The sequence below is a fragment of the Ciconia boyciana genome, chromosome 5, assembly GCF_034638445.1.
Source record: "Ciconia boyciana chromosome 5, ASM3463844v1, whole genome shotgun sequence".
NCBI classification, from domain to species: domain Eukaryota; kingdom Metazoa; phylum Chordata; class Aves; order Ciconiiformes; family Ciconiidae; genus Ciconia; species Ciconia boyciana.
In genome coordinates, this window is record NC_132938.1 from 50,685,650 (window position 1) to 50,828,952 (window position 143,303).

General features: G+C 43.1%; 5 protein-coding genes and 1 non-coding gene across 9 annotated transcripts in view; 3 read left to right on the forward strand and 3 right to left on the reverse strand.

Annotated features, from left to right (window-relative positions):
- Positions 1-9,518: 9,518 nt before the first annotated feature.
- Positions 9,519-101,123, forward strand: SH3D19 (SH3 domain containing 19). 4 transcript variants are annotated; one of them, XM_072861181.1, is made up of 20 exons: positions 9,519-9,901; positions 29,066-29,105; positions 56,576-56,616; positions 63,905-63,947; positions 65,182-65,329; positions 65,564-65,765; positions 66,376-67,371; positions 78,736-78,843; positions 82,318-82,430; positions 84,613-84,671; positions 87,027-87,291; positions 88,618-88,686; positions 89,982-90,054; positions 90,369-90,499; positions 92,907-92,965; positions 94,662-94,849; positions 95,116-95,162; positions 95,675-95,861; positions 96,817-96,914; positions 97,792-101,123. In XM_072861181.1, exons 1-20 carry the CDS (start codon positions 9,784-9,786, stop codon positions 97,906-97,908), a joined length of 3,102 nt encoding a protein of 1,033 aa, XP_072717282.1. In that variant the 5' UTR covers positions 9,519-9,783; the 3' UTR covers positions 97,909-101,123. The 4 variants fall into 4 exon arrangements, with proteins under 4 accessions (XP_072717282.1, XP_072717280.1, XP_072717281.1 ...); XM_072861179.1 differs by having other exon boundaries at positions 9,520-9,901; positions 95,110-95,162; XM_072861180.1 differs by having other exon boundaries at positions 9,520-9,901; positions 66,379-67,371; positions 95,110-95,162.
- A 2,604-nt stretch (positions 101,124-103,727) lies between these two features.
- On the reverse strand, positions 103,728-108,041 carry RPS3A (ribosomal protein S3A). Its single transcript, XM_072861183.1, has 6 exons — positions 107,890-108,041; positions 106,907-107,010; positions 105,433-105,620; positions 105,075-105,283; positions 104,360-104,469; positions 103,728-103,890 (listed from the first exon to the last, which is right to left on the reverse strand). Exons 1-6 carry the CDS (start codon positions 107,949-107,951, stop codon positions 103,769-103,771), a joined length of 795 nt encoding a protein of 264 aa, XP_072717284.1. The 5' UTR covers positions 107,952-108,041; the 3' UTR covers positions 103,728-103,768.
- LOC140652580 (small nucleolar RNA SNORD73) lies at positions 104,056-104,125 on the reverse strand. Its single transcript, XR_012042865.1, has one exon. It is a non-coding gene; the product is annotated as a small nucleolar RNA SNORD73 (small nucleolar RNA).
- Positions 108,042-108,259: 218 nt separating the features above from the next.
- Positions 108,260-112,871, forward strand: LOC140651583 (ribonuclease CL2-like). Its single transcript, XM_072861184.1, has 2 exons — positions 108,260-108,310; positions 112,434-112,871. Exon 2 carries the CDS (start codon positions 112,440-112,442, stop codon positions 112,869-112,871), a length of 432 nt encoding a protein of 143 aa, XP_072717285.1. The 5' UTR covers positions 108,260-108,310; positions 112,434-112,439.
- A 5,638-nt stretch (positions 112,872-118,509) lies between these two features.
- On the forward strand, positions 118,510-120,586 carry MBOAT4 (membrane bound ghrelin O-acyltransferase MBOAT4). The gene is made up of 3 exons (XM_072861127.1): positions 118,510-118,628; positions 119,173-119,388; positions 119,674-120,586. Exons 1-3 carry the CDS (start codon positions 118,510-118,512, stop codon positions 120,584-120,586), a joined length of 1,248 nt encoding a protein of 415 aa, XP_072717228.1.
- A 2,915-nt stretch (positions 120,587-123,501) lies between these two features.
- The window catches only part of PRAG1 (PEAK1 related, kinase-activating pseudokinase 1), a 24,592-nt gene continuing 4,790 nt past the window's right edge, over positions 123,502-143,303 (reverse strand). The window contains exons 4-7 of the mRNA XM_072861898.1: positions 141,827-143,303; positions 132,652-132,809; positions 128,503-129,242; positions 123,502-125,018 (exon numbers count right to left, since the gene is read on the reverse strand). The exon at positions 141,827-143,303 is cut by the window's right edge and continues 364 nt beyond it. Of these exons, the coding sequence (XP_072717999.1) occupies positions 123,981-125,018; positions 128,503-129,242; positions 132,652-132,809; positions 141,827-143,303 (3,413 nt within the window). The 3' untranslated portion in view covers positions 123,502-123,980. The remainder of the gene's footprint in view (positions 125,019-128,502; positions 129,243-132,651; positions 132,810-141,826) is intronic.

The following is a 143,303-nucleotide window of genomic DNA, read 5'->3' on the forward strand; positions in this document are numbered from 1 at the left end:
AGGAATGATCACATAGATACAAACACATGCAAATGCGTGACACAAATAAAAGTTGTGCTATTGTAATTAGAAGGATGAAAAAAGTGTATGAATTGTGTTAGGCTTCAGTTAATTTCATTAACATGCCAGAGTACTGTGATCATGAGCACATTAGAAATTATCTTAACGGTGATGATTTTCCATCTCTCGTGCCCCCTTTGAATATAATTTTTGTCATACATTAGTAAATCATGAAAATTTATAGCTGTCCCCTGAAAGTTTTGACCTCATAATGATACAGAATGAATACGATACTTCTGCTAGTAGAAGACTAAGAATGTAGAAGTATTTCAGAGTAAATAAGATTGAGATTCCATTTTGCAAATACAAGGTATTTTGGTATTTTAAGTTAGCAAGAACCATTGCACTCAGGCAAAAATTCACTTCCTGGGGAGAACAGGAAGTGTAATTTAGGTGTTTTCATTCACTAAATCTGTTTTTAAACTCTCCAGAGAAAAGTCAGGCCTGTAAATTTTCAGAAGTCTCGAACAAATACCAAAAAAAGAATCAGAATGGAAACATTCAAGCACGTCACTTTCCCAGTTGTTAACACACCTGGTGTAATGTTAGCACATGTGAACCTCTCTAGTGCTAAGCAGTTACTTTTTTTTCCAACAAGACAGTTTTCATCAAGAAACAAAAATAAAAGTCCTCCTAGACTCAGAAATCTCTGGTTCAGCCAACATTATGTCAATACTATTGGGCTTCAGTTGCTAACAACTTGCAAGCTGGAGAATTAATAACCAGACGTAAGTTGCCACCATTCACTAATGAGGCTGGAACGTGACCTGCACACCTAACCAGCCATGAATAAAAAAGAAAAAGTCAAGGCTCATTTACTACAACTGTCAAACTAACGCATTTTCTTTAGTGCTAATCTAAAGAAGGATGAGCCCTACTGCTGCAGCAGTATATCAACATTCAGCCAGTGTAAGCACCAGAGTAAAACAAAAGACAATTTACTCCAGAAATTCTCAATATTTGTTTTTCTTTTGCTATAAATGTTTCTCATGTCTTGCCCTGGGACTGGACAATAAACCCATATTAATCCCCTTGGAAGGCTGTATTTCCTGTAATTGTGTGATATGAGACCAAGGGTTTATCTGCATATTTTACATTCTCCTTTTGCAAATTTTTGCATTCCTTTCTCAGTCTTAAATCATTGCTTTGCCAATAATAATTGTGTACGCCAGAGCTATAAACAGTAGAAAATTCCATATGTTGCTGCACAGATGAAACGCAGGAAAGAGAGTAACTCAAACCTACCTCCTTTATGTGCACCCCTCCAATCTGGGCAAAAGGGGGGTGTACTATAGATTTCATAGTTGAATCCTAGATCAAAAGTTGTGTTTTAATTATATTTTCAATTAAATCATAACATCTCACTTGTTTTCTCTCAACTCGAAGGAAGTCTGAAATTGTTGTCTAGATACAAATTCGGGGCATGACCACATCCATAGATTTTCAGAATATAAAGGCTGTGTTACAGCCTAAATCCCTGAAGGTTTTGTGGAATAAAGTTGTCTCTGAGAGAGCTGCTTCAGGACTGATAGGTTGTTCCTGGCTCCAGCACAGTGCTGAACACTTGGCTTTTGTGAAAGCATCCCAGAAACTGATTCTGACACTCTCTTCCTTATTTTCCAGACCATTGAACTCTTACTGATCGGGAATTGAACACTGTAGAGATCCTTTAAACAACTTCTGGCATTTAGACAGCAGTGGGAGGAGGGGAGTTCACAGTAGATATAAAAGATTTCTTTCCATGAAGCAGTTCCTGAACTGATAAAGTTAATCTAGATAAGCATTTAGGGGACTTTGTCCATAAAGACAATTCAGTTAGTCAATGGGAACAACCAGAAAGAGTGTAGAAAGCATAGGTGAGTGTGTCTGGAATCCTTTTTGCCCTACTAATTCCTGGATGCCACTTCCTCTACTTGGAAACAATACAAACCCATGTAAATTGGAGCGAGGCCCTTATCAGAGAGAGGAGGAATAGCCTGTACCTCCTCCCATGGTGTAAACCCCAGGAAATTCTACCCAGGCTTTTCTCTGCCTTTCGTGCTTTCCACACTCCTACAGCTTTCTGCTCAGCAGCCCCTTGAAGAATGTGGTGTTTCCTTTGAGCTAATGAAATTGCAAAAAACAGCTGTAAGTTTTGGACTGAATGGGCTGTTTCTCTGTGAGGAAAGAGTGCAATTGCTTTCTGGGTAAAGGGATAAACATTGTGAAGAATAAACGGTATGAGTAGCTGCAGTCTGAGGAAGGCAGAGGTTTGGGGCAGGCCAGAGGAGTTACAATATACACGCATTGGAGAAAAGTAGGAGAGACTATGGTGACATAAAATGCTAGAGAGACTCTGGTGACATAAAATGCTACAGAAAAGAAGATGTGAGGGAAGTCTAAAAAGATTTGAAAATCTTGCCTTAGGGAAAATCCGAGTTGCTTCAGTTTTCAGCTGAGAACTGTTGTGTACAGATCTCACTCAGAAACTGACTGGCGCAAAGCTCTGATGCAAGGTGCGAGTTTTCTGTGAGAAACTGTCCATCCAACTCAGGATTTTGCCAACAGTATCTTGCAAAAATGCTGCTAACCTTCATCAGTCCAGACCTCACTGGGAGCTCCAGACGTTTGGCAGACATTTGGTTTTCACTTACGTAACTAAAACAGAGGAAATTTGGTTACTGTCGTGCCACCACATTATAAACTTTAACTTTGTATTTTTTTAATCACATGAATCTTTTCCTTTTGAACGATGCAATCCTATGATTATACTTGGTGAATACGGCAAAAAATTCTGGACCCAGTGAATGCGCGTATGTATATGCAAAGTAATAAGGAGGTAAAGAAATAGAATAAGGCCTCCATCGTTGGACTATACTGCTGACAAAACTCACTATCAAAGGGTATAGCAAGAGGTCATTGACACTAAAGATACCAGCTTGCTTTGTAGTAGCAATGTCTGAATAACATGAAACTGTTTCTGGGAGTCATAAAAAGGAATAGTTCTGCAGCTCAATTTTTCATCTATCTAAACAGTATAGTTACCTCCTTGATTACTCAGGAGTTGTCAGCTCAGAAACCTCAGTTGTTTAAATAAGTATGTATAACTGGAGTGCAGGACCCCTAAAAGCCTAGCAAAATAAATTCTTGCAACCGTGAGTGTGGAATACATAAACCCCCTAGTTGATGTCAAGGCTTAAGCCTCTTTAAAGCCAGTATGGAGGCCCTGATGATGAGGATGCTTGTCATCATCTATTCCTCTATTGACATTTGGTGATTAGAGTAAGGGTTGTGGTATAAAATTGAAAAAGACAGGACTGATACTATCATTGAGGATTATTTTTGTTTTTCCCTTAATTGCTACTGAGGTATGCAGGTCCTTCCTTCTTATCAGATAAATTGAAAAATAAATGTCTGAGAAACACTGCTATATCTTGCATCACATTTGGCTGGCTAGCTTAAAATAAGCAGGTGTCATCCAAAATTTGTCAAGGGTCCTAGCCAAGTACTCAATCAAACCTATCAAACTGTTTTTCCATTTTTCAGCTTTTATAAAAACCAAATTGTTTTAAGAAGCTGTGTGTTGTTGAATGTATGACTGAAAGATAATGTCTGTAACAGATCAAAATAATTTTTTTAAAGTTGGAAACTCATAATACTCTATTTGTAATAGTCTATTTTGAATTTTTGAAAAACTTTCACATTAGAAAAGTGTTTTTCCATTAGCAAACACAGATTAATGCAAATAGACTGTTACAACCTCATTAATATTAAACTTTTCAGCACTGAACTCACAAATTAGTAATTATCATACAATTATTTAATTGCAGAACTATCCTATTGCTGAATATTAACATATGTTTGTGGACACTTCTGGTAAGTGTCAATGTTCAGCACAAGAAAGACATGACAGAATGCTTGACTGCTCACAGGTGGTACCATGGGAAAAAAAACCCCACTCAAAGAATCCAACAAAAAAACAGGTGACTGCAAATTTTTTTATTGAACTGTGAAGATTATCCACCTGTATGTCCTATATATTTCCAGTGAAAGGCAGTTTACATGCATTTCATGGCAGAAGAACAGAAACAAAATCAGAGCTACTCATATCTGTAACCAATTTCAGTACTGTGAGAAACTTCTAAGTTTACTGCAATGGACAAATTTATGACCCCGCTTCAACTTCTGAAAATTCTTTAGGACTCTGTTTGCTTTCTTCCATAAGTTTTTCCCTTGTCAGCTCTTTGCACTGAAGTGCAAACTGCAGCAGAAAAGCTGGACTCTCATCCTGGGGCTAGCATTGTATATTTTTAGGTATTAGACTCACATGTGTCCAATGTGATAATACTTCTTATATCATGCTGTTGCCAGCTCACTTAGGACAACATCAACACTGTCCACCGATAACTCTGTGGTTATAGAGTAAACATTAATATTTCAGGACTCAAACTACAAATCAGTTTGGCCTTGACAGCCTCTCTTTCCAAGACACGTTTACCTCTGAATCAGCTCTTTTCCCTTCCATATTTCCTCACATTTTTTCTACTTCTTTTCCTTATTCTCTTTAATCATGAAGGCAGTAGAAACAGATATATTTATTACCCTGCGAGTGATAATACTAATAAAGGAGAAAAATACTGTTAAGAGATGTTTGTTAACAGGACAGGAGAGGCAAGGGTGCTTTTAGTCCATAAAAGTTGGAAAACAGCAAAAGTAACAAAATTATTTGTGAAACCAGTTTAAAAACTAACGACTGTAAGAATCTCCTGAATAGGTTTTCCCCACTTGACTGCCAATTTTTGGTCTTTTGAAGTTACTGGATTTGCTGCTTTCATGCAGAGATCCTTCTCATTTTTTTGAAAGTGGTCTCAAAATCCCTAGTTTTGTGTAAAGGTAATTTCCCAGTGTTTCAATAAGAAAGGTCCTTATTAAAGGAAATCAATAATCTTCTATTTTAATAATCTTCACTCATCATAAAAGCATCTACCTTTAGACTGTCATCATGCCGATATGCTGGGAGCCACAAGCAGTTGCAACAATGCAAGGGGAACCCGCACTTAGCTAGAGACATTTCAGGAAGCCTGCAGTCTCCTGATATGTCATTCTCCAACTACACTAAAACCCATTGGACCAGCTGAACACAAATGGAGATCAAATTATCAGATCTTGGCCCTCAGCAATGTCAGCTTCCTATACTGGCTGTATTGCCAACGTCATTTGTCTATTGAACGAGACCCTTGTTATTTTTACTCGGAACAAAAATAATGTTGTCATGTCCAAAGGCTACATTTTCCCTTTTGGAAACACTCTTCTTCATCCTTTGCATTTTTTAAAAATCCTTTGTCTGCATTCTTTTGTGGTCTGAGGCTCCTGTATCTTGGCCAAACACTGATACATTCATTGCAGGCTTCAGCTGCTTTGCAGAACCTGAATAGACATTGAGGCTACACGAGCGACTTCAATTAAGCAGTTCTATAGAGATGATATTTTTTGTTGAAAAACAGTGTCTTTTTGCCAGGCCAAACAAAGTGTCAGTTCCGGGCATGCAAATCAGAACAAAATACTTAAAAAATAATAACTGCCAAGGCAACTAATTGTAAGCATTCAGCAGAGAGTACAAAGACACATTTACCCAGTTGTTTCCTTCTTTTACTCTACCATTGCGAAATTCCAAGTATGTACATTACAGCAAAGATGCATATGATAAAGTAAAATTTTAGTGAGAAATTTCCAGATTTTAACAACCAAACTGCAGACTTTTTGAGACAATAAGGTTTGTTTTCTTGGAGAAGTGTACCTATGAAAATATACAAAAGTGTTTTTTTTCCTATGCACATGTACACAGCAGAGATTCTCACTGAAGTACAAGAATGCAATTATTTTTCCTTCGCCCTGCTTGTAAGACACAAATACATTGTACTTCATGAAGAGCTTTAAAGCAGCGTATGCCACATGCTGATGTGTTCCTCTCAACTACCTGAGACTACAGCAAGTGCTTTGCTTCTTTTTCATTTGGGTTTTTTATATAAAATTTTTGCAACTTGCTTCCACATGTACTTTTTCTTCCCCTTCCTGTTTCTGATAATTTCTATCAGTTTATTTCCTGAAATGTAAAAGAAGAGCTTCATTCCTTGACTTTATGGAGAGAATTTCCCACATGGCTTTAATTCCTGCTTGCACTTGAAATGGTTGGGTCCAATTCATCCTCCCCTCCTCTTTGTTTCCTTCTTCCCCTGGGCCCGGCAACCCAGCAGAAGTCTTTTTTTGTGTGTGTTCCAATCTGAGCCAAATTATTGCAAATTACTCTGTCTGGCCTAGGCTATTATTAGACGAGCCAGCAACTGTGGCTCTTTTGATTATTTCAACAGCTGGTTTTGTTGCTTGTCTAAAGACCCAAAAGCACAGCTCTCTCCTCCCCCTAGAAACTGCCTACCCAGATAAAGGGCTGTGTCAGGATCTGTTCCAAGACCACTAAGGTGTATCTGCTGTTGCTGAGCACTCCATCAGAGCCCCATCTATCTCCTGCAGACTTGTTAAAGCCTACCTCCCTCCTAGGTACCTCCATTATTTACACACCTTTATCAGGTATCAAGCCAGTGATACGTTGTTACATTTGACAGAAAACCCTGAAGCTGTTGATCGCTTGAAAATACCAACATAAACTAGAAGTGAAGCACAGCTCACAGTCAGAGTATGGATGAGTGCATCTGGCAAGCACTCACTAGAAAAGAATTACTTGTAAGAAATGGAGCTCTAGACATCCGCACTCCATCTCTAGTCCCTTAGAGTCCTTGCATATTAGCAGATTTTGCAGCTGAGAGAAGTGAAGAGTATGTGAACATAGTCTTACACATTCCTGTACATTACCGTACATACACTTGTTCTACAGGCATTTAAAACCTAAAAAACACCTCGAAGCTTGAATCCTTGTGCCATTTGTACATTGGCAGTGTGAGTACACCTACAGACAACATACGCTGAAGAGCTCTGGCTACTGGTAAGCAACCTCCTTTTGGAGGCAATGTGCATTACCGACTGTTTTTTGCAATAAATGTTTCAGAAATATGAGTCAAGTATTTCATGCAATGCTGCCTTGCATTTTAATTTTGTTTAAACGCTGGGAATTTTTACTTGTTTCCAGTAGTACTGACTAGAAACTGTTTCTAGTACTGTTTCCAGTAGTATGTTGGTTACCGCTACCTGAATCTGTATCCACATATGAATTGTATCATAGTTTGATCTCTTCCTTTCTGATGAAATCTGTCCTCAATCAGTTCCAGGCATTTCTCGAACAGCTCCTCTAGCTCTAAAACTCAGTCCCTGTCCCGAATGCATATCCTGCTGGCAGATGTCAGTATATGGCCAAGTGGTTGCTTCAGAGACTTCATCACTTTATATATTCAGGTATTGTGCTTTCATTTTTAAGTAGGACTTTCCCTGTGAACACTAAGCAACTCTTGATGATCGTCAACATTAAATACTCATGATCCTTCCATGCTGTATTATGTGAGATTTTGGGGAATGTTTTCTTAGTCATAGCTGGAACTACTCTGTTCAGCGTGTTTTCCTTGGGCCTAAGATGTCTCCAAATGTATTTTTCAGTTTTATGTGCTTGGAAGCCTCTGTGTTAATTTCATCAACAGCAAAAAAGAAGGTTTAATTCCATTTTCTGGGCTCTTTGAATTTGTATTATGTTCTATGGTATATTTCTGTTTTTTCCTTCCTTGGTAATTTTACATGATAGCAAGCTTCCTCCCCCTCCCCTCCAGCAGTAGTGAAACACATAGTAGTAAAAGGAGATATTCAGGAAGTGGAAAATGGATGGTCCTTGTCAGTCTTTGTGGTTAGTGGAATTTAGGAGCTGAATACAGATGATGCATTTTGGCTCCACAGTGAAGAACCAGAATACAAACAACACATACCGTTTGTTTTACATGGAAGATTCTCTTTTGTCTCTCACACATGTGCATACCAGCGACTTCCCTCTCTTCTGCTGTTCTTCTTCATACTTTCTGCATTGGAACTTCTTTTTTGTGTTTTTCGTTGCAGGTGAGCCTTTGCGGAACAGCCCTGTAGCATATCTGTGATGGCAATGCACCACTGAGGAACTTTGTAACCAGCTGATTATCCTGTACAAGGCGCGCTCGTCTTGCATTGAAATTTGTGAGGTGAGATCCTTTGACTAGCATGCAATCCACCCATGCAGAGGTCATCCGAAGCATGAGGCTTTTGAGAACACATACCTGTAGTGGAAGGTTTGTCTGTTATATAGTCCTGCTGTACATACAGTTTTATGCCTGACCTTATGTCTTTTTATAGTATAAAGCCTTATGTCTTTCTAAAGTGTAACTATTATACCCCTTGAACACTAAACATTCCAGGGGAAAAAACCTTCTATTAAGGAACAATGATTGTAAAGTCAAGCACTGAAACACTAAGAAATGCATAGACAATCATTTGTATTCATGCATTATGATATATTTTTCAGTTTTGTCATCACATACATTTTTTTCAACCTGCATGATCTGCTTTATTCAGTGTACAGAGTAGACAGTGCTTAGTGAGTCAGCACACATATTGCTCAACATTAGGATTACTCAATGTTTTGTTGTTTCTTCCTGATCTAATTTGTGGTCACATATTTTATTTATTTACTGCCCCTTATTCACCTGCTCTGAAGCTGAATTTAACTTCCTTATATGCTTTTTTTAGTGGTGCCTAATATGGAGTGATCTGTAAAAACATTTAAGGCTTGGTTTTACCGTAACCATATGGCGTGAAGAAGCAATATAATTTCAATTTTAGATATGGGCAACTGAGGAGCAGAAAAAAAAATAATTAAAGCTAAAACTACACCTGACTTCTAAGTGTCCAAGTTGAAACATGGCCAGATTTTTCATATTGCTTCTCCGCTGGAAGCGTGTACCTCACCGGTTTCAAGTGCGTCCGTAAGATCACTTCTCCTGAAGTGGTTTAAACCACCCTAACGAACCCCACGCCAAGAAATACATCCTCCTGGCCGGGAATTAGAGCCGGCCGCCGGTTGATCGCCTGCCTTCCCTCAGCCCTAAGCCGATGGGCCACCCAGGGCCCAGCTCGGCAGGGCCGGGCTGCTGCTCTACCCCGCCCGCACCCCCGGTGCTGCTGAGGCGCCCGGCTTCCCGGCCCGCTCGCAGTAACTGCCCTTTTCACCTCCTCACCTTCGTCGTGAGGGGAGGAAGCCCTCGGACCCCCCCGCCGCAAGCCCTTTCTCCCCCTTAGCACGGAGCTGCTCGGGTTCCCACGCCCCCCGCTCGGTACCGGCGGTGACGGCCCTGCGGAGCCCAGCCCGGCCCGGCCCCACGGGGCACCGCGAGGTGCCCGCCGCGGCGGAGCGCTGCCCGGCGGCGGCCGCCAGGTACCTCCCCCCGCCACCGCCTCCTCCGCCCCCTTTTGTGGCGGTGCCAGGCGGCCGCCGGGTTTCCTGCTGACGCCGGAGAGCCGCGGATGGGCAGGAAAGGCCGCCGCCGCCTCTCCTCCCGCCCGCCGGCTCCTTCCTCGCCCCCGCTCGCCCCGCCGGCAGGAGCGCGGAGCGGCCCGGGCTGAAAGGTCGCCGGGAGAAGCGGGGCGGAGAGGGCGCAGGTGCAGGTCAGGCCCGGGGATCGCGGGGGCCGGGCGGCCGCGCTGAGGGGACGCGCCGGCCTCGCCCGGCAGGGGCGGGAAGGCCCCCGGCCGCGGGCGGACATGGCAGCCCCCGCTTCTTGAATGCGTTCAGCCGCCCCCCCGCCGCCGATGGCCGAAGCCTGGAGGCTGGAGGAGGACGAGGAGGAGCTGCGGGAGCTCGGCAGGAGGCACCGGAGGGTCGCCCTAAGCTCGGCGGCAGGTGAGGGGCGGGGGCGCGGCGGGCCGTGGCGTCGCTTGCTTTGGGCTAGCCCTGGCCCGGTCGTCGGGTCTGGATTCCTGTCAGGGGCTGGGCGACCTTGGCGGAGCCGCCCCTGTGTGTGCCGTCCCAGTGTGTGCCGTCCCAGTCGGCTTCACCCGAGGTCAGGTCAGCTCAGGTACATCTGAGCCATGGGCTGGCGTGAGCTGCAAGCATGCTCTCCCCATGGGCTCTCCTCGCCGGGGCTCAGCCCCAGAGCCTGTTCCTTCTCTGAGCTAATGCTAACATGGACACGCGCTGTCCACCAGAGACACGTCCAGACACTTAAGATGCCGTATCAGGAAATACAATACCGATTTGTCTTGAAAATACCAAGGTGGAGGAACATCAGATATCAAAATTGTCCACATGTAACCGTTTCCATGTAGGTATGAACAGCAGGCCTTGGCAAACAGGAGGCAAGAATTGGTGTGTACGAGAAGGCATGGAGGCAGGAGCTTGGAAGCAAGCAGATCGATATGGCTTGATAGAGGGACTTGGAAGTCGCAACAAGCTTTTATTTGAAACAGTGAAATCCAGTGGACCCTGGCAGCAATTGAAAGTATTTAATTCAGACATCATTGTTAATTGAAGGGCAATGCGTATATCACTTTTCTGTAGTCACTGAGGTGTGAATGCAGCATTTCTTTTTCTGTCAGTGTAAAATCCCCTCCAGAATGAATCGTTTTCCTAAGGCCTGTTTCCAGGGAGAATATCAGCCACACTGCATATTTAAAGTCGAATTCCAAATATTCTGATTTTTAATAATTATGATACAACTTTAACAAGGTAGTAACTTCTACAGTTCATGTGGTTTTGCATCCATTTGATCAACAAGAAATTGAGTGTCTCCTTGTAGATGACAAAACCACAGCAATTTGAGGCATCGTAGAAGAAAACTTGCGACATGCAGGCCCTGTGGCTTCCACCCTGTGGCTTCCACCTACCCTGGTTATGTCACTGCATTTCTGGGCAGGTGCAGGATTAGCAGGAGCCCATTGAAACAGTTGTGCCTTGGCATGTGTGCAGGGTTGCGCCTTGCCTAGGGTAGGGTGCAAAAGAAGGTATTGGTTCCTGTACAGTTTCCTCAATAGCTAAATGTTTGAGCTGCTAGTTACAATGTCTGTTTTTTAAAGGTGATTCTTTTGGAGATTTTTATTAGTGGAAAACATATAATTCGTTCTGCAGTTTATATATGTATATAATCTTTGCCGCCTTATTGTGGAACAGAGCTTGTTCCCAGAGTTTGTGTTTGGCGAAATGCTACTAATCAGTAATAAAGGGCCTGTGTCCTTTCTTTATTTTCATTATTTTGTCCTGACAACCCCCCTTTGAAATGGGCCCAGCACTGTTTACCTTACTAGTGTAAAGTATGTGTGAATGACTAGCATTCTGCTTTAGCTGTCTCGCCTTCTTTCCATCTGTTTGCAAGTCTCTACAGTGGAAAACAGCACAAAGACTCCTAGCGGAGCATTCTTCAGGCATCCGTGAAGAATATCACCCGAGGTGGATGAGTTTGCTGTTCTTCCCGTACTTGACAATTCTCTTATTCCTTTATTTACAAGCCTGTTGAAAATAAGTGCTTTTTTTTTCATGTAATATGCAGGTACACTGCCAAAATGGTAATGTAAATAGGTGTTAAATAAGCCTGTTGGATATTTTTGCAGGGTTTAAGAAATGTTGTAGTTGCATCTCAGCAGACTGTCAATTTAAGCATATCAGTCTGTTAAACTAATTGTGAATACGAGCAACTTAAATTTCTGGTATGTTCAGCTTATGCATGAAAGTGCATAAGGGCGGTTGCTCACCTTTGTCCTGCATGTACAAGGCATGTACGCAAAGTGGTAGTTGAAAGGTGAAAGTTCACAAATGCTTCTGACTTACTAACCACTCAGACATGTAATTAGCACTGTTTTATTGGAGGACCAGAACACAGGAGACCATGGAACGAAGAAGTATTTTCCCTTGAAGCTAGTCACAGTTGTGCTATGCCAGATCCTGTAGGATGAAGCCAGCTAAACTAATTTAACAGCTTGCTGCTGCTAGAGGTGAGATCTCTTTCATGGATGCGCACTTCTGCTCTCTTCTTGTGTGTCAGCTCTGCTGCTTGTCCAGCTTGTTGGTGAGTGAAGTCACCGAAGTTGTGGTTTGGTGGCAGCCTGGGCCGATCTACCCAGTGGCTGCCGAGGCCTCTCTTGGAGCCCTTGTGCCCGCTAGAACCTGCACCAACCTGTTCTGATGCGTTGGCCAAGCAGAGAGCTATTTTTCTTGTTCTCTTCAGTGGATGGGAGCCTGCTGATTCAGCTTGCTGGAATGGTTTTGTACAGGTTCTGATGAATGTTGAAGCTGGCACAAGTGAAAGACTAGGAACTTGCAGCCGGAGGGAGGTAAGAAACTATGCCAGCTGGGAGTTAGTTTGGCTTAGGTTGCTGTGAAAGTGCAGCCTGAGAGCTGTTAGAGATCTACTCATGTGGGGTTTTTTATTTGGTTGGTTGGGGGGGGGTTGTTTGGTTGGTTGTTTTTTTGCTAGATTGGGTTGGGGGCTTTTTTGCTGGTTTAATGAGCTGAAGAGACTTGCTGAAGCACTAGACAAGTGTCAGAGCTGACTTTAAAGCAGGGAATGAAAAGTTGGAGACATGAGCAGATGAGTTGGGCAGAACCATCCTTATCCATGGAGTAGTAGTGATAGATAGCTTAGCTGACTTGTCTGACTGCTTGTTTTTACCCCACTGCATGTCATGACAATGGAATTGTTTTCTCTGAATTCAAGAAAGCTTTTTATTTAGAATGTTCTGGAAAACCTGCGAGAAGATATTACGTAGAGCAATTTGAGACTCTTCTAATGAAATAATTTTCCCTTTGAGAGAATGCTGATTGTTTGATTTTTTTTTATCTGTATAGTTTTTTTAAGCGATAGGGAGGAGAACTAGGATACATTCTTTAAACATTGAGAAGAAGAAAAGTAGCTGCATAGGTTCATTAAACTGAATCATCTGGTCACCTGCTGTGGGAAAGGAAGCCAGTCTTGCTGGAAACCTTTAGGGTTTTTTACTGCAATATAAATAAGTAAAATAATGTGATTGATTTCTACCCCCCTTGTTGCATATTTCTGTCACATGCGTTATTGCTCTGAGAAGTAACAGAGAACACCGGATTTTTACTGGATTTTTTGGTTTAGAATGTTAGTGGTTTTTATTTAGTTTGTTTTTAATAAAGTAGAAACAAAAACCCCCAAGCAAACAACAACAACAGCAAACCAAACTAAAATCCTATTTCCCCAGAGACTTACAGGCTCTCTCCAGTCTAACTTTAGACCTTAATCTGGTGTGCTTTCCTGTTTTGACTATTTTTTTATTCTGTGACTACTGACTAAAATAAGTGGGCTCATAGTAAATCATAGTTATGAACTGCATCGGTTAATTATGTGTCCTTGCCGCCACATTAGGGCTGGGGGAGAATCTCTGATGTTATCTAAAGTGCACAAGAAATTTTTAACATATTCAGTATCTATATTATTTCACTTTGAATTCTGGTCAGTGTTCCTTGAGAAAGAATAGCCCATTATGGATGTGGCAGATGTTTCCTTACTTAAAAATAAAATAAAATTGCCAAATATAGAAGTCAATAATTAAATTTATTTGAGTTCATAATGAAGAGCTATTGTGATTTCTACTTTAATGTGTGGGTAAAAGTACAGATGGTCAATAATACAGGGAAAGGTTTTGGCTTAATTTAATATTGCTCTGTTTTACTTATCACAAATGCTTGTCTGTAGTTTGTTCCCACACAGCGGCTGTAAATTTTGCACACGAGTTTTGCTATGCTGACTGAAACATCTCTCGTTTTTTGTTGGTCCGTCCTGTCCCCCTCCGCCCCCCTTTCTGTTTCTCCATAATATTTCAGATGTTTTCTGGAACTTTTTCAACTCTAGTGGGCAATTTTAGATTATGGGTGAAATAATCTATTTTTGGTTGGTTGATTGAGTGCTTTGCGGTTTTTTTTTGCCAAAACAAGATCTAGTTCAGAGTTGGATCAATTCTTTACACTCCCACAACTCCCACATCAAACTGGCGCTGACTTGTTTTGGAAGCTGAGAACAATGAGCTGTGTCCAATATAACAAATTAAGGTTGAATATTTCACTGCTCAACATGCTGAGAGGTTATGGGGGTACATTTGTGTAGTGTGTCTGATGAAATTCAGTGAACAGTAATTTGCAGGCATCATGGACTTTTTACAGATAAATTAAGAATTTGAAAGAAGAATGCTCAGCAGTTTTCCCCATGTTAATGCAAAATACGTGTTTGGTCTTAAGAAGTAAAGAATAAGATGGTCTCAGATTCTTCGTGAAATTCTTAAGTCTGAGACTGATTAAGTGATGATGTCCTTTAGGGTTCGCTGGATCATAACGTGAACAACTTGACCTTAGTACTCCCCAAGGGGTGCCAGTGACCCTGGAGCAGAGAGAAAGCGTGATTAGGAAAAAGGTGGCTCCAAGAGTTAGTTGCTGTGTTCTTAAAATCTTAACTAAATCTTACATTTAAGAAGCGGAAAGATCTGCATCTTACAGAACAGAAGTCAGCATTGTTCAGCTGGAAACTTCTTTGTCTGCATGCCTGTGTCCTTCAGTGCTGATCTGGAAATTGTTCCACTTGTCCATAATGAGAGTAACCATTTATCGTCTCTTATTCAGAGAAGGAAAAAAAAAATAATCCTGATAGAGCAGATCAACTGTCTTGAATAAATGCATAAGGTCTACCTATGATCTGCTAGTCTGTCCACATGTACTCAAGAAGCCCTTAAAAAGAGGGCTGAGAGGTGACTTCTGGGGGCGTGGGAGCAGCTATTTGTTTGATTTATTTATTTAATCAGTTGTCTCACAAGTTGAAGAAGCAGTAGAGTTGATTGCAGCTGAGCATCTCTTCCCTCTTTCTCCTGGGCTTCAGTCTGTTTTGGTTTTGTAGTCCCAATGCAGGCTCAAGGGCTTCAGTTTCAATAATTGCTTGAGGCACCACCACAGTAAAACACTTAAAATTCAAAGAGCACAAATAATGTAATTCTTCTGTAATAATCTCTAACTGGTGCTAATATGTTGTATCATGTAAGTATTAAAAAGATTACTTGATTAGGCCTTTTCCATAGCCTGTTGAAGTTACTGAACACACTTCCACTAAATTTCATAGTCTTTGAATTTAGCTTGCTGGAGGTAAATGTGAGATACTAACTAAAGCTTTTGTGGAAGTTAAATAATGTAGCCTATACATGGAAATTCACCAACGTATCTTGAAATTCAAGTGTACTGTCAGTGGCAAGAAAAAAAACTGCTTGCAGTTACTCTTGCAGCCAAGTGTAGACTGAACCACAGAGAATGTTGTGTCTTCTGAAGAAACAACCCTTCCAAAAATGAAGGCTGCTCTAAGGAAAATAACTGAATAACTTCTGACAGTCAACAGGGATATTCCCTAGCCAAGGAAACTGTAGAAGGACAAATAATAATAAGTATTATTAAGTGATGAAATGGACCTTCTTCATTTAGTCCAAGCAAGACACAAAAATGTATCGTTGCGTAAGCAGTGGTGAGTTTGTAGCCAAAGAGAATAACCCATTGAGTTATGATTGCCCAAAGACTATGCTGTTAACTGTGTTGCAAACAATCATTTCCTGTCAAGGTAAAAAATGATAAATCAGGGTTGTTGCATAAAGAATGGGGATAGACAGCAAAGGGCAGAATGAGTCATAACCTCATTGCAAGAAGCTTTGACCTTAGTGGTTGTTTTTTATAGATGGGAAAAACTTAAATATTTGTAAGCAAATTTGTCAATATTTACTTTTGACAGTATCGCCTTGATTTAAAATCTTGACACAACAGAGGAGCAATGTTGACACTCTCTCCATTAAAAGTTGCTGTAGTTCTGTGTGTGTTGTTTCAGTATCTCATACGATATGTGCAGTATGAAAAATTTTATTTTGATAGCACTTAAAGCCATTTGACATCAACTTCTGTTGATGCTTATTATCTATAGTTGAATACAGTGCTTTACATTTAGCATAGTTTAGATAGTTTTATGATTTTGTGTTTGTGGCCATGGGAGTGTTGCTTTGATGATTTTGTGGTTTTGTCCATGGAAGTGTTGGCCGGAAGGGAGCTCTGGGGTCACCTAGTCCAGCCTCCCGCTTGAAGCAGGACTGTTGCCAAGGCTAGATCCATCCAGCCAAGGCTTTGTCTAGCTGTGTCTTGAAAAGTCTCCCAAAAGAGAGGGATTTACCACCTCTGTGGGTAACCTGCTCCAGTGCTGCACTACCTCCTAGTGAAAGAATTTTTCCTCACGTTCAACCTGAACCTCCCAAGCCACAGTTGTGGCTATTGCCCCTCGTAATATTGCCCACTAATACCAGGAAGAGTTTGCGTTTGGGACCTTTGTTGCTACCCTTCAGGTAGCTGCGTGCTGCTGTTACATAGCTCCTTTGCCTCCTCTTTGCCAGGCTAAGTAAGTCTGGCCTCTTCAACCGTCTCATTGTGCAGTCCTGCCTCGCTTATTCAGGTTCTCAAACTGTACAAAAACGGAGTGGAAGCACTGGCTTTGTTGCTGGCCAAGGTTTTTACTCTTCTGTTGAAAAACAGCATGCACCAAAGTTACTGAAGCATTCCAACAGCAGACTTGGGAAGACAATATATCATCTGTTTATCTGTGGTTTATGCTTGGCAATCATCCTGCCCTTCAGTGAAGGACAAAAATAAGTTTTGCGGGAAAGCGTAGATTTAGTGGTTGGTGGCACATAGCAGGAAAGCTTCCTTTTTTCCCTCAATGTTGTATGAATTTTGAAAGACACAGATTTTATGGATATTGATATTTTTAAATTGACCATCTGATGTAGTACTGTGTTACACTAACTACTTCAGGTGGTGGTGTAAATCAGCAGAGATTTGTATGGATTGCATATGTTATTCTAAAAACATCAATTTGACATTCTGACTTGAGAATTTAGGATCTTTTTACAAGATTTAATGGAATTCTAAATAAGATGCTTCAAAGATGAACTTAATTGGTTTATGAATTCTTGCATATGTTACAAAACAAATCTGTACCTGCTTTCTGTGGCTGTTATGTAGCTGTATTTGGGTCCAGCTTGAAGGGCTGGATGAAAGCAAGGCTGAAAATCTTCACACCATAGCAGAAGCTGAATGCAACAAATCTTACTGTTCATTTTCTTTCCTACTGCCTTTTTTTTCCCCCTAAGCTTTTTAAGAGGTTGTGGTATTTATTTTGTGTAAGTCACCACCTCAGTCAGCTTGTTCAGGCTTTTGGAGAAAATGTGATTGGATCAGAACATGCAGAAGGTGTCAAATGATTGACGTTGTCAGTCCTATAACTAATAGGGTGTACTGCCTCAGCCTTTCAGAGCCGTGATAGTAGCTCATATGTGCCCCATTGTGCAAACTGAAAAAAACATTGAACAAGAATTTTATAATTTTTCTGTCCTTAGGAACGTCATACTGGATCAGACAAAAGGTTCATCTTCTCAGGTAACCTGTTTCTTACATTTGCCTACAAATGTCTTCAGGAAAGTATTCAAGAAACATATCCTAGGATTCAGTTTTTACTTCCAAGAGAGATTCCTTCCCCTCTGCAATGTCTTAGCAAATTCTCGGAGGCTGCATATGAAAGGCCCTGCTAAATAGTTGCCAGTGGATTAATGTTTCATGAATTCAATTCCTTTTTTAATCCACTTACACTTTTGATCTTCAAATCTTACATGGTAGTAAGGAACACAATTATTCATTATATAAAGTCACTTACTACCTTTTACATGCTGGTTGGTATTTTTACTGGGTATTCACTAGTTCTTAAATTACGATGATAAATTTCTTATCTATATTTTGCTTTTTTAATATGGTTTTGAGCATGGTGATTTACACTCTTAAAAACTTAGGTAAATTTTCAAGCACTGTGTTTCCTGCAAAGGGGTTTCTGATCCATTCTCCTTCTAAACAGAATATTGCATGCATAAAATAAGCCATTTGATTTTTTTCTTCAGCTATAACATTTTGCTTCTATTTATAAGAGGTCAGTTAAAATTAATATCAATTGTTTTCTTAAGGTGATAAATTTGTATTCATCATGCACTCTGTCTTGCATTAAAACCTGAGCACTCAGTATCACAGATCTGCACATGAAAATTGATTCAGGTTGTGCAGATCTGTGTTAAATCATTTACAAGAATTTTTGAGTGAACAGTGTGCTGTGTTGTTATTCATTATTAAAATACTGTTGGCTCATCCTGTTGGAGCAATGGGACATAAACACCTAGAAACAAGCTCAGCATTTTGATAACATTCCCATAATAAATTGCTCCATCAGTGTGCTGTATTCATTTTATGACTGTCTGCACTGTAAATCTAGGGTGCAAAAACGAATAGAAATGTGAGACTTGGGATCAAAGTAAAAGTTTTGGAAAAAATCTCTCTCCTTCCACCTAGTACTTTGAAAACGGCATTGTCGGGTGCCGCAGTTTATCTGATGGCAAATGCTGTAAGCTTCATCATTTGTCATAAGCTTGTCAACCTTTGCAAGTATGTCTGAAGAAACACCCAGTGATCTCCAGACTGGAATGGTGAAGTTCACCTGAGAATGGAGTTCCTGAGGGTGGGACACCTGCTGTAGTTTACCACGTCTATTGTTTAAGCAGGTCAAGACAGTGCTTGGAAGACTGTCACTACCAGCGTGGGACAGGTATCACTGAATGATGAGATAAGATAATGCTGCAGACCTCATGTATCCAGTGCTCATGGGCATAACTTCATGATGACAAAATCTCTTTTTCCATGCTGGTGTGCAAAGCTTGCCGTAGATCACCAATATCATCTCTGGGAAATGCATGGTAGCTGCTGCCATGACATTAGGCATGCTTCATTTCTCTAATTGCTCTCCACTAGCTTGATGTTGGTGGATCCATTACGAAGAACTATTTAATTGAGGTGTGTCGTCGTATTATTTTACTCTTGGCACTGTAGCAATGTAGAGATACTTGCTAGTGTATTTACAGAGGTTGGATGTCTCTGACAGGATCTGTAGGCCTTTTTGGTGTGTGCACAGGAGTGGGAAGAGGAGAGGTAATTCTCCAAGGTACCGAAGAATTGGAACAGTCTCTGCGGGCATTGCTAGAGTGCCCAGGAACCCTGGGTTTATCTGTGGTAAACACAGGGTCCTTTGTTTTGAGGGTTTCTGGATGCTTATGGCTTTGCCATCCTTTTGCTTGGTCATTTTAAGTTGCCTTGTGGTTTTTGAAGCCTCTCATTGAACAGTAGGGAAAGTGCTTCGTGTTACCATGAGTAGCAACTGAATGGATGGAATTTGCATTTAGAAGGCTGACGACAAGGTGCACTAGCCTGATGTCAAGGCTAGAAGCAGCTAAAAAATCACTTTTATAATAGCTGCTTTTTCTGTTGTGTATTTTTTGAGAGGCTGGAAGGAGGAGGAAGTGCAATTGCTAAATATTTGGAAAAACAGATGAGAAGGCTCTGTGAAATACTGTAATTTCTCAGGAGCCCAGAGATAGGTGCAGTCAGCTTTTGTCTAAAGTACAAGGGCCACATGTGAAGAATGAAAGGTGTATGCATCTGAGTGGTTGTTTATAAGGTATTTCTTAGAAATGTGACTTACAGCTTTCATTTTGTACACAAAGAGACCACGGTATTTTTATGATGATTTGTGTATGTTTTGTAAATTGTGTTGAATTCAACCATGTTTTCAATTTTTAAATAAAAAATAATGCACCAAGCTGTGTGTTGTGAACCATACTTATTTTTGCTGAGCATGCTTGAAGTTCTTACCAAGTGGTATAAACGCCTTGTGTTCTGGAAGGGTTGCCTGCCTCTCTTTCATCACAGCAGGTGGTGTTTCTATGCTGTGACTTGCTATTTCCTTCTTGTCCCCCTCTTTTTTCTTCCTGTCTTCCTTCTTTATAAAACATAGTTATCTTCTTCTCTTTTGGAGCTTGGGAGGATATCTGTATGTTCCCCACTGGTTAGGCAAGTGGACCTGTGTTCAGAAGGTAATGGCACTGGTGTCCAGTGACTGCATCTTTCTGTCCTTGTCACAGTCACTGAGGACCTGTGGGCTTCCTCAGTAATCCGCTGCTCTTTGGCACTCTTACTGGTTAGCCAGGTCTTCTGATGTGCTCCCGCTGTTTGAATTGGCCTTCCATTTCAAATTCCTATCTCAAGTTGTAGTAAGACCCTAATTTAGTGTTGGTCAGATGAGTTTGCACACCTTCATTTTCCCATGGACCAGGCTGATGCAAAAGACGTGGCTACAGATTGATCAGACTTACTGCACAGATGGGCCTTCTGCAAGAGGTAAAATCACGGTGCAAGGAATCCAGCTGTACATAGTGACTTCTGGTCAGGATGGTCCGCAAGGACCAAAAGGCACACGTATGCAGATTTACACGCACACATGTTACACCAGTAACGAAGGAGTCTGAGGTACCTTAAAGGGGATTTGGTAGATGTTTAACACTTACCTTGGAGTAGATGTGGATAAACTCATCTCATTCCTCAGTAAAATGTCCTCAGGTGACTCACATCTTAAAAATTAATTTTGGATGCTGATCTCTACGTTATCAAATAATATGCATTAAAATATGACACATTTCAAGAATAGACAAGTGCTGGGCTTCCTGTTCTGTGGAATACTAGCTTAGAGTTGCGCAACTTTTAAGCATGTGCTCAAAGCTAATGGATGAGGGTTATCTCAGGTTGCAACAACTTATTGGTATATACCAACATTATTAAACAAATCAATTTTTTACACCTTTGAATTAGTCCCTTTTATGCTGTTTCTAGATCTTGTAATCTTTGTTTTATGATGAAGTGCAAGAGACCTTTTTGGAAATAATCCATTTTGTGGTACTTAAGAAAAATCCAATGCATGCAAGAAGCAATTGTTACTTTCACTTTCCCAGAATTTTTTATTTCTGTGTGGCTGTTAGGCAGAATTACCAATGTCACTGGAGGAAAACGCTTTGTTAATAGGCTAATTTCAAATGCACTTCTATAGAAAATCAGTACTTGCAACAAAATCATGGAGGTTTAAGAATGTTTTCTTTTTAGGTGTCTTTATGTGGACTGGGTAAACAATTTGGGGATTCTTTCATCATAAATAGTGACAAGGGACCACAAAATATTCCACGAACAAGCTATTGAGTATTTCAGTGGTATCTTAAGAGAAATAAATACTGCTATTTCCCTGGTACATTTCTTCTGGTTTTATAGAGGTTGTTCTTTTATGGTTGAGTGCGTTACAACCTTTTATTTTAATAAGTAATTTTCTTTCTCTCTGTGTCATTTCATCCCCCTAGTCTCCAAATTCCTCCCAAAGTGCAGACCTATGCAGTTACTTGCACTCATCATAATGTCTAATTCCTAAATTGAAAGCAGTGTCATCTCTATTGCTGTCAGTGGCTTCACAGGATGAAATAATCAAGAGAGGATTTTTCTTGTTTGTTTGTTTTAAAGCTGAATTAGTTTCCTGTGATACAGAAGTGGGAATATCTTCTGCTGATGTTGCTATTCAGCACTTTATTGTGAATCCGTGTCTCACACCCATTAAATAAGACTTAATTTCCAAGTGCATAATGCATAAGATTACACTGGAGACATTTGTTGTTGAGGTTTGCCATCTCAGCAGTCAAAACGTATTGTTTTGGGTAAGTAAATTCAGAAAACTTTTAATTGCCCAATGGGACAGGATTGGTTGGGTTGGCAGGGAAGGTGGGAAGGGCGAAATTTGCAGTGTTTTACATCCAAGAATAAATATTCTTCCTCTATAGCATAGTAGATGGACATTCCATCTTTTGAAAGTAATAGGGTAGGGTGTAATTTCTCAAAAATTGTAAATGATTATCTGAAATGTATACAACAAATGCTGTTTCTGCAACATATGGTTTTGTACTGTGTAGGTCAAAGGAAATTGCTTCAATGGTGGAAGTGATATCCCCTGCAGTCATAGCCTCAAATTATCCTGCCTGTGGCCAGGAATGCACAAGTTCAGGAAACTGTCGTTCAACAGAAAAAAATCCAAAACAAACAAGCTGAATGCCCTGTAGAAAACATAAAGAAAATGATTCTTTTTATATTATTTTTAAAAAGCCTTTTATCATTATTGTCTTAGTCACTCAACAGCAATATTTCTCTGTGCATATCTTAGGTCTCCAGGCATGGAGTGTGCCCCTAATTAGTGTGGTAAGGGGCATGTTGTGACAGGTAAGCATACCTATGCACAGGTGTTCAAAGCTGGAGGCTCTTTTGGTGCTGGATGTGCTGGTCCACAAGCCGGGCAAACCGCTGAGGAGAAAAATAATTGAATACATTTGAATCTTAATATGATATACAAATGTTTATAAGATGCTCTGTTAATACAGTGTAGGAACCATGAGTTTATTCACACATGTCTAACTGTATTGCATTTATTGCATGTTGTGTATCAGCACCGTATGGCAGGCAGGCTTACCGTAAGGCTGAGCTCTGTTGTCTAGTTGAGGAATATGCAGAGCTTCTACAGGCATGCTGAATCTCTGATTTGGGAAGAAAAAGATAGTACTGTTACTGGCAACGCTAGCAACATTGGAGAAATGTTTTTCAGAAATTTAAATCTAACATTTCTGAAATGCCTAGAGAGGAAGGTATTTTGTGGTTATAAATCTTGTGTGTATCAAAAAGTTGAGTCAATTGGTATTTTCCTCATGAAAGTCTCAAAAAAATTAAGTAGTAGGGCTCGTCTTGAGTAGCTCCCACTGTGATTCTGGCAGCATGCAGATACCTATGTCTGCTTGTACCTGAAGTATATAATCTAAGAATTACATTGCACTGGTCAGCTGGGATGTCTCATATGAAGATGTGGAGATTTGTACTTTCAGGAGTTGCTCACTTCTTGAAAAAAGAGCTTTAGAAACAACTGTATCCTAAATTTCCTTCTTAAACAAGTGTGGTAGAAGGTACAAGTGTGGTAACGTATGCATATGCTGCGTATGTTTGATTGCTTATATACTTTGTTTATCATTCATGGCCTGAGAACAAGACCAGTTCCCAGTGCTGAGTTTGGTCAAGGTTCTTATAACATGGACTTTTTTGAGAAGTAATGGAGCTTACACAGTCTGTTTCCTTTCTCTCTTGTTTCTGCATCAGCCGCACTCTTATGCTGGCATGTATGTTCACACTGATGCACACACACTTTTGCTGCTGCAATGGAGGAGTAACGTAGGAGCAAGAATGAGGGGGTGGAAATTCAGAGTCACAAAAACAAATCAGCAGCAAACGTAGCACTGGCAAATGTGGCCTCTGTTGTCCAATAAATTCTTTTTTCACTTACATATTGTGCAAGTGGACAAAAGGCTTTAAAGGTGACTATAGTTTATTGTTAATCTCTTTAGCAAGCTAAAGAATATGGTCTTTGGATAATTACAAGCTTTATGGTGGTCAGCGGGTCTCAAGGTTAAATACTCAACCACAGAGATCCAGTGCGTTCTTAGATATGTGTTGGGGTCCCCCCTCCAGCCATGTATCAGTCATGCTTAAGAGCGGGGAAAAAAGCATTACTCCACGTATAAAAAACTGCAGGAAGGCTTTATGCTTACAAGGCTCTGTTACTGTTTAGTATTAAAACTGGCAGACTAGTGTCATTTAATTTGGGGGCGTTATAATGTATTTTCCCCCCTGCAACGTACTGCTGTGGAATTCAGCAGCATACTGTAGAATTTAAAGCAAGTATAAAAACTGTCTGCCTTTACAGTTATAAACTTTGAGTGTGTCCTGGTTTTGTGGCCTTTTGCGGTACAGGGAAAGGTATACATAAACTAAATGAAAAAAGTTTCTTCCAAGCCTCTCATTAATCTCTCCTTGAGCCTTCTGCCTTTTAAACAACTGATAAGGGACTCAGCTGTTACAATACTAAAATAAATAAATGTTCAGTTTTATGGGTTTTGTTGTATAGCAGTTCCTAATAAAATTGAGTGAAATTTGTAGTAGATTCTATACAGTGGAATTAAATTGCATTGTTCTGACTCCTTACCTGAGAGAAATGCTAAAAAGAAAAGTCGCTGTGAGCCACAGTGTGTCTTAACAGAATGGAAGACAAAAAGATTGAAATATCAATGGCAGTTATTGCTTATCTCAGTGCAAATAAAGCAGCTAGCATTGAAAATCCTGCACAAATGCAGAACTTTTTCCCAGAAAATGTGCAGTTTAGTTTGAGTGAGGGCCCCATCTGCATTGGCAATTTGAAATGGAAACTTGGGGCTCTTGGTCTAATCTGGTTGGCTAACGGGGACCGTTGCACCATTTAGCTATGATCAGCTGGGTAATAGTAAAGATACACGTTATTAAAATAATGGTCAGAGCCATCTAATTTCTACATGATGCCTTGTTGTTGCTGCATCAATCTTAGCATCTAGGTTTGTTAAGGCCTGGAAGCTTATGAAAGTATGCTCATTGGGGATTAATGCATTCAGATGAGGGCAAGTTGTATAGCCTCTTTCAACAATTGCCTATTCTGAGAGTATGACTTCTCTGTATATTTTGTATTTTGGTGTTGCCAGCACTGCTTAAGAGCCCACTGTTCCCATTGCTTGGTTTATCTAGAGGTTTGCCATTGTTACAGAAATACTGTTATAAGCATCTCATGCTACTTTTCATTATGAAACCACTGCTGTGCCATCAGGGGCTAAAAACAACAGAGATGGAGACAGCTGGTTGCTCTAACTACAGCTCTTCCTGAAGAGTGTTATGATGTCCTGCCCCCTCTGGTGGCTGCTCAATTCAAGACCCATAATTAAGGTGAAAAATACAATATTTCCCAGAAATGGAAATGCTATGTGCCCCCTTTTGCTCCTTTCAGCCAATTCAGCTTTTAAAAGAGATCAAGCTGTGGGATGGGGTTAAGAGTAGGAAGTTACCTACCTTGGGAGGTAATTGCATTGAAAGTTCCCCAGTAGCTTTGCAGGTTTGAAGCGGCAGAATGTGTGTTAACTTTCCACTCATTTTTCAACAGCATTTCATGTTTATACTTAAATTTTTTTCTAGTGAGAGCACACTTTTCAGTTGAAGTCACTCTTAGCAACAAGATACTTTGAAGAAGCTTGCAAAATAAACAGAGAAAAACAATGGCTCCATTTGGTGTGAGTTGCCTTTTTCCTTTTCTTTGCTTGTCTTCCAGAGACAAAAGTGAATGCCTTAAAACCTATTGTTTTCTGCTTTGGTGGTCTTTTTGGCAAAAACTTACACTGTTCTGAGTTTGTGGAGCAACTGAAATAATGTTGAGTTAGTTATTTTTCTCCTGATGGTTATGTTTATATTTTCCTTGAGAAGAAAAACTGTTCTATGGTATTAAAAGCAAACAAAGAAAGAAGATTATTTTCCCATGCTTGAAGGGTAAGACAATCACCAGTTAAAGAAACCTGACCCTTTCTAAAAGCAACTGGGACATGGCATTTCTGTCTGCCGCTCAATCTTTGAACGCTGAAAAAAAGTGTAACGTGTCCATGCTATTGATGGAGCATGATTTTGTAAATAAACACTAGATTTGCCAAACAGTTGTGGTATGACTAGCGGATCTTTGTGTCCTGATGTTTTCCTTGATTCTTCTGCAGTGCTTAAAACTTGGTGCCAGTCTTCCCAATGTCAGCCAGGAGTCTCTGACTTCTTCCACCTCATCTGCTCCACCTGCCAGCTCCTTGACTTCTTGCACTGTATCCTGCTACTGAACAAGGATAATATATTTCTCCTGTGCTGGCTATATTTGTATAAGGGCAGCAAAGGTTTTGTAAAGAGTAGATGCTAGTATGAAGTGGAGAAAATCTTCTTAAGGAGGACTGCAGGAGGCTGGAGGATGGTCAGTTCTTATGGATTGAGAGACTGCATGTCTCTGGCTGTGCGAATTGTGGATTGGAGGACAGGCAGAAAGACCTTTTTTCTCTCTGCAGAAGAACCATCTCTGTGGTGTATGTCTGTGTTATCTGAGCTATCTGAACTAGCTAGCAAAATCTGCAGTAGTAAAATTAGAGAAAGGATGGCACCGCAGCACCTCTAGGGTAGTTGTCAGTAAACCGAGAACAGATCTGCCATGCTAGCACAAAGTCTGAACTACATACTGTTTTCCTCTAACTATCAGTTTGGGGAGATGGTGCTGATATTCAAGAACAGTTCATTAACCAAAATAAACTTAGCATCAAACAATCCAGTTCTCTTAGCTTGTGAGTACTAGCTGCTTAGGAATTCCTAGCCTATTTGACTACAGCTACATACACAGTAAGGAGTTGTATTACTTTAGCAATGCAAGGATAGGGAGAATAGTGCTGGTGTCTCATCTGTGGAAGCTTGTGTCTGGAAGGTAGTGTCTGTCACTGGAAGTGGAATTTTTCCTGTAAATTTCCCATGCTGGAGTGTGGACTGCCTTGTTTATTCATTGTGCATGCTAGTCCAGCAAACATTTCATGTTTGCTGTAATCTGACATGCGGTTTTGGCTTACAGAGTTTAGAACTGAAGGATATACAGTATTGTGCTATAAGGACATCATGTCCCGTAATGTTTTATAGCAATTCATGTCTTTGATATAGAGGAAAATCTGTAGTGCAGGATTTGATTTTCAGATCTTTGCATCTATATGGTCTTCTTGCGTATTTCTGTTAGAAAAGATTACACAGAGATCTCTCAGTTGTTGAGGTAACATGTATAGAGTAAAAGAGAATCAGCTGTGGGCATGCACGTTTGTGACCCAGCTTTTGCAAGCCAAGGATTTGCCTGCAGGATGCAGGAATGGGATCTGCATGTGTGTGTGTTTAAATGTAACGTACATATATGTGTGTGTGTGTGTGTGTGTGTGTATTTAAAGAAAAAAAAGATTTGCCTGTTTCTTCTGGGCTTTCATATTCTAGAGGTGTGTGACATTACTGGAATTGGTGCTTGTATGTAATGCCAAAACAGCATCTAGAATTGCAAAATTTAAGCACTGAATTGAAAGATTCAGCTCTGAGTCTCTTGTTACACTTGATATTAAATCAAATTTAAAAGATTAAGTTCACAATAACCTTAAACAGGTGCAGGTTTTATTTCTACTTTAAAATGCTAACTGCGTGCTTATAGGATTACATTTCCCTTTGTTCATTTAGTAAGACCAATGTACATGTGGATGATGTGCTTTCACTAAGTTTAGCAGTAAATAAAATGTGTAAAAACAAAGGTAATATTTCCTGTTTCAACATTTCAATAAAACAAAAGGGAAAAGGGAACTGCATTGATTTCCTGAATGAGCAGGTTGCAGCCATGTGGTGGGGCTGTGATGGATCTGCCAACTGGATGTGGGCTGAGTGGGAGAGCTCCCAGATGCTGTGTTTACATGTGCTTTGACTCCATTTCTTCCTTCTCACTGGTTTATTCACACGATCTTTTTAAAAGTGGGAAAGTTTTGGCTGAATACTGTTAGGTTGTGGCTGCGTACGTAACAGGGAACACTGATAACAAGCAACAGATGGCAAGCAGATTTCAGTAGGAAGTCCTGCCTTATTTTTTTCAGTGCTCACAGGTAAGGAGGTTACATGATCAAATGATAAGGATGGAAGGAGCCTTTCTGTGTGTGTTTGAACAACTGTTGCTGCAACTCTGGTTTGAGCTATACCATGCTGTTTCTAGCTAACAGAGTAGCACACGGTGTGATGAAATGGAGATTGCTGTGAGTCAGAAACACAATAAATTATACACTGTGTGGCTATGACAGCTCAATAGGAGCACCTGTGGATGGAAAAAGCATTAGGTACTTCTTTGAGCACTGTTGACATGCAGTAATTTTTTTACCACTTCAATGAAAACATAATCAAATGAGCACATAAAACTTGGAGAGGAAAATATTTCTTCTGTACATGAGAAAAAACTACACAAACAAATGTGTGCTATTAAGAGAACAAATTTTATTTCAAATGCAGAGCTTTAAGGTTAAAAATACAGTCTATGAGTATGGAAATTTTCTTAGGAAGACTCTTACTCTTCTGTATAGACAAGCTTTTCAGTAAAGTGTTTACTAACACAGGAAAAATAGCTTTCTGTTTAAAATACACACAGATGGATTCAGAAGCAAAATTACCATGGTCAGTGGAGATTATATATAGCTGTAAGAATATCCTTGTAATTGCATAGTGGATCTTTCTGTAATAAATGATTAAAATACCCTCTAATTTTAGAATATATGTATTTTAGGAGGACACAAATCTCAACTGCTTCTTTCAGGCAGTTCAGAAGTCATGCAGTAAGAGATATTCTGGACTTACAATATAACTGATAATATGTGAATTCTAGTAACGCAACACTGGTTATTTTGTAATGCTTGTATCATAATCTTAACTCTTAGGAGAAGTATTTTATACTTTCTTTGCATATCGGAGCTTTCAAAAATAAAAAAAAACTTTTATAAATTTACCTACAGATGGCTTTAGCAACTGATAAATTGTTCAGCAAAAGAAGTTTATCTGAGTTGATATGATTGTACTTGTGTAGATTTTTATTTGCGGGTCGATCTCATTAGTGCAAATAAGGTACTTGAAATACTTGCAGGATAAACAAAATCCTTTCTAAAAACACAGAAAGATTCAGTATCTAGAACACCCAGAAGTCAAAGAGTTAATGATGGGGCTGCACTGGATTCAGTGTATTTGCAGATGTTGCTGCAACCAACTGCTGATTTTTCTCCCATCCTGTCAGGGAACTCTGCCAGCCGTGATTCATGGAATGATTTTTTTGCGCTGAGTAATCTGCGGTTTTTCTTTTTCCCTCTTCCCTCTCCCTTATTTTTACCCTAAACTAAAGTCCTATTCATTTCAGCTAAAGAGAGGGGAAGCTTCCAAAGCATTAATACAAAACATTAAATACACTGTGTTTTGAGTAGAGGAATTTTAACAAACGTTAAACTTGCAGTAATTTTACTTGGTCTCAGGCAGAGTAGTCCAGTGCGGAAAAAGTTTTATAACAGAATCAGCTTTTCATTTTGCTAGTCATATGGTGTCACAGTTCTTTTAAGACTTCTGTACTAGTATTGCTAAAGAACATCCAAGTTTTGTGCTGATATTATGCCTCCTTTCTCACAGATCGCTCTGAAAGAAATAAACCAGACTGCCGCTCTTCAGGGTAAGAACCATATTTCTGTATTTATTCTTACCTTCTTTTCCTTTTTTTTTCCTTAATTTTTTCCTTTTATGGGATGAACTAGGAAATTAGCCAGGAAAATAAAAATGCCATTCTTCTACTTCTCTGTTTTGGTAACAGTAATGAAATACCAAAATAACTTTGTGTTAAAGGTAATTGTTTTATATTCCTTATGGGCAAAATTTTCCAAGGAATTAACAGGGCTTACTACACTGTAATTGTGTGCACTTAAAATCCAAAGGCTTGTTTATGTATCGTGTACAGGGTTGTTTGGTAAAGTTGTGGTTTAAGACAAGAAGCCCTCATGCCTTTTGCTTGTTTGGACTGTTTACTTCAGTAGTAAGGAAAATAATTGTTGGTTCAGTCAAGAATAGCAACACTTTGTTATTTATTCCATTAACTCTGATCCCATCATACCTAAGGTTTCAAAACTGAGAGAAGCAAACGAACAGGAATTAAACAAAACACACACACACAAACATTTTGTGTTTATTTAGAATTTCCATCAGCAATTGCCATGAACGTCTAAGCTATTGATTTGCAAGGCCACATTTTCCCTTAAGCTTCTGAATATTCTGTAGTTCTCCTTCTTATCCTCTCATTTTTCAAAAAATCTCTTTCTCTTTTGCCTTATTTCCAAACTCTCCCTCACAATTCTCCACAAGGGAATAGGATCTCATCCATATCCTGTGGTGGATAATGGGATTTTAATGAAGTAAAGTGATAGAGCAGACCAGCTAACACTGGCTCTCCCACTCCTTTGTGAAAAGCCTTTCCAAAGGATGCCCCTGGTGTCCAGCCTTCTGACATGACATGACCTTTTCATTTGATTTTTACAGTCTGATTTTTTTTTGTTACATTTTTACGGTACAGTGGGGTAGCTTTTATAGCTAGAAGAACAGAGGGAACTGTAGCCTCTAGCACCGTTGATGTGTTGTATCTACTGTGTGATGTGATGGAAGAGAGGATGCTTTTCCCTTCCCTCCCATATCCACAACAGCACTGTAGCTGTTTCCAGCAGTGTGTTTAAGTTGCAGGGGAGTATTGCCTTTGTCTTTGATTACTTATATCTACTTAAAACATCAATCACCGTATTTCCTTTTATAATTAAAAATAATTAACCTTTTTTCTTAAAATGATGTAGTTACAGTCTACGTGTTTGAACTTTTATTAGATCATGTCGTATTACAGTAATGTCAAATAAATCCAAATCATTATCAAAAGGAAATCTAATTTTATCAAAATGTTTAGTTTAAGGTTGAAACAGTTTCAGTCTGTTCCTCTTTCTTCTGGCTGGTCCTTCTCACCAGTACGTTTTTGCTCTGGAGTGTATTTTAGAAGTTCTAATTTGGAACCAAAAGCAAAGTCAAATTTCAGATTTTTTTCCATGGAATTGGAATTTCAAATGTGGACCAGCCCTGACAATAAAACACCGCCCTAAGTTGTCTGGGTTACAGATTCCAAATTCTCACATGGAAAGCACAGAGGGTTAACAGTATAATGTAGGTTGCTCATAATGTTGAGAAAAATGCAGTTTTCAATAGTCTTTCATTCTTGTCAGTAGCGCGTGTACTTTCTGACCATGTCTATGTATCTTCTGCCCCCTTCTCTATGTCACTGGCCATGGTGTCATGATAGTTTTGCTTTCCAGGATGAGCTACGAGGAAGAAAAGTCATTGTTTAAAGGGTAGTGTGGTTTTGTGTATGTCTTGCCGCTTCTTCTAGGCTAGAGCAGGAGCAACCTGCCTTACTTAGATGATATACTCTGCTAATTGATACTGCCACACTCTGTGGTTCATCTCTCATTATAGTTGGAAGCATAATCCTATGGTGACAAATTGCTGGGTGAGATTCTTATCCCCAGTCTGGCCATATCAAGTCTGGGAAAAGAGCTGCAGCCGCATGAAGACCAGAGCCCCTTGCTGTAAGAACTGAGGGAAAACTAAATAGTGAAGTACGCAAGACAATTAAAGTGCAAAGCACACTTCTCTTGTAACATGGGCAGCATTTCAGAGCTGTTTGAGTTCCACTGGGGACAGTTTTATGGCTTATGCCATTTTATGATGAGCTACTACACCCACAACACTTTGCTCTCTGGGGGCAGCTCATGACAAGGGAACGAGAAAATACAATGGCTCAAAGGCGTCTTGTCTACTTTTTCCTTAAGCTGCATGTCGTGGGATGCATCTCTTAAAAGTGCAACATACCATCTCTCTTATTATCTAAAGTGGAACAAAAACACCCCTGCAGGTCTTTGTACTTGGACTCAAGGACTAGTAACAACAATTTCTGCACTAGAATTACTGTAAAATAATGGAGGTGGACATGGGGATACTAGGTGACCAGATGAAGATGTATGCAATGAGCCTTAAGAAAGGTGGATATTCTAAGATGAAATAGTGGGTTTAGATGTTTCCAAGAGAGAGCCAGAGAAGCAGAAGTTTATTTCATACAAAGCCCTGGTGAGATCTTGCCCAAAAGTCTGTCCAGTCTAATCACAAATGTGGAACACTGGGATAAGAAGAGACCAAAAAAGCCCAAACACCGCCACCAACTCCTCCTCCTCAGGCTTTGTAAGGTTAAGTTTTGGTCTGGAACATGATCAGCTTAATAACAAGATCACATGACAATATTTCTTGTGATTGGAGGGGTCTAAAGCTTGTCCGTGTTCTTAGATGTTTCTGCATCTGTGTATTTCTGGATCAGTTTGTGCTTGAGTCTTTGCAGTATTAGGGACGAAGAGCTCATATATAATGAAACAGGAACAGCTTTAAAACATAGGTCAGGCATAATTCATTTGCAATGAGAAGTATATAAAAAAACTGTTCTAGATAGAATAGTATATAAATAGTCTTTAATATAGTTCCTTTTATTATAGGACGATGCCATTTAGATATTGCAGGGTGAAACATATGTATAGCGGTATCCGGAACTCTGACAAATAGTCTGACTTTGTTACTAGCCTATCAAATGTTTAGTATGGGATAAATGCTACAGGAAGGTGGAGTATTCTGAGTGGTGATACTGGGATCTAGCATGACACTGAGAAGAAATTTGGAGAGTGAATGAACCAAAGACCATAGGTAATGGTTTAAAAGGAGGGAAACAGATACTAGATAATGCTTACAAAATGTGCATTAATTCACTACCTTTTGCCTCTTTTGGCAATTAGCAACCATCTGCCATGCGGGAGAGTTTAGATCAAGTGAGGAGTAGCAGAACAGGGCCTGTGGATATCTTCTTCATGTACTGCTCTGCACTGATTTTTTTGTTAAATATTAGCACATTACTAAGATCAAAACAGATGTTCCCTGAATCCAAATAATACCTATTGCTATGTTAAATTTTTATCAAGAGACATTTAATTTCATGACCTAATATTAACCATCCTTCAATTGTTATATTTCAGACAGTATTAACAATATGTCTGTACTGGCAACAGTGATCTGTAATTATCATTATTTCTTGATTTTACTGTCAGGTCATGCGCACTGTTGGCTCTGATAGCTTCAGTCATGCGCTGCTGTAACACAGGTCAGTTAGGTCAAACGAAGTAGATCCTTTAGTCTTATGCCTCTAAATGTTTTCAAACTGAAAATTATATGATAATAATAGAATAGAAGATTTCAGGCATCCACATATTTACAGTTAATCCCTGAACATGAGTAAAGCTTGTAGAAGGAACTGGATTAATTTCATTATGCCTTTTTTTTTTTTCCTTTGGGGTAAGGATTATGGATCAAAAAATCCTGAAACACAGTCTTATAATGTGATATAATTAATTGTAGTTGCCTTGACCTTGGAGATGAGAGGATGAAGGTAGCTAAACACTGCAACAATTTATTAAGAGATTTAGTAGCGTATCAATCACTTGAAGTCAAGCAAGAGATTTTAATTTTTAAAATCTAGGAGTCTACTGTGAAAGCTTGGCCTCAAAATGGGGAGGGGGAAGAAAGTAATTAGTTAATTTCTAAAAATAGATTCTAAGTTTTACTGGCATATAGTCTGCCTGCTGATTGTAATGTACTAAAGTTCTTTTACAGCTGGTTGTCTTCATTTGATTGAACTAAATTGGGCTTTTTAATTTAAAATACATCAAGTCAACAATACAAATAGACACAACCCTTCTTTTGTTCCTTATAAAGAAGCACTTGAAGTGGCTGATCAAAGGGGCTACAGATCCCTTTAGTAAGGATCTGGTAAATCAAGCTATCATTTTTATGAAAGGTATTTTGTATCCTACTTTGGTTTTATTTTTTTTTATGTAGCAGAATTCCATTAGTGAAAGCTTCTCTGCATTTCTATTTCCTCTGCTATATAATGTTGATCTTGTGAAATTGTGTTTAATAAATATTATAGTAATGGTCTGACTGTATCTTAAGAATGTGTTTTCCCAGATCATCTGTGAAGCCTGAAAGACACCTTTTAATTAAGACCTTAAGCCTTTAACAGAGCACGAAGGGAGTCTTAAGGCACAGGCCTGAGAACATAGTGGAACTGTCCTCACTTTATAGTTAAACTGATGTGCTTTCACAGATCAGTATGCTTTTGAGGTCTTGAGAAAACAGACAGTAACAGGATTTTCTGTGTTGTAACCATTACAGTCAGTCTGCAGTCAGTCATTTAATAATTCTAGCTTTGCATATCTGGAGGGAACTATGAGAGTCCTTCCTTCTGCTGCAGAAATCTTGCTAGCTCCTAACCCCTGAAGTCTGAGGTTCTAGTTTCAAACCTCTCACAAATTGGTGCTGACATTTGTGCACATAACAACTTGAGTTGTTTTGTCCTCAGGAGTAATTTCACTGCTAATTTTGTAGGCCACTTAAGAGATTTTGTGTCTTTTAGGTAAATTTGAAATCCAGGGTACTGTATTGGAATTGGGCATTGAAAAGAGTGAGGGGTGCTCTTGTAACTTTACCGAAGACTCTACTTCTCTGTTGTGTCTTAGTCAAATAGGCAGTGTGGAGAGACTTCTGATGCTACTGCTGCTTTTCTGTACTGAGAAACCACAGAATGGTGGAAATGTTGGTGGGAAGGGACCTCTGCAGGTCATGTAGTCAAACATCTTGCTCACAGTGGGAAGATGCTAACACTAGAACAGGCCAATGATGTCTTTTTCTAGCCAAGTCTTGAAAAACTCTCAGGAGAGAGAGAGATTGAGCGCACTTATTTTCAGCCCACTTATAGGCTGCTTGTCTGTCTCGTACTAACTCGATTTCCAAATGATAGTGCTGTGGGAGACCATGTCAAAATAACCAGTCTAAGTCTAGTTCTTTAGTTCAAACACTGGACTATTTAATATCCAGAAGGACCAGATTCATTCCCACAAGCATCCTGAAATACAGTTTTTCATTGCTGTCACTCAAAAGCCTTGTATTGTCCACTGGCAATGTCTGCATTACCTTGGCAGTGCAGCTGTTCCACACAGGAAAATTTCAGGCTTTTCCCATCCAGCCAGTGTTACAGGCTGTAATACAGGTCTGAAGTTTGAGAATTTGAACCTTGCTGACACTCCATCTGAAAGGAAGGGTTGTGTGTAGAAGAAAGAACGAATGTTGGGGGATAACGCTTGTTTTACTGTTACATTCTTTATATTTAGCTTTTACAATTTTTAAGGCTAGTGAGTAGCAGGTTACTCTGAGTCTGAGCATACTTTTAGGTTGTGAAAAGAGGAATGTCCTGCTTTTGTACACTCCCAGTAGGTCAGGAGTTGATGTACTAAAAAGGATCTAGTCTCCTTCCCAAACCCTTGGGATGCAGTTTCACAATTGCCCTGAGCTGAGCTAAGCCTGTGCACTCCAGAAGGAAGGTTCTCATTCCCTCCTTTGGGCTGTTATCAGTGCTCATGTGATTAGTTGGATCAGAAGGCTGATCTCCAGGGAAAAAAATCGCTGTGTCTCCACTTTACAGACGAAGCAGGCTCAGCAGAGGGGGGCAGAGTGATTTCTTGCAAGTCGCACAATAAATCAATGGCAGAGCTGGAAGCAGGGGCTCGGTGTCGTGACCTTTGTTGTTGGTATCTAAAAAGTAGGATCACGTCGCTCCATTTTTCCATTCTGAGAGCTAAATTTTGGGCTCAGTCACTTGGGGCGTGGTGCAATCCCACTGGTTAAGTGTGGATTGAAGCTGGTGAAACTTGAGATTGGAATCTGCTTATGTGTCTTTCTTTTGTTTATCATGTGTCAGCAGCAGTAGAATAAGCTGGAGCAATTTTGTGCAGCATATTTCTTTGACAGCTTCTTTGCGACAATAAATCATTATGTTTAATTTATTCTTTGCAATGTTAATTTTCCCTACTCAGTTTATACTTATCTGTAAATGAGAAAAAAAAATCATAGGTAGAGCAGAGGAATAAATGGCAGATGAGTTCAGCTTAGTTGTTGGCAATTAGGGATCGTGTAGGTATCTAGAGCCGGTTGCTGTGGGTGTTTGTTTTAATGCTGCCGATTCATCACTGTTGTGTTGAGGATTTTTGGCTATTAATCTCACAGATAGAAGTAAAGAGTTATTGTGAAGGGCGCATCCTAGCCAGCCTTCCAGATTCCTTATTCCTAAACAGAGAAGAGGATTTGTTTTAATAAAAGAGCGCTCTGTTCCTGGTTTCTGCAAAGGGGATTTTGAAGGACTGTTTGCTTTGGTGCCCTGAACAACTCTTTCCGTTGTCTGGGCTGCTGTCCAGTGCTTATGCTAATTCATAATGGAAAATAGTGCTGAGAATGAGATGGTTGTTGAAGGAATAAAGAGAAAAAAGTTCACCCTCCTTCTTCACTGAAAGAATTTCAGTGCTTCTTTGTGCATCTTGTGTACATGAGCAAGTTTCACTGTCCCATCACCTTTCAGAGGAGACTCCTGTAGAAGGTACTGAGGACCATCCAGACATAAGGCCACTCTCCTTATGCGTTAGGAGAATTGTCTGGGGTATAAACAACCATGCTAGACCTTAGTTCTAGAAAAGGTGGTTTCAGGAAGCACACAATTACACATTGCAGGTTTTTTAAATCATGGTGCTTTCCTTTTAAAAGTCATTTTGAGAATATTTCACTTTTTCCCTATAAAATGGCAATAATTCTCTTTAAAACAACCATATGGCTTTGTCTTTTAAAGTGACTCTGAGGTGGATGGAAGATGTGGGGAGAACTGGAATTGTCTTTATAAGTAACATGTGGTGGGCCAAATTAATCAGTCATGGTTATAATTCTGCTTCTTTATGATTATTCTTTTTTCTCCCCAAGACATTTCAATGAAAAATAGCACATGAAATTCATCTAGTGGATGGGAAAGAAGGCTGGAAGAGAATTCTTTCCAGAGGTATTTTTAATAGTCTCAAAGAAAACAGAGAAGGAGGAGGAGCTGCTAAGGGAAGCCTATGGGATATGTGTCAGGGCTGAGGAGGCAGACTCAGCAGGTTGTAAACTTCCAGCTCAGAAGTAGTAGTAGTTTGGTTCTCTCTGAAGGAATTTCATGTTGATATTTTAAGAGTGCTGGAGCTGATACTTGAGCTTTGGTTTATTTCGCTAAGTATTTGTGTAGGTTTCTGTCTAGGCTCAGGTCAGTATCTACATTTTCCTTCACCTCTGGAATTTGAGTGGGAGAGCTCAGTTTGCAGTTATATTGTGTTGGTTTCAGTGGCCTCTTATTCTGATGTGCACAAGAGAGAAGAGATTGTTATGTCTTCCTTTTTTTTTGTTGTCTTTTGCTCACCTACTTTGTAATTTCATTGTAAGTTATTCTTTGGTGTCTGCAGATCATTCTGGTGTAAGTAATTGGTTACCTTAAGTAGCATCTGATTTGGCAGGTTGAACATTGAAATGATTGATCAAATACTCTTTCAAAGCGTGTTACAGTTGCATCCTCTCTACATCATGGGGGAAAAATATTCCTGGTAAGGCCTGTCACATTGATAGTTTCTTCCTTCTTACTATATTTCTGTCGAATGCTTGCTGTGCAGTTTGCACAGCTGTACTTTAGGCTCTGATCCTGTCATTTGTGAGACATTGCATTTCTGATTTTGCTACAAAATTTCTCTTTTCAAAAGCAGTATTTTGCTCAGTGCAGGTATCACCATTTGAATTTAGGCCATGTTTACATATGGGATTTGTCCTAGTTTTGGCCATCTGTGACAAACCACAGGCTCAACTGAGCTAGTACTAGCCCTTAGTGTAGACAAGGATGAGCTGCTTTTGCACCTGTTTCCAACTACTTCAGGTTCAGGAAGAGAACTAAGATTCAGTGGTACAAAAAGCCATGTTGCCTCTTCCCTTGGACGCAACAACCAAGGCAGGTCACAGGCAGGTCCCTTGCTACAGAGGACTGAAATTAGACCACACAACCCTAAATATGGAAAGTATTCATGTAAGTATGGTCTTTATAAGTATGCATAGCCACATCTTAATCTTGGGAGAGTTGTTATGAGAGGTTTGTCATCTGTTCTGGGTATAGTGGACATTCCCGTCTCCTGAGGCATGAGGCAAAGGTTGACTTCTAATTAAAGAGAAGGTCCAAATCTAATCATAGTGTTCCAACCACAACCAATGATTATTTTGTTAAATCTCTCTTTTGATCTACGACATAATATCTAGTTCAAGCAAAAGAAGTACATCAGTGATCTCATGTTATATTAAGCAATATTTTTGCTTGGAATAAATGCTTAGTGGAAAGAAATAGCTTTGGTTTTACTATCATAATTCTTCTGTTCCATGTCATCTGGACTTCTGCTTCCCCATCCCCTCACACACCAGCATCTAGTATTAATACAGTATTAGTTCAAACAATCCTGATATAATTTCATGATTGGACCAGTTCAGTAAGTTTCCCTCCTCTCCCAAGAACACAGTTTCTTTTGGGCAACTGCTTTTAAGACCATTATGTTGTTTTATTACCTTGTTTCCACTGCCCCTTCTAAAATACTAGGTCCATGAATAGCTAAAAGCATGTAGTGCTCCTGACAGATGAAGGTTGGACAGCTAGGAAGGAAGAGAATAGTACCATGGGGCAAGTACAGTGATGGCAGCTGCAGGAGAGGCTTTCTCACCACACCTTACTGGTGTATAGGATAGAAGATTATTTGCGTTACTGCCCAATCTATCGTCTTCCTTCTGAGGCTGTTGACAAGGAAATGTGTTCTGTTAAATGAACATTTTACAGTGTGAACAGACTACCAATGCTTTCTGTTAATAACAGCATTTATTTTTTTCCATCTAGGACAGATCTGAAATGATGACACAGTGCTCTATTTTTCCTTTAATTACTGTTCCCATACTGTCTTTTGCAGGTTTTTTAAATGATATCTGTTAGTATGTGAATTGACAAACTGCGCTTCTTATTGCGGTAACTGCCTTGCTGCAGGTGCTAAACAGGTATTTTGCTTAGTGTAATACAGATGTACTTGAATGGTGATATAAAACAAAATCATTAATGTTCTTGGAGGGCATAAAACAGAAATTGCCAAGATTATTTTCACACTAAAAAAAAATCATGATTTTCAAATGTCTTTAAAAAGTAAACAACCCAAGATTTGTCCTTTCATCTTAAGATTTATCTTATTAGAACAACTGAAGTAACTGGAAAAAATGGCAAAGCTTTCAGACAGGTGACCTCCTTCCATCCTGAAAGACAACTAAGAATGTAAAAATGGCCTTTGTGGAGCAGACCAAAAGTCCACCTATTCCAGTATTCTCATTCTGTCTTTGCTTATGTGTGAAGTAGAAGCCTAAGGAAGAAGATAAGGAAAAAACCAAGCATGCATTGGAAAGTATCCATGCATTCTGTCAGCATCCAGATTTGTGTGGCTCGGGGCCTCTGAGAGCAGTGAGGCTTTGTATTTAATAGCCCTCAATGGGTTTTCTTTAGGTTTTTTTGAATTCGTATACACTTTTAGCACCCACAGTGTTTTGTGGCAAGTAGTGCCACAGCTTGACCTCACGTTGCATGCTGGAAAGTCTCTTTGAGTCTTTCAAACTTGGTGTCTGACAGTTTTATATGATGCTTTCTACGCCCTGTAGTGTAAGAGACTGAGCTGTCATTCCCTATAGCTTTGCTGCTTCTTAAGAAAGTTAAAATGCCTTTGTTCTGGGTTTAAATAGATCATGTTAATCAATTAGGCAGTCCTAAGGAAAAGGTCACTATTACTTTTGGAGACCCAGAGGCATGTTAGCAAGGGGAGAGGGGGGTAAGGTTGTCGGCTAACATGAGAAGAAGGACAGGAACAATTTACTGCCTTTGGAGTTGAGAGCATTGCTGAGACTGGAGGTTAGAGAAATTACCTGTTATGTTATCTGAATCCAGAGCCTTTAAGCTGCACTGGAGATTTAAAAAAAAAAATATTATTTTCTAAGCCTTTGTAAATATTTGGGATCAAGGGTCAGAGGTCAGAGATGAAGTGGTTGTTATGAGAGAAGGGTGACTCCACTGATGAGTGGTTTTTCTGTGGTTTCAGTCGCCTGAGTAAGCTGAACCTGATACTTTGTGGCTCTTAATTTCCTCTGCCTAATTTACCTGATGGCATATGGTGCATTGATTGAAGTGCATGGAGGAACATGTGAAAGGGCTATGTGTTTGGGGGATTCTTACAGGCTAGGGAGGGGCGTTGATTTCCGTGGCTGTGAAATGTTTTGGTAAGGTATTTCTTACGACTGTTGTTCTGGAAAGGTCCGGTTCAATCTGTTCTACAAGGTGTTTGTTCTAAAGCTAAATTTAGTTGAGCGGGGAAAGGTGATGACAGTGATTGTTTCTTCCAAGCTATAACCATCCATTAGAGGCTGCAGTATTTACTGATTTGCCATATAATTTGAGGTCCATGATGTTGTAAGACAGCCAGCATATATGATTGAGGGTGGAGGAAGTTCCTCTTGTCTTGTAGTATGTTTGCATGGTTACTTGATCAAAGATGAGATCTGTTTCACTGGAGAAGTTTCCCCAGCAGTTAAAGGACTTCTCTCAGTTGTTGAGGTAAGTATTTTGAGTGGTCTTACAGTAAATTCAGTGCTGTGCCCGCCTATCAGGGTTTTGCAGTGTGTTTGGGATAGATGCAGGTTTTGTAGGTGTAAGTGTGATTTTAAAAATCTGTTTGTCTCTGATGGTTGATGCTTCTGTTTCACACTTGGAAAAGAATTTGAGTATCTGAAAACTTGGCTGTTTTTCCCCAACTTGGACTGACAAAGATATTACCTTTACCTATACGCTATACCTTACCTACATCCTTGTAGAATCAGAATTGCAAGACTTGAAAAATATTCTATAATGCATATCTTTTGGGAATGGTTGACCTTAATCTCAGAGTTGCTGGATCTTTGTGAATGAATAAAAAGGACTGCAGTTTAAGGTCATATTTAAACTTGGGGATAAACATTGTAGACCTGCAGATGTATGAATGTATGGTTTGTTATGTAGTGCAAGTTTCTGAGGAATCATTTTCTGTATTTTGTAACCAAAAGCTCTGTCAATATCTGTGGTATAGAAGGAAGTGTTTCAGTGTTTTTGGAGGAAGGGCAAGGGAAGAGTGTACAGGCAAACATGCCCTTTCTCCAACTGAGCTGCACGCAGGGCACTTTCTGGAAAGACAGGTCTGGTGAAGCATGTGGTTATGAGATTTTATTTTACAATTTCTGTGCACTGTGCATTCTGTAAGGGCCACTGTTACAAGCTCATGGATCTCATGTACTATAGGGTGTAACTGGGTGAGTCAACAGTCCATTGGAACAAGACGTGGTGACGCATGAAGATAGTTTTACTTTTGTGAGGCTCTAACATGGGAGGGTTGAAAATGAGTGTTTCTGCTGCTTGTTAAATTATTTATTTTATTTTATTTATAAATACAAATGGCCAGTTTGAAGCCAGTATGTCTCTTTATACAGATGACCTTGTAATATTCTTACACACATTTTTGGCTGCTGGTTCACATTTACAGTGTAGAAGGGTTTCTGTTTTTTTGTTTTTAAGTGCTGAGTTAAGACTTCACTATATTTGATGCATATGTAATAATACATCTGTTTTATAGACTGTCCCTTCACAAGCAAAGTCTTTGCTCTCAACATACATCTATAATTAAAATAATAAGGAAATTCCTTTTGTTTCCTCACTCAGCTAAAGCTTAAACTCCAGCATGTTTCACGCTGCTTATTTGACTCAGATGGCCTACGAAGAAATTGAATTAGGCTAAAGGAGTGTGGAAATCCTATGGGATGGGACTTGTCAAAGAGCTCAGCATTGGCCGCTGTCATACTTCGAAATTCTCAAAGGTGCTCAGCTGATTTTTTTGGCACTGAGGTCACACCAGCTGGTCACACCAGTCGAACACTTCTTGTAATCCCACTTCCATGGCTTAGGTTGAACTTTACATTTTGGATGCTTCTCAAATGGCTGGCTTTTATATTACAGGGCTGGAATTGTATGCTGTTACAGAATCACAGGATCGTATAGGTTGGAAAAGACCTTTAAGATCATTGAGTCCAACTGTAAACCTAACACTACCAAGACCACCACTACACCATGTCCTTAAGCACCTCATCCAAATGTCTTTTAAATGCTTCCAGGGATGGCGACTCAAGCACTTCCCTGGGCAGCCTGTTCCAATGCTTGATAACCCTTTCAGTGAAGTAAAATTTCCTAATATCCAGTCTAAACCTCCCCTGGTGCCACTTGAGGCCATTTCCTCTCGTCCTATCACTTGTTACCTGGGAGAAGAGACCGACCCCCACCTCTCTACAACCTCCTTTCAGGTAGTTGTAGAGAGCCATAAGGTCTCCCCTCAGCCTCCTTTTCTCCAGGCTAAACAACCCCAGTTCCCTCAGACGCTCCTCATCAGCCTTGTGCTCCAGACCCTTCACCAGCTTCGTTGCCCTTCTCTGGACACGCTCCAGCACCTCAATGTCTCTCTTGTAGTGAGGGGCCCAAAGCTGAACACAGTATTCGAGGTGCGGCCTCACCAGTGCCAAGTACAGGGGCACGATCACTTCCCTAGTCCTGCTGGCCACGCTATTTTTGATACAAGCCAGGATGCCATTGGCTTTCTTGGCCACCTGGGCACACTGCTGGCTCATATTCAGGCGGCTGTCAACCAACACTCCCAGGTCCTTTTCTGCTGGGCAGCTTTCCAGCCACTCTGCCCCAAGCCTGTAGCGTTGCATGGGGTTGTTGTGACCCAAGTGCAGGACCCAGCACTTGGCCTTGTACCTCATACAACTGGCCCCGGCCCATCGATCCAGCCTGTCCAGGTCCCTCTGTAGAGACTTCCTCCCCTCAAGCAGATCAACACTCCCGCACAACTTGGTGTCATCTGCAAACTTACTGAGGGTGCACTCAATCGCTTCGTCCAGATCACTGGTAAAGATATTAAATGGGACTGGCCCCAACACAGTGCCCTGGGGGACACCACTTGTGACCGGCTGCCAACTGGATTTAACTCCATTCACCACCACTCTTTGGGCCCGGCCATCCAGCCAGTTCTTTACCCAGCGAAGAGTACACCCGTCCAAGCCATGAGCAGCCAGTTTCTCCAGGAAAATGCTGTGGGAAACCGTGTCAAAGGCTTCACTGAAGTCTAGGTAGACAACATCCACAGCCTTCCCCTCATCCATTAGGCGGGTCACCTTGTCGTAGAAGGAGATCAGGTTGGTCAAGCAGGACCTGCCTTTCCTGGACCCATGCTGGCTGGGCTTGATCCCTTGGTTATCCTCTACATGCCATGTGATGGCACTCAAGATGATCTGCTCCATCAGCTTCCCCGGTACCGAGGTCAGGCTGACAGGCCTGTAGTTCCCCGGGTCCTCCTTCCAGCCCTTCTTGAAGATGGGTGTCACATTTGCTAGTCTCCAGTCAACTGGGACCTCCCCAGTTAGCCAGAACTGCTGGTAAATGATGGAAAGGGGCTTGGTGAACCCCTGTTAATCTGTTAATCTCAGATTAGGCAGGATCCAGATACTATCTTAACTGCTGAGTGTAGAAGCTATTTGGTACTGTCCCTTGGAAGTGAGACTCAATTATCCATCTGCTGCAGGCCTTAAGATGCTTCAAGATTCCCCAGGAGCTCCTTCCTCATACATACACTAGTTTCCTCCTCAAGGAATGCACAATAGTTGAAGCAAATGGGCCTATATTTTACAGATTATTTTTATACTGGAAACAGACAGATCTAGGCAAAATAAGAAACACCTATACCTTGTACCCCTGATTTGATTACTGCTCTGAAGTCTTTGAAGTCTGTATGCTTGCAAGCACCCGAGCATTCTCCTGCAGATTCCTCACCTCCAGCTCATGCGTCCTCTGGGTCCTTGCTGTGTTCTTGCTCTTGCAGTCAACACCCTTTAGCTCCTGCTTGTTTCTCTCTGGAGCCATGCTCTGTTGTGTTTCTATTCCTAAGCTTCTCAACCTCTATGTTTTCAAATGGCCAGATGAAACACACCCATCTTTTCATTATCTTCTCATTACTTTGGGTGATTTCCCCTCCCATCCCCTGTTCTTTTCTCTTTGCTGATCTGCAGGTAACTGGTTTAGTAGGGATTTAAGATACTATTGTAAAGCAGTGTTACTTGTTTTGTTAGTAATCATTATTAATGCTTCTGGTCGTATGAGGACATTCACATACTGCTTTCCCCCTTTGCAAAACTTCAAAGATAACTTTAACACTATACTTATATGTTTTATGAAGTACACAGACTATTTGGAGAAAATGTAATATCCATACTTTATAATAGTTAAAGTGCTGTAAAAATATCTTGAATCCGGTGGATCCAGATCTACGGGTTTTCTTTATGCCTTTGTCCTCCTCATCCTTCATGATTAAACCAGGTTTTATTCATCTGTGATGTCAGTTACAAAGGTTCTGGAGTTCATTCAGCCACCAGATTGTATTTGATGTACACAGATGTATAAAGTAAGCAGAATGTCCTGTCAGTGGCTAGAGAGGGCTTTGATTTACTGGCTGAAATGCTGCTGCAAATAATTGAAACCAAGAACCATTCTTCAGAAACAAGCTTTGTTTCATGTTGTTTAACTGTAGAAGTAGGGCACTGTCATCTTTCCCAATTTGCAAATGTGTCACTGAAATCGGGAATTAAACTCCTTAACACCAATGTAGTATTAAGAAGCAGGCATTCTTTATTACGGCGCCGGAGGCACGGGGGATCGTTCCACCTAGCGTGCATACCGCAGGTTACATCAGCCGAAACTTATATTGTCCAGTTACGTACATATGCATCAAATTTCCCGGAATAATCATGCATATTCATTCTATTTCCTGGAACTAATTATCATATTTGCGTGGTCATTACGCATGCATCCTTGAGCTCCGAGGGGCTTCCGTGGGGGTCTCTGGTGGTCCTTGGTGGTCGTACAGGTGTGTCCTTTAGGTGACCCCTTCTTCTGGACATGTGCAATCCCACCTTGCTTATGTAACTTGCTCCCCTTCTTCATGGTGCATGGTTCCTAACAATGATTTGGCACCCTTAACACAAACCAATTATTCTAACCACCCTCAACTCGCTGTCAAGATGGGCTGGGGCTGTACTGGGAACATAGCAGCATGTCTGTACTACTCCTTGTCCAATTGTCTTTGGGCATAGTAGCATATCCATAGCCGTAGGTGTACAAACACAATATTAAAGCATTGTCTAACCTGCTCCTATCTCTGTGTTGCTTAGTTACAAAAGAACAAACTAATCATTTTGGTTACATCTGGTTACATTTCCCCCCTTTGGAAGTTTTGAAATAATAATCTTTTCAATACTTCCACTCTTAATCTTTCATAACTCAACATAAGCAGGTGGCTTCTCTCCCGGCATTGGTGTACGATGCTTCATCGCTGATTTCTGTGTCAACATTTTCTTTAAACATTGATAAACCAAACAAATCACCAAAACAACTGTAATCAAAATGATTAGTGTCTGTAACAACTCAGTTATCCATCTTTTAAGAGGAAATCCAAAATGTCCCAAAATTTGGCCTAACCAATTTGTTTGCATTTCACTCCTTAAACCTTGAGTCTGCTGTGCCACCCTCTTCATATCATCTATTTGTTCATTCAAAGCAGCTGTAACATTTGGGATGTGCACACAGCAATCTTGATTTCTGTAAATCCACAATCATCACTTCAATTCCCCCATGTGTTTCTCTCTTTTTTCCCTCTACTATTTTATCATTATTTGTGGGGTAACTATGACTTGTCTGGTGGATGTTACCCACCTCATTTTCTACTACTCTCAATTGTTCTGCCAATAATCTATCCAATTTACCATAATTTGGTTTCGGGGTTGGAAGTTTTACCTGTTTTACTGGTACCAGGGCAAGGATGCTTTGCTCCACTGCCTCTCTAGCAGTTTTATCAGCCAACCGGTTGCCCACATTTACCACGGTTTGTCCAAATTGATGTGCTTTACAATGCATTACCACTACTTCCTTGGGCTGCTGGATGTCCTGGAGGAGTTGAATAATTTCTTCCTGAGCTGACAACAGTCCTGTTTCCTTCCAGATAGCTCCATGTGTGTGAATCTGCTTTCTGTGCTGGTGTATTCACAGGGAGAGCTTCAGCTTTCATCACTTGGGTGGTGGTGACCACTGCATACCCCGCCATCCGTTTTCCATCTCGGACAAAGCTGCTTCCATCCATAAACAGCTCCAAATCAGGATTAGGCAATGGTTCGTCCTTCAGGTCCTGTCTGCTAGAATATAGCTGTTCAATAGTTTTCAAACAATCATGGTGTAAAGACTCACCCATTTCCAAGCTCAAAAACATTGCTGGGTTCGCTGCTGTTGTAGTTTTAAGTTCCACATCATCCTGTTCCAAGAGAGTGACCTGGTATTTAAGCATGCGGCTTGGGGACTGCCATTGCCCCCCTTTTTGCTCCGAGCCAGAAATTACCATATGTGGGACATAAACTGTAATTTTCTGCCCCATGGTTAATTTCCTTGCTTTTTGGATTAAGAGTACAGTTGCTGCCACAGCTCGCAAACATCCAGGCCATCCCTTGCTGACATTATCCAATTGCTTAGAAAAATACCCAATGGCCCGTTTCCAAGTTCCTAATTTTTGCGTCAACACACCCAAAGCAAGATGTTATCGCTCATGTACAAACAATTCAAAAGGCTTTGCTAAATCTGAGAGTCCTAACACAGGTGCAGACATCAAAGCTGCCTTCAGATTTTTAAAAGCTGTCCAACACTCAGGTGTCCACAACAGGTAATTCTCCTGGGATCCTTTCAAAGCTGCATAATTGAGGATCCACAATTGACACCACACGACCATACCCAAAAATGTCCGCAATTCCCATATCGTTCTGGGTTCTGGAACTTGACAAATTGCTTCCTTTCTGCCTGCTCCCAATCTTCTTTGTCCTTGCAAAATTTCAAAGCCTAAATATGTCACAGTCTCTTTCCCAATCTGGGCCTTGCTTTTTGATACTCGGTATCCTGCTTGTCCCAAAAATTCAACAAGCTGATGGTCACTTGTAAACAGTCCTCTCGAGTCTCTGCTGCTATCAAAATGTCATCTACATACTGCAATATTATTCTTTTTTCCACACTTCCAATTCCTTTGCCAACTGATTACCAAATATTGTAGGACTATTTTTGAACCCTTGAGGTAGCACTGTCCAGGTGAGTTGTGTCTTGCATCCAGTGGTGGGACTTTCCATTCAAAGGCAAATATGCCTGGATATCTTTGTCTAGAGGCATGCAGAAGAAAGCATCCTTGAGATCAAGTACAGTAAACCACTTCTGTTTTTCTTTTAAGGATGTCGGCAAGGTATATGGGTTAACTACTACTGGGTGAATGTCTTAATCTGATTCATGGCTCTTAAATCTTGAGCTAACCTGTATTCCTTGCCATTCTGCTTTTTCACTAGCAATATCAGGGTATTCTGATTCACATTCTATCAATAATGCGTAATTCAAACATTTTGTTATTAATTCTTCCAACTCCTTTCTAGCTTCCCACTGATAGGATACTGTTTTGTCTTACCAGTTTAGTTCCAGATTTTAGAACAACCTTTACTGGTTCTGCCAATTTAGACCGACCTGGAATTCCACTAGCCCATACCAAGGGTGTTACTGCATCCTCTACTTCTGCAAGAATTTCTTCCTTCGGTCTTGGTGTGTTCTGTAACATAAAAATTCTTGTTTCCACAGCTTTTGATTCAGGTATTAACAGGTGAGTCTCCCCATTTTTAAAAATTATTTTGTGCATTCAATTTACTCAATATATCTCTTCCTAACAAAGATGATGGACATTCTGGCATATACAAAAATTGATGAGTTACCCATTGCTTTCCCAATTTGAATTTCAAAGGTTGTAAAAACGGCCGATTTTCTTCCACCCTGCTCCCTCAACAACACTTATAGTTTTATGACTAAACCCCCCTTTGCATATATTTAATACCGAATATGTTACCCCTGTATCAACTAAAAATTCTACTTCATCATTCCTCAGCTTTAATGTAACCAGGTCTTCAGCTGGGGTTGACTCCCCTGGTCTCCTTCAGTCCTCATCATTCAGAGTCATCAACTTAATTGCCTGTAGCAAAAGATCCAATTCTCTCACTTTGGGCCATTCCCTTTTCCAATGTTACAGGCAGAGCAACATCATCTTAAACTCTTATTCCTTCCCTATTTTTTTCCAAAGTCAATACCATAAAATTTTACTGGATAATCCCACACTGTTTTTGCCACTCCAGATGATTTCTCAAAGCAAAAATAAATACCTCATAAGCTGTTTCAGCTCATTTACCTTCCCTTTTGCAAAATAACATTAATTGCAAGATGGTATTATATTGCGATGGACTATTCTTTGGCCATTTCTCCCCACCTTCCAAAGTATACATTGGCCACCAATGATTGCAATATTCAATTAATTGTTTCCGAGTCAAAGGATCACCCCCCAGATCTTTCCAGTGTTTTAAAATACATCCCAAAGGTGTTCTTTGTGGGATAGGTTTCTTACTCAGAAATGTACCCATCTCCCAAACGACTAGTGGTTGTGATTGTGCACTATCACAAGCACGAGTCAGAGGGACCCCAACCCTTGTTGGAGCTCCCTCTGGGATTCCAGCCCCCTGCCAGAAATCCCAACCTTGGAGACTTCAACCCCCCGTCGAAGACTCCCCCTTGGGCCCTGCTCCACAGGCTTTCGCCTAGCAGAGACTTACCAACCAAGGTACCTCTTAGCCCAACCCTGCGTAGCTTTCGCCGCGCCTTACGAGCAGGCTTTGGTGGGACTCTAACCCACGTCCTACCTTTGGTGGGACTCTAACCCACGTCCTACCTAAAGTGGGACTCTAACCCCACGTACTGCCCAGAGTGGGACTCTAACCCACGTCCTACCTAAAGTTCTGTTACCCGTTAGAAGAATGCCTTATTACCTTGTTCCAGGGGATCTTGCTCAGAATTCTTCGGTCCAGGGATCAGAGGTTCTCCCTGAGAATCCCTCGGTGCCGGCTGGAGATCCTGCAATCCCTCGGATCCGTCGAAATTCAGAAGCAGGGTCCCATCTGGGTCACCAAAACTGTCACCGAAATCGGGAATCAAACTCCTTAACACCAATGTAGTATTAAGAAGCAGGCATTCTTTATTACGGCGCCGGAGGCACGGGGGATCGTTCCACCTAGCGTGCATACCGCAGGTTACATCAGCCGAAACTTATATTGTCCAGTTACATACATATGCATCAAATTTCCCGGAATAATCATGCATATTCATTCTATTTCCTGGAACTAATTATCATATTTGCGTGGTCATTACGCATGCATCCTTGAGCTCCGAGGGGCTTCCGTGGGGGTCTCTGGTGGTCCTTGGTGGTCGTACAGGTGTGTCCTTTAGGTGACCCCTTCTTCTGGACATGTGCAATCCCACCTTGCTTATGTAACTTGCTCCCCTTCTTCATGGTGCATGGTTCCTAACAATGATTTGGCACCCTTAACACAAACCAATTATTCTAACCACCCTCAACTCGCTGTCAAGATGGGCTGGGGCTGTACTGGGAACATAGCAGCATGTCTGTACTACTCCTTGTCCAATTGTCTTTGGGCATAGTAGCATATCCATAGCCATAGGTGTACGAACACAATATTAAAGCATTGTCTAACCTGCTCCTATCTCTGTGTTGCTTAGTTACAAAAGAACAAACTAATCATTTTGGTTACATCTGGTTACAAATGCAGAAGCTCTGTAGACTAATGGTAAAGAATTTCCATCAGAAGAAGCTGCAGTTTGTAGCTAAGTTGTTTTATCTGAAAGAGCCCATTCTTCCCTTCAGTTTTTTGACCCTTACTTTTGTGTCTGAATATAGTGCTGGCTGTGCCTAAATATCCTGTCACTATCACATGACAATTCAGTGATACTTGCATTTACATTTACAGTGCTGCATTGCTATTATGCCGTTATTAAAATTATAGGTGCTTTCTACTGCTAGAAATATTTACTACCAAGGTTAAATTGTCATTAAAGCATAAATAGTATTCATCAACTTTAATCAAAACATACTAGCAGGGTTATCACAACAGTGAGTAAAAATATGTTGATAGATGGCATAGAGGAGAATCTTCTTAGCTGTTACAGGAGGGCCAAACTCTTCAATAAGCAGAGCTCTCATTCTTGTAACTTACATTTTGTTGGGAGCTAAAATCAGTAAATATACAATGAAGACTGAGAATAACTTGAATCATGCTCTGAGGATTTGCCTTTCTGGAATGGGTGTGTTCATACAGTCATCTTCGGGGGTAAGGTGCAGTTCAGCTCAGGTTGTTGTCTGAAAGAAAATGCTAGAGGAAATCTATCTAGCATGTCTGTAGCTCTGGATCAGGAAAGAGTTAATTCAGGGTACAGATGAGCTGAGTGACTCAGATTCACAAAAAATTTGGGAGGTGTTTCAGCTTCAAGATCTAAGCTGGACACTATTAAGTGTGGAAGTTGTTGCAACCTCATGACTTCTAGTTTGCTGTGAGAATTGGAGTGTGAAATGTTATCATCTGCTGCCATGATCTGCTTTGACTTCCTGCCTGTGTTCTGCCTTAAAATTGAAGGTTCGGTTGCTGAAATATGATCCCCAAGTATGACAGTGACAAGCACATGAATATGTAATAAGTGGTTGAAGAAACAGCTAGAGAGCAACTCCTGGAAGGATTTCCCTATGCTGATCAACATGAGCTGTTTTAATTAGCTGAGCAGCTGGATTTTAGCTGCTTCTTAACTACATCCTCGCTTGTCCAGACAGTGGGAAGTTGCAGTTGTGGCATTCATTAAGTGATGCAGAAGTAGGCATCCTCAGCATAGTGATGAGGATTGAATTGTCACTGGACTTAATTACTCGTTCAGGACTACTTGCTTTTGGGGCTGGACCCCAGAGAGAAGTAAAGTCGTACTGAGGTGAGTCTGATTTCCTAGGTGACCAGACCTATACTGTTCAGCATGTGATTTCTTAGGTGACTGGATCTTTATTAGCCTTCTGTACCCACAGGGCCATGACAATACCCCATGATTTAGCAGAGAACGTGAGAGTGCATCTTCATTTTACAGAGACCACTATGGTGGCAGGCTGCTGCCAGCTGCTTTTTTCTGGTGCCTGTCTGATCTCCCAGTGAGCCAATCTGGATGACCACCACTAACAGGGAGGGGGGGGGGAAGAGTGGATCAACTGATACTGGAGGGTGAGAAGAACAGCTGACCCAAGGCATAGCCAGCATTTGATTTGCTGTCAGATTAGCTGCAGAGTCACGGATTTAAGATTTGTTTTTGTGAGTAGAGGCTGAGCTGCTTACCCCAAGGACTGCCGCTGGCCTCCCTGGCTGTCTGCTCCCACTGCTTCTCCAGCGTCACCCTCGTGCTCATGTGGCTCTGCAGCCAGCTGGAGCAGTCGGCCTGTCTGGCCGAAAACTAATCGGGATGTTTGGGATGGGATTGTTTGTCGTTAGCAAAATCACGTGGCTGATCCAGCAGACTTGTGACCATGTCAGCACCAACACAAGAGAGCTGGTGGAAATGGTGAGCGTGGGGAAGGTGGGACTGCTGGCTGCGCAGTCTCTGCTTTTCTTACACTTGTGGGGAAACTGCACCTGGAGTCTGTGTGTCATGTAATCTAATTTACATGTATCATTTGGAGGACTGGGAGTCCTCTGCAGTGGAGGCATTGAAGAGGCTGATCACTGTGGATACATTTTCAGTGCAGATTCACTTAATCCACAGGATTAATACAGTTCTGTCTACGGCATCCACATCATGAAGATGGGATAGCTGTGACTCTTCTGTCCTAACTTGGGGAGCTTTTTGGTCAAACTAATAGGTCTGTCTTTGGCCCACTATCAGGGTGGTGATAAATCTGATCTTTTGCACCACCCTTAATTTAACTATAAAATTACTAACATCTTTCTGTGACTCGGTCATTTAGGTGGCATTTTGTCCTGGTTTCTTAATTGCTGGCTGGGGCTAAACCACAACACATTTTAAACTTTTTGTGTTTGGAATAATGTCTTCTAATAAGTTTTTTAAAAGTTACACTGTAGTACACTGGCTGTTACAAAGATGGCATGATTTCTAAAGTAACTGAGAGGAATATATGATGCCTTTTATTAAACTAGTGTTTTGCCTCACAGTAATTTCAACATCAGCTATTTAAAAATTCTTGGCTCACATTCCAAGAAGTCATAAGACATTAAAAATAGCAACATTTTAACTTTTTTTACTCTGTGTGTGTGTGTGTGTGTGTGTGTGTGTAAGACAAGGTCAATAACCATCACAATTAAAAATATGTTTAAAAGCTTTTACACAAGTGTGTGAACCTAAGGACTGATACTTTAAGAAAAGCTTCATATAACGTGATGTGAAGGATAAATTTTGAGACTTTGCAGCAGATGCTTCAGTATATTCATTTTTTGAACAAGTGATCATTCTTTTTCATTCTTCCCTGCCTCCCCCTCCCCCCCCCACTTTTGTGTATGTCTAGAGTGATGTGTGAAAGAAGTGCAATCAGGTTTCCTGTAGAATATTCATTGTTATGTCAGTTTAGATAAAGAAACCAAAGGTCCTGGTTCTGATAAAGGGAGCAGGCATTGTGGAGGATTGCTCAATTCCTGCTGAGAATCCCATGCAAGCCAATAGGAGACTGGTGAAAGTGGATGAAGGAGAGATGCTGAGACAGGACCGTACCTTGGGATGTCTTTTGTATCGCAAGCAGTACCACAACCCGTAGGGCAGAAGACTGTAGATAGCCTGGGGAGACCCCCCTAAATGGCTACGGGTATGCTTACAGGCAGGAGGGAGCAGTCACAAGCCAGTACTGCCTGTGCTCTCCAGAGGCAGGTAAAGCCAAGCACTCCTCTGCCTGTTTGCGCTCAGCAGCAGAGCTGGCTCACCATCAGCTGGCTGGTGGGAACATGTCCGTGAGGTGCCCTCGGCTGGGCTGGAGCCACTGCTGCTCCTGAAACAGCTAAAAGACTTGTGGGTTGAAAGGTAGCCCAGAACCTCCTGGCCTCTTTGTTCAGGTAATGTGTGACTTGAATGCTGTCCCGCTCCAGGCACACACAAATCTCTGCCTGCTCGCTTGGAGATGCCTGTGTTATCTGAGCTTTATTCCACTTGAACAGCACCTCCCCTCCTCTGCTGAGTGGGGACTGTTCAGGTGAGTGATACTCACGTGGTCGCTGTGTTGGGTCAGGAGTCACCCCGCAGGAGGGGGCCTTTGAGGAATACCGTAGCCACACTGAAGTTGCGTTTGAAGAGAGACACTGCTCTAATGCAAGTAAAAATGTCAGAGCAGAGCCCCTAATGAGGGAGAGACCATGGTTTATACACAGTAAGTGCACTTACTCCGCTAAATAGTTTACAGCTCTTTGCCCAGTCTAGTTTGTAGCAATTTTATTTCCCCGATACACAGACCTAAAATACACTTTTGAAGCGTTTTCCTCAAGTGTTTATATTTAGACAACCTGTCCTTGAAACCCAGAATAAAGCCTGCCAGGAAGAGTGAGTAGGTGTTTAACAACTTCAAACACACCACTCGAGGTTCTTTATCTTTCAGAAATGGTGACCCATGGGACCCTTTTCGTATTACTGCCGACTTAAAGTACCCAACTGCTTTCAGCATAGCGGGTACAGCAGCTTACAGATCCTCTGAACCTATTGAGTGGGTTGGTTTAGGTGCACAGAGGTGGGTTAGTTCTGCCTTTTGAGGGGCTGGTGGGTGAAGCTCAACGAAGCTGTGCCCTTAGCTGGAAATGAAACAAAGTTTGTGCTTTAAATTAACAGTGAGCGAGGTCTAGGATAAATGTGCAGATGTCAGAGGAGTTGCTCTGGTTGTCCACTCCTGCATGCTAAATTGTGTGGGGGATGGATGAATAGTTTGCATCTTATTCCATATTAGGTATGGCTGGGGTGGTGTTGGAGCTTATCAGTTGGTGTTTATCAGTCTTTAGTGCTCTGAAACTTCCTGCTGTCTGCACTGTTTTCTTCCAGCCGTATAAATCTGGACTTTGCTTATGAACGTTGCAGGGCAACAGAGGAGCTGCTGTCCCCTGCCCCCAGGGGCTAGTTATTGTCACGCTGTCCCCTCAGGTGTTCTGATGTAACTGTCGGAGGAGTTGCACTGGGACCAGGATCAGAGGTCCCACGGGGATTCAACTTCTTCCCCCTTTGTTTTTCCTTGACATGTGCGTTTGTGGGGATTTTGTGTGTGCTCCGGTTCATTTCTGTGCCTTACGGACAGGAGGAGGAGGTGGGAAAGAGGCAGGGACTGCATACAGTAGAGTAATTGCTGCAGCTCCTACCTCTTCAAATAGGAGAATTAAATTCGATTTGGTTATGTTAATTATTTGGATGGCTTGAGAGAAAATGTGTCATTAACTGTGGAGCAGAGTGTATTAGTAACCTTATCACTTCTCTCTTTGCAAGACAGGACAGGAGACCAGAAATTGTTGCCTGTAGGACAGGGAGGGGTTAGCTCAGCATAAGGTATGGGCAAAATCACCAGCTGCCCCAAGAACAACATCTTATTTAAATTACTGGTATAATAAATAAAAAATATAAATTACTGGTGTAAAAATAATTTTTAAAAGTGTATAACAAAGTTATGGAATTTGCAGTTCCTTTTCACGGCTTTATGAAAAAAAAAAAAATTCTACATCCACTCCCATTTCCATGTTTTTAAAGGGCTTAAATTATTGTAAGCTAAATGTGAATCAAACTCTCCTGGGGGTAGGAAATGTAGTGCTTTGCCGAAAGGTTGTTGATGGGTGACCTGTTAATGGAAAGCGGAGAAGAAAAACTGTCTGTTAACAGCTTGTTTTGCCTGTGAGCTCATACATTTTCTAACAGAACCATGTTATCCTGGGTTCTAAATTACACGGAGAGTTGCATATTTGAACTGCCTTGCTCTTGATATATCGATACTTCAACCTGACTAGGCTGGTTTCATGAAAGATTTTTCTTCTTTGTTCTTTGCATTTTGATTTTAAAATCGTTTTCTATACCCTTTTGGTCCTCATGTTGCATGGAAAAGTTGAACTTTTGCCTACCTGATGACTCATATGATTTCTAGCCAAAAATACCTGCTGGTATCTGAAAGTGCTCATCAGATTCTGAGGCAAATTGCAATGGGTCAAAGGGCTCTTGCTGGCGGAAGAAAGAACTTAACTTGTTCCTTTTGGTTCTTACTGATACTTGAATATGCATACTTTACAGATTTCCTAATTTCCAGCTATAAAACTTAAGTAAATCTTGAATTCTGAGTATAGAAAGTTTTTGCTACTTCAGAAGATTTCAGATTCATGTTACCAGACCAGTCTCCTTCCTGTCTGATACTAAATATGATTAAAATAAACCCCTAAAGATTGAAGTTATTCACAGCAATGAAAGCAGAAGAATAAAGCTTCAAAAATGAACATCCAAAAGAAAGAAACTTGAGTTACAAGGAATTAAAAAAAGAGTCTGGGGTACATCTGGGAGGAACATGCGACTAAAAGGGTTTCTTAAAGATAAGGCTGTATTACGATGGGACATTTTAAAGGAAAATTTGAATCCTTTTCTGCTGAGAATGCACGGTGAAATATGACTGATAGAAATGTTTTCTAATGCAGCTTTGCTAGCTGTGTGGATAGGGGCCAAACCACATTTGAACTGTTTCTGAAACCAGACAAATAGGCATTGTTTATCCTAGACTAGTCAAACTATTTCAGAAAACAGTTCGGTCAGAGCAACATTCATTTCTAGTCTTAATTAGTTTTCAGAATGACTGTAGAGGGAGGACATTTTTCATCCACGTCCTTTTTGACTGTCTCTTTCTTCTCTCCTGCAAATCCCCCTGGTCTTCATCCCACTGGAGTAATTGCAGCCATCAGCAACTGCAATGGAAGTGCATGTGGAGCTAAACTGAGCCCTGACAGAGTTGGTGTGCTGCACACCGGCTGCAGGCAGGAGAGCAGTGTTAAAATGCTAATGCCCTCCCTGTACTAACATTCCTGCTGTTATACCGCTGATGAAGGCTGTGGTGGAAGGTTTCCGGAAAAGGCTTGATCAGTATACCTTTCTGTTGTAATTAATATGTATTAGTTTGAACCAGATATAGTCTATTTATTTTCAGCCTTTAAAAAGACTATATAGCTCTTCCAGAGGCTTCTCACCAACAAGTATTCTTTACCTGTTGTGTTTAAAAAAAAAAAGAAAAAAGAGCAAAAAAGTCATTTTCTGAAGTAGTTGTGTGTTGTGTTTTTTTTTTAAATCTCCTTTGTAGCTTTGCACAAATGGCAGGTTATTAATAACATGTTCTTCAAGTTAGCAACACTTTCTGAAAATTATAATCCCAAATTAGTTTTGATTTTTACCTGCAAAGATAGTAAGGACTGCTATATCTGTTAAATAAGAGCTTCAGAAGAGAGGCATTAGTCTTACCAAGAAAACAGATGAGTTGGCAAGAGGAAACATTTTTCTGTCCTTGTGTATCAACAAATTTTTGGTCACATTGTCTTCCTGTGTAACCCCACCCATCAAGTTATTACTGAAAAATGCAATCTCAACTGAAAGGGAAGATAAGTTGTTAAGTAATTGTTAAAAATATTTAGCAAAGGGGTTGTAGGTTTTTATTCGACTGTGTAAGTTTTATTTATTTACAAGAATGTTAAGTCATTAAACGTTTATAATCTGAGAATATGCACACCCACGTGGGCTCTTCTCCAGGTTTTCCCATCAAATGAGACAGAATGTGAACCTCCAACACAGAATTGAGAGAAAAAATGGTTTTAATAATTGGCTTTCTATCTTTGCAGAGTCTTGCAGCTAAGCTGTAACCTGGTTTTCATTAGAAGGGGTTGGGTATGTTTGTATACTCCAGGAGTTTTGGACAAGTTTCTGTAAGATAACAACCTGGGGAAAAATGCACTTGGCAAACCCTTAACAATTTATGGCAAATTTCTGCATGTTGTTACTTAGTTGTTTTCTCTTTGAGACATTAACCATGTTGTAATAATTTTTTTTTGTTCATTAAGCCAAGGACCCTTGTCATCCATAAGAGCAGCAATCAAGAGATGTAAGTCTACTTTTCCTATTTTTTGAGAACCATAATATTGTAAGATTGCTACATCTTCATTTTTAGTAACTGGTTAACTTTGTATGTGAAAATGAAGTAGCTAGCAGGCTTTTGGGGGGCTGTAATTTATCTCTCACTCTTTGTCTTTTTTGCTTCATGTTAGACCATCTTTTTGCTTTGCTGACAGACTGTTCCTTCTTGCCAGTTACTAACATTTTCTTACTGATGCACTAATGCATTTGTGCACAGATATGATCCATCTCTGAAAAACTTGGGTTACACATGCCCAGTTTTTAGTTCACTTGACAAAACAGAAGATTGTTCTATTTTAGTAGAAATCTGCAGCAACTGCTCATTGATGATACTGGGGACAGGATTAGACTCATGCACCAGGCTCATTTTGGAAAACAGAAAATTGTTTATAAATCTTGAATTAAAGTCCAAACTCTTCTTCCCTGATTTAATCATTTAACTCTTCTTTCCCTTTCCCTGCTCATGATATTTCCAGGCAGAGAATTTCTTTAGCTGCATCTTCCAAAGTATTTATGCTGTTTCTTTCTTCCGCTTTTCATTTTTATTTCCTTTCTGTCCATGATTTCAATTTCATATTAATGAAACAACCCTCAGGATTCTGCTATGGGGAAAAATAAATTAGTGTATGTACTATGATTTGATTCTCCTGGACCTATTAGTCATGGGCTCATTAGTATGGATTACGTTGGAGGTAGTCAAAGGGGATCATGAAAGCTTTATTCAGAGCAAGTCTACATGATGCTGTAGTTAAAATGCAGCACTTTATCTGTGCTGTTGCTGCCATGGATAGGAAACTGGAAAACAGAGAGCACCAGATCACAGAGGGCCTTTTGTGGTGGAGTCAGAAATTGATTCAGGCTGCCGAAGCCCCAGTACCTTCTCTAACTGAGAAACTGTCTAAAAGATCATTAAGCAATTGATATCTATGTTTTTGAAAATACAGTAGCAAGTGATACTTTGTTCTGAGGCACAATCAAATTAAAAAAAAATCTAGTCAAGAAGCCCTGGCTCATATGTTATAAAGTTATACTTAATAATATTAATATGTAAATAACTATGATGAAATATAAATACCGTGTGAATTATTCAGATGATAAGCTAGAAAAAAATCTCCGTGCACATATCAAGGCATTGTATATGAAACCATAGTTCTTTGTATGGCAGTAACCATACCTGTGGGATGGACCTAAATTAAAAATAGACCTTAATAATTCCTAACTCCCCTTCCATGGTATTCTCTGGAAAAATGTGTTTCCCTAACAGAGTTAGAAAGCTATCTTTATTTCTTAATCACAGCTTCCGTGGGCTATTTATCTCTAGTTTTCAAGAAACATGACAGGTATGTGCAGAGTTTCAACTTCCCAATGTGTGGACAATGCTTTATATGACTTTGTACTGGTAAGTCTCTCCCTGTCTTGTGGCCAAAGAGGAAGAGGGTTTATTTTCCTTTCAGCCACCCTGACTACAGCTCTGGATGGAAAGATGGTGTCATTTTGTTTCAATTGTTTGACAGCTCAGTAAAATTCAGAAAAGTGAGCCCAACGTGCTTGAAGAAAGCAAGCATGTGAACATGGGATGTGCTTGGGAGTAATTTTTTAATGTCAACTCTTCAAAAGTTGCCCCTGGATTTTTAATGATGGTCTCAGGCCGGGACACACCACTAAATCCAGCTCCCACTGAAATCGGTGAAACTATTTCCATTGACGCCAGCACAGCAACATGCACAAGAGTGCCAAAGACAGTAAAAAGAGGCAAGCTAAATGCTGCAGTAGTGAGACAAAGGGGAATGATGTTTTTGGTCGCTTCTCCACTCTTCCAGAATAGGGTGGTGTTAAGGAGCGGGGCTACAGAAACAAGTCTGCTGCCCTAAAATGTTGGAAGAACCTGCAAGCTTGTTCCATTCTCATTCTGTCCTAAGCAAATACGGGGCTGAATGAAGGGTGTATAACAGCTTGTATGCACTCTGAGGCTGTGGCTTCCCATTTGGCAGTTTTGCAGACATTTTTGGCTGTGGGTTTTGCTTGTTTTCCATTTTTGTTTTGTTTTGCTTGGGGGCTTCTTAGGTTCTTTTGGCTCCCACTTTTTCCCAGCTAGATCAATTCTGTGACCTGATTCTATCCCCATCTGCACAAACATTTTGGCTGGCATGATGCAGAGGATGGTGCAGAGGCAGGAACATACAGCCCAAGGAAAGGTGTAGGAAGGAGTGAAGTGCCTTCATCAATCATTATTGTCAAATTTGAGTGAAACTACAGGCTTGCTCTAAGGGTGTAGTTATGCAGATTTTATTTGGCAGCAATGCCAGCCTCTATGGTGCCCAGCAGTTTGGTCAGCTGTGGAAAGGGTATTTGACCTCACTGGGGGTGGGAAGAGGAATCCCCGTCACCCCCCTAGGTTATTTTTGATCAGTTCCCTCACTGAAGTTGCACAAATAAGAACTGGAGCCAGGAAGCAGGGGCAGGAAACAGAGGCTGCTGTTGGGGGTGGCACGTTCCTTCCCCTGTGCTGCTGGTGGTCTGAGCCCAAGGTGAGCAGGTTCAGGGAGATAAAATGGACAAAAACTGTACAGAAAGTGCTTATTTTTTTATTTAACACTCTGAACTCGCTGTGGGGTCATATGAATGCTAATGTGCGTTCAAGAGGGGACAAAAGTCCACGTTTGGAAGGGGAATTGGGCATCACCATCTCTTTTAGCTGCATTCAAGCATTAAATCAGCCCATCTCTAATGTCAGACAACCTAACATTTCCCTGAGGTGCCTGGAAACAAGTAGAAGAAAAGGAGCAAGACCTCCCCCTTGTGCCGAGAAATAGTTCAGGAGAAAAGCATCAACTCTCTTACTTCAGAGATGCATGAAAATTTCCAATTAGTTTGAACTTCCATTTGTACAGAAATAATCTAATCAGATCTTGGGTGAAATCAGACTTTTTTTTGTGGTTTTGGCTTGAGGATTACCTGATCCTTTTAGTGTTCCCTGAAGAAGGGCCTCTGCAGCCATGTAACACCTTTGGTATTGCAAAGACCGCAAGCGTGGCCTCTTGCATGGGCCCATTCTGTCAGCTCTTCTGGTGTATTACTTTGTAGGTAAGGGGGGGATTGTTTGCCCACTCTTGAGGCTCTCCTTGAGATACTATAATGAGTAACCTTTATTCCTAGACAGCTATATAGTAAGAATAATAACTTCTCAGTCTAATAGTCTACATATTTCATAGGATTGATGGTAGAAATGTCTTGCCTTGTGTTAGAAAAGCATTGAAAGAAGCTGTGTTTTTAAATATTAGCACACATCCTTGTTGTAGAAAGTAATATTATTGATTTAAAACCTATTAATAATAGTTAATATGAATTAACTGAAATACTTAATTGGCAGGATTGTGTTTACTCACAGCTGCTGGAAGGGACAATAGATAAAAATAATCAGAAAAATTTGGAGCTTGATTTCCCACAAGGCTTGGGCTATTTGAGGCTATGGTTCCAATCTTTAATGCAGAATGAAACTTGCTTTTAAAACACTCTGCAATGGCAAAACTGTTCAGTATTTCATACAGACTTGCTAATGGAAACATACGAATATTATTATGCAGTGTGTATCTTGTGGAAGTGCTCAGTGCTCACAGCAGGATGGTATCTCTGAGCAGATCCCTGAATGAACTTCATAGTTGCCTCTATATTGCCTTAAAAGATTGCCTGAAAGACTGTAAATTCTAGCACAGCTCTCTTCCAAAGACTGAAAAATGCATGTCAGACTTCTGTTTGCCACCAGCTTGTCTGTAGCATCGCAGTTTATGGGTTTGTGGTATAATGGCGCTTGTACTTATACAGGCATCTTGATCTTGTAGCTTAAAATGCCCCCTGTGCCATAATCTGTGTTTCAAATACAAATGACGTACTAAGTGCACTTGAAAAGTAGGACCCAGAGAAGAAACATTAGAGGAAAAACATTCGAAACATAAGCGTACAGCACAAACTGAGTACCCTTTACCACTGCATGTTCAAAAATAATTGGATAAAGCCCACTAAATAGTGCTTGTAAGAAATATGTACAAAAAAATGAATCTATAAGTCACTGATCTGTCCTCTATTTACAGTTTTACCATTAATCCTTTACTTCCTTAAATTCTGCTGTACTAGGTTAAACACATTTAGATGCCTCATTGACACTAGCACAAATAAATAGTGGCAATCTTATGAGTTGATTTGACATTTTTTTCTTTCCCCTGAGACCAATAAAGTTGTAAGATGAAAAAGTGTGGATTTTATGCACTGAGTTTTTCCTGTCTCACCCCTTTGTTAACTGCTTTGCTTACCTTTTACTTAACTACCACTAAGCATATGATTCTGGAAATGTCAACAGTTCTCACCCTGACCATTTCTTAGTGTGGAAGTTGAGGAGCCAACTGTCTGCAGTTGTCAGTATGTAAACCAGCACTGAAATACATTTCCATTGACTCCCCTGATGGAAGAAAGGTTTTTTAAATCTTAAAGCTGTCATAATTTGAAATCTGGGGGAAAAATTAATAGCATGCTTTTTCAAGGCAATCCACAAAGGGAGCGAAGAATAGACTTACAGGATCAAAAGACCACAAGGCCAGAAAAATGGCTGGGTTTTTTTTTATTTTGTTTTTAAATCAGGTGTGTGCTATATTTTAAAAATTCATGTCTTCTCTCATACACTTTTTAATTTAAATTCATTTATTTGAAATGGTAAAGGAATAAAAGCTGTGCAAGTCTGGGGGCAAGGATTATTTAGAAAGCTTATATTTTCTTTTCCCTAGTATTTCTGGAACTCCAAGGAATATGTGAGAGCAGAAGATGCAGTAGCTTTCACCTCTGCTCCTACTGTGGATTTAAGAGCATCCAGAACAAAAGATGTTCTAAAAGTGTGGTTGTAACAAAAAATGTGACGGCAAAAAGAGGGGGGCGGTTGTTGGAAAGAGGGAAGAACTTTGTCAAGGTCCTTAAAAAATAAATGTTTATATTAAATGTTTATGTACATGGAAGTAGCTTGATTCCATAAATGCCTGGGAGATTTGTTTTGTTTCGTTTTGTTTTCAAACAGAATGAGCACATTCTGAAAACATATATGATGGCTTGGATATTAGCCCTTTTGAAGAGACATATTTATATCTACTAGTAAAGTTATTTTTATCTAAATATTTTAAATGTGTTGTTTTCAAGTGAGTTTACTTGTTTACTTGAAATTTGGAGTTTGATGGATTACATAGATGCCTCAGTGGAGGTTTTTGCCTATGTTAAGAAAGGAAAAAGGTCTTTCAGACCTTTTTTAGGTTTTTCTTACTTGTTTTAATAACTTTAATAATTAGAAGTACATTTAGAGTCTCACAGGAGAAAACAGCATATATAATTTATCTAGAAATGAAGAAAGAATCAGAGAATTTGACAGGTTTATCAATTCAGTTTTACCTCCCTCATTAATTAGCTTTAATTTCTAATGCTCTTATCATTGTAATTCCACTATACCCCAAGCAGTTGTATTGAATACATTTACCAAATGAACACTTTCTTCCATCCTCTTTGCAAAATTAATCTTGGAATTGGTTGGTTTGGGTCAGTTTGGTTTGGAGTTTTTTTTTTCTTTTATGAGTGTATTAGATCAATGCTTTGTTAAGATCTCTGAAGAAGAAAGTGAAGGTGAGGTGTAGGGGATTTTTATTTACTTTTTTTAGCCAAACAATTTTTACAGAACTGGTTTAGGAGATGTGCAGTCATGCCCAAAACCAAACACCCAAAGAGGTGTGCCTCTTACTGGAATCAACCTGCCTGCCCATACCTCTTTGGTAGATGGGAGTATAAATTATGGGATCCCAGCATCTTTGCATCTGTATCAACTCCTCAATGTAACCCATTCTTTTTGGAAGGGAAAAAGTGCAGACCCAAATAAACCATGATTTTAAACTAAATAAACCATTCAAAGAGATTGACTTCCCTCTCCTCATTCCTACAGTGACTCTTTGTTGAGCCATACAGTGGACGTTTCCATATTCAGTTATATTCTTCGTGGTTAATTTATTGCAATGGAAACTTCTAAACAGCCATTGTTAAAATCAGCATGAGACTAGAAATAAAATCTGCCTTTATTTTAGTTTTTTAAGACACTATATTGTGACTAGACATTACAGTTGTCCTCTTACAACACTGGCACGTGTGCTATCCTTGCGTGACTAACCCATTTGATCATGGTTTCTGGCACTCTGAAGCCTTGGTTTGTTCTCCTTCACCTTCTCTTCCTCTTCTGTAACCCCTTCTTTTTTTCCTCTAGCACTCATGAATAGTGCACATCAAAAATGCCCTGTGGAAGAGGTATGTCTGACACAACACTATGTAACTCTTGAATCAAGTATGCTTTGCCGATTTCAGCTAGCCGATTCTGTGATGGCACAGGAAAAGCGTAATTGTCAGCTTTTGCACAATAAGACTCTACCACTTCCTAAATTGCACTTGCTATGCAAAAATTTGTCCCTCGGATAATTTCCTTTTCTCTCTAAAGAAATCAAAATGAAAATATAATGTGGCCATTGAAAAAATTATTTTAATATAAATATGGCAAAAATAGAAAAATGAAGAGGTCGGGATTCACTTCTTTTATGTAACTTAAAACATAGTTTGAAAAAAAAAAGGAGAAATGTTGCTGACTTAATCCACAAGTGATTAAACTTTAGGAAATTTCTAGCTGGGAACATTTAATTTTTTCTTTTTACATAAAGGAGGGTGAAATAGCTTCTTAGATTTTGTGCCTTAATACTTTTTCCTTCTCTAAAACAAACAAAAAGAGACATTAAAAAAAGATTAAAGAACACATCTCATAAATGAGCCATCAAAAGCAAAGCCAGACTTGTTTAACACTTCTTTTTGTTTTATTCATGGATTGTTTTAATGAAAGAAAAAGAAAAAAGTTTCAACTCTAGCGTCACCACAATGCAGAATGCAGGAACGTGTGGCGAGGAAGAAGAAAGGGAACAGGACCATCTCTCTTGGTGGTAACTTGGACATGGAGTGACTTAAACTGATTATGAAACTGCACCCTAAACCTTTTAAAAACTTCTCCTCATATTTAATACAAATAATTTTTTTTTTTAAACTTGGCCACTCTTAAAATCTGGAATTTATGATCAGATGCTGTATGTTCTCCATTTCATTGATAGTGGATTGGTAAGGGCTCTGCTATTATCCTCATCTTATTGCTGTGACAGTATATTTTAACCTCTTCAAAACTTTTGTTTCTTGTCTTTAAATAGCTTCTCGGACCTCTAGCCATAGTGAACAGCAGAGGGATAGAAGGTATGATGCTGTTATTTATATTGCAGTTATGTGTTACTGTAAAACTTGTTAGATTGTGTCACAGTATTACTTTTTATGGCTTTCTCCTCTAGTTTATCTTTTTTCCTTCTCTCTTATCCTTAGTGTGTTTAAAAATAAATTAGACTTGGAATAAAATAAAAATACTGTGATTCTTAAGCACAGGGTAGTTTAAGAGTTTCAGTTTTCTGATCAACTTTTGTATATGTACTCAAAAAAAGACTGCAACCAACCATCAAACCTCTGCAGAACTGTTTTACTTTCCTGACGTCTATTTACAGGATCACTTCACAATGAAAATAAGCACACTTTCAGGCCTCCTTCCAGTTTCTCAAAGGGTGTTGGGAAAGGAGGTCACCAACCTGGATAGCTGGTGAACTGAGTCTGCCATTATTTCAGGTGTGAAGGAACTGTAGCCCTCTTTTTTTTAATTCTTTTTACAATAGTTTTAGAAGTTATGCTTCTGCAAGTTTTTTCTGTCAGCAGACAGAGGCTTCTGTAGCAGATGCTTCATCTACTCACAAAACTCACTTCTCAAAGTGTATTTTGTGTGATACTCTAGATTGATCAGTGGTACTCTGGGGGCCATGGTCTGGGAACGTGGGCCATCGCTGCAGCTAATGCTCTAAAGCAGTTGCTACAGTGATAAAGCAGGGGTAGTAACTATGGGTCCTTAACTGTCACGGAAGTCCCTGTTGTACTAGATGCTGTAAGCAAATAGGCCCTGTCCCAAAGGCCTCGTGAGGCTTGCTCTGCCCCACTTTAGCACAGTGGGAGGTTTCCCTAGGGGTCTGAGGATAGACAAGCTTTTAGGAAGCCAGCCAGAAGCAGTTTTAACTATCCTACTGTTTTCACATTGTAGCAGGCTAAGGGCAAACACATGATTAGTTCTCATTATCCTGTGAAGACTAAGACTTCTTCCATCTAATTGAGTTACACTTGTGTTTAAGTACTTTAAGCATGTAAATTATTTCACTGAAGCCAATAAACCTACTTTTTGGCTTAGGCATTTAATTAGGTGCTTTGAATGGAAGCCTAAGCGCTTGTTAGAAAGGTCAGGTAAGTTACTTTGAAATCATTGAAAAACATCTTTGGTTAAATCAAAAAGACCTGAGTTATTTTGATTTCCCATGCCGAGAAAACCTTGGTCTTTTATACTTAAAAGAACTATTTTGAAAAGTTTTAGGTAATTATTCTCCTTTGCCTTCATTTCCAGGCGTCCTGAAATTACAATAGTTGCTGCTGAACCCCTCCGGCCATCCTCCTGGTTTCCAGGTGCAAGCCCTGTCACTCCTCAGGGATTAGGATTCCCTTCTGCTTCATCTCATGCTCAGTGGAGGAGAAATGAGCATATTCCAGCTGAGGTGAGCGTGAATTTACATGAGGTGTGTTTGATTTACAAAGGTAAAAAGCATGTTAAGTTAGAGAGGAACAGAGTTTTTGCTTGCTTAGACTTTCATCACATTGAATAAAAGACTATGACAGTGTTCTTTCCCTCTGCATATGTTAATATAGTATTTTTAAATTTATATACTGCTTTTTTTTTTTTAAAGGATCACATCTGGATGTACATTAATATTTGTGTCTCTGTTTTGTAGCTTCCACCATCATATGAGCAGGTGATAAAAGAAATCAATCAAGTGCAAGTCAATACAACAAATAACAATAATGCTGCTGCTCCTAGACTTACCACTACTTCTGCAACACAAACTGACTTTCCGGAGGAACTAATCAGCCATTTGCCAGGAAGTAATGTAAAAACTAGTGTGCATACACACTGGGAATCTGCAGGCTATCCAGGTGAGGGTGTTTTGGATTTCTCATTGATGAAAACCTTACTCTGTCTCCTGAAGTTGTTCTTTGTTATTTATCTGTGCAGCATTTAATATGAATAACAGTTAAATTTCTGTGAATGATTACTGCTGTAAATTTCTGTAAAAATCATCTCTTCTGAAGACCTACCATTGCATTCACAGTCAGACTATAATTAAATCTTGAAATTTTTGATCGATTCAGCCATAATGGCAATTGCTTTGGGGCCAGAGGAGCTCAGATGTCCAATCAGAATAGCGGCAGGGTTACACGTTCAGACTGAAAAGTGTGCAAACCAAGCTGGGGAAGTTACTGTGCTATTCTTTGGTCTAGATGTTACTTGCACGCCCCTCATGCTGCAAGCTAACAAGTAGTTTTGAACTCACAACATGTAGATACCATGCATTTCAGCAATCTTCAGCTTCTTCCTAGAGTTCGTATATTTTTTCATTCATCTTTTTAGAAAGAGAACTGCAGTTTCACAAGCAGCAGTAAGTTCTGAATAAAACCATGATGTTTACCATCCTGACAGCTGATAAAAATTAACATAAATAAAATGTTCTGGAATAGATAACTGAAACCTTTTCTTTTCTGTTAGCAGGGCAGAGTCCTCCTAAACCGCCTAGGCCTTCTGCATCTCTCCTGAATAGGTCTCCTTCAGAAAATGAGAATCCCTTAATAGTCTTTGAAATTTCTGAAGGTCAGAGGTGCCAAGAAAATCCCAATGCTGTGATATGTCCTGTGCCAAAGCCAAGATCAAGAAGCAATCTCAGACCTGTGGTCAAAAATACTGAAAGTAAGATAGACAATGGAGAAGAAGTGAACCAGTCTACCACAAAAAGGCAGCAACCTCTAATTCAGCAGTCACCTCTCTTAGATGATAGCTTACTAGACAATCACTTGGTGATGGACAGCATGAGTACAGAAAAGAGCCAAAATAGTATTGTTTCAAGGATCAAAGTTTTTGAATCCCAAGGAACTAATGATACCTCAGGATTATCAAAAAAGCCAGAAATTGCCCCTCGTTCATTCACCCCAAGAACTGTTACTGCAAAGAAGCCAGTAGTTGCTCCAAAGCCAGGGGTAAGCAGATTTTCAGGAGACTGGGATGCATGGACAGAAAGCAAATCGACACCTTCCAAGGAATTGCAGCCTCAACCTGAAGTAGTTGGGAGCAGTGTTGTAACCAAACCTGAACTGCCAAAGAAGCCAAAACCTGGCCTTGTCAAAAGTAGTAGTAGTGATTTTCTTGATGCAAGGAGTGGATCAGTTGCAGAGAACAGCGATGGACAAAAGAAATTTCCTGTTCCTGCTCCAAGGCCTCTTGTTCCTAAAAAGTCACGTTACGCAGAAAATCCTGCCCTTTCTTTGGCCTCACTAAAACCGATTGCTGCTCCCCCACGGGCTTCTGTATCTGCCCAAGAAAAAGGTTTCAAGTCTCTGGGGGAATTGTCACCTGCAGCCAACTCCTCAGCACCTGCTTTGCAAAATAAACTAGATGTGGAAGGAGATCTGATCAGTTTTGATGATGACATTTTGCCCCTAAGTCCAGCTTGTGTAGTTAAAGATAACATCAGTTCTGAAGCAGCAGCAGGTAAGAAGAAATTTTTTTTTAAACTGTCACTGTGGTTACTCTTTGCAGGTGTATGATCCTGTGTGAGTTATGTCTACCTGTCTTGACGTGGTTTATGTGTATATATGAAATTCTTGGTTTTCTATTATGTCAAGATCACTATGAAATTACTTGGATTTTGAGACTCGGGAGGTTTCAAGGCTATATAAATCTCAGAACTTGCCTGCTGGATTTATTACGTGATTACTAAAATAATGATAAAAGACTTGATGTTATATGTTAGATGTCACCTCCAGAATGTATCACAATTCTCTCTGGGGAACTTGGGACATCTTATCTCTCGCCATCTAATCTGACTAATTTATTTGAGTACCTGAAGTTCTGTAGTGGAAATCTAGTCATCTAGAGAAGCAGCAATATTTGTTGCATTTAGGGAAACTTGTGATCAAACATACTGGGATACTCTGTCCATCTCATCAGTGCCTACTTATTTTCTCTTTCCTATCTTTGTGTCTTGTCTTGTCATGTGACTATATGCTTGTTACGCAACTTCAATTTTTTCTAATAAGTGAAAATAATTATTTCATATGGACAAATTAATTACTACAACTACATCCCTTTCATAAACCTTGTTTGATTCCATTAAGCACTTGGGATCAATTTTTTAATGCTGTTTTAGGTGGTTTAAGACACAGGTGGCTGTTGGGCTGCCATTAAATTTTATAGCAATAGGTTTTTCCCTCGTAATATTCAAGTATGTTCTGATTTAGCTTACCAGCCCCATTGCAATCCAGGGAGAGTTCTGCTTTAAAACAGATGGTGTGTCATACAAAATCCTTGTTCAAGGGACTACCTATGATTTTTAATCTTTTTTTTTTAACCTAATTTATCATTAAACATCTCAGCTTTCTGAAAAGAGAAGCATGGATACTGTGTAGTTGTCACAGTAAATCGATATTAATGATTGTTAACAAATGTGATTTCTTCACAGTTTGTGGATTATATCGTTCGATGAAGTTCCGATTTGTTATTGTTTCTCCTCTGTATTGGCATAAAAACCCCAAGGCAGATGTAGAAAGTCCCTTAAAGCCCTAAACTGTTACCATCAATATGTACGGACATACAGATCTCAGGGGAGCTTATGAAAGTAGTGAAATAAGGCAACAGAAGATCCTGCAGGAGAGGTAATTAGCTCAACATGGATACAAGTCCATTTTTTCTTGGACTGACAGATTCCAGGAACACTGCAGAAGCTGTACCAAGCCTGGAAGGAGGCAGGAGTACAGGGTGACTGGAGAGGCGTTTCGTACTTCTGTCAAGGAAGTGTATGACTGACAGTGTCTAGCTGGGACCAGAGTCATAATCATCGTGTCTGGAGACTGGACTTGTAGAACAGCCACTGTGCGTGTGATGGTTTTAGAAGAAAGTTAGAAGCACGAGGGATGACTCTTGGTTTTCTGTGCATTTAGGGTAAAACTTGAAGTTTCAGTCATTTTATTTTGATTAATAGATGCAACAAACAGAAGGAAAATTTAACTGTTCTGAGTAGTAGGCAAGAAAACAGAATACTTACATTTTGGAAGTGCATAAAAAGGAAAATGATGTTTTGGCTATGTACACTAAAAGACTGCCTTTCCCTCAACCTGGAAAAATTAAATAACATTAATTTTTCTGTTAAATCAGAGGTTGAGTGATCCCAAAGGAAAATCACCTGGAAAAACAGTTTTCATGATGAAGTGGTAAGAATGTCAGTCTTCATCTTTCTGGTTGCTGTCCTAGGTGTTATTCTTGATTTAATTAAGGAGAAAATACTTTCCATTCTCATGGTTAATAGAAGAATTATTCAGATAATAGTTTCCTGACTTCTTGAGTCACCTGTGCATGATTTTATTCATTCAATAAAATGGCATCTTTGCTGCAACCCCTTCTTACCTACTAAAGACAAAAGGTCTGACAGCATTATCACTTTATTACACTGTAAAATTAGGATTCATTCCAGATTTTTGCAGGCATTTGTGAGCTCAAGATCATATCCTGTACTCTTGATTACTAATGCCGTGCTATGTCTTGACAAAGCATCCACAGGAAGAACACTGGCTTTCTGAAAAATGAGGCAACATGGAGCACTAACACTAGCTATTTCTCATGTTCCCATAGGAACAGCTTAGGATTTGCAAGATGAATCCACAGTAAAACGTTTTGTAAAGGCAGGAAGAGAAGCTCTAATCTTGCTCCCAGTTCCCCAGACCTTTGCATTTCTTACATATTTGTCATTGTCATTACTTAGCAAAATGACAGTGCTCTGCTTGTTGTTATGGCAACCCTAGGAAGGGAAGAAGGCTTTTATGCAGTGGTGTTTGAAACTAAGCACCGACAGCTTGTTTGTCAAAGAGCAGCAGTGTTACATCACAGATTACAGCATTCACAAAACTTAAATTTTTCTGATGCAGCACAAACACGTCTGGTACTTAGACTCATGTAAATAGAACTGGACGGATCGATCACTGCTGCTACTAACGCCTGATGCAAAAGTAAGAAGGTGAAGCATTCAGTTGTTGACGGGGAGGGCGCAGAAGTTGAAGTGAGCATATGAATGAAAACGTGAAACATGCAAAACAAATTCAGAGTCCCCACAGCAATGTAGTTGACAGACATAAGGCATCAGCTTCCTCTAACAGAAGGCTAGCATCTCCACAGCAGTGAAAGATACTTGAATATTATTTATGTGCTAAGATGAACAGTGTTGGCAACAAACCAGTTTACAGTTTCACCAGTTTAACTGTCAGTGTTTAACTGGTAGTTTAACTACCAAAGCTAGCTGGATGATTTTCTTTCAAGTTCACCTCAGGCAATCCCATGGGTTTCATCAGTGTTTGACAGCATCTCCAACAGCACAGCTGTTAGTAGAGTGAACTTGCACTTATCCAAACATTAATGATTTTATCTTTGTCTGACCTATATGGAGAGGGGGAACCGTTCTGGTGCAAATACAGACTCTGGGTACTGAGATCCCTTTCAAAGCTTTCAGCATCCACTCTGCCAGTTGATGTCTGTGAGAGCTTTGGAAGCTCAACAGCCCTGAGATTCAGAGGTGAACTGTGGCAGAACCTTGCATCCAACTCATGTCTCTGATGCTGGCCCAAGGGAAGTGCCAGGAAGGAGAAGACAGGAATGACAAATCTTTAGGACTGCTTCTTTCATCAGCAGCCAAAATTGATGCCAGTTCTAAGTGCCATAATTTTGGACTCAAAGGCTAGAGATAATGTTCAAAGCCATTTGTATCCTAATGAAATTACTCCTGTTCAAGTCAGTCATTTAGAATGTGAAGGCATCTGTTTGGGACTCTAAATCTTGAGGTGCTAATGCTTTGATGACAGTTGTGATATTTTGGATCATCTGGGGTATTTTTGCATTTCTCTTGTAGCTGATAACAGGGATTTGTGCAGTTCCTGAAGGTTAAAAGTTTCGGTAATCTGTCAGGTGGGCTCTCTTCTCACTAACCCATTTTTACAAAGGCTTGGAAATGAAATCCTAGTGCAAGTTGAACTGAGTGTAAATTCTATGGCTTCATAAGATCCATGATTTTGCCCATAACTTGTATTAGTTGCTATGTTAAAGCATGTAGTGTGCCTGCTTGCTAAATGCTCTGAGAATATATGTTTTGGACAAAGAAAATAAGGTAAAAGTGCATTTAAAGCACACATTTAAATTAAAACCTGGAGGTGATCTTGCTAAAATGTTTTCATTCCTTTGTGTGTGTGGAGAGTTATTCTTCTCTCTCATCCTCTCTCTCTCTAAAACAGCATATAATTCACTGATTGCTCTATGCCTGATATACCAGAACTCAATTTAAACCAAATGCTTTGAGAAGTAGTTCAGAGAGCGCCTTACCTTACCAGCAGGAGACAGCTCTCTGTTTTGATATCTTCATCATATTAGTGTATTTAAATTCTAACAGTAATACGACTACTGCATTTCTTAATTGTTCTCTCTCTCTCCCTCTCTAACTACTTTATCACAGTATAAAAGTTCATTTCTGCCTGTATAGTGAAAAAAAACCCAACCAAACCAGTGCTGCTATCCATTTATATGTATCGTTCCTTCTTGTGGCATTAATGGTGGAATTTGTTTTACATTGTAGACAATTCAGAAAAACTGCTGCTTTAGTAACTCCAGATTCATCTGCTGTGGGGATATTGCCCAGCTGCTTATTTTTAATTGCTTCCTCAGGAAGGAAAAGAAAAAAAGAACTGAAATATTTCTAACTGCTAGATTAGTCCAGACATATCTTCCAAATAATGCAGCTTTTCTTAGGGTTCTGCTGTGTTACTTCTGATGACTCTTGTTGTGGTTATTTTAAAGTTATCTCTCTCGTTTTTTACTTACTGCCAAAAGTATCATCCCCAGAAAAGAGTGAGCCATCTCATCCATTTTACTCTGCTGTTTGGCTTAAACCCCTGACAAAGACAGATTTACCTGAAGACATGCTACTGTGGGGTGGAGTAGTGGAGGTATGGGTCTGTGCTGTGTCCTGTTGGTTTTGCTGCAAGGCTGGCAATCCCCAGCAGAAGTGGTAACAAGCATCCATTAACTCTTCAGACGCTAGAGATGTTTGCTTACTAAACATAAATTGGAGCCTTCAAGGAGCTTGGAAATGACTCCACTGTTACCACAGGACAGGGCCTTATATCTAGTTTCAGGAAACAAATAAGGTTTTACAATCATAGGTACATAATAGATGAAGAGCCCTTTAGGTTGTCAAATGCAAATGAATTTGCTTTTGAGTTCCATGTCTACAGATGCTGTTAAGTGGTAACACACAAGTAATAATGTTCTTAATAATAGCTGTCTTCTCTGATGATTAAATCTGTTTATTTTACAATAACACTTAAAATGCAGATATCCTTTGATCAGAAAGATTGTCAAAGAAGAACAAAATGCTTATTTAAAAGAAGTGTTTATAAATTTTTTTCCTTTGCTGAAAGCATGTGAGATTCTTGCAAGAGGGTAGATAGGTATTTTAAACAACATTATAAGTTCCCTTGTCTTTCACATTTTCATTAAAAAGATTTATTTTGTATGCCCTACTGCTTTTCATCACCAATCCTCTGCTTCAGAGATTTCCAGCTTGCCTGTTTTGGGGCACTTGAATCTCTTGCCAATGAACAAGCATTCATTCACCTGGCAAGAATGGACAAGGCTGTGTTTCTTACTCTCCAGGGTAATTTTGGGGGTTTGTTTTTTTGTCCCCCACTGTATGTCCAAATACCCTCCGGCATCCAGTTTTTTAAGTTAGTCCAGGTTATGCAACCAATTTCTAACAACATGAATTCATGGCTGACCTGTTCTGGGCAGGAGGTTGGATTATAGACCTCCTGAAGGCTCTTGCAAGTCTTACTTCAACTAGCAAAATAGATTACTGATGTAGGAATAGCCTCCAAACTCTCACATAATAGCTCGTGCTGGTATAAGCAGTTCTTTTGTGCCAAAGGTGGTGTAATTACTATCACCTTTACTAGTATGGACAAGCTAGCAATGAACCAAATGGTTGTACTTTTAGATACATACAGATAGTAAGTGTGGGCATTCCCACAGTTTGAGAGAGAAGTGCTGGAAGCTTGGAAAAGGTCCATTTATATCTGTCTCTGTGTACGATGCAGCACTGTAGCTTTCCACTCCATAAATGCTTATATTGCCATTAAGTGTTACAATAGCCCAAGAAATTTTGCTATTCTAGTAGTAGATTTTATTTTATCTGCTCTCCAACTTTCTAACATTGTGGATGAGATATTTCATTGCTCAGTTAAGGACATCTTGCATTTTTAACACGTACATTTAGGTTGGATCTTCTGTTGCATCTCAGCATTTTTTTTGGCTATACTTTCCAGAGAATATCAAGCTCTACATAATTCTTTGACTTTGTGCACTTTTGTTATACTGATGGCTAGGCTTCTTCTGCAAACTCCACATGCATCCTGTAAACATCATTCATTCTTTGGATTGGACTCGTTCCTCAAAGATAGTGATCAGTGGCCTTGAGTTGCCTTGCTTTTTGCGGTGATCCATCAGATTTCAGCAGTGAACAGGGAGCAATGCCTAAAACCTATGCAAGTAGGTCACTACATTTTCTCTGCTCTGAGTAGCAACAAATGTTGGATAAATTCTTCCTGTCCTGAAGTCTTTGAACAAGTCTTTTTAAAAAATCGTGTTAACATGTGAGAAGTTTGAAATTTCTGTTTCAGCATCTGGACATAATGTTTCTGGGAGGAAAGATAATCCTCAAGATAAAACTTTCTGAAATTACTGTGTGCTTGCTCTGCTGTTGTGTGCTTTTGATAAAACAGCATAACCAGGTGCAGAAATAAAACTAATGCTTTGGCAACCACATTGGAAAAGTTACTTATATGTAAAGGTTGTTACATATAAGAGATTTTTACCAGCCCGCTCAAGTACCTTTTTGACTAAATGTGCCATATCAGGTAAAGCAAATCTCCTTGGCCTGATGAACTGTAAATCTTTGAATGAAGCAGGGCCACACAGTCTGTTCACCGCCTCTACCAAAATAACTCGGCTAGTCATGAAAAACCTCTGTGTAGACTGGGGAGAAAGAAATCCTAGAACATTATGATAGCAGATTTGCTTGTCTCTGCTCCAATTTTAAGTCTGAAGCCATACTAAGTCTGCTCCTGAATGCTGTATTCCTTTTATTTGAGTGACTTGGTCTACTCTCCTAGTGTTAGGAGAATGCTAAGAAGCCTGAGTTTCACCTGAGCTTACTTTCAGGTTATGCATGGATTACATCCTGAAAGAGCCTGTATCCCATTCTCTCTCTCTTTTTTTTTTTTTTTTCCCTTTTTCTTTTTTAATTTCCCAGTCTATTAAAAGCTATGGTCATGACCAGATCATGGCAATTTTCCATGCAGACAGAGCTGCAAATTCTATATCTTGAGAAAGGTGGTGTAGTTCATATTATTCTCTCTCGGTCAGAAATACCATTTCTAAGAACAGTGAACTGTTAATTTCGGTGATGAAAAATACTGGGTAAAACTGAGATTGGGAAAATCACTGATGCTGGAATTTAGGTAGGATACCTGTCTAATATGTCTATTTATAGTTATAAATAGGTTGAGAATTAGAACATCTAAGTGAACATCAGACTTTTGGTTGTAGCATTTCAGAGTATTTCTTGAGCATGGACCCCATTCCTCTTTGGGATGTTATCTGTCAGGTTTGCATTGACTCTCCAGCTATATTACTGGGAGGGGCCTGTTGTTGAAAATCTTCCCCCCAAGGATGGGTTAAGTATGCTTCCACGAACACCAGAATCGTTTCATGGGGCTAGGTTTTAATAAAACCATTTGTTGATGAGGTTTGGCTCTATTCTCTGTTCCTGGAAGACCCCGATAACAATACTGTGTGAAGAGAATGTGTGAGCCTTGCCTTTAACGGCTGATTTAGGTTTTTTGATTAAACATTGAAAGTAGACACAGTTGCGTACTTCTGTAGTGGAAAGTGTTGTAATGTCAGCATCAATGCCTTTCGTACTAGGTTGTTATCGTGTGTACTGAGACTACTTCTTGCAGGACTGAGCATCTTCACAGCAGATATTGCTATTCTGTGCTTTTAGCTTTCCACATCTGATTTGTTTGGAGATTCCCCTTGTTGCTGCTGAGGTGTCTGTTACCATCTTACTACCACTTACTTAAAGGCTACCAATAAATATTTCAGAAAGATATCCATCTGTCCTGCTCACATGGGCAAAACCTAGTGTTTGTTCTGTAACTTCCTAATTTTTTATTTTAAATAAGGATGGTAAATGAAAGTGGGGGAAAAAAGCTGTCTCTCCTAAACTGGTAAAAGAAAGAGATGATATACAGTGTATTTGAATACACAGCTTTCATTTGTCTTTCCTTTGAACAAGCACAGGAATATATGTCACATAAGCCTTTGAAAGAGAAGCTATAGAAAAGTGAGGCTAGGGAAGACAGGGGCTTTAAGCATCATTGTAAAAGTTTAATAAAAAAAAAATCGATAGAAGTCTGTTGATATGTGTTGTGAAAAATGCCTTGCAGATTAATTTCCTTGAGCTCAGAAGCTTTAAATGAGTATATTAACAATTCTGTTTTCACACCTCTGTGAATTATGCTCAAACGATGCCCAATTGTTGTTAAACAACATAAAAATTTGATATGTTGTCAGTCCCATTGCACAAAGCAGCACAGCCATTTACTCAGCCAATTTCTGCTGCAAACCCAACACTGGGGAATGGAATAACACAAACAAGGTAATGAGTTTTAAACTAATTATGAGGTGACAACAGTATAATTGAACATAAGATAACAAGTGGAAAACTAAGGTTCATCGAATGGTTTTCTCAGCCTTAGAAATTACTTTTCTCAGACTTAGAAATTACTTCTCAGATTTATTGATTGAGAGACCTCTGCCAACTGTTGAATGGCCGAGAAAACCATTTCTACGCATAGCAATGATTAACAGCTGACAAACAGTAATTTTGTACAATTTTAAATCTCCCATAAATTTACAAGAATACAGATATATGATTATTTTGGGTGTTTAGAGCATTTTCACTTGTTCTCACAATGTCTATAGTTTTATAAGATGGAGGCTTTGGAAGACTGTTTCCTCATTGTTCATGCAGAACTTCCTTACCTTGAGAGGTGCTGCATGTGCCAGCATGTTCCCTACGGTCCTGCTGTGTCAAGGAGCCTGTGACTTAGCCCTGCTCACCTTTCCTCTGCTCGCCCTGTGTGTCCAGCTTCCCAACGGGCCACTGCAGCTTTGAGGCCCTGCTGCCCTGCTGCCTCAGCAGGGTCACTCCTCAAATCTGTTGTAGAGTTGACAGATAACTGAAAGAGAGGAGAAGGTCTGCTTTTGGTTTTCTTTTTTCAGCTGCACTAAAGTCACTCTGAACACCAGCTTAAGAGTTAAGATTTGATAAATCTTCTTTTTTTAATGCTATTCAAATGTTAGCAGTGTAGCTAGCAGACATAGGTATAAAGGAATAAAACAAAATTATAACTGCAGGCTTGCTCATAGAGTGGGAATTTTGTTTCTTGTAATGACCATACTGCCAGAATGCTTGCACCCCTCCTGTGGTCTGTGTTTCCAAGTCCTCTAGAAAAATCCTTGCTCTGATGCAGCTTTCACTGAAGACACCTAAACCTTTTACTGACTAGTGCTAATCCATAACTTAAACAAGATGTTAGTTTTACCCTTACCTTCTAAAACACTGTGGGTTGCCTGTGCCTAGTTTCTGCATGTGCCAGTGTCCTTGGGCACAACATGACAGAGCCATCTTCTGTCCAGATGGGAAGAGAGCTTATTTTTGACTACAGCCTGTATACCTTTAGCTGTAGACAAATCGTTGACCTGTCATGATCCTTTCTACCTGAAGTGTACGGTCAAAGCAGTTGTACAAACAGCCTGACAGAAGGAATTGATGTGCTTTGATTCATGATTAAAATGTGACATGAAGGTACCCAGGCAGATTTCCGGGGAGCCTGTAGGTGGGTAGATGTCTTGACTTTGACAGGGACCATGGCATAAACCCCCGTGGCACACCTGTACATGATGGATACACCTACGACAAGAGCCTTAAGCAAGGAGGTAGTTAGTGGGAGGTGGACATCTGAGCAGGGGTGAGCATGCACGGGCATGTTGTCCCTGCTGTTGCTACAGCTGCACGCTGGAAGTGGGAGCTGGGGGGAGCTGGGGGCACGGGCAGAGGGGGCTGCCGGCTGCAGGCAGAAGCACCCAGCAAAGAGGAGCGGCAGCAGAGGCTGGAGGAGCTGTGACTGCCAAGTTGTGTGCATGCAGGAGGGCAGTCCACTACACTGTAATTCAGCAGCTCAATAGTACATAGTGTTTTCTCTCTCTGAAATTACTTTGGGCCTATTTTTGGTAAAAAACCCCCAAAAAACAGAGCTTGATGTACTCGGTCTTCTTCCCCTCTCTCTAAAAATGCCAAGGCTTTTTTAATTAAAATGCTAGAAGGTTTTGAATTAGGTTGTTCATAAAGAAATACTGTATTTCTGGATTTTCCTAAATCTTACGCATATTCCCAGACACAGATTTCTAGTGTCTTGATAAACTGCATTACGTTATACTATCCAAAATTATCTGTAAGAAATCATGACTTTGTATTACATAATTTTTTAAATTGTTTTTTATAAGTGTTGAAGATAAAATTTTATCAAATACAGGGCTTCTAACTTTGTCTGAAAGTACAGTAGTTTTGGAAAAGGGTATGTTTTTATAAAAAGTCATGAAGAATTTAAAGAGATGCCCAGCATATTTCCTCTCTGAGACTCTGACACTCCATAAATAACATCTCATTGAGCTATACATCTAAAAAGGCCACCAGAGGAGATCAAACTCGGTTGTTGGGGCTATGAATATGTGCCATGGAGAATTTATTGTCTGGAGTGCTTCTCCAGTTTCTACTTTACACATTTATAATACCGTTAAGCATTGCCATTTTACTGCAGTTTTTGGTAATGTCGGAGAAAAAGGTAGCAGTTGTTAACAACAGAGAAGAGGTATAAATGAAGTATTGCTCTTTGACATGAAGGTGTACTTGAGAAAGAACCCATTGATTTGGATTTTATTTATGTACAAGTATTTTTACAGCTGCCTTCTACATGCACATATGTTCCCATGCCTATTAATAAGAGACCAGCGCTTAAGTTTATGAAGCATAGAAGACATTGCTCCTGTCTTACCAATGGAATGATTGGACAGGCTTGTAGAGGAATGAGTGATACAGGCAGGGGCAGAGCTCAGGCACGACTCTCAGTCCTTGGTCTGAACCAGTCTCCCCCTGACACCAGGTTTATAATCAACAAAATGATGCAGAATCTTCCAGGGAATTAGTTGTTCTACAGCAAAGATGTTTTGTAATGAGTAATATTTAAATGCTTTGTTTTGTTTCTGTAGGCATTTTATCTGCTGCAGTGCTGATTGTTTAGCTTTGGCAAGATTTTATTGATTAAAACTTTTTAGCGAATGTGTTCACAGCTATGTCTGCATATTAGAGCAACTGCTTTGAAAACATTTCCCTAAAGCCATCCTGATTTCAGGTCCCTATTACCAAGCACTGCAGTTCCTCTTGTTCAGTGGCTTATATAATCCCAGAAGGCATCTGGAGCATGTTTATGTTAAGTCAACTATGAATGCAGATGTACAGAAAAGACATGTTATTTACAAAGAGCTGAGTACACTATTTGCATCAGCCTGACTTACATTTTTTTTTAATTGCTTTCTTGGATGTTAAATATAAATGTCCTTAGTAATGAAAGCAATACCTGGTGAGATTTGTGTTCAACTAATAAATATTAAATATGTTGGGGTTTTTTTTCCTTTTAGATCCATTTCAGTTCCTCACCAAAAGTGAACTTGCAAAGGAACAGACAGCTCAACCAGCTTTAGCCCGGAAACCCACTGTGATCCGAATCCCAGCTAAACCTGGGAAACGTAAGTTCTTCTCCCAGATTGTCTGAGAAATCTGTCAGAAAATCATTTTAACTGGGACTTACTATTTACTAATTGAGTTGCTGTTTAATAGCTATATTAGGTGCCAAAGAAATCCTATGGTACAGTTTGACAAGACAGAGGAGCCAACCTAAGGACTGTGGTGGGAGGGAGAAATAGCTGGGGGTCATGTTCCCCTCTCCCTGCCTCCCAGCTACCTCGTCTGGCTCCCTCCCTTGTGCTAAGTTTGATGTCCCTCAAACCTTATGGAACTAATGCATATCAGAGGTGAAATGGTATGTGTGTGGGATCTAAAGGCTGGCAGGGAAGAGCTGAAGGAGACCCTTTCAGCAGAAGCAAGCTTGTTTCATCAGCTAAGCCATATCACTGAGCTGTACCTTTCGTCAAATTGACTTCTGTTCTGACATCAGCTGAGGATATTTTAATACTGCTCCCGAGCTTCCTGGGAGCAGGGCCCCCACTTGTCAAAGGAACAACATTAGAGTATTAAACTTTGCTTCAAACACAGCTTAGTTGGGATGTAAGCATAGTTTTCACAGCTTACATCAAAAAGTTCCCTTGAGCCTTGTTAGATTTGAAATCTGTGGCCATTTAAGCAATAGTATTTTGGTAGCAGTTAAGGGAATAAAAAAGGCATGTGAGAACTTGGATGCAAAAACCTGATGTGTTCAATTTTGTGTCAAGGTCTTGACTATAGTTTTCTGACAGTTACTGTATCCCTAATGCCTTCTACCTCTAATCCTTTACAGCTTTACAAATGACGCTGACAGTATCTCAGAGCGGAAATTTATCAGAGAGCCACAAGGTCTTTGTGTTGATCTTTGTATGCTGGAGTACATACTTGCTTCTGTTTAGCCTTATGTTTTATCCTCAAAGCTTAGGTAGAAATGTCACAAGATAGCTCTTAAAACTCGTATTTCAAAATCATGTTTTACTACACTGAGTAGGTGTAGAGCCAGCTTGTGGCAACTAGATATCCAGATGGCTTTTCTCCTAAGACTTTCTCTCATTATTTCCTGAGTTCCCTGCTCCCACCACCACCACCCCAGTGCTAAAATACTAGGTTTTCTTTTCCTCTGCATATGTGAGAAATGCAGTGGAAATTATTAAAAATGCAGAGACAACTGAAGATAAAGCTATGAGGAAAAGTCTTTCTGTTAATACCTGATCATAAATAAAAGTTCTTTTCAGTTGGAAGAATATGTTTATGAACTACTGTAAAGAACCCAAGACATAATTCTTCTCCACAAAGGAAATTGTAATTTTTATTAAAAACAAACAAACAAAAGACCTGACAATTTTTTTTTTCTTTTTCTTTTTTTTTTCCCCGAGCTGGATTCTCTTTGAACTTGTAGATAACTGGTCCCTTGCTGCTCTCTAGTGGTAATTGAACTTTCCACAGGAGACTGCTGGTCATACTGTACTTAGCTACATTTGTCAGGGGGGTGTGAAGGACTGCTTTATGGGAGGCTGTGGCTGGAAGATTAATGGGATGTGGAGGAACAGAAGCAGGTTCCAAGAAAGCAGAGTAGCCTTTTGTCAAATAGGAGCTGCTGCAGAAATGTAAGCTGTTAGAAAATGAGAAAAGTACAACTGGGCCAAGGTATAACATGGATATAGTAGGATTTACCTTGTGAGAGGGCCACATAATCTCAGTACAAGGGGTCTTTCACCATTATGGGTATGGAGGGAGGTTAATTCTGTCAAGAACCAGCACAAACCAAAAAGAAAAACCCCAATAAACCAAAAAAACCCCGCACCCAGCACTACCAAAAAGAGGACAGAGCTGGATGCTTAAGAGTTTGAACTCCAGTAAAGCACTTATTTAGCATTAGCATTTTTGTCAAGATGTGATTAGAAAGGAAGCATTAAAGTTCCACTTCAGTTACTACACTTCGAAATCACTGAAAATAACGCCTGCCTTCTAGTTCTTGGGTTTTTTTTTCTTCCTTTATTTCCTCTAATTTTGGTCTTCTAAAGAGTAAAGGTGAGGAAATTAGGCCATCTGTGTATATATCAAGATTTGAAGTGGTGTGAATAAATAAATCTATTGTGCTTTTTATGTATCTTATAAATCTTTTTATATATCTTGCATGTGTTTTTATTTATCTTATATACCTTACTTTTATATATCAGTAAGGTATGATAAGAGAAGATTTCTCTTGCAATTACTGTCAGGTATTGTTTTTACTTTTCATCCATCATACTAGCTTAGAAGAGTGATGAACTTCACTAACTTTTTTTCCCGGGTCACTGCCAACACGGTAACTGTGACGGGCTCCTAAGAATAAGGGATTTATCCTTGAACTGATCCATTTTTAAACGTCACACCAGTGTTTTAGATCATAGTAATGCAACTGAGTTGTTAGAAACAAACAACACTTCTCCTTCCTATTTGTTGTTTATTTGTTGAGAGTACTTTTCATGAAATGAGCAACTGAAAGTTTTCATTTGGGAAGAATCTCTCCTCTTTTTTGTCATCAATCTATAAATGTCCAGGCTGTCTACACGTATTTTCACGTAACTCCAAGACTGGCTGGAAGTCAGAAGAGCTTAAGTGTCTGAAGTTCCTTGTATGAAATGAATTTTCTTGGTATACAAATACTTTGTAAAATAGATGGCAAAGTTCCAATACATAAAGACAAAATGATTGGTAAATATGCTGGCAAAACCTGTCCAAGTGCTTTTCAGGTTTCAGTGGCAGAGACATTGAAAGCAAGTATCATATAATTACCAGGTTTTTGTGTTCTTTATTGAGACTGAGGACATCATCACTCTTCCCTAGTAAGAGCTGAACTGTTTCCTCTTCCATGTCTTAAATTTGCTTAGCTCCTTAAAGACTACCAGGGAGCTTCCATCTCTGTTTTCTTTCTGTCACCCTGAATTTTGTAGCAGGCAACGGTTTCTTTTCTTGCCCTTACCTTTCTGGAGATTCTTCCATTCAAGTCTCCTGATCTTTCAGGGTTACTTGAAATAACCCTCAGCTGTTTTCCAGCCTGAAGGATATTCCAGGAGCTGACAGCTGAAAAAAGTGAGCCAGTTTAGAAATGTGGCTGAGAGATGGTGATGGTGTTTCAGGGTATCCAGTAATGAGTCTGACATTCCCAGGGGTAGAAACTCTCCTACTCATCTAATATTATATCAACAAGTATTGCAGCTGAAACCCTGAAACCCTAGAATAACTTGCTGGTGTCCTGAGAGTAAAGTGAAGATCCACTATGCAGGATGGAAAGTGCTCCTGAAGTCAACCTCAGAGTTGCAATGTTCCCTTCACGTCCCTTTTCTCTTCACTAGTCTTTGAGCGGTCCTGCCCATTGGCTGCTCTGGCTTTGAGGAAGGAAGTTGTGTTCACAAAAAAATGTCCCAAACCAAGGTGGATTCCCATACCTATTGTTGGTCCATGTAAAGAAGCTATCAATTAGATTTTCATTTGGGAACTTCTGGGATTTTTTACAGCTTTAAATGAAATCCTGCATAGCCCTCCGCCACTTCCTGCTGAAAAGCCTATTGGGAACACCTCCGATATCACAGTGGGAAAACCCAACAGTGGTGACCTAGTAAAAAAAGTGGTAAGTTAGAACTGTTTTCCTGTATTACAGCTTTGTCTGCTTTGGTTAACAGATCTCTTGTGACTCTCAAGCATTTGTAAAGTAAGTTATTTGAAGGACCAAAGGATGAAAAGGACTACTCAGAAATATAAGGCTTTTTTCTTTTAATTGCATCCTCTAATTTAATTAGGTAATTTAGACTGCTGTCAGTTCTGAAAAGCACTTTGTCGATTTTACTAAACTTTGATCACGTCTATCTTCAATTTTCTGTATTTAGCAGCTGGAATCAGGATATTCTACAATTTAGTTTCAAAAGCACTGCAAAGTGGTTCAAAGTCCAATGAGATTTACATAGTGAAATATTGTCAAAATCCTTTAGAAATGTATTTTTTTACCTTCATACACACAGTACCTCTTAGTGTCTGTGCTAATTTCGAGGCAGAGGAAACTTTTCTGTAGATGAATGAAGCTTGCTTTCTTCAGCCCTTTCCTTCTAGTTGTTTTCTACTGGTCCTGTTGGAGCCTGAGCAGAACCATCTATTTTGGAAAGTAAGGCTCTGCTCCTCGCTCCTGAGCACATAGTAACAGTAGACATTGTAGCTGTGTATCCTATATGCCCTTTGACACAGATTTACAGAAGGGAATTAAAATAAACTAGAAAATGACAGTAGAATTTCCAAATATTGAGAGATGGCAAGAATGGCAGAGAATCTTGTGGAAACCACAGGCAGTATAAAGATCAAATCAAATCAAAAGCCCTCACTAGATGGACAGCTGCCAACAAATGTCTTTGTGGCTACCTCTGCTAATAGGATAAAGGAGTTTTTAAATGTCATGATTGAAGAGGCTATTCATGGTGGTCCCATCTTTTCTGGATAATGCTGAAAAAATGATTTCCAATACAAGATGTTAAATAACATTTTATACAAAGCAACCCCAAAACATTTACAATGTCATCCAGGTTATTGTGACAGTCATGTGTAAGCTTCAGAGGATTTTTTTAAGAAAAAGACTGCATCAAATCCACTGAAACATTTAAATCTTATCTTTGGAAAGATACAACTGGTATTGTTTGTCAGTGGAAGTGATTAACCAGCAACAGTAAAAATTGTTGACAGTAAGTAGCAGTTGGTACAGATTTGTTCCTTTTCACACAGAAGAGGAAAATTTTTGGTATGAGGATAACATCCCCATCTGAAAGTAGCAGGTTATTTTCTTTCTAATCAGGATTGTTTAATTAGGAACATTCATTTGGGGACTTAATCAAGGGTCAAAATTTTGTAACAAAATACATCTAGGTATGAAAAATCACAGAAATTGTTTACCAGTTTCAAGCACATGTATCCCTAATTAAGTAAACAAGACTGTTCAGACCTATTTAAAATTACTGGTTCATAATGGATACTTTTGAACCCAGATTCAGCACTCTGATTTACCATGCTGTTCCACAAGCAGCTGTGCTTGTTCAGCAGAGCTGGCAGTACTCTCTGGCACTGGAATGAAAATGAACAGCAGGAGGCAGAAAGGATGGTAACTTGTTAATCCATTACTGCGGTCCAAGCCCTTCAGACATGGCACATGTTCTCCTCTGCTACAGGCTAGTACTCTCTGGCAGGGTCAGGATGGGCAGCTGGGAGGAGTGATGCCTTAATCTGCCAAAGCAAGATTCACCAGGGTTTATCTGTTAGATCTCTAGGAAACATACTTAGATGCCTTCTTTAATGAGAGCTAATGTTATTTGCAAGAGACGCTGTCCTGTGCGAGTTGCATCAGTGTCATGTTTTCTGCTTTAAGCCTGTTCAAAGTGTTTCATCTGTCAAAGTTAAATCAAAATTGATAATGTAACTGCAGCAGTTGGAATCCTATGGGCAGTGAAATTGTACATTTGTATGATTCTCCTGAATTTTGCTCTTAAGCCCTGACTCCTGTGTAGTAGGAAAGGAGGGCTGGGTCATACCTAATGTACAATTTAAGCTGTGATTCAGGTAGTCAGCCAGGTTATTTACATCTCCCTCTATGTCCAACAAGACTTTAAAATGCTAGAACACACCATAATTCTTATTACTTTATTCCCAGACCTCCAGAAACTCTTGTTTTTCCTGTCTGTAGGGTATAATTTAATATAAGAAATGCATCATTCAAACAAGATCATTTTTGTTTCTTCAACTTAAAAATTTGGCTTTTTTCTTTCAAATCTTTGTAGGAGTTGGATCATTCAGAACAAGGTGGAGTGCCTCAGCTAGAACCTGTACTACCCCCAAGGTAAGTGCAATTCTTCCGTGACTCACTTAAAAGTGGTGTTTCTGAGCTAGTTTGCCTAGCTAGTCTCAATGTAGACACTACCAACTCTAGTCCTAACTCAATAGGCTTGGGTAGGTAGTATGCTCACTAATAAATGGGCAGGACCAAGTTGCCAGCTGATTAATACTTGTTTGTACATTATTGGTATGAGCAGGGAGATGATAGGAGGACAGCTGTTTGGCTCTTCAGCTAATGTACAGTGGCTGCTGACAGTCATTCCTTTCTGCATCTTTAACCTTTTCACCCACAGCTGAACGCAGAACATCCCTTCCTGCATGTTGCTGACCTTTTGATCAACAGCACTTGCACTTGTGGCTGGGTTTGAGTGGTGAAGGAATGGAGGTGGCAGATGCTGCCACCCTGAAAAGGGCAGATGCTGGGCCAGCACCTTCCCAGAAGCACAGGCTAGTTTATACAGTTCACTTCAGACCTAAACCCCCTGGGAAGCTGCAGAATCAATGACAACCTTGGGGTTTTTTATTCTTTTGAACCAACAAGAAAGAAGGTCTGCAGAAGCCAAAGTAGCTGGGCCAGCCCTAAATTCAGGTCACTAAATGCCAGAGACAAACTGGAGGGAGATAAGGCATTGGCTAGCTAGCCTACTGTGGCTATCTCAGCATCTGCACTCTAAATATGTGGGTTTAAACACAAGAGTTTGCTCTGTTGTGTCAGGACAAGAGAATCTTTCAGTTATTAAACTTAGTCTACCAATAATAATAAGTATTAATTAACAGGAAAGAATGTGGTTGTACCCACAAGGAAACACCTCATTATCGCCCCTTATGGGCTTGTTACTTCCCCCTGTTCTCTTTAGTATAACAGCATTCCTGATTCTCCCGAGAGTCTCTGGAACTGCAGTAAACATTTTGTCCTTTCACTCTTCTGCTCAAATGGATTTTTTTTTTTTGTTAAAGTAAGCAGTAATAATTCTCTGAACTGCTTGTTCGGGTTTTCTTATCTAGTTGAGTTGCCTTACAAACGTATGGGTTGGTTTGTTTCCAGATTTAATGCAGTCTAACTTGGAATTTCCCCTTTTGTCAATATTAAAAGTACTTAGTTTAGGATGATGCCAAGAAAGGGGAGAGGTGGAAGTTGAACAGAAGTGAAAAATGTTTTTGAAATTTAAAAAATAATCCATACTCAAATAGTAGTAGAGAACTCTTATTAGGAGCATTAGTAGAGCACTAATATCTTCTCAAGTGGTGGATGACACTCACAAAATATGTCAGAACGATACTCCAAAGATCCACTAATGTACATTTGTTTTGGTTGATAATTTTTACAGACCCTTGAGGAATTCACGCAAACAAATAATTATGCTGAATTACACTATATGAAAAAAAGAGAGACAATTGTAGCAGAAACTTGCAGTAACTGGCCGAAGATTTCCCAATAAGAATCAAACAATATTGTGTTTTTCAAATAGCGGTAGTGCCAGGCTTCTTGATAACAGGAAGCCAAAGTTTTATTTACCTAATGCTTGTTTATAACAGAGGTGATTTTTAATTAGCAAATTATTGATTTGGCCACACTCTTTGATTCTAAAAATCATGGCTCATGTACTGTATAGGCAGCTTTTTTTATCAATGCTTAGTAAGGGGGATTTTTAAGAATTTTTTTTTAATTATTTTTTTTTAAATTACCATTGTCACTTAACTAGTCTCTGATTTTGGTTTCTAAACTACTGGTACACTAATGAGAGTGTGGTACCTCCAGCATTGCCAGAAAAGTCGCGTATTTTCACTGGTGTTTTCTTTCTGCAGTAGACATCTGTTGCATAAAAATAGTAAATTCTGCTATTGATGCCATTGTGCAAAGTGGTGTCATACATCATGAGTTTCAGCAGAGGCCCAAAAGTCACTTCAGGTAAGTGACATCCAAGGGAATGAGCTAGGCTTATTCCTGAAGACCAGCTAGATCAGCAGAGCTTCTCAGGGCTTTCACTAAAGCTCACCACTAGAAGAACTCCATCCTGAGGCAGCTTCAGACAAAGCTCTTTCTAAAGGTGGATTGCTGAAAGAAACCCTGCTTATGTAGTGGGCTCCTGAGAAAGCTGGCAGGCTGTTAATAAGTGAAAGTGGTGAGCAGACTTGGAAATATGTAGTCAAAGGATCTGTCTAAGGACTTGATCATCCAGTCCCCGTATCTGAAGAGTTCATGTATTACTGGAGAGCTTCAGATACTACACACTCTATGGCCCAGGTCATCGTGAGTCACGTTTCCTTATTGCATACTCTATAGCTAGGGATGTGGTGGAGGATGGGGTGGCAGGCTTACTAATATGCATATTTCTCTGATGGTTTGTCCAATTTTTAGGCCTGTGGGTGGAAAAATTACACCTGCTCGACCTCCCCCACCTAAAGGTGTTCCTGGAAGGCCACCTCCACCAAAACTCTCTGCAGCCAAGACCTCCTCCCAGAAGGATGCTCTTTCGCGATCTACTTCTGACATTGCTCCTGATAAAAAAAACAGCAAGTTCAGACTGGGACCCAAGAGAGCAAAAAGTCAAGTCTTTAAAAATCCAGATCCAGCATTACCTCCTAGACCTAAACCAGGTCATCCTCTCTACAATAAATACATGGTGAGAGTTGAGATATTCTGTCTGAGACTGTTGTTTATAAAACAGTGCTGGTTAAAATAGTAATAAAGGCAGTAAGGTAGGTTACTATGATGTGGCTTTCAGAGTGCATCTATCAGCATAATGTTCCTTAGAAAATACTAATAGATAAATAGTAATAAGTACTGTAAGGTAATACTGGAGAAAGCAATATATACACACAAGGTATAGACATATGTGTGTGTATTTTTGTGTATATATGTAATATATATATATATCTTTAATGCATAGCTTTTGGTCTTTGGGGGTTCTTTTTACAGTCACCAGTTCTGAATTCTATTACAGCATGTAAAATGATGCTAAATAATTGCGTTTGTATATTGTTTTTTCCTGCTTATGTCAAAATGCTTAAGAAAATTGGGAAAACATTAGAACTTAAAAAGTAGTTTACCTTGCTTAATCAAGCCTGCAAAGAGTGAGGAATGTAACATCACTTATCTTACATTTTCATCCTATTGATGCCATCCCTTTTCATTATAAAAATGTTTCTTTTTGGTATTGCATGGTTGTTAGGGAATATTAAATATAAATGGATCAATATTACAGATAAAAAGGAGATAATCTTTCCCCAGATATTTGAAACTGGTCAGTGATCAGAGCTGGTGACTGCTTGAACGAGTGCTGTTGTCAAAAAAAGCACCCACGCAACCGTAGCATGAACAACATCAACATTCAGCATGAAGTGGAAGCTTTCTGTTGTCTTCTTTTTGATCTTCACTCTTGCATTTAGATCCTTGGCAGAGCAGAGGAGCAAGAAAGAGAGAGAAAGATCTGTTTAAGGTGATAGTAGGAACAGCTTTGAGATAAGGGAAGCATGTTGCTTCCTCTCTGGTGTAGCCACACCTATTTACATAAGAAATGTGTGACATATTTTGTAGATGAGATTTTTTTCAGTAGCAGATCACTAGTAATTCCCTGCCCACAAGTGTTACTGTCAATGAAATTTTCCTCCCAGGTTGTCTTCTCAGTGCCCTCCATGGCAAATGAATACATTTCTGTGTCGGTGTGCTGCTAAACATCAGGTACCATATGACATGGTACCAGTTAGGTGGCTAAGACACTTTTAAAGCAGATGACACCTGGGTTTCTCGAAGTGGCAGTTTGTATCACCAGCAGTCCATTCTGAATGCCTTCCAAAGGAGCTTGTCCTCTTCCACTGGACTCTTAAATTAGTTACCTGTAGTAGGTGATTTGAATAGTTCCATTGTCTGACCATTTTCACTTGCAGTGGAAATTTCAGGTGCTTAGAAGTGAAACAAACTTTTCCTTTTGCCTCTGTTGCTATTCAAGCTTCCTGTGCCTCACGGAGTTGCCAAGGAAGATTGTCTTCCCAGGAACACTGGAGAACTCTCCTGTAAAGTAAGGCATTTTTTTCTGCTGATAAATATTTAATGAGCAAGACTCCTGTTGTGTTAAAGTACCAACTGCTTTAGGCTTTAAAGGTTACACTGAGACATGTAAGAGTGGTTTATTAAATCCTTGTGGTTTTTTAATAAAAACAAAGCAACCACCAAAACAAAACCCAATAATGGTGATTTGCCTTATAGCACAGGGACATTCTGCTTATGGAGCAGAGCAACAGTAATTACTTGGAGTGCCAGAAGGGAGAGGAAACTGGTAAAGTTTCTGTGTCTCATAGTAAGAGAATCACTCCCTTGGCTGAGTATCCAAAAAGTGGGCAAAAGATAAGCGAGTAGTTTTATGAAGTGCTGTACATGATATATCAGTGAATTGGCTTTGACATATGGACTTCAAAATACTTTTCTCTCTCTGCTTCTATGGAACCTAAGCTGTTTTTAGGGCATGACTGTATTAAATAGTTAGTATAAATTATAGCTATGAGCAGCCTTTTTGATTATTATCAGAAACCTACATGGCTGAAATAGATTTCTATGCAATCTGTTGTTATCTGTTGTAATTCATATTATTCTGGCCTTATCTTTGCCCATGTTGGGCTTTTTTGGTTGGGTTTTTTGTATGCAATGAATTACTTTTGAATGTAATTCAAACACAGTGATTGTCATCAGTACAGTCTAAAAATTCCTAGTGGGTGGGATAGAGAAGAAGGCTCAGCATTTTTAATATAATTTTTCTTCATAAAGATCCCACAACAAAATTGTCATTCCCCCTCAGCGTTATCTTCCTGTAAGCAAAGGCCTAGTGGCTTCCTCGTCCCTCTAAAATGCTTGGCAGTCGGCAGATGTGCTGCCCCTGCTGAGTGTGCTGGGTCGAGTTGGGCTGGGGTGTTCTCTCCGAGCAGGGAAGAGTACCTGGCAGCACGCAGTACCAAGCAGCAGTGCAAAATTTGGCCACAACCCTTGCAATGAGAGTTGCTATCAATGCTCCAGATTTCTGACCCACAGAGGTAGCTAAGGCTTTGTCTATACTTTGGAAAGTTACATGCCTTCCCTTCCTTTTACTGGCTCAAAAGTAGATTTTGGTGAAATGCATTCTGGTTTACACTGGCAAAAGGCATATGGAATTCAGGCCCATAGCTGTGTGACCAACACTAACCGTTGCCTCCAAAGGTGGTTCTCTGATACCAGAACAACGTTGTGTCCAAAGCCAGAAAATTACTTTCAGAGTACGTAGCAGAATCTCTGTTAGTATCTTCCATGATTTATAAACTACTTGGATTTATTTGTTGTTGTCAGGATTCAAACCACGCTCCAAAAGTTTCCGACACAAGTGCACCTCATGCTGTAGTCCTGCATGATTTTCCTGCAGGTAAGTAAATGTGAATATTCTGGAAGCTTGTTTTACTCCAAGACTTTCAAATGGGAGTTTTCTTAGGAATTAGAGCTTAAAAATGATGAGGAAGCTCAGCCTGCAAGGTCTGCATGTAGAGTTCTGCAAATCCATTGGTTTAGCTATAGTTGGGCCAGTCTTTTAGTTAAAGCTAACTGGTTTACCAAGTATAATTAAGACTTTTTAAAAACTCATTCTGGTTTTGTCTGTGGTATTTATATTAAGAAGGTTTTCCTTAGAGACAATCAGTGAGAGTGACAACTACCGCTAACTGAAATGATGCTGTCTTACAGAGCATGCTGATGACTTGGACCTTCATTCTGGAGACACTGTTTGTCTTTTGGAGAAAATTGATACAGAGTGGTACAGAGGAAAATGTGGGAATCGCACAGGGATATTTCCTGCCAGCTTTGTTAAAGTAGTTGTACGTAGGCTTTGTATACATTGCTGCATAAGATCCTATTGCATTTGTTTTCTGGTTCTATTTTACTGTAGCTCCTGTGTGTTTAACTCTATTCTGTATTTAGATAATCTCTTTTCCCTCTGACAGCACAGAATACATATCAGCTTGTTTGTATGGTATTAGAAAGATGCTTGATTTGGCACAACCAACTTGTGTTGTGGGGATTATTTTGCTGTTAATTTGAAGCCAAGTGAGAAAATCACGGCCCTTACCAGATTCTTGTTGTTAACCTGGGTAGTTTCTCAGGGTCTGCAGAGCAGATTATTTTTCACAGCTGAATGCAAGAATCAACACTCAGTGAGCTGGTTGCTTTTTGTGCCTCCCCCCAGCTTCTCTCATTTTCTTGTCCCTTGAACTCTGCTGGAATCACGACTTTTATAGCCATGTAGTGAACTAGGTCAGGGCAGCAGTTGGGCCCAACAAAACATGGGTTTTTTTCTTCCTAGAATATTTTTTTTCCAGCTGGATCAATTTGCCTAAGTGGCTTACTAAGTGGCTGCACAAATGGTTGTGCTGGCATAGTGCAAGGAGATTGTGTTGTTGCAAATGAGCAGCTTAAAGCAATCCTGTTACTGAATGTGACATTTGACAGTAAACGGCAGGCAAGAGACAGGTGCTGTTTTGGAGCCCAGTAGCAATTAATTGAGTGCCCCATCTTTAAAAGAGATACAGTATGGTTCACTGCATCAAAAGCTGGGTCAAATCTATTGCAAGCCTGAGTCTGAGATTGAAGTCCATTTTGTGACAGTAGAAGGGGCTATTGGGCTATCCACACCAGCCATACAGACACAGAGGAACTGACACCAGGATGCAGTGAAGGTGTATGGCTGGGCATTAAAGACAGTAAGTGTCTGTGTCGAGCTGGGGCAACTGGCAGAGATGAGCAATGCTGCTACATGGACAATACCAAGTATTTGGTAACCATCAGAGAGTGTAGGGTGTCTGTTTAGTTTGTAATGGTGTTAGTGGAGAAAAATTTGAGATTTGAGAAGTGATGAAGGGTTAGTAATGAACTCAGGGTTAGTAATAATGGAACCATCACAGAATCACAGAATCGTATAGGTTGGAAAAGACCTTTAAGACCATGCTCAATTCGATTTCACAAGAAAGAATTTTTAGCTAAATTGATTAGCTGCTTCTACACAGACCAACAGTTTGATTTAAAAGCTCTTGTTACTACTGATGGCTAATAGAGAAAAGATTTTATGTTAAAGCAGTGGAATGAGTATTTGGGGTCAAATTCAGCACGGATACAGATAGATACAACTTCATAAAAGCTAGGGAAGATGTGTTTCAAATTTCTGTTTTAGTTGTAAAAGGTGGTTGCCCTTTGAATGCAAAAAAACTTTTGTTTCAGCAAAATTAAAAAAAAAAAAAAAGGAAAAAGAGTGCAGTACATGAGGCTGATTTACTGAGTGAATTCTCCTGTTCATTCATGTCAGATTTGGTCTTGATACAAGGTCTCTATACAATACGCTATAGTGTGTTTTACAATATTGAGCTGGGTAGTAGCTTAGGTCTGGACACCTAACAATAATACATGGTTATTACTTCCCATAGAACCTTCAGAGCACCACAGATAGCAGCTCCTCTAGCAAGAGCACTGCAAAGATTATTTGTCCTAAAAGGCAGCATGATTTCCTCCAGTCCTTCACAGAAGCTAATGAAACAGTCTTGTTGATTTGTATGGTAACTGGCTCATGCTATAGTGAGCTGTAACCCAAAGCTCCTCACCAGGGTCTCCAGGTTTGTAGTCTTGTACATCTCACAGATCATCCTTCGTGTCACACCAAAAATACAGTCAAAGTCCTCTTATGATAAAGGACGAGAATACTGTCTGTTTGATATATCCATGTATTGATTTTCTAAATTATATTTCTCCAATTCAAGTGAGATTTATGAGATGTGTTTTTGTTTGGAGGACAGCTAGCTACCAAAGCCCAGAAAGAATACGTGTAAACAATAATTTTGTCTATTGTGGCATATTGTGCTAGTAAATAATAGAGAGCAATTACCAATTGAAAGTTGGGAGCTAAATGCAACATGCAGTAGCATCCAGTCCCATATTCTGTCAATCAATCATGCCACAAGTAGAAACAGTAAACCAGCTTCATAACAGAAAACATTAAATAGTGCTCCTTGTTTGCATGAGATTGAAAAATGAGAAATCAGGCATACAAAACCAAAATCTACATTAATATGCCCATATATCATAGCATGCCAGTGACTATAGAGCGTCACATGGAGGTCATAACTGGAGCTGATGCTTAGCTGAAAACCAGATTATTTTAGCCAGTTCCAAGTTTATTGTAGTTACGTTGCCATGGGCTTGAAATAGAAGATTTTACTTATTTTGTTGTGTTATTAGATTGATGTTCCAGAAGAAGGCAACAGGAAGAAAACACCCTGTTCATCACAATGTGTTAAGTGAGTCAGATAAATCTTATTTTCTTTCTCATGTTGATTTACTAGGAAGTAAAACGAACGATAACTTTGAAGCAGGTGTTATCTGCGTTGAGGTTAATATGGTTAACAGTTTCTTCACCAAAATGTATTTTAAAAATTAAGCTCTCAAAACTGAAAGTTTATGATGTTTTAATAAGAGTCATATTCAGGTAAAAAAAGCCTAAAACCTCACTTCATGGCTTCAAAAAATTGGTAGATCACTTTATCTTTATAATAAATGTTTATATAGATATAGTCCCCTTCACTCACTTTCCTTCCTCTTACGAGCTGTATTAGAAGAGCATTTCCCATAATTTTTCATGAAAATTGGTTACAGAAACTGTGAACCAATCTGATTAACTTCAGCAGCGTTGCACTCTCCTCTCTTTGCTCCTGGCCTTGATACTTTCTTCCAGTATCCTCATAAGATGTAGCATGGTAGGGCTCCTACTCATTTGGAAGAACAAGATAAAATAGGACAGAACATAGCTGTACTTTAAGAAGAGAAATCTGTCTAACCTTGAAGAGTATAACTATAGAGGTGACTCTAAAGTTCCCCAGTTCAAATTATCAAATGTACTTCAAGCACTTTCATTTCTGATTTGCAAACAACTTGTACTAAGATTTGTGGGAAAGGAGCAACTTTTCCTGCTATTTTTACTCGATGATTTACTGGATTTCATAATCATTCATTGCAGCAATTAAAGCAAATTCAGGCAGAGGCAGGAACTAGTCTCAATGAGATCGTTCAGTTTGTTCTTCAGATAGAGCTTGGCTTGTCTTAACCGAAACTTTATTTTTTAAAAGCTGCTTCTGCAACTAAGAAAGAAACAGAAAGTGTTAGCTCTGTCCTGAAGCTTTTGCAAAGATACGAGTGGGGGACCGGGGTGGGAATCAAGTTTCTTACACTGGTTGTATGCTATGATGCTATACAAAGAATGAAAGCCTATTATCACTTTTTGTAGCATAGTATTTCTGATAAATCAAAAATCTTCTTCATTTCTTAAATTTATTTTAATCGTTTATGAAATTATTAAATCTATTTAAGTGAGGAAAAAATGAATTTATTTTTTCAGTATTATACCGAATTATGTAAAATTTATCAGATGCATTGATGTTTCTTTCTTGGATAGTTAATTTATTTCATCATGCCTGGGTTATATTTTACAGAATAAAGTTTGTCAAAGTAGATAAAAACTAGCTTCCCCCTATGAAACCTCCATGTATTTGGGACAAGTACACAACACCCACCCCCCCACCCATGTTTGACTCCATCTAAATTGGATGCTAGCTCAAAAAAACATCAAACACTTAACAAAAGCATAGCAGGACACTTACTTGGATATGGGCAAAAATATAAAATGGGACAGGTAGCGCAGAAACAAAGTGATATTTTTGTTGTTTGGAAGAGAAATGGGGTCTTATGCAAAATACCATAACAGCCAGGAACTGGGATGCAGAAGTTGCGTCCAGCTTCTCCAGACTCCGTACTCATCCTCCTCAGAAAGCAGAAATAAGAACCAGGGCTAGACCCCAATTTTCCACCTGTTCTGTCTTCAGTGCATTCTTTCGTCATTTTAATTAAAGATATCAATCCATATTTTGCACAATGCTGTGCTATTATTAAGTGAACAATAATAATAAATAAGCAAAATAAGTTTCTCTTCTGTTCGTGCAGAGGCCCAAGATGTATAGCACGATTTGAATATATTGGAGATCAGAAAGATGAGCTCAGTTTTTCAGAAGGTGAAACTATTATCCTTAAAGAATATGTAAATGAAGAGTGGGCCAAAGGAGAGCTCAGAGGCACATCTGGAATTTTCCCCTTGAACTTTGTGGAAGTAATTGAAGATCTGCCTGGAACAGGTAGGAATACGTTTGCAAAAATCTTCAAGAACATGGTTTTGTACTGCGTGTATATAGGCAGCATATAGGAGAAAAGTCCAAAAGGACAATGAATGTTGGAAAGAGGCAGAAAGGGAGAAAAGACAGATAAGAAAAATCAAAAGGAATAGTAGGAATTCTTAAGAAGTTATTCTTAATAATCACTTTGAATATCTAAAATCTCTATGGTTAGTAACGTTTTGAATAGTCATTGCTGCTATTCTAAGTTGTCCTTTACTTAGGTACAGGAGCAGCACTGAAGAACAAAGTGGAGGTTTCTTCTTCCCTTCCTCAGGTAATAAAATTTTATAGGTGAGGGACAGAATTTATGTAGTGGTTCCATAGATTTATATAGACTTTCTATTGTAATGTCAGATTAGCTGCACAACTTTAAACCTGAATGTACTCCCACAGCACACTATGCTGCAGTCACATCTTGAATTCTGACAGTTGGCATAAACTGATTGAATTCATAGCTTCTGGTAAATTAACATAAGTAAATTTTTATCCTTTGTGCTTAAGCAAATTCTTGTTAGCTCTATTTTAAGTATTGCTGCAGTGGTCTAATTTTGAATTTATTAATCCTGTCCCCTGCTGCCAATGATAAAAAGGAATGCGTCTGAGCCTAGATGAAATTCTGTGGTAATTGCTGAAATGCCATTCTAGTCTACATCTGCAGCGACACTGTTGTATGAGAGAAAGTCAGGACACCCGTGTTCTGTTCAGCTGCTTTCACCAGTATCCATCAGCTTATGAGCTCCATTAACGCTTCTAAAATTAATACATTTCTTCTGTTCACTTGACTAGAACAACAGACGCTCAGTAGAGTGGTGTGAAGCACTTCATGATTTTACAGCAGAAACCAAAGACGATTTATCCTTTAGAAAGGGAGACTGCATCCAAATACTGGAGCAAGTAGATTCAGAGTGGTATAGAGGAAGACTGAATGAAAAGGAAGGGATTTTCCCAGCAGTTTTTGTTCAGACCTGCTCAGGTACCGTGCTCCTACTAGATGGTAATTCATTATTCCTCGGGTTGTGACAGTCATGACAGAGTTCTGGGAGAACTCAACTATTCCATTGCGTCAACAAGCCACACACCACCACAGTCCTTAATATCCTACAGCTAAACTAAGCATTGAACCACCCTCTCTAATAATGGCAATATAATGCTCTAGTCCGTAAGTAATCTGGGCAGTGATACAGATTCTGGGTCAGTTTAAAGTGTGGTTTGGGCATAGGCAAAACAGAACCATTAGTAGGAATTTTAGTACTAGTTACTAAATTAGTAGGAGCCTTTAGTAGGAATTCAGGGGTACAAAAGATGAGGGGGAGCCAGGTTCTCCCTTAGCTGAAGAGAAACACTGCAGCACAGCCAAAGAGCTGGTAGAGCTGTAAACAACAACTGCTGCATCTTGGCACAGTACTATTGTAATGCCCTTGGTGAAGCAAGGAATGAACGCTGCTTGCTCTCCTTGAGCTTCTGTTTGGTCCCCAAATGAATACAGTCAAAACCTTTGCAGAGGACACAATCACTTTTTTTTCCCCCTATAGTTTTTGCAAGTAAAGCCATGAGTGAAAGTTGACAGGAAATAAATTCCACCTAACTGGCAAATAGCACATACCAAGTGCTGCTTCATCTCCAAGTGCAAAGAGGGAAGACAGCTTTTATTAGATATTGCCACTGGAAAGTTCAATTAAGTGAACTTTAAATTTAGTCCTCTTAGAAGCAGAACCATGAGAATGTGTTAGTACTGTAAAGTGAACTGGTGTCAGTAGAGGTTTTTATTCCATTAGGACAGTGAATTTGTTAAGTAGCAGTAGTAATAACATCTGGACACCCTGTAGCACACTAGTGAGGAGAAAACAGAAGAATGACAGGAAACTTCTCTAGAAACAGAGATTTATTTCTCTCCAATCCAAGTAACTTGTCTTGTCCACATTCTGCAGCCAGGGTAGAGCTGCCACAGTCACTAGGAGGGAAGAAAGGAAAAGCCAAAGCTCTTTATGATTTTCATGGAGAAAATGAAGATGAGCTTTCCTTCAAAGTAAGTACCTCTTGGTAAGGGGAGAAATGAAATACTTGCTGGATGCCCAGATAATATTAAGAAGCATGAACAAGAAACAGTGTGCCCTTATAGATTCAAAGTCATGATTTAGGTAACTGTGTCCTCAAAAAGCAAGTTTCTGAGAAACAGCAGACTCTCACAGCAGGCCCCAAATTGTGTTTATCAGCTGGAACACACTATTTTCTCTTTCTAAAGCTAGCAAAATAATTAGTTTCAGCATTAGCAGCTTGCAATGCTGAAAAGATAGATGATTCTTTCAAGCAGAAAAGGGGAACTGAGGTACTGAAAGAAAGGACAGGGTCATGACAGTACTTCAGATGAAGGGTGTGGCATGGGACAATGAAAACAGGAACAAGGATCAAATACAGGAGCTGCAGTTTATTTTAAATGGCTGCACTGAGCTACTTAGGTGCTTGCTTTCCTTTTTGGGAAAGTTTCTAAAGGAAAGAAGAAAGTTTGCAAATGCTGGAAAACATTGGGACTAAATTCTAAAAAAAGGCTTTGAAGTATTTGAAGAACAGAGACCCTCATAACAGAGCAGGGAAACACACACAAGTAACAGGTAAGGCAGGGGGCCTGTGAGCCAGCTCTCCAATGTACCTACCTACCTGGAGAGCTTAAACGCAAGAAGTTATCCAGCAGTGCTATTTTTTCCTTCTGGAAGGCGGTGATTTAAGAGAAGCTTCAGCTGGTTTTGGCAAACAATCTTGAAGAGATGTAACCAACAGAAGAGACTGGCCACATCCTACTTCTCTTCTGTTTGATTGATACTAATTGCTTCTGAATAACATTAGCTATGCATGCATTAACATTGCACAGTAAACTGTACTGGCTTATGTTACTCCTTCTCTTACAGGCAGGTGATACAATAACAGAGCTGGAATCTGTAGATGAGGACTGGATGAGTGGAGAGATACAAGGAAAGTCTGGGATATTTCCCAAGAACTTTGTTCAGATTTTAAAAACACCATGAAGTGTTGCTTCTCTTTGTACTCCCTGCATGTGGGAGAGAATGTTTTCTACCCTAAAGGCACAGCAAAGACATCAACGTGTTTTGACTATCAATGTTTTGCACTACTTTTTCTAGACAGTCATACTAGTCAAATAAGAAAATGTTAGTCTTTTGTGACAGTGTATGTAGTAATGCTTCATGAATGCTCTGAGAGCAAATACAAGCAGGATTTTTAGTGGTTTCCAACTAGGGAAATACTATGGTGCAACACCCTTTTAACTTAAATAGCGTTCTAGTATGTTTACTATCTGGTATTACATTTATCATGCACAAAGTCTGCATAAAGTAAGGTTCTTTGGGCTTCTTTAAAAACTTTTTTAAATCCAAATTTAAAAAATTCTTTAAGATGTAATTACAGCACTCAGTATGTAGATCAAGTTCAATATTCAGGTTTCATTACTGCTTGACTTCCACATTAGCAGTAGAATCCACTTTTATGACTTAGAGGATAAGGAAGATAACTGATGTTTCATAGTAGAAAAATATCAAATCTAATACTGTTAAGAGGGAAAACTCAGAAGCGAATCCCTGTGTAGTATTCTTCTGTTCTTAGCCCAAGCTGCTCATACAGGAAGATCACAAAAGTAAAACTTAAGTATTTTGCCTCTTAATGAATAATGTTCAAATCGGTATGAATTATCTTAGACCTTCCTCCCTTCCCCCCCAAATCCTTTCCAGGTATGGGTTTAGATTTTTCGACTGTTCTTCGAACACCATTGTACCCCTCTTTCCCAGCTGAAGTTAGTTGTGACGGACAGCATTTACTGAGCTTTCTCAGATCCCATCCATGCAGTAGTTGCACTATTCCAACTATTTGCCTCTCCACCCCCTTCATGTAAGTGGAAAGCCAGTCTTCACTCAGTCTGCATTTCATTTGTCACTCAAGCACTGGAACATACTTCAGTAACACTATTCCTATCCTTAACATGAAGGATATTATACAGCCTTGGTTTTAGCTTTCAGCAGACATGGGATTAGTTTTCAGTTTGTTACCACATACCAACTATACTGAGCATCATTATAAATGGTCTGTCAAGCCCTTAAGGAAAACATGCCTGGCAAGAGGTTACTTCAAGAAGCTCTAACAAAAGCATTTAGTAAAAAGCAGCAGTGTGACCTGAACAACAAACTAAGACAGGCATGATTGAGGTAGCTTCACATTATAGGAACTTCTCGTAGTAAATTCCTTTTTGCAACACTTGGGTTCTGACAAAATAATTAAATGCATCTTGATTAACTGCTAGCTTCATCAGACTGGAATAGAAAAAAATATGCTGCAGTTAGCTCTTTCACTGCTGACAGTATTCCATCCCTTTTGTACTATATAACAAAAAGGAACCACTAAGCTGTTAGCATGAGTCATTACTTTAGAGAGATGCAGGTCACTAGGTATCCAGATATCCTTACAAGATTTGTCTTTGTGGGTCTGGAAGTTCAGGTTGCAAAAGGGCCAACAGTTGAGTGGCAGATGGAGACTGGAAACTAGAATCATCATGACTGACCTTGAGATAGTTTTGACTCAGCCACGTGTCTACTTACAACTTTATCGATACGAGGTCCAAGTATTACGGCTACAAATAGCTACTGCTACAAAAGGTCGGGGTGTATCTCAATGGTGTCTAAGCAAGCTGGTGAGGGTAGCCCTCCCCTCCCCATGCACTGCACTTTGCTTACCATCACAGCAGGCAGAAGCAAGCTTACAGCCAAAACTGAGCTGAAGGACTCCCCTGCAGCAGGGAATGGGTGTCCGTTCTCAGTAGCAGACTGGCACTTGCCTGAAGCAAGCCTGAGGAACCTGCAGCACAGCCCTGAAGTCCTCAGCGCCGTTTCGCTCTGCAGAGTCACCGTTATGGCACAGTACTTGCAAATATAGACACAGGCATTAGCCCTCCATTTTTTTTTTCCTCTAGAAGCTTCATGAACGTGAAGTGTTGTCTATTTACACTGCACCAATACCATTCACACAACTGAGGGATGAAGATCACACACAGTTTTAATGAGCCAAGAACTGAATTTCTACATTCATTAAGAGGATTAACGTTATAAAACCAATTATAAATCATGTGCTATTGTAGAAAGGTAGAAACACATCAATTTATACAGCTATTATTCAGTTTTGCCATCCCCAACAAGCCTATCCGGAACTCCTGTGGAATCAAACTTTAATGTAAGTCCACCTCCAAGGACAACCCTTCCCAGTTTCCAAGATCTCCTGCCAGGGGATGCCAAAGGTTCTTGTTTATTCCAATAAAACAGCCATCTCCTTCTAGAGGAATCCAAGGAAAAAAATATATAGATAGATAACATTTCCTGGCTCCTGCAAGCCCACTCAAGACTTTTCAACCATAAACTTTCAGTGAATCACCCTATTAAAACAGGCTTCTTCTGCCATGACCTGTGCCACCACAATTCCTGAACCTCCAGCATGCACAGCAGGGGGAGAACAGCAGAACCAAGCAAAGCCCACACCAACAAACAGAATACCCAGGTCCTCCAAAGACATACTGTATCATTGTGGTGGTGGATGAGGTTTAAGTGTATGATGTTTACTTACTGTTTGTCTGGCAGTTTTCTAAGATTTTGATACAAGTCTCAAAAGTAGAACTGATTTTTTAATATTTTTTTTCAATTTCCTCTTCCTCGTTTTTATAACTGTGTATTGACCAGTTGTTTTTGTAACTTCCACTGAATGTTTAAAGTCAGTGCCTGTCAGTAGATAAGACCACTCTGCTTTATTTTAATCATCTCCTCCCTATTATGCAGGGCAGGAAGAGCAGGAAAGCCTTATATTCAGTGCAAAGAGTGCCATCTAAAGGCTGCTTGCATTACTGCAGGCAGCTAAAATAAAGTGTATTTATGAAAACTGAAACAAGTTAGATGCTTGGCTTTTACAGGAAGGGATTTTCTTAAGACTTGATGCCTAATATCATCATGAAACTGCATACAGATCATAACATAAAATTCCTAAGGTGTACAGTACATAATCTGCAAAAAAAAAAAAAGAGGTGGAGCACAAATCCTAACTGCAATATAGTAGCAAATTTCAGCTGTAACCTTGACATTCGGCTAGACCCCCATACATTAGTATGATAATAAAAGCCTCATTTATCAAAACATTTGGTACCTCTGTAAATTAAGAATGTATTTAACCAATAAAATTTTTATAATTAAGTCATGATGGTAGTTTTTATTGTCTTATGCTGTGGAGAGCTGAGCTCTTATGGATCTCATTCTGCTTATATATAACCCTACAGCAAAAACACAAACCACCCCCAAACGAATAACACAACAATATTGCATCCTTTTCGAGTAGTCCAAACCCCTCAGAGAATCCTGATGGCTTTAACACAGTTGATTCAAGCCTTCAGACTCAGGTACATTTCACACTTGCCACCTGCAGAATCTATGACATCTGGTACCTGCAGCAACCAGCCATCATCACAGGGTAGCACACAAGATGGTGATGCTCTAACTCTTGCTGTGGCAAGATTACCTGTGACTAAGACACAGGCTGAGCCTGAGCTGATGGATTAGCAATTCCACCCATACTTGAAGTGTGCTCTGCTGATTGCTGCTATTCATACACCATGATTTTTCAGCTGATTTTTTGTACGGAGAACACAGAGGATGCAGAAAATTCTCCCTCCTGCTTACTTTTCTCCATCTGAAATAATTTTATAAAGCATATGTTTACCCAGAGCCCCTGTGTGCTAATGCCAGCAGTCTACTCTTCCAAAAAAATAAACAAACAACCCCCAAAACCAGAACAGCATGAAAGAGTAGAACAATTTTTGAAAAACTGAAAAAAGCAAGTTCTTGTTCTTTCCCAAAATGTTCTTGCACTACCCTTTTTGCAACATGTACTCCTCAGACATACAGCTGAAGGAAAAAGTAACAGAATAAAAGACACACAAGTTTTCAGAAGTGATGCCTTAGGATTTCTAACTCTCCTAGTTTACAGAGAGTACAGGCCAGCTGCAGTCCCTTAGGATTTGTTTGATGGAACTATTGCTAAGCAGAGAAAATACAGCCAACATACATCTATTACTAGAAAGCTCTGACAGATGTTACTGTAATGCAGGGCTTGAATATATACATATATATATGTAACACCTGCATTAAAACTTACTATAGTAGGTTCAAGGATTTTCAGCCAATCATGGTTTGTTTTTCTAACTCCAGTGAAAAATTTTCATTTTTGTTAGAGAACTGAAGGGGCAGTTGTTGCAATTCATGGCTTGAAAAATATGACTGGGACTCCTGGAGGAGAATGACACTTGCCTCAACAGCAGAGATGAAAAGAGCAAAGCGGAAGACCTAGCAGCACTATTCCTTTCTCCTGTTTCAGCATCATGAAAAGTTTTGAGCGCTCGCTACACAAACTGGAAAAAGCAGAACAAGTGGGCCTATATTTACAATCCAATGAAGATGGTTTCCTGAATAATAAGCCACAGGCTGTTCTAAATATCATCCCCCATATTAAAATACTAACTTGGAATCACAACATGAAATCACATCACCTGCAGTCTTTTAAATGAATTAGAAAACATCCTTTTTCATATTCATTTTGTTTTCTCCAGACCAGAATTATCAACCAGGAAAAGGTGAAAAATCCCTGAAATTGAAGAGTACAGCCCTCATGGGTAGCATCGCTCTACTTTTCCCCTAGTACCTTAGTTGCAACAGTACCATTTCATTACTTTCCGCCATTTCTTGTCCTAAGTTATTTCACAGATGACTGCAAGAGCCACTATTATCTCAGAGACCTCCCCAAACAGGTCAGTACCATTTTGTTCTCAGGTTTTAAATCACAAACTTACCAACAATTTAATAGCACAAAGTTTAGGTTTGTTGGCCAATTCTCAACAAAATATGATGATAGTGCAAAACAATCCTTGTTTTAGCCAGAAAAACACACTCTTCGATTTTTAAGCCAGCATAAGCTGAACAACAAGCAAAAACGCTATCAGATAATGCAAAAAGCACTCTTAAAAATTACTCAGTAAATCACTTAAGTGTGCTCTACTTTCAGAACATAGACCATTGCCTTTCTACAGTAGAATTTTTTCCCCGAAATTCCACAGGTTTTTCAACTGTGATCACAGTTACCCCTCAGTTCTGATAGAGGTTAAAAAACTACATACAACCCTGCTCTTGAGCATATTCTGCGTTTCTACATTGCTCAAAACTAACACTGCTTCCATAATCAAAATTACAACTTAAAGATCTTTTAACACCTTTTAAGTATCAAGAGACCAAATTATCCCATGAGAGGCCGTATCAAATAAATTGCCACCAAGAAGCTTAAACATACACATAGGAATTTCTCAAGTAAGTAGTCTGACAAGCCCCTAAAGCTTCCTTATAATAAAAAATTCCGAAACGGTAGGTTTCCCACTGTGGCACCTCATTTGCCCTGTACAACACTCCTCTTTGAAGCATTTTTCACCAGTATAACAGAAGCTACCACCTCTGCACACGTTCCACAAGATTTCTTTTGTGAGGACCAAAATTACTGGGAAAAACCAACATACAGAATCAGTATTGTACTTTCCGTATTGTACAACAAATGGTATTGTACTTTCCAATAGCACCTTTCAAAAAGGACAAACCACCTTTTTCCCCCCATCTCACAGCACCAATCATGAAAAACAGATCTCCAAAACAAGTATTTTTTTCCTTTCTTTTTAAACCAAGGCAATAGGTTTACCTTATTAAAAACCAAGTCACATATCCAGTACCAATATCGTCCAGTAGTAATACAGGCAACCAAACATTAGTTCTGTATATTAAAACTTTTATTTTCAATCAATTTTTAGTTTCAGACAGACTCTTGCACGGGCGGCTCATATCCATCAGCTCGCTCTACTTTAGTGCCTGCCTCATCCCCAGAAGGTTTTCCAGCACCACCACCTTCACCATGCAGTTCCATCAGCTTGCCCACTAAAAAGAAGAAGTATTATAAATAGCGAGAGATATACCTATTTAAAACAGTTTTAAATTACTGAATTGCTCATCATAGTGAAATAAGTGCTGCATAATGAAATTGCAAATTAAACTTTTTTTTAAAGAGAGGTAAGTCAAGAATGTACTACTGCATTATACGGGAATGTCAGAAAATGGGAAAATAGAATCATTCCATGTCATCTGGGACCGAAACATTTTGTCATCATTCATTCCCAAGCCAAAGCCTTTAAACATTCAGCAGCAGTTTCAGGCAAGAATTCAAAACAGCTCCAAACTGAACGATCACCACTTTGTCGGACTAGAAGGACAAGCCTTTTAAACTATTACAGCTACTTAAGCTTATCATGCTGCTTTAACATCTTTATCCAAAAGCAAATGCATTTTAAAGTAATGGCTTCCCACATCCTCCTCTAAGAACACTAAATGTTTGCAGTAATTGACTTACATTCAAACTTGGGCTTCTTCAGCATCTTAACCTTGCGGACATAGACATCGTGAAGAGGGTAAATGGACTGACACGCCTTCTCTATGTCTTTGCCAATGCTGTCTGGGATCCTGAGAAATCAGAGAGCACATCAGTATCAGAATGTTAAAAAGTATGCCTGCTTCTTCATCAGGAACACAGGCTTAAAAAATTCTTAGGAACACATAATTCTATAGAAGTTTGCATCATCATTACTACCTTCACACTCTTGACAATTTTCTTCAGGTCTGTTTAGTTCTAAGACATTTTCCTTGCAGTGTTGGAAGGGATATAGGGCAAGGGCGCTCATTTTGAGAGCAAATCTGCAACCAAAATTTTGGAAGCAAACACCCCACTTTGGAAAACTTCCTTCTATCAGAAGAACCCAGAACATTCACAGCCCCAACTGATCAGAATTACAGTTTTAGTCTGTAGAAACATGAGTCAAAAGTCTCTGGAGAGCCTGATTTTACATTTATGCGAACATGATGGTTGATGGGAGTCAAAGATGATGCAGAGACTAAGAGAGTATTCGAACAAAACAGCACGTTAGCTTTTCAACACGAGAAGCACCTTGCCTGGTCTCTGCCAAACAGTACACGAAGCACCCGCATTCCCCAAGTACTCAGCAACAACTGACCAACAAGCCACTATTTAAACTGTAGGGGAGAAAAAAGAAAATACAGCCAAAGCTTACAGCTTATTGACAACTTCCTTCAGATCGTTGGTTTGGACCTCTCGGGTCATGATTTCCATCATCTTCTTGCGAATCTGTCGAACCTGCTGATGCTGAGCATACGAAGTCTTGCGGATTTGGTTATTACGCTTCTTTGTAAAACCCACGCAGAAGAGGCGCAGCAGGTAACCATCAGTGGTTTTGACATCTACATGGGCTTCGATCATTGTCTAAAAAAGAAAGGGACACGTTTCTCAAAACCACGCACCTACCATTCATTATCTGCTGATGCCACTTCAAACATAGCTTTACAATGCATCAGCAGTTACCGCCTTTCCTAAAGGCACTAGCAACAACGCAGACCTTGTTCTTTACACACCTGCCATTTCTTGACCATGGAGCACATTTTATCCCGGGTGAGGTCCATTCCATGGAAGTTGGTCAGACAGTTTTTGCCCTGAACGTCCTCAGTTATCAGTTTAAATTTACGGAACGCAACCTCATCGTTCTGCAGATCAGCCAGACTCACTTCAAATACACGACCCTTCAGTCCATCAGAGGCAATTTCTGTATTATGAAACAAAATAAAACACCTGTTGTTAACATTAGAAAAGTATTATTCAAATCACATACTGAACTTCCATTTGATGTTTTCTAATAGCAGGTGATGCCACTAGCTTCACAGCTCTGAAGTTTATATGTATCTTGAACAAGATCAAATCAACTCACAGAACCAAATACTGTATTTTGTTAACTTTGTGAGGAATCTTTTTAAGAGAATTATATCAGATGCTGAACACAAATACCAGTACACTGCAGATGTCAGCATATATAACTTTTTTAAAAGTGGAAGGGGTTATTAAGTATTTAGAAATTATGAACAATAATGAAAAGCTAAACATAAAAAGCCACATGTGCTCAGCTGAGATAAAGCAGTAACAAACACTTAAGTGCAGTCATTTCACAGCTCTACCTCTAACAACCATTTTAACACTGGCTGACTCATACCTGGTTCACAGTGACCCTTATTTTACTTGTTTCACATGTATACAGTTCAAAATAACGATCATCTTCATAACTATAAGTGCAACCAGAATAGTATAATGCAACTATTTAGCCATTCTACACAGCTAGCCTTAAAAAAATAGCTACCTCTATCCAGATCACCCTGCATTCCTAATAGAGGCTTCCTTTTCCTATATATATAGGAAAAACCTTTATATAAAGAAACTTTTACCATTTAGTGGTAAAAAACCTTTACTGTTCAGTGATTCATCATATAAAAAACCTTTACCATTCAGTGATACAGCTACATACACTCCCTTTAAGTTAGCAATTCTGGCTCTCAGAGATCTCTCTTTACCTAAAAGTTTCAAATTTCAGTCCCTCCTAAGGCAATGGTCTTCATGATCGTGTTATGACCACAGTCCCCTCATCTCCATCTCTGATAATAAGAATGACTCCTTAATTCGTAGCTTTCCTCAAATTTGTCAGGTTACCACAACAGCAGTTCATTAGAAACTTCAAGGCATGTCCTTCTGTATCATATCCATGGTTTGGTACTCTTGTGTAAACAAGGACCACACCGCATTAACTTCCCTGCAACTAAGCTCATGGGTTTAAACAAGTCTGTCAACTTAAGAAAACTCACTCAAATCAAGCAATTAAGTTAGAGGCGGCTCTTTTTTAAAAAAACTTCCTTTTTAAACTTTTTTAAACTTTTTATTATGAACTTCCAGGTTCATAATATTATGAGCAAAACCTATTTGTCAGCCGTTCTTTATTCGGGTCTCATTTGGAGCTAGCACATGGGACATACATTTCCCTCTACTGCATAAAACCCCACTACTCACTAGTTCCTTGAGTCCTGGTGACAAGCGTCTTCCCGATGTTTCGGATATTAAACATTGCTGGTGCTTTGACATCATACCAGTCCTTTTTGGAGAAAGGATCAACCCTTAATTTAAATAAAGCAGAAAATATTTTTTACTGATTTTCTCAGATTAAACCGGGCTGCGGTAAGACCTTCCTCCCCATATGCTTTGCGAAAAGGAAATGCAAACGTCAACGTTTTGTGCTTTCAAGTTTAACGTGGACAGGTGTGTAAGTATGTGCATACAGACAGCTAGCATTACCGATTACAGTGAGGCAGGCATTCATTTCAACGTATTTCAGAAAGACGGCAATCAACTGCAGAAACATCATAAAGCTAAGACGACAAAAACACCCTAACAGCGCTACAGTTCCGGCTACCGCTCTGGAGCGATACAAGCAGTGCGCTTTAACTTCCCCAGGAAGACCCCACCGCACTCCTCGACTTCTGCAGCGAAAACGCACCAGAGACAACGAAGCGTGCACCAGCACCACCCGAGAGCCCCGCTTCGACAGCCGGCAAGCTGCGCCAGCCCCACACGGCCTGCGCCCCCAGTCGCAGCGTTACAGCCAGGGCCGGAGCCGGGCGCGGGCCCGGCCCGGCCCTGCCCTCCCACACGCCGCACGGCCGCGGAGCGCTCCCCACGCCGAGGCCTGACCCGGCGCCGGGGGCAGAGGGCACATGGCGGGGCTGCGGGAAGCCCGGCTCGGCCGGGACCCGCGCTCGCTCTGCGGCAGCGGACACCGCCGCCTCCCCGCGGCCCCGGCTCTCCCCGCGGCCCGCCCCTCCCGCCGCCACGCAGCCCGACCCGCGTCCAGGCGAGGCCCGCGCCCGGCCGCCGCCATGACGGCAGCGGCCGGCTGCCGGCCGGCGCCATCCGCCCCGCATCCACGGCATCCTGCCACCGCGGCGCCCCGCCCAGCGCCCCCGAGCCCCGTCTGCTCCTCTCCCGGCCGCCCTTACACTTTCTTCTTGGCGCCCTTCTTGCCGCCCTTGGTGAGGCGCTTGTTCTTGCCGACCGCCATGGTCCCGCCCTGCCGACGAAAAGGGCGGCACCGGCCGCTCGCGCGAGATTTTACGAGAGTGGGGCTCGCGCGAGAACTGCGGGCGGCGGCAGCTCTCTCGCGAGAACGGGGCCGCGTCTCGCCGGGAGGGGGCGGGCGGCCCCTGGGACGTACCACAGCGGGACGGAACCAACGGCGCGGGGGGAGGAGGGGGGCCGCTGCCGCTCCGCCCCCGCTCCGCCCCGCCGCGGGATCTCGGCGCGAGCGTCGCGTCCGAGCGGGGATCGGCTGCGCCCACGGCGGGATATGAGGGGGGAGGAAAGAAATGAGAAGCCCTCCTAGAAAACGAAAGCGCAAAAAATCACGGCCTTGTGTTTCCGGTACGCAGCCCACCCACGACGCCAGCCGCCCTGGCCTTCGAAAGGCGGGAAAGGCCGGCGTGACAGAAAGTGAGAGCAGGGGCCGGGGACCCAGCTTTCTGTGGGGGAACGGCAATAACTATGGCAGCGCTTGCCCTGGGGGCCGCAGGGGCAGGGCCTGCGCTGACCGGGAGGGTGTCGGGCAGTGGCTACGGCCGAGCCGTCGTGGAGCGGACAGACCTGGCAGGGGGCAGGCGCTGCCCGCCTGCGGCTCTGCGGGCTGGGGCGAGGGTCAGCCTCCTCCCTCCGGCGGGCCGGCTGGAAAGGCCGAGGCTGCCGGGGAAGAGAGCGGCCACGCAGAGAGCGAGGACGGGGAGAGCCCCGGGCTGAGCATCGCGCAGCTCCCTGATGAGCTGCGGTTTCTGCACAGCCAGCCTCTCGCCGACAGCCCGAGCCGAGCTCAGCCAGTCACCAGCAGCGCCGGCGCCTGCGCAATGAGAGGGTGGTGGCATCAGCTGTCACCCCCCATACTGTCACCGAAAGCCCTGTCATCTCACAAGGCCTTTGTCTGGCACCAAGCAAGGCGGGGAAGGTCGAGGCAGGGAGGGAGAGTCCGGGCATCTGGCTTTCTAAGCCTGCTGCTCCCATGCCTGCCTCCTGTGCTGTGGGTCTGTCTCCCCACCCGGGGAGTGGGCCTGAGCCCTGGGGCTTTGGGCCACGGTCCCCAGTGCTCAGCAAGGAGGAGCTGTGCCAGCGCAGGGGCATTGCCTGGGCACCTGCCCGACCCCCACTCACTCTCAGCACTGTGCCCAGGGGCAGCGGGGCAGCTGTGGCATTGTCAGCAGCACTGTAGGGCACTCAGAGGCTTTGCAGGCACAGGTGGGAGCAGAGTCCCGGCCCAGCTGGGGTCTCACAAGCATCCCAGGGTGGTCCTTGCACCTTTCTGGGCACCAGAGTGGCCTTTTGGTGCACCCCAGCCACCTCCCTGTGCCTTTCTGTGCTCCCATGTTGGCCTTTCTGTGCCTTTCGTGGCCCCACAGACCCCTCCCGTGCCTTTCGGTCCCGTCCCCTCCCCAAGGACTTTTTGGTTTTGGACTTCTGGGATCTTTTGGTACACCCTGAGGCCTCCATGCTGAGGCAGCCTTGGTATACTTTCCAGCGCATGCCCTTTCTGTGCCTTTCATGGCATCCCAGGCCCCTCCTTGTGTCTTTTGGGGTGACCCTGGGGCCTCCATGTCTCTCTTGGGGCTTCCCAGTGGCCTCTGTGTGCCTTTTGGGGTGCTCCAGGACCTTCCTTGCACCTCTCTGTGCACCTGGTGTATTGGGAGCCTTGCGGAAGACACTGTATTTGAGGAGTTGGTGTTCTTGAACAGGCCATGCTGGCTCTACTGGGTCCCATCCTTCCGGCTGGAGAAGCCCCTCTGTTGTTAAGGTCATCTGTAATGTACAATGTCTTTGGGAAAGGTAAGCTGCGTGTGGATCAAGGGGTGATCCTGACCATGGAGGCTGCTGTACTTTTAGCAGATAGTGAGCCACATCACAGTCAACCTGGGCAGGCACAGGCCTGTAATGTAAGATTTACTCACTATCTGTGATTTACTTGAGACCTTAAGGTTTACTCACTATCTCTATTCCTCTTCTTCTTCTACCTTATTAAAGCTTTTCTCTTCTTCAGACGATTGTTGTCAGGCCTTTCTTACTGAGATCCAGAAAGAGCCCTGCACTGTCTCTCTCTCTCTCAGCCTCACCCTGCCCTCCCACTGCACAACCCCCCACGGCCCTCAGAGCTCCTTTCTGGGGCACCCCAACCTCCTCCGTGTGCCTTACAGTGCACCCCTGGGTCCCCAGGGAGCCAGCAAGGCGCTTGGCCCCCGGAGCATACAAACTGCTGTGCTGTGGCCCCTTTGTTGAACACAGGTACTCGGTGACGGCACAGCGCTGGGGATGGGAGATCCCTGAGGAGGGCAGCTGTCCTGCAGGGCAGGGCTGACCCTGGGGCGGCACAGGACAGCAGCCGAGGGGAGCGCACAGGGCAGGAGGAGGCTCCCATCAGCCCACCTGCGTGGGCAGGGATGGGAGAGGGAGATGCGGTGCCCAGGCCAGCGCCGGGCAGTTGGGACTCCCCTGGGACAAGAGGGAACCACAGGTTCCAATCACAGCAACCTCTGGCAAGGATGCTTGAGGGTCCTGTGGGTAGGGCAGGCTCTAGCACAGGTACCTGTACCCTGCCAGCTAGAGACAGCACTGGGACGCAGGGCTGATGCAGACCTTTGTCAGGCATGCAGGCTCATTCCTCCTCCTCCTGGGGACACTGTCCCCTTCCCACCCACACCAGAACAGTGGAAGGCAGAGTGTGTCTGGGGGCTGGTGATGAGAGCCCCCACCCTGCTTCCATGCCCAGCAGGAGCAGGGTCTTGCCAGCCTCAGAGGCTCAGCAAGGGTGCTGTGCTGATCTTCCATGTCTGTGAGGTTTTGGCCAGGTGCCTGAGCTGTTCCCATTGCAGGGGCTGTGCGACTTTGAGGAGTATTTCGTGAGAGGCCCACAGAGCCGTAGAGATGCCACCACAGCCCAGGGCAGGGCGCTCTCCACCTTCATCGTGGCCAGTTTTAGACCTTTCCCAGCTCTTTTGGGGAAGGTGGTGCCCAGGACGGAGCCTACCCCAGGCCGAAGGACATGGTGGGCCTGGGACAGACAGGGGGCAGCTCTGTGCTGTCCCTGGGGACAAGTAGGTCAGGTCTGATGGTGACACGCACTCAGAGGATGCATCTCTCAGCAGCCCACAGCCCTAGTGCTGAGGCCCACTCAGAGTGTCAGAATCTGGTGTCATTGTCCTCCTTGAATCGCTGGTGGGGTCAAACTTGGTTACTTATGCAGAAGAAGGGCAGCTGAGGGCTCCTGTCCACTTTCTTCCTCACCCGCCATCTGCCACTTCCCATCACAGTCTCTATCATGTCTTTGATGAGGAGGATGGAGACCACTTGCACCCAGTAGTGACAGCCTCTCCTGGGCACTGTATGCCTCTCCCTCTGGAGGGGACACCATCAGGTTCTCCCTGATGGTCGAGGGAAAGAGGTGGGTTTTTGATGGGCTCAGGCTGGCTCCTGGCTCTTTGCTTGTCTCTGCCTCAGTGGAGCAGCGAGGAGCACGTGAGGTAACAGTCGGGCAAAATGCATCCCGGCACTTCCCAGGGGTACGAACGTGCCTGCAAGGGGGCACAGGGGGAAGGAACACACAGCTCCCGAAGCAATGCGGGGCAGCTGTGGGCATACCACATCATCCAAGAGGGGCAGGAGCATCAGCATCAGGATGCCCCATCAGCATCAGCTGCCCCAGAGGTGATGCTGACATCCTGACCCCACGAGGGAATGAGGTGTCTTGCCCTGCCACCCAAGGGGACCCAGGTGTCCTGCCCCCCATGGGACACGTGGCCGAGGCCAGAATGCATGGTCAAGGTGACATGGGCAGGGAGCACCGGGGGACGTGCACAGCTAGTCACGTGGTTCGTTAATGACTACCTAATGACCTTGGGGGGCTGCGAGGGGGAGTGGGGCCTCCTGGACGCCTGGCTCCCCACACACATCCACTGGACCTTGCTCTTTGCCCTGCCCCTCGTCCTGGATCTTTGCCCATTGGGCCCAGCTGGGACCAGTATAAAAGAGGCATGGAGGAGTGGGAGGGATCCCGGAGACCTCGAGGCCATAAGGGAAACTGAGGCACACACACAGGTGCAGGTGAGGGATGTGTAGGGGACCAGAGTGTCTGCGGGAGGGGACTGTGAGGAACACAAGCATCCAGTGGGGGAGGGAGGATATGTAGGGGATCCAGGTGTCGGGGTGGGGGGTGGATCTATAGGGGACCCAGGAGTCCGGGGGGGCGGTGTTCCATAGGGGACCGAGGCTTCTGGGGAGTGCAGAACTGTAGGGGACCCAGGTGTCCATGGGGTGTTCTGTAGGGGACCCGGGCATCCAGGTGGGATCCACAGATGGCCCAGGTGTCTGGGGCGGGGGTCCCCATGCACTTAGAAGGGATTTGTAAGGGACCCAGGTGCCTGGGAGGGGGAATTTGTAGAGGAATTGAGCGTCCAGGGTGGGGTTTCCAGTTGGGGCCCAGAAGTCCAGATAGCCCTGACCCCACTTTCCACAGGTGCCCATGGCAGGCTGGGCACTATGCATGGCCCTGGTGATGGCAGCACTGGCAGGGGCGGTGGGCGAGAGCCGCTATGAGAAGTTCCTGCGGCAGCATGTGGACCACCCCCGGACATCCACGCTCGCGGCCCACCGCTACTGCGAGACCATGCTGGCACGCCGGCAAGTGACGGCCCCGGGGCGGCCCTGCAAGCCCTCCAACACCTTTGTGCACGCACCGGCTGAGGAGCTGGTGGCTGCCTGCACCCAGATGCCTGACGCAGCGGGGTTCCACAGCACCCCAACACCCATGGGCCTCACAGCCTGCCGCCTGCGGGGGGGGGACACCCGGCCCCCTTGCGCCTACCGGGCCCGGCAGCTCCAGCACCACGTGCGTGTCACCTGCGTTGGCGGGCTGCCCGTGCACCTTGCTGGCACCCATGCACCCCCCCAGTGAGGGTGGACATGGGGGGGCTGTAGGTGGGGACGTGGATGCTCCCTCCCACGGGGGCCTCTGTTGGGGTCTGCAATAAAGGAGGCGCCACAGGCCTGGGCTCCGGCATCAGCTTCTGGGGGGACCCTGCGATCCTACCCCTCTCTGCGTGCCCCTCAGCCCCCTTGCGTGCCCCCAACCTGCCCAAGGTGGACCTGGCCCCCCATGTGCTTCATAAACCCTGGGTTTTCCCAGCCTCCTGGGTGTCCCATAGCCCCCTAGGGTGACTCTGACCACTCCTGTGCCCCATGGACTCCCCTTTCCTGAGTGCTCCACAACTCCCCTGGGTGCCCCATAACCCCCCCAGGGTCCCCCTGGTCCCCTGGATGTGGACCCAACTCTCTCCCCGGTATCCTGACCCTTTGGGTGTCATATTGCTTTCCTGGATGCTCCATAGCTCCTGCAGGGTCTCCTAACCTCCCATGTGCCTCATAACCCCCTGGGTACCCCCAGCTTCCCCCATGCCTGCCCCATAAACCCTCATGTGCCCCACAGTCCCCTCTCCCACATGCCTCTGACCCCATCTGGGGCCTCTCTGGGGCTGAGGCTGCTCTTGGGCCCCCGTGGCACCCCCATGGAGCCGAGCAATGGCTGGGGCCACACACAGCCCTGAACCACCACCCCACGCACACTGAGCACACACAAAACCACAACACATGCACACACAACGCACACAAAACACGCACTGTGCACACAACACACAACCACACACCACACTCGCAACACAAAACATTCACACAATACACCTGCTCCTACGCACAACACACATACACAGCACAAACACACACACACACACAACACATACACAATACACAAGCACATGCAACACACACACTACATGCACACGCATACACAGACAAGTATTTTCTTGGGTTTGGATGGGATTTCATGTGTTTCAGCTTGTGTTCATCACCTCTTGTCCTGTCACTGGGCACCACTAGTAAAAGCGTGGCTCCCTTGTCTTCATTCCTCCCCATCAGTACTTACCAGTACACTGATAAGCTCCCCCTGCCTAAGCCTTCTCTTCTCCAGGCTGAACAGTCCCAGCTCTCTCAGCCTTTCCTCTTATCAGAGATGCTCCAGTCCCTTCATCATCAGCAGCCCCTTGCTGGACTCTCTCCAGTTCATGTCTCTCTTGTACTGGGGAGTCCATCACTGGATCCAGCATTCCAGGTCTGTCTCAGTAGTGCTGAGCAGAGGAGCAGGATCACCTCCATCTGCCTGCTAGCAACACTCTGCCTAATGCAGCCCGGCAGGCTGGGGGTCCTCTTTGCTCTGGTCCTATTGCCAAGGGAGCCCTGAGGACTCCAGTGGAAGTGCTGACATCCAGGTGCTGTGCTGCTGCAAAAAGGCAGCCCAAATGCACTCAGAAATTGTAGCTGAGGAGGAAAAGCAGCACAGCAAATGGTCTTCCTGATCCTTTTCAATTGCTCCCTGTCCAAGATGTCTTTTCCTCATGTGCGTTGAGTAACTCAGGTGTTCTTTTTCTGGAATTCAGCAGAAAAGCACTTGGAGGGCCCTCCACGGACTGCTGAGCTCCAACTCTCAGCCCTGCCTCAGTGAGAAGACCTCTACTCCCTATACACTGGAGAGGAATTGGGGTATTTCAAGGGCATTTGGGGCATTCCCAGCCTGGCAACTTCCAGCAGATTCACTTCTCCACCCTGCTCCCTCCTGGCCATGGGAGGAGCTGGGTGGGCTGACCCTCTCAGGAGCGAATGCCTGGGGTCTCTGCAAGCACAAGGATTTGAGCTCTGCTCTGTTTCTTTCTACCTTGGTTCTTCAAGGCTTGGAGGAGGACTCCAGCCTCTCCATCTGTTCTCTGGCAGCTCAGATCATCCTGACACTGAGAGAGAAAAATTTCACCACTGTGATTTACCCTACAAGCTTTGCACTACAGGCTCTGAAGAGCATGGGAGAGGTGGCACCCACCTTGGGGAGACAGCTCTGAGCAGCAGTCCCAGAGCAGCAATGCCAGTTCTGGGATGCCCTGAAGGCTGGCCCTACCAGAGTGTGCTGGAAAGTCTGGGTTGTTCCTGGCATCTCCCCTTTGCCTGCAGGACAGCTCCACCCCTCCAGCACATCACATCCCATTATTGCGCTGTTGGTTCACCCCTCTGCTGTGTTTTCCCCTAAGAAGCAACTCCGCTTCTTCAGCATATGTTAGTGTCTGTTCTTTGTGAAGGCTAAAGGGAAGAAAACTCAGCCACAAAGGAATCAGGGTCATCCTGAGGGTGTTAGGACATCCCCTCTCTCCAGCAGCCAGCGGCAATGCGGATCATATCCAGGTACTCTATCTCTGAGGCAAAGCACCAGCTGATCTGCTGGCTTCATAACAAGGATCAGAAAAGCTGTAGCTGCTCCTGCCATCTCCAAAAGGAGATGCCAGGACAAGAACTGGCTCTCTGCGGGGCTTTCATATTATGTGAAAGGGGATGGAAGGGGAACAGCATGCAGCCCTAGACCTTTTTTCCCCATCACTGGCTACTGTGCCCGGTCCTTGGAGCTGCCTGCCTCTTGTCTCAGGAGCTCTGTGGTGAGGTTGAGGGGAACCAGCACAGGGGATGGTCTCCAGTGATGTCAGTCCCCGTTCTAAATGTCCCAAAACCTTAGGAGGTACAAGAGGATCCATCTCCACCTGACCTTGGTCTCAACACTGAAGGAGAAAAAGGAGTTCCTAATAGGATTCTGCCTTGAAAATAAATCACCTCTTTTGCCACTGCCGGCACAGGGAAGGGCACAGGTCTGGCCCCTCACCCACACTAAGTTCAGCTGATGTGGCTGAGCTCAAGAGTTGCAAGGCCATATTGCAGGCAAAAAAGTGACTTGCAGAAATTTCACTTAATTTAACTTATTGCCAATTAACATACACTTTTAATTACCTATTTGGGTATTGAGAAGTACAGAAGATATTAAAAATTACATGAGAACTTATGGAAATGCCTTTCCTCCCCCTTCCCCAGGCACAACTTCAGACCTCCATGAGTGGGATCACAACTGCGATAAGAGACTTGCACACTATCCTTAAACTGCTGGGATGTGGCCCTTTATCCAGGGAGACAAAAAGGCCTTTGCCAGAAGCAGCAGTGGGCCATTTACAGGCAGTGGTCAGCAAATCTGTAATGGCAACAAGTAGCAAAAAGCCAGTGTGGCACTGGTGCCTGAAAATAAAGGAAGGATTTTTGCATTTTTGTGTTTTAATAAACCATTGCATTTATTTCTTAATTCCTTTCTCATTTAGGTACTTTCATGTCCTGCCTATCACAGACAAACGTAAAGTCCCAAGGTTTGTGGTTGATTCTGCCTTACAACACCACAGGGAGACAGAAACTATCATCTCTGTTTTGTGGATGGGAGTTAAGCAGCCCACGGTCACAGAGAAAGTCTGAGACAGGAGCTCAGTTCAGGCCTCCTGAACCCTATTTAATGGCCTCCCTTCCCATTTACATGCTTTTCTCTGGAGAAAAGACAAACCGTGTCAGTCTGACTTTTTCTTTAAAATAACTTTTTTTGCTTTCAGTGTACGTCTTTCACTTCGCAGTGTGTCCTGCAGCAGATCAGTATGGGCTGCATTAAAACAGGCAACCAAAACTGTTCCCAAAACAGCACTATATCCCACCAAGAAAGCAAACTATAAACTTCCTGGATACTAGCCCAAAGCTAGTATCTGAGCCATATCTGCTTGAATTTCATGCCCAGAGTTTGCTCTGACAGTGGTCAGCCTGCTCTTCTCACCTGCTGTATTACCAGACAATTAATTCCTTAGCCAGGAACCGGGCTGTTGCTTGTTTAGTACATGCAAATGAAGCAAATAGTGCTCTCTCACATACTTCGCTATGGCTCACATGCTTGCTCTAAGATCACACTTCCACCGCCCCGCGTCTGATGGTATAAAATGAGAGGCGTGAGCAGTGTGTTAACATTTCCAGTGCTACTTGGAAATTTGTTTCTGCTTCTTGAAAAGCAATGGCATTTTTGCAGAACCATAGCAGGGAATTGCTTAAGGAGGCACTGCAAAGGCCTTCAAAAATGTTTACTCAGCAAAGTCAATACCGGGCTCCATGGATTTGGCAGAATGAGTCCTGTGCAACCAGGCTGTTGCTGCATGCCACGCATGCTAAAATTGACATGGAAAAAGCTTCTCTCCAGTGCTATCGCTTGATCTTAAAATATACCCTGTACAAATACAGCAAAATACAGACCGTTTCTCTGCAGCATTTGTCCAATTATTTTTTCCATGGGGTTTTGGTCCCCCACTTTCTTATAACCAAATAACTCATCCAAACAATGCGGTAAGCTTTCCAACATCACAATAGCTTGAAAAGCTCAGTGAAGAGTAGAAGCATTCATGAAAGTCAGACAATATATTTTTAAAATCAAAATTTCTTTTTTTAATGAGCACAGATCTTTCTGTAACTTTAGGCACCAATTTTGCTCTTTTTATTGAAAAACAGACTAATCTAAATATTTTGAAGTATTCATCAAAGTAAGGGGAAAACCTTACTTCTTCTACCCCTCCAATATGTTTTTTTTTTTCTTCCAGAAGGAAATTCCAGGATATTCCTCTTTGTATTCACACTGTTCATATGCCTAAAATAAAGCAGATATCAACTGAGTTTTTAAAAAAATCCATGAGCTTTCTATTTGAATTTGTGTGGTTTTTCTTAGCTGTATCTCATGAAGAAGAGTCAAGTCCTGCAGACTGATTTCCTTGGGCTTTTTTGTCTGTTTAGCATGGAATACTGCTGGTGGCATTGTAAGAGCAATAGCAACTGGCTTCACGTCACCCTAGAGATGACTTTTCAAATAACCTTTCAAGTCTGGCCCAAAAGAGGATCTTTTGCTTTCTCACATGGTACATTTTTGAATGAATGCGCAGTTTAAACAGTTTAACTGCAATGACTAATTTCTACCATCACAAGTATCTCTGTGAGTCCATTTTTTAAAAAAATATTTATTTATTTACTTGAAGAAAAAGTGTTTAGAGAGAATAGAGCTATTCCTTTATCTCTAAATGAAAAGGCCCTGTAGCTTGGTCTGAGCGGCGGGGCTGAGGGGCTCACCCTCCCTCATCACTGAGAAGTGGCAGAACCCATCCTCTCCTTTCTGTGACCAGGGGTTTAAATACCAGGATGTCCTCACTTCTACCCCATAACAAGTGAGCTGGAAAAAAGCCACAGCTTTCTGTGAAGGACTGAGCTGAGAGGAGGTGAAGAGAAAGGACCAAGCCTCCGGGAGTACCTGGGGATTTTGCTCTGAGGTGCATCCCAGCATGGCACATGTGGCAGCTCAAAAAGGCTCTTATCTCGGCAGCTCGCTCTTGCTGTCTTCAAACTATGTGGTAATGGCCCAGGCGTCGGGCAGAGCAAATAACCAACCCCAACTTTTTCCACCTACACACAAACCTTGGGACAGAGGTGCTTGAAGGAGTCAGCACTGACGAATGCAAAAAAGCCATGCTCCTTTTCCTGCAGATACCTCTGTTTCCTTGACTCTGCTCTGGTTTTTTTGAGGTCCTGCCACATATAAAGAGGAGCCAGCGCAGCCCTAGGCTCAGTCTTTTCTCCAGGCATCAGAGGCAGTTGAAGAAGCAAGGTGCTCGATGCACTGGGCAGACCTGCTTGTCCTCCTCCCTGCAGCCCCGTACCGGCTGGCGGCTTTCCCCTTCGCTGCTCTCTTCCACCACCTCTGTGCTTCGGGGCACCTCTCTCTGACTGCCCGGTACGTGGTTGTCACCCCTGCTGCTGCACCAAAGGCAAGGCATGTCTGTGGATGCTTTCTGGGGGCTCTCCTGGCCAGAGGTGGAGTGGGATGCATGGTAGCAAGTCCCTGCTGACTCAGGTAGCGACATTTGTGTGGCTTGGACGGGAGCTGTCCCCAGTCCCTTCTCTCTGCGGTGGGGCCAGATCAAGGTCCTTAAGGACAAAACAGCCAGGCCGGACACTCCGGTGTTGTGAGAGATGGGTTTAGGGGTGTACCAGGATGAGCATGTGGGCAAGGGGAGCAGGGCAGGGAATGGGGACTATCTCTGGGGTGATTAGGATGGGGGCCAGGCAGGGCCAGCAATATCTGCCCCAGTCCCCTTGCCATTCCTGCTTGCAGCCACGATGGCCCTGGTGTTCCCTCACCCCATGAGAGGCCAAGAGGCAGACTACAGGGGGACTGTGGAGGCTGCAGGACCCAGACTAAGCTCCACTATAGAGAGTGGGAGTTTTAAGCCCCATTTTCCCCAAAAGGCAGACAAAGGGCATCTGGTCTCTTCTAGGTATGTATTCCTTCTCACTGGAGGATGTCTCCTTGCTGGCACAGCCATGGGCAGCTACACTGTGTTGCTCCTCATCCCAGCTGCTGGCTCCGTGCTCATCCTTCTCTCCGTCAGCCCAGCTCGTGCCCACACCTGGGTCTTCGTCCTCCAGATGTCCTGGCAGACACTCTGCCACCTGGGTCTGAGCAGCCAGGAGCTGGACCCACAGGATGCCAGGTAACACCCCGGCTCTGCCTCCTTCCTGTCCTCCCCTCAGTGGGCTGGGGGCCCTCCCGGTCATTTTGTGAGGGTGGAGGGTCCCCTGGGCCAAGCTGGCTCGCTGTTCCACAGCCGTCAGTCAGTCTCTACTATGGCCGCATCCCCATGTGTGGGTGATGCTGTGGGCATGGCAGCGCTCTGGGGATGTGGGACAGCACAGCCCCCGTGTGCGGCCTTGCGCCCGTGCTTCTAATGCTCCCTTCGAGGGACTCTCAGCAGCTGTCAGGTGCCCTCTCCTTCCAGGCCAGCCATCGCCCTCTCTGCCATCATGCTGCTCACCCAGAAGGCTACGTCTCTGGCCCTGGACATACATGAAGGGGTCGTGCCGCTCCAGCTGGGCCAGGGGCTTTTGCAGCGCGCGCTGCCCCTCTGCAGCTACCTGCTCTTTTTCCCAGCCCTCCTCGGAGGTCCCCTGTGCTCCTTCAGCAGGTTTCGGGCCCAGGCCGAGTCCTTGGGGGCTCTCCCCCACTCGCTGAGGGCTGCTGGCCAGCGGTGCCTCTGTGCGCTGGCCCTGCAGGGGCTGCGAGCGGGGCTGGTGGGAGGGCTGGCCGGCAGGCAGGGCTGCGCCGGCCTGGGCTGCCTGCCCCACGTCTGGGTGCGGGCCCTGCTCCTCAGGCTGGCCTACTATTTGCACTGGGTGCTGGACGAGGCCCTCCTCGAGGTGGCGGGCTTTGGGCCGGAGGCGGGCCAGGGCGACCTTTCCATCCGTGACCTGTGGACGCTGGAGACCACCCACCGCCTGGCCGTCTTCGCCCGAACCTGGAACAAGAGCACGTCCCGCTGGTTGAGGAGACTTGTCTTCCAGCGCTGCCCGGCCCAGCCACTCCTCGCCACCTTTGCCTTCTCTGCCTGGTGGCACGGCCTCCGGCCTGGGCAGGTCTTTGGTTTCCTGTGCTGGGCTGTCATGGTGGAGGCCGACTACCGTATCCATCCCTTTCTCAGCGCCCGGGCCACCTCCCAGGGTGTGAAGCTCCTCTACCGTGGCACAACCTGGGTCTTCACGCAGCTCATCATCGCCTACATCCTGGTGGCTGTGGAAACTGAGAGCTTCTCCATGCTCTGCCTGCTCTGGACTTCCTGCAACAGCATCCTTCCCCTCTCCTATGGCTTTGCGCTGCTGCTGCTGCTGCTTGCCAAGAAGCTGAAGCAGAACTGAGCCTGTCCTGGGCTAACTTGTGCGGCTGGTGGGGCATGCCCCTGCGCACGTGAGCATGCAGGGTGAGAAGTGCTATTGGCCAAGCAATCTCATATAACAGCATCTCTGGAGAACCAGGTTGGCTTTTACTCCTGGGATATCCCCCAGCTTTGAGTGACGCTCTGAAGCAGGGAGGTGAGGTCACCAGACCACTGGGCAAAGCGCTTCTAGCAGCACTGCCTGCCTCGTGTTTGTCTTGGGGCTTTGGGTCTCAGCCTCATCTCACACAGAAAGCACACAACCGCCCCACCAAACTCATCTGTGCTACAAATGCACCAGTCAGCAACTGTGCCCAGCTCCTGGGAATCTGTCCACCGTGGCGATAGCAGGCACTGGCAGAGAGCTGCCTTGCCACCCTTCTTGGGCACACAGACCGCTGGGAGCCTGGACACAGGGAAGGGGGCTGGCAGTCTGTCTGGGGGCAGCACAAGACACGAAACAACCCTTTCCCCACCCAGCAGTACTACGGAGATGCATGGGTCTGTGGTGCTTCTCCAGCAATTGCTGCTCAGCACTGTCCCTGTGGCATGTGGACCCCAAACTGTGTTCCCAATTAGATGTCTCCTGCAATACCCGCCCCCCACCAAGCGGGTGACATGCTTGGCCCTCAGCGCGCAGGGTCAGCTGTGTCCCCTGCCACAGCGGAAGAGGGATGATCCATCCCCTCCACCATTCTTGCAGAGGATCCTGGGCACGGGGGCAAGAACGCCTGCTAGGAAAAGGGGGGCTACTGCCCATGGTGTGCTGAGGACAGCATGGGCAATGGGGAGTACACCAGCAAAGTCCTCAGACTTGGCTGTGGCATTCAACCAAGGCTTAGGTGTCGCTTTCCCCACGCAGATAAACAGCAGAAACCCTAATGCACTTCTCCAGTTCATGCATTGGCCTAAGACCCAAAAGCCTAGGACAGTTTAGGCTGGAGAAGAAGCATGAGCTACCATAGGGGAAGGTATCAGGCAAGTATGGAGCTAAAAGTTTCTGTTTATATGAGTGCAAGAAGCCACCCACCAAATCTCAAAATCATACAGCTGAAAATGCTACAAGACTATTGTTGGCCTCTGGTCTGCTGGGCATGCTGCTGCAGGGTACAAGGACCAACACCAGAACCAGGCTCAAGTGCCCAAACTCAGGAGAAAGCATCTTGATCAGGTTAACATCCCACACCATGCAGGCCCTGTGCCAATACCTGCATCTGTGTTTGTCACTAAACTGAAACTCAGCATGCAAAATGGATCCAACCTTGTTTTATGTGGGTTGGTTGGATGTTTGGCTACTTCTTGAGTCCCGCCGAGTACCCAACCCAAGCCTTGCAAGCCACTTGCCCCACATATAATCTCCCCGTTGCCAGCACAGCTTGGATTTGTCATGGCCAGGCCTTGTCTACTTCAGTGCTGTCCTGCAGAGCTGCTTCCAACTTATTCCCTATATCCATGCTTAGAAACTGATTCATCTCTTCATCTTCTATCTGAAAAACATGCTGGGTTCCTTCAGGCAGGTTCTCCAGCTGTTTCATCACTCTGCTGGCCCATGTGAGACCACATGCACAAGGGCCAGACTTTCCAGGGCAATGTGTCCAGGATGGTCCATGGGACAGTGGTTCCCAAGCCAGAAGGCTCCTGCCACCTATGTTGGAGGGAAGTGGACCCAAGAGTCAGATGCAGGAAAGCCAGCGTATAAAAAAATCCCCGAGGGCTGCAGTTGGAGCCATCCCACATTCTTCAGCACGCAGGGACGTGCACGGCCTCCTCCCTAAGGGGATCAGGGGAAGTTAATTGCAAATGGGTGCCCAGCCAAGGAACCATCCCCTCCCATCAGCAGCAACCATAGCCAAACAGATTAAAAAAAAAAAAAATTCCAGGTGAGAAGCCTGGAAAAGATTCACAGAAAGTGTATGAAGTGTCAAAAAACCTGGGGAATTAAAATTCCCCCAAGAGAGCAGGCTGGATCTGGAGATGAATCAAGGCTGGAAGAAAGTGCTCATGAATTTCCCCCCAGTTTGAGCTGGGAGGGGGTAGCTCAGCTAGTGACATCCTGTCTCAGCTAAGCTGATGCTGGGCTCTCTCCATGTGTCCCAAACCTACCCCTTGTCCAAGGGCTGCAGAACTGGTGCCAGGAGCAGGGCAGCTCATCTCTGCCTTGTGTTGGGGTGGAAGAGTAAAAGCAGCCCACAATCTTTTGCAAAATCAGTTTTTCTGAGCAGCAGCACGGCCTCTACCAAGCTGAGTGGCTGCTATATGCCTGGATGGAAGGAAAGGGGCTGAAGGGAGCCAGGCCAGCTTCTTCCTCTTCCAGCGTGCTGCTCTTGCATCGCATCTCTTGGAGGAGCAGGTTTGCAGTGCACCCAGCCCCATGCATTTCTAATTCAAACACCAGCAACAATAAGACCCTCCCAGACCACAGGCCAGTGGCCCTGGCCTTTCACATGCCAGCTCATCTCTCAATAAAGGGGTTAAATAAATGCTAGACACAAGGGACAGGTGAATTATCAGGTGAAGTGAGGGAGCTGGAGGGATAGGGGAAGCAGAGCAACCTGGCCCTGACTTCCCCCCGCAAGGCCTTGGAGGTAAATTGGGGATTTTCCATTTCATTAACTTTACAAGGGGTAATTCCCAGCATGCAGCATCATCCTCATGAACAGACCCATCCTGGGCTCTCTCTCACCCTTTCACAATCAACAGCCTGCACGTCTGCACCACCAGACAGGAAAGCCATGCTGTATTAGTATCTAATGAAGGTAATAGGCAGCTGATATTGAATTGCCCACAGTGGAAAATACAGCTGATATACAGAAACAAACAGTAATTTTTCTTTTTAAAGTGAGAAGCAAAATGGATGCCAAAACCCACAAAAGATGTGAATTTGAAACCCCCTCCTGGTTCTGCCTTGCAAAGGAGCATTACGTGAACTGCTCTTGCTCCCCAGGAGAAGCAGCCAACCGTTCATCCCTGCCGCCCACTCTGGAGAGCAGTGGTGTTCCTGGGCAAAAAGGCTCTGATGCTTTAGAGGGGGTGGGGATCAAAGGACTGTCCCACAGGCGCAGAAATCAATTCAAGTACAGTGAGTTGATTAGAAACATGCACACACGCAGGCAGGAGTTTATTAGTCCACAGACTTACCATACCAAAAAAAAAAAAAAAAATCCCCCAAAATAGGGGTAGGTTCCCAGTTTTGCCTGCTCGCAAATTAACAGTGCTGAGGGTACTAAACATGTCTTGTGCACTCTGATCGGAGTGCGGGGCAGGAGCTGAACATGCATTCGCAGCTGAGATTCAAGCCTCTTGCGTATAAAGGGGCTGTGTACCTTTAGCTGCAGGGCAACCGGGAGCCCTCAGCTGTCTCCAAGACACATCCAAGGTCAGAGCAGCTGCAGCAGTTTTAATGTGTGCGAGAGGGAGGCCGGCTCAGCAGACGCTAAGTACTGGCAGCACAGCCAGTCCTCCAGTTCAATGCTCCGCTCCGTGTCCACAGCCCTCTCTGCGAACTTCATCATGAGCAGGGCACGCTTCATGTCCACCCAGTTCTGAAGCACCCGGCGGAGAGCTTCCTCGTGGCTGAGGGGCTGCTCGGTGAGGTCTTTCCGGGGCCCCCAAAGCAGACACTGCAGCATCCGCTTGGCCTCGGTGATCCGCACACGCTTGATGGGATCTGCTTGCAGTAGCAGGTGGGCCAGCTGCTGGAGCCCCCGGGAGTAGATGGACAGGCTGGGCAGAGCAGGGAGGTCCTCAGGGCTGTAATCCTGCTCCCTGAGGTGCACCTTCTCCTCGAAGGGGTTGGGCTGGTGCAGCAGCTCATAGATGAGAATACCAGTCTGAAACTCATCAAACTTCTTGTACTGAGAAGCCGACACAATCTCCGGGGCCAGCCGGGCTTGACTCTTCTTCAGTTTGGAGTCTCCAGTTCCTGGCTTCTGTTTGGCTTTCAAAAAATTGCTGATGATGAGGCGGGGTAAGTGTTTGTCATCTTTGGCTTTCACACAGCTCATGGGGGGCTTGCAGGGGACAAGCAGGAGGTTCTCCAGGCACAGGTCACGATGGATGATGCCATGCTCTTTGAGATGCTCCAGGCCATTGCAGAGCTGCAGGAGCAAGAAGCAAACGCGACGTTCGTACAGCTCGGGCTTGGCTTGGTGCAACGTCACCGAGTTCCTCACGAAGTCGGCAGTGGTCTGGCTTGGCACCTCCCGGGTAATGACCACCACACAGTCGTGCTCGCTGGCAGTGCGGGAGGGATGGAGGCCATCCCCAGGCACGCTTCTCCCCACATCTGAGGCCAGCAGCATGCTGGAGGGGACAGAGGCCACAAAATGCCCACAGTCCTGCTGGATGTTGAAATGGACTGGCACTGCAGGGCTGCAGTACGAAGCAGCCACCTTAGACTCCTGGGTTTTACAAATCTGTGAGAAGAGACCAAAAGAAAAGTCTCCTCAGTCAGTGACAGAGACAGGGCAGAGACCAGAAGTTCAGAGGTGGGTTCCTAAACTGAGATTTGCAGATGCTAAGGAAGACATCAGTAGAAGCAGGGTGCACATTGGTCCCTTTAGTACTTTAAACTATCTCCTGGCTTGAGGATCTTTCCTGTCCTGCAACACCCCAACCTTAGCAACCAGATGCCTGGATCGCACTTCTGGACATGCTTCCTTTGCTAGGCAATGCCCAGTATCTGCAGGAAAGGAGGAAGGTAGTCCTCCCATGAGTAACTTCTGGAGATTTTGTTTCATTGCTGACACAAGCAACATAGCTTTTACATCATGGATGTCATCAAGATTCCCCCCTGCAACCCAGGAGACATTCTGCAGAGGGAAGAGCAAAGTCTGCGGCAGAAGATGTGCCACCTCCATCTCCGAACATCGTTAACACTTGCCTGGATGAGGCCTCATGCAACGTGACGTAGCTGTGAGGGTGGCCCTGTTTGGAGTGAGGGGTGGACAGAGACCTCCAGCACTTTCTTCCCACCTAACCCTTCTCTGGTCCTAAGCTCTGGACCCACTTTCACATCCTCCTCAACCGCTCCGCTTCCTTGTGTCAGTGACTGCTCTCAAACCCCTGACCAATGGCTAAGGGAAACCACCAACAAGCTGTACTCATCAGTACAGGGAAAAAACACCAGAGAAAGTGGGAGCTAACAACAGGCTTAGAAATAAGTGAGAGTGCAGCAAACTCGAGGGAAAAAAGCATTTTATAATCTGGATTCTCTTAAACCCACATGACTTTTATCTTCATTTTGTTCTGTATTTTAGCTTTATGACTGCATTAAAGACTAAATAAACTCAAACCCAGGTTTATTATAGGAGTATCCATTAGGTTATAGGGCCTTCTGGTGCTTCTATTATACACTTTTTTTCCTTTTATTTAGTGATGTATTTATATCTCACCCACAGGAATCAGCAACAGGCTGAAACGCAGCATAAAAGGTTTCAAACCCTGGAGCGTGCCACTGCCAGTCACAGCATGCGTGCAAAATCGGACAAGAAATCAATTTTGCCTCCAAGTTAAAATAAATGCAAGAATAGAGAGGAGCTGGAGAAGTGGGCTGCTTTTGTATTCCTCTAGCAAGGGTCTGAATCTAGGCATTTGCAGGTAATTCACTCAGACGAGACGATACTGTGGAGACAGGGCATTTCAAATCACTATTGTCCTCTCTTTTCTAAACAAAAATACCCTGCCATGGCTGCATGCTTATTTTGTGGAAAGACAAGCTTTGGAGAGCTAGGCACACTGCAGATTAACACAGTGGGATGCAGGAAGATGCAGAAGGTCCCCAAAGGTGGAGGAGGCCTTCCAGCCCTCTGCTGAACAAGTCTGCTTGTTCCTCCCCACATAGGGAAGACATGTAAGGCTTAGAAAAAGGGGAGGAACTCCTGCGAGACAGAATCTCTGGAAGAATAACTGCAACCAAACAAAGACAGGGAGATCTTCCCTGGCCAGCCATTCTTTGTGACTTTGGCTGCACCAGAGGCATCCTCCATGCAGCAAGCTCCAAGTAGGAGCCTGAGGCTGGTTTAGTCATGCATCTTTAAGCAGAGAAAGAAGCCAAGGTGTGGAGCATATCTTGGCTTAACTCCTCTAAAGCCATTTCATGTAACCCTGGCTTCTTCTAACTGTTTTATACATAGCTGTGTCTGCCTGTGCACAGCCCAAACTCTGGCTCCTGCTCCTCAGCAGTCTCCTTGGCTCATGTCAGATCCTCTGCCCATTTTGAGCTCTCCAAGTCTAATTTTAACTACAGGTCTGTGATCTCTTTCATGTCAGAAAATCTGTACCAGAAGCCAGGAGGGGCAGCTAGGAATCCACCAGTTGTAAAGTTTCACAATTATTCTCTACTTTGGCTACCGAAAGGAAGGTGGCACACAGGAACTTTGCAGGAGGTGTACACATGCACATGTCTAAACACATACACAACTTCACGTTACACTGGCGCAGAGTACGGCACCGTCGGAGTGTTTTTGGCTTTGTTAAGGCCCTCTGCAGCGTACCAAGGGCACAGAGTAAGTCCACATCACATGCAGGAACACAAGTGCAGTCCCGTCTTAAGTCTCTTGAGATTGACATGTGCTGTTTCTGCCTTGGCAAGAATTCATGCACTACAGCCATAGAGCTAAGCCTCTGAACCCCACCTAACACGGCAGGCAAGAGCAAAGGGGTGTGTGTGCCACAGGGAACCGCAGATTGAAAAGGAGCACAGCAGTTCACCATGCAGTTCTCAGGTTTCAGAAGGAAAGTTGCCATGGATTTAGGTATAACACACAAGAGAAGCTGCAGCTCCGAGTGCTGGACTAGGGGTATTGGTGCAAGATCTCATCTAACTCCATTCTGGTTATTTACAGCTCCCCTGTTGGGTTGACCGTACTTCCTTTAGAATATGAACTGGCTTTAAAGCTATCACTTAACTAAAACATCCCCTTGGGGTTCATAATGGTGGAAACGATTCAGTAGAGGGTTGTTTTTTTTTTCCTTGCTTAATGCATCTCTGACAGTGCTTTTTTGGGAATTACTTTAGGTTTTGAAAACAACCTGAAGAGTAAGCAGCAATGAGATGCCCCTAGGGTTAAGTCCGAATAGAAATTAAAGGCTCTGCATTCAAGTAGTAACACAGGTCAAGAACCCAAAATCCATGGGATGTCCATGGAACGGGTTGGATAAGCTTACTTATCCAGGTTTCAAAGAGCTGAACTATTGCACCTCAAGTTTCCATTTCAAACATGGATTCTGTAGAGTTATAGGAAAATATTTCAGACCTGACCTTACACAGCATGGCTAGGTCAGCCTTGCATTGTTTAATCGAGATCTACAATATCTTAACAACGCCTGTAGTTTCAAGATCATATAAGCACTCACATGGTTTCTGGGTCAGACCTTCCACTTAAAAGGCAGGCAGAGGCAAAAAAGCTGTCTTCTGAACAGCCTTTCATCAGCTTGTGTCATCAGAGGCAAATACCTATGAGTTTAACAACATGGTATTTGCATAAAGACTTTTTAGAGAGAAACTGGTTGGGTTGCAGACCCTACTAGTCTGCAGCAATAAGCATCTGACTGGCAGTGGTACAAGGAAAACTACTTCTCCAAATTATCTTTGCAAGGGGTAGCGGGAAAGCGGCCATTTTGGAAAGGGTTTTGCTTGCCAAACTTCACCTGTGAGAAAGACAAGCAGAGAAGACAGGCCAGTGTTTGCTGATGGTGCTTCTCAAAGGCGTACCACTAAGTCTGCTTCCCACTCTTTCATTCAAATCCATACGCCAGAAAGGGGGAAAAAGAAGCTCGAAGGTTCAGTCCCAGCTCTGCTATGGACCCCCATGCAGCCTTGGGCCCTGCAGTTCTTTGCCTCATCCTCCCAACTGGAAGATGGGGATAAGCCTGGATACCTCCTGGGCACGGGCTTACCTTCACGGCATAGGTGGTAGAAGGGTCCTTGGAGCAGGTGGCACAGTAATATATCGCATCCCCCGAATCGCAGCAGGGCTTGTTGCACGCCAGCTTGAAGAGCGACCAGTTGTTCTCACTGAAGTGCAGCTCGTTCTTCTGCTCCCGCATGAAGCAGTCCTCACACTTGGCAACCAGGCGGCGCAAGGACTCAGCGTAGAGGGCCCCCAGCTTGGCGTACACCCCCTCCTTACTGTCAATGTTGCTCAGGAGGTTGTGGAGCTGGAGGCTGGAGCCCGATGACACCTGGCTGGACACACTGAGCTGCGAGGAGGAAAGGGACTGGAGGTTTCTGCTGGGGATACAAGCCCCTGTGCTCTTACCAGTGGCTGAGCCCCAGTAGCTGTTTCCTTTGGAGCCTTTCTCCAGGGACTCAGAGGAGGAGAAGGCGCCGGGGTGGCCCCCCAGGCTGGCCGGGTGGACAAAGGGAGGCTCCTCTTGGAGGCAGACATTGCTCTCGGAGTGGCTGACGTTCAGCCTGGGGCTGGCAGCACCGGCTGCTCTGCCTGAAGACGCCTGTCCCCCAAAAAAGCCGTCTGGGGAGGACACCGTTCTGCTCACTGTCTTCTTCTGGGGCAGAGGGGGCGGACAGCTGGGGGCAGAGGAGGGACCATCCTCACCAGAGGCAGGAAGGAAAGGGACAGGGGGGAACACTTGGCTCTCAGCTGGAGGGGGCGAGTGGTTCAGCTCAGACGAGTGCCCTAGGAGACAGCGACACACAAGAAGATGCAATGAGTGGCCCTTGCGGGCTGGGAGCACAGGTCCCTCTCCATGTCCCTGCCACCCCCACAGGCTACCTCTCCTGGGGCCCTGGCTGGGAACAAAGCAGCAAGCCAGGTTACATCTGAACCCAGCACACAATACTCATCTATTCGTGATGGCAAAGCTTCACTGAAGGGGTTAGATATTTAATCCAGTTTAATACAGCAGGTTTGCAAAGCAGGCTGCAACCAGCCATCTCGAGAAATGCCCCCCCTCCCAGAACCACTCCCCTCTGAACTGCACACACAGTAGTAAAAAGCTAGTAGAGCGTAAATATTTAAGCTGTGATGTCATGTATAAGGAGGTAAGAACAAATCACTCAGATAGGAGGACAATCTCTTAAACAAAGCCTCTTTTGCCTGGGAGCTGCCACCCCGTGCTTCAGTGGCACGGCGAGAGAGTGACTCATGCTACACAGCTCCGGCCCCCCGGCTTAAGCGTGACCAGAACAGCCCAAGAAATATATTGAACCTGTCTCTGCCTCACACCAGGTAAGGGTCACTGGGCAAGACCGGGGATTTTGGCAATTTCCATCCTCCTGAAAATATCTGGGCTCCCCCCTGCTGCCTGTCCCCCAGCTTATTGCCAGACCCCTTTGCTCAGAGGGCAGCCTGGCCCCGCTACATACCACTCAACCCCAAGCAGCTCCACATGCCATCCACACATGGATTGGGATTGGGATGGCTGGCTCACTTCAGGCAGCTATAGCAGCTGTTTTCCTACCCTGGCCAGACTGCAGACAGGTAATACAGTTGCATGTTATGGAAGAAGGGGAAGGGGTGGGGGGAAGGGAAAAAAAAAAAAGGAAAAAAGATGATTTAACATTGAAATAAAGAGTAATAATTTCAGGTCATGGAGAAAGAATTAATGTGGAGTGGAGAGGTCTGCAGGGGACATTAAAAGAAGAGACATAATTATTTCAGAGAATTTTCTACACCACTTGAATGACAGGTGGGACTCTTGATAAACTGGAGCTCTGCTAACACCTTGCATGCAAGTGTAGACCTTGAAAGATGCATGGTGGGGTTTTGCTCCAAGCAAGCTCAGCAGATAGCAGGACCTATTGCTTTCTTTGAAACCAGCTTCCAAAGCTGCAGAGTGGTAGCAAGCCATCATTCCTCCTCGCAAGGCTGCTGTGAGGGTTCAGCTGCCAGCAGGCACTTCCTCACAGTGGCTCTCTGCTTGTCCCCCAGGAATGCCCTGGGGCAGTTGCACGTCAGCCGGCAGCAGGCTCACAACCCTAGTGACTCACCAGCTCTCATGCACTGCCTCCAAGTGCAGGGGCTCGGATCTCCGAGCTCCCAGCCTGTCCTGGCCTGTCACTTGCAGGCTCCAAGCTGTACCAGCTGCGTCAGAACAGCAATCCCTGTTAGCTGCTCACCACCTGAGACTGCACGAGGTGAGGGAAGGTCCCCTAGTTCTCAGCTACCAGAGTGGATGCCAGCATGATCTGTCCCTGTCCCTCCCCACCAGAGTTTGGTGGCATGACATCAATTTTCATTTGTCCCCTCCACTCCCAAGGCTGCCTGTATGCTCCTGCTGCAATACACCCCATCCCAAGCAACGGCATTGAGAGACACCCCAGGAATGAGCAGCGCTGATTTCGGCTTCTGCGGAAGATGAGCTTCCCATGCAAGGCAGTTTCGGCACCCCATTTCTGACAACGTGCTCAGAAACAGCTCTGGAAGAAATGTTGTGAATCAGCACACGTCTCTTTTGCCCCAGTTCCTGGGTGCTGAGCTATCTGACTCCTGTTGGGCCCTTGCCCCAGTGTCTACCTGCATTGCCCAGTTGCTGAGCAATTGACTGCTCTCCAGTTTCTGCTGCTCTCCAGCTGCACAGGTAACTGTGGAGCCCATGGCTGAACAGAGATGCATGCCCCAAGTTTTAATGAAACAGAGATCTGCATCATAACGTGCCTGGTCCACAGGAAAGATCCCCTCCGTTAAAACACTGTCAAAAGCCACAGGCAGGGATCGTTCAGCATGGCATCTCTTGCCATTTCCAGTCCAAGGGGCTCTGACAGAAGATACAGCCAAGAGAAATTCTTCAGCATGCAGCCCAAGAGCAGCTCAACAGAGGCACCTCTGCCAGGACATGCAGCCGAATCCCCATTTCGAGCGGCAAGATTTACTTGACAGAGTCTTACGAAACAAACGTCAGTGCTGGAAGCTTTGGCAACCAGTCCACACGCCTAGCCCACAAATGCCAAACTGCTCTTACCTTTTTTTACGTGCTGCTGGGCTCTGCCCCAAGCACAGGGTAACGAATGAAACCCTTTCACAACTTTCCTAACAGTGCTTTGCACCTTCAGCGTAGAGTCCTTCTGCACGTCAAGGGTGTAAAAGCTCCCCCCCCGCTTCATATTTTAACATCTGACAGCATAGCCAATTCATTTGAGCTCACCTCACTCAGTGATTGACTGCATAGCTTCTTGCTTGCATCAGCAAGAAAAATTGCATTCAGGTTATTCATTTAAAAACTCAACTTTCCCGAGACGAGTTGAAACAGTTGCTTCTGTTAGTGGAGGCAGAGAAATCCTCTTGTCCCGTATCTTTTTTGACAGCAAATTGCTTCTGTGCCCAGCAAGTAAAGATCCAACATCTGTGAGTTTTTCTTCCCCCGTACAATTTCCTGGCATGGTCTCACTCTCAGACTCCAAGTTAGCAGTGGAAAAATGGAGTTTCCAGAGCTCTGGCTCTTAATTTTATTGCTGCACATTGTTGCTCTTGGAAAGACAGAACTTCCACTACACGAAGGTTGCTTTTGCAAAGGAAATACTTTCTGAGCTGCTGAACACGTTAGTGCATGTCTAAGTTACGCACTGATGAAAAAGTGACTTCATAGTAAGTATTTTTTAATCTCAGTTAAACGAGTGCAGGCAGATTTTTTTCCCCTTCAAGAAATAACTGAGAACACAATGAGAGGGAGAGATCACCTCTAGCACAAGACTCCTTCTGGTACTCCTCAAATTTATGAAGGACTTTCTATGGCAGGGCTACTTGTGACCTTGTGGAACATATGAAGCACAAGTAGGATAATGACAATTGCTTTCAGATGGAGGTTTTATCTAGACAAGAGGAGAGCCGCAGGATGAATAATTTTAGCACTTGCCAAATGTAAGAGGAAAAAGCCCATGATGTTGGCCTGACTGCCACATTCATCTTACGTGCATCAAGAGGCAGAAGGACAGGAGAAGTGGAAAGATGAAGGGTTGCTGGGGGAACTAGGTGATGGGACCCTCATGATCCCTGCTCTGAAGGTGCTGCCCCAGCAGTGGGACTCAGCATGGAAATAACTCCTTCCTCAGGTCCGATGCTACCTCTCCTACACCCAATGGTCACTTACTGCCATCACTGCCGGTCTGTGTGTCCGAGTCGAGGCTGTCGGTGGAGCCAGCCGTGAAGCTGACATGGATGCTTCTGAAAGGTGGGCTGAGGCTCTCAGCAGAGCTGTTGCTGACCCTCTCCAACTCAGCGTTATTCGAGTTCATTTTCAGAGCGTGCCTAGAGAGAGTGAAACAGAAGAGTCAGGAGACAAATGGCAAAAGATACCCTGCATGCACTTGGGCGTGGAGACTCAACCCAGAGGAGCCTTAGCTTGGTCCCATACAGACTCTGTGCAGCCTTTTACCATGCCATAGTACCTCATTCCTCTGCCCTTTTTTTTCTTTCTCTGGCACCCGGGGATCACGTCCCACTGACACTGAGCAGGTTATAGACTTGCAGCCCCCATGCCAGCCCCCCAAGACTAACCAGCTGTGCTTGAGCAGAGAGAAAACCACTGAGCCAACAGCATCCAGCCCCAGTCTGCGCCTCCTTTGCCTAGCACATGTGGGGTCCTGGACCACATCCCATCTTGGCCACTGTCACTGGGAAGCAGGGACCCATCAGCATTTGCCTTCAGTAAAGTTCTCAGAGGAAGGGAGTGGCCTCACTCCTCCCATTTTACAGAAGGGCAGGTTGAGGCTGGGTGTCAGAACCCAATGCCTTCATGGCAGAGGCGTAAGTGGAAGACGAGTTCAACCCTAGCAGCTGTGGTCTCCTCAGTGCATCACAGACAACAACAACTGACACCTTCCGAAAGAAGAAGCGCCTCTGCAGAAAACAAGTGTCTGCCAAACTCAGGACCTACCATGCAGCTTTTAATGTAAGACCTACAGTTTTCCATGCAGCGTCCTTCTAAAAAATTAAATAAACAAACCATGAACTGGGCTTATAACCTGCCAGGTCACAGCTGAAGTGATCAGTTGTAGACAAGCAGGACTTTTCGCTAAGATAAGGAATTTTCCCTGCATTTTCTTCATTTTTTCCTCCTTGGAAAGCAACAGAAACTGTTGAAATCAGGCGGCACATCAGAGCACAAACACTCCTAGGTTTGGTACAGTTCAGACTCTATCGGCCAGCAAACAAAGGTTATTGGTCCACATTTTTAAAGTAAAACTGCCAATCTGCTGATAAAATTCAACACGTTGTTGATTAAGAATGCAAAAAGGTTAGTGGCAGACTTGTAAAAAAGAAAAAGGACTTCCACCAGCTATCTTGCTGGAAGGTATCCGGTGTTTCCTAATCAGACGGCTGAACGGCTGCTGAGAAAGACAAACAAAAGACGTGCATGATGGTTTTCTTGTGCCACCCTGTTCACGCGCACAGGATCCCTCCTCTTCCAAAACCCCCAAGCACAGCAGATGCCACAAGCGTTTTATTTGAAGGTTGAGAAATGTTTTGTTCCCCATCCAGACAAAGCACTTACTCTCGTGTCCACACCACCACATGGAGCGCAGAGTGTATGAGAAGCCCGGAAGAAACTTCTGCCAGACTTCCTCATTTGCCTGAGCAGCCTCGGTCTAAAAATACTCAGCGGCTGATGAAAATAAGGCTCTAAAAACCACCTCAGCTATAACTCAGCAGAGACACTGGTCTTGCACCAGTGATGAATTTACCATGGCAAGCCTCTTGGGGATGATTTGCAAAACTTTGCAATGCACCACACAGTTAAAAAATAGAAAGAGAGAGAGAGTGTGAGAGACACATTGAGGTTTTTAGCTCTGTTACAATTAATGCTGTTGAAAGCAGCCGACTGGACTGAAATCCTTTTCTTCTTTTTTTTATTATAAAGATATATCTTTATCCTATAACTTTCTCAGACATTTCACTTTTAGTAATTCGAGGGAAAAAAATGCATGGATGCACACCCATGCGGGTGCACTGTCTGACCCGGCAAGAATCAAGGAAGCGTTTGAATCCATAAGAAAAGACGACGATTTTGCAAGAGCGTGGTCTCTATTTGCACAGATGAGAGGTTTTCTAACACATTCCTCCCCTCCCCCTCCACCACCACCACCCCCCGAAAAGTTGGTACATTTCTGTTTCCTTCCCATCACTTAAACACAAATCCGCAGAGCTGCCTTACCATTCCCGCACTCAGGGAGAGATGGGACTTTGCTCAGCGGGGTCCAAGGTCCACCGCACGCAGCCACACCTATTCCTCCAAGCAACCTGGGCGCAACGCGGCGTCTGCCAGAACCGCGCTGGCTGCTGCATCTGCTGAGCTCAACGTCGCGGTGAAGTCAGATGTACAGAGAGCCCCGTTTCCTCTCCGTACCGCCGTGACTTATGTAAAATGTAGTTCCTGAATAGGCACACCGAAATAGAAATTGTTTGCCGCTTAAACGACATCCTGCTCTTGTTTCAGTGTTACAGCCAGGGCAGCTAATACCGCCTGGAAATATCGCCGCTTTACATCTCCTCCTTTTCCTAAGAGCTGCTTGAAGCCCAGGCTGCAGCCTGCACAGATTAAAGTACCACCCACTATACCAAAGCATTACTGAAAACACTTGCTAGGGTCAAACTCTCCCACTTCAGTAAAATTCCACCCCAAGAGGAGGTGAACAACGCATCACCGCGACAACCTGTGGGATCCCAATTTACAGCTAACCTGAATTTCCCCTGCTCTGTAGCGTTCCTTTCCACCACACGCGACTGCAAGGGCACAGGTGGCTACTCTCCATCTCGCCCTTTTCACCAAAGGATAGTGGAAATAAAGAGCATCAACCTATCTTAAACCTGAAGAAATCATCGTGATTGCCCCCCCCCAGCTGGCTTGCTAACATCTGTGGGCTCCACTCCCCTTCAGAAAGATGTAGCAGTGGTTAATTTACCTCCATGTCCAAAATCCATGCTCAGCACCTTACATGTAATGAGCAACGTCAAGAGCAGCACCAGAGCCTCCTTCATGTGCCAGTGCATAAAGAACAGGTCACAAGAGTCAGCTCTCCCAATCTAATAACCTAAAAAGACAGGATTTCCAGCTTTCCAAATTATTCTGGCAGCTTTAAATACACTTCAAGTACTCAGCCTCCTGCATGCAACACGCTGCCATATTCAGGCAACCCTTCCCATTCACTATTCTCCGGTTTTCCCATCCTAAACAATTTCATCCAGCTGGCTTTCCACACCATTCCCACAGTCCTGCCTAAAACAAGTCAAGGTTGAAAACAGTGGTCTTGTAAAAAAAACAAAACAAAACAAAAAAAAACAACCAAAAACCACCCACCACCCAAAAAAACCCCCCAAAACCAAAACCACAGTTTGGAGTTCTATAACATTGCAAAGGGGCCTGGATCATTTGCCATGCCCCATGTTGCACCTCTGGCCAGGGCATGCTTTGTCCTTCCCGTGATTTGTATTTGAGCAGTAGCCATGTGTTTAATTTCACATTTCTTAACAGATTGACAGATTGGTTTGACAGACAGTCCCACACAGACTGATGCTGCTGTGGGACTCCAGCATTGCCAGCTGCACACCTTGCACTTTCAGAGAGAGGGTGGAGATGGGCACCAAAGCATGGCTCCCCTAACCGCAGCAGACACACGTGCCTGGGGATATCACCCCAGGCATCCCTCGGAATCCAGGCATACCTTCGGCTTGTGTTTCCTGCCTGAGATTTGACACACAGATCTGGTTACCTTCCAGAAGTGCAAGGGGCAGGGAGGTTTTGAGAGTGGGAGAAGGCCACTCAGACGCAAGAGCTGCAAGGCTCCCGCTTGCTCCTTTCCAGCGGCCATCACACACACAGCCTGTTGGCAGCGGTGGAGGATGCTGGAAAGCATCTCTCCCCCGCACAGAGACCCGATCCCAAGGAGCCCATCACGGGGGTTTCCCAGCCTTGCTGTGCCAGCAGGACGGGGTCGCTCCTTCTCAGCACAGATGACAGGACTTGAACAGATAACAGAGATGCTGAGCTTTATAAATCATGCAACAGGGGAAGGAAGCAGAGGAGAGCAGAGAACACACACAAACCAAACCGCGCTCCAGGAGAAGTCTGGTGATAATGTCAACAGGGGACCCCCTCCCAAATAAAATACTGGAACTAATGCACAGCAGAGAGAAAAGCCAGACTGCATTACAGCATCAAACAAACACATGGCTGGCATAATTATTACACAAGAGGAAGCACCATTGTACCATATACTTGTCTATCATGAAGTGTGAATAATTGTATTTTCCTCCTCCCTCCACTGCTGTTTCTTCCAGCATCTTCCCCTGGATGCACAGGGCAGTTAAAAACCAGCATACAGGAGCTTACAACATTTGAGGCTTGGATTTGTACTTATCCTTCTGCTACTACCTGGCAAATGTGGAGAAACCAAAATCAAAGCGAGAGAAAGAGAGGGTTTTGAAACACTCCTAGCTCTGTGCAGAGGACTACACCTCTCCTCCCTGTACCAAAAGGTTTTATGTAGCACAGGTTAAGTTGAAACAAGGGTTTGGAGTCTGGAGCTGCAAGGGGAAATTCAGATGGGGTGCGGATGTGGTGAAGAGGACATCCTCCCGTGTGGTGAAGAGGACAACAAATCTCATTTCCATTTCCAACTCTGCGCTTTTTTAAGTGGCAAGATAGGAAAAACACAGAACAGTGAATGACTTCCATTTTAAAAGAAACAGTCTCTCCTACAAGATTGGTTGATAAATCACAACCTTTTAAAAACGATCCAGTGGCAGAAGCAGCATGAGAAATTCCTGATTAGTTTCAGACAAAAAACACAGAGAGAATCCAAAAGGTGTATTCCCTCCCTCTCCTGGAGCGTGATTCTCTCTCCTGCTTGAGCCATACCCTCCCTTCTTTGCTCTATTTACTTATTTAATTATTAATTATGTATTTAAATAGATCATCCAGAGGTTTTTGGTTTTGTTTGTTTGTTTGTTTGTTTTTTTAAATAATGATAAATCTGGCTTGTCCTAGACCAAACACAGCAAGTCCTTGCTATCATCCACAGTCATGGAGAAGAGGGTCAAAATTTGGGACCTACGTGACATCCAATTGCATTTGCAATTGCCACAGCAGCTCCATGTAGCCAGTCTGCTTTTGTCACCGGGGTATACCCTGACACTGAGCTCTAAAGAGAAATGGGTACCTCGGGAATGGTAAGAAAAGGGGAGTATTCTGTCTCAGGTGCAGCGCTGCTCCGTCACAGACCAATTCCTGGCAAGAAACACACAGCACAGTCCCACCAGCCAGCACCACCTCCCTAGCGAGGAACAAACCTGGCTCTTTTCCTGGTGATCCAATTCTCAACATCGTAGTTTTTTGTAATGCTCTTGTTTTCTGTTCCCTCTGGCAACAAGCGGCAGCAGCAGCACCGTAACATGCAATCTCGGCACACCTCGAGCTCATTTGTCCTGCCTGTTTTCAGCAATGGCGGGTGTTGGGATGTGCCGTGCTACACACCTTTGTTACTCCAAGCGTGCACATTCAGCAGATTTCAGAAGCTATCTACGGCGCTGCCTTTTGAAGGTGGCATTAATTATGATGAAAACAGCTCAAGAGCCAACAGCTCAAGACGCAAAACAGCATCACCACTCCCTTTAAGAGGCACATGAAATAAATTAACCGTCAAGGTTTTGCAGGCTAGAAGGAACCGTCAGGATCTTTTAGCCTGACCCTCTGCATAAGAGAGACATAAATTTCAGCAATGATTCATCCCTCATGCCAAGAAACTGAAGGCCACGCTAGAGCATTTCACACCAAAGAACCTTTAAGTCGTCATTGCACATTGCTCACCAGGTTCCCCTGGTGAGCCCTTTCCATAGCCAACTACCTTCCCGGCTTTTGGAAGAAGACCAGCCACCATCTTCCCTTTTCAATCTCTTTCCTCTTGTAATTCAACTAATTTTCCATTCCGTTTCAGACCAAGCATACCTTAAATATCTATAATCATTCAAACAAGCAGGAAAAAAGGATTGTATGAAGAAACAGGCACAAATTCATTATTTTCCTTTTTTGCGCCAACTTTTAAAACTCCCTAAAATCACTCCTTCCACCATGCTAAGAGACAGCTTACTGCAAAACAGAGTTTCCTCAGTGCCTGGCAGGAATTTACCCTGTAAAAACTTTTCTCCCTTTTAATTGTTAGAGCCAAGATGAACAAAACAAAATCTACAGACTCACTTTTTTCTTTCTCTGCTTTGAAACTAGTTTGAACACACATGCAAGTTTTCTTTAAAATAAACAATTAAGTTTAATTAGTAAAGTCAAGCAGGCAGGCTTCATTTTCCAGCATGAAATCAAGTATCTTGCTACAGCTTGAGATCTAGAAGAAAAAAGGATGGTTACACACCTTTCCTCCAGCTGAAATGAACCCTGATTTGCTAAGCCCCAGCCCCCAAGACTGTGCCACAACCAGGTCTACTCTGGCTTCATCTACATCCATCCATCAAAGGAGCCTTGGCAGCTGTGCCACCAGAGAACATCTTAGGCTGATGAGCTCTGCCTCTGTGAGGGCCTACATAACCGTAACAGAAGTATCAGTGGTGGTTCTTCCATCGCGGGCAAACACATGCCCACAGACTGCCCGGGCCTAGGAGAGTATGGATGTGTCTCAGAGTCACCTTTGTGTGCAAGACCTCCTCCCTTTTTCAGGCGTTTGGCTGCAGCCAGGAAGACCAGAGGAGATATTCCTCCAGCAGCAGGTAAGAGTTGTGTCATGACCTGAAGCTGCAAGCAATGACTGCCCAGGGTAACACAATCCTGCTATGGTGATTTTCACCAGTTGTGCACGTAGCCATCTCTCCCACCACCACGCGCAGGTAACAACACCCTGGTTCCTGCATCGACACGCTCAGAGAAGCCACGCTTGAGATGAAAACGAGAGCACCCTCAACGCAAACAAATAAAGCAACCAGCTGGGTTTGCACGGCTTGCGAAACCTGCCGTCTGATCAAATCGCTCCTCGGGCCGGCTGCACAGGGGTTTGGTAGCCGGAGGGAGGGCTATGCTCTTTGAGTAAGGTGCCCCAAGGCTCAACTGCAGGCATCAAGGCGTTTAGGAGACAAATACACGTAGCACAACACATTGCCTACAGCCACAGGGGGTAAAAGCAATGCAGCACCTACCTCAACCACCTGGCAGGGTTTATGGCTATGCCAGAGATCCTGGTCACAGATGCCACATGTTCCCTGACCTCAGTTTCCCTGCCCTCTTTCACACAGGCTTTCTAGCACACAGATGCTTTCAGGATGACTCAGAGAAGCAACAGTTAGAGTTGGCACAGCCCAGTCACACCAGGAGCGTGAAACAGCCCCTCCAAGGAGCAGAAAACGCTCCATGCCCCTCAGGACGGATCATAACTCCATGTGGAGGGCAAGAGCAGGGCATGCTTCTGGCTTGGAGCACAGCTGGTCCAAGTCACCCAACCAAGGAGACACCCTGACACATCAAGGAGCCCCCTGCCTCCACTCCCAGCCCTCATGAAGGCAGAAAGGAGACTCCGAGCACTGCCAGGGAAGCATCCTTGCCCCCAGTACAGACAAAGGGCTCTGCATGGCTGCTCCTCCATGAGCGGAAGGAGGTCCTAGCACTGCAAGTGGAATATGCTGCTGGGATATATATCGCTGAGTTTGGGTGCCACCACCCTTCTGGCCTGCCCCCTGACCTCTGCTCTGCAGGGGAAGGAATCAGGTCCTAGAGGACTTTCAGCAGGCAACTTGGTGTTTCCTAAATGATCACTGCTCGACAGCATTGTATCATCACAGCTCTGGCTGCCTCACGTGGCAAATACAACCCCAAGCCACGGGCTGACAGGATACAACCAAGCAGCAGCCATGAGAGGAAGTTCACAGGGTCAAAGCTAAAGCACATCTTAGTGTCCTCTTTGATTTTAAAGGCAATAAAGCTCATCTCTGTGCTCACTTGCTTGTGGACCTTTTCTTTCCTCTGACTCCAGCAGACATGCAGCATCACAGCAGGAAGCGCAGAATTAAGGAGAACTAAAGCCTCTTGTTCATCTCTTCCTTTTCCTAGAGAAACCTAATTTGTTCACCACTTGGTCAATTAAAAACACTAGTTCCCTGGGCTAGCCAACCCTAAAACCATTGAAAATTCAGTGTGAGAACAAAACGGAGGATGGGCCAACTCAACCACAGTCTCAGCCTGGAGGTCACTAATGCCTACATATAAGCTTGAGCATGGATCCCAAGAACAAGTTCTCCTTCAAACACCCATCCCTTCTTCTTTCAACTTTTAAATCAAGGAGCTGGAGTAAAATCTGTTGTACAGTGCACAGTTCCAGGTAACAAAACTGACGCATGCAATAAAGTAAACACAGGACACCCGCAGATTGTGAAAGCATCCCTCCCCACTATGATGAGACAACCTAATCCATTAGTTGCATTGAAAGGAAATACATTTTTCTTCCTTTGGTTTCTCTTTTTTTTGTTTTTGGGGTTTTTTCCCCTCACTTTTTTTTTTTTGGTGATAACACACAGCTGCAGATACCGAATGCACACAAAGTACTGGGAGCCTCGTTTTTTAATTGCTGAGCAAAGCTACTTCCTTCCCGGATGGACAGCTCTCCCTCATTCACGTGTTTCGTAGGGCCTGCTGTCACCCTGCCTGCAAACCTGACTTTCAGGAGAGCGGCGAGGGGAAGGCTGCCTGAAGCCAGGCAGCTCACACACATCATGAGCGCACGCTAGGCAAGCTCCAATTACCTGCTTGCAGGCAAGGAGTCCTCCCTGGGAAACTGCAGCTTCAAGAGTTAACCTCAAAAGCAAAAAGACATTAGCACCAAACTGAAAATGAGAATTGCAGAGGCCCTTGCTATTAGCACCAAGAGAAATTGCCCAGTTCCACCTGCAAGAGGAGCTCGCAACCCCAGATTTTCTATCCTATTCAACACGAAGGAACTGTGCCAAGACAGAATGAAGCTGGCCTGGGAAACACCAGCCGTCCTGGGCATGGACCTTGTTCTCACTTGAATATTGGGACCCAAGGCTGTACCTTGCAGCCCTGAAGGGCTTTTGCAAGTACACACAGCATTCGAACCAGGACTTGCAAAGATCTGACAGCTTTTCAGAGTAAAAAAGTAAGTAGTTTTTCCACCCATGCTCCTGAAAGCCCACCTTTGAACAGAAAGCAAAGAAAAAAAGAAGGGGAAGCACCTTCTAGTCAATCAATACCTGCAGCAAACATCCCGATTGCAAATGGTTAACAGACTGCCACACACACACTCACAGGGCTGTACCTGGACTGCTTTTTCGGCGGTGGTGGCGGTGGTGCAAACTCCATGCTATTGCTCTTGTCTTTAGGGAAATCAAAGGAGAAAGACGACGATTTGCTGATCCCAGTCTGGCTCTCCAGCATCGGGCCTTCATCCACAAGGTCGGCACCAGCTCTTCCATTCTCAGGTCCCACTGCCCACGGGTGGGTTAAGAGCTCCTGCTCCTCCTCCTGCTCCTGCTCCTCCTCCTCCTCCTCTATCCGGCACTGCTTGGTCCACGTTGGGGTGTAGTATTTCTGCCTCCTGTCATAGGACGAGCCTGCCAGGCCTCTGCTGGACTCCTCCACAGAGACCCCATTGACATGAGTGCACGGAGAAGGGGAGGCCCCGAAGGCGCCCGTATCAGTATAGCTCCTCGGCAGCAGCTGAACACCAGCTCCGTCGTGGCTGTTGTCATCACCAAACCTCGCCACATGGGAGCTTACCAGGGGCACACAGTTCCCCTCGTTGCCCGGCTGGCTGTTTTTGGACATTTTGGGGGGAATGGCTGGACTCTCAGTAACTGAGGTCTTGGCAGGAGCTGCCAGATGAAATCTTGGGCTGTTTTCACTTCCAGATGCTTGAAAAATCTCTCCAGGCTCAATGGCAGGTGATGAAGTCCCAAAATCGGGGTGGGAAGTGGGGCTGATGCACGGCCACTGAACTCCCACCGCCGAGTCAGGGCTGCTGAGGAATATTGTCTTGTGATCATCCTCTGTGTGTGCGGTCATGATAGTTATCTTTGCTGCCACCTGGCCAGCGGAGTCCTGGTATTCCTTCTCACCACCCACAGCCCAGCCACCATCCTTCCACGCCCCATCGGCTTGCTCCTTGCCAGCGCTGCGGGCCAGCTTCTCCGTTTTTGCCTGCCTGCCAACAGCCTTCAGCTGCACCTTCTTCCTCTTGGTGCTCTCGGCATAGATGGGATCACCGCAGGCTGGCTCGGCGAGGCGAGGGCGCTGCGGCTCCACCAGAGCCTGCTGAGGAGTGCTCGAACCCTCCGGCCGGGGACCTCCGGTGACAGAGGGCTCTCCAGGGAGAGGCAAGTCCTCGTCCTCCCGGGACAAAGCAAAGGCAGCTGCCTTGCTGCTCCCCGTGCTCTCAGGGAGGGCGGCAGGCTCGGCGCGGAGAGCCAGCTTTTTCCTCTCTGAACACAGGGCGTAGGGGAGAGGATCGCCCTGGTCTTTCGTGATGCAGAAGGCCACATTCACAGCTCTGCGCTCCTCTTCGCCGAACTTGACTGCCCTGCCACTCGGCCTGGGAATCTCAGGAGCATCCCGCTGCCTCCATCCGCAGGGAGCGGGGCTCTCCTCACACCGGGCACCCTTCCCCTCCGCGCAACGTGGCTCCCGCGAGACCGGGCGCTCTCTGTGGCAATCCGTGATTGAACAGTACTCGCCCCCTTCGCTTTCAAAGCCGGAGGAGAGGCGACCGCAGTCACCCTCCGAGGGGAGCGCTGCTC

Excerpts from the sequence above, each read along its gene's own strand:
- SH3D19 (XM_072861179.1), top strand. The coding sequence starts at position 9,784 with ATGCGTTCAGCCGCCCCCCCGCCGCCGATGGCCGAAGCCTGGAGGCTG. Across the intron at positions 65,766-66,375 it reads GGAATCTGCAGGCTATCCAG|CAGGGCAGAGTCCTCCTAAA; the intron begins GTGAGGGTGTTT and ends CTTTTCTGTTAG. Across the intron at positions 96,915-97,791 it reads AAGATGAGCTTTCCTTCAAA|GCAGGTGATACAATAACAGA; the intron begins GTAAGTACCTCT and ends CTTCTCTTACAG.
- RPS3A (XM_072861183.1), bottom strand. The coding sequence starts at position 107,951 with ATGGCGGTCGGCAAGAACAAGCGCCTCACCAAGGGCGGCAAGAAGGGC. Across the intron at positions 107,011-107,889 it reads AAGGGCGCCAAGAAGAAAGT|GGTTGATCCTTTCTCCAAAA; the intron begins GTAAGGGCGGCC and ends ATTTAAATTAAG. Across the intron at positions 104,470-105,074 it reads AAGGAAGTTGTCAATAAGCT|GATCCCAGACAGCATTGGCA; the intron begins GTAAGCTTTGGC and ends CTGATTTCTCAG.
- LOC140651583 (XM_072861184.1), top strand. The coding sequence starts at position 112,440 with ATGGCAGGCTGGGCACTATGCATGGCCCTGGTGATGGCAGCACTGGCA.
- MBOAT4 (XM_072861127.1), top strand. The coding sequence starts at position 118,510 with ATGCACTGGGCAGACCTGCTTGTCCTCCTCCCTGCAGCCCCGTACCGG. Across the intron at positions 118,629-119,172 it reads CACCTCTCTCTGACTGCCCG|GTATGTATTCCTTCTCACTG; the intron begins GTACGTGGTTGT and ends GGTCTCTTCTAG. Across the intron at positions 119,389-119,673 it reads CTGGACCCACAGGATGCCAG|GCCAGCCATCGCCCTCTCTG; the intron begins GTAACACCCCGG and ends CTCTCCTTCCAG.